The 144,179-nt window shown below is 38.6% G+C and overlaps 3 protein-coding genes across 15 annotated transcripts; 2 read left to right on the forward strand and 1 right to left on the reverse strand.

Annotated features, from left to right (window-relative positions):
* The first annotated feature begins 2,175 nt into the window (after nt 1-2,175).
* On the forward strand, nt 2,176-3,109 carry LOC129717730 (uncharacterized). The gene is made up of 2 exons (XM_055667839.1): nt 2,176-2,334; nt 2,399-3,109. The coding sequence occupies exons 1-2, from the start codon at nt 2,233-2,235 to the stop codon at nt 3,005-3,007; spliced, it is 711 nt and encodes a 236-aa protein (XP_055523814.1). The 5' UTR covers nt 2,176-2,232; the 3' UTR covers nt 3,008-3,109.
* LOC129717729 (dolichyl-diphosphooligosaccharide--protein glycosyltransferase 48 kDa subunit) lies at nt 3,109-4,718 on the reverse strand. The gene is made up of 2 exons (XM_055667838.1): nt 4,463-4,718; nt 3,109-4,385 (listed from the first exon to the last, which is right to left on the reverse strand). The coding sequence occupies exons 1-2, from the start codon at nt 4,608-4,610 to the stop codon at nt 3,193-3,195; spliced, it is 1,341 nt and encodes a 446-aa protein (XP_055523813.1). The 5' UTR covers nt 4,611-4,718; the 3' UTR covers nt 3,109-3,192.
* A 2,165-nt stretch (nt 4,719-6,883) lies between these two features.
* Nucleotides 6,884-120,555, forward strand: LOC129718222 (leucine-rich repeat flightless-interacting protein 2). Of its 13 annotated transcripts, XM_055668782.1 has the most exons (8): nt 6,884-7,850; nt 10,684-11,114; nt 23,973-24,592; nt 114,943-115,236; nt 115,293-115,656; nt 115,725-115,877; nt 115,948-116,132; nt 118,856-120,555. In XM_055668782.1, exons 3-8 carry the CDS (start codon nt 24,506-24,508, stop codon nt 118,964-118,966), a joined length of 1,194 nt encoding a protein of 397 aa, XP_055524757.1. In that variant the 5' UTR covers nt 6,884-7,850; nt 10,684-11,114; nt 23,973-24,505; the 3' UTR covers nt 118,967-120,555. The 13 variants fall into 13 exon arrangements, with proteins under 13 accessions (XP_055524757.1, XP_055524758.1, XP_055524756.1 ...); XM_055668783.1 differs by lacking the exon at nt 10,684-11,114; XM_055668779.1 differs by lacking the exons at nt 6,884-7,850; nt 10,684-11,114; nt 23,973-24,592 and adding exons at nt 95,602-95,772; nt 110,752-111,023.
* Nucleotides 120,556-144,179: the final 23,624 nt, after the last annotated feature.

The raw sequence follows: 144,179 nt of genomic DNA on the forward strand, positions 1-144,179 counted from the left end.
GCGGACTCGAAACTTTGGTTTAGGTATTTGGTGTGGGACGTCATCTGATCATTGTCGCTCAACAACAGCTTGATTTTGTTTTGGTTGTTTTGGTGGATTGTTTGGTCGGTCGGAAGATCGGAGGGCGAGCATTCTGGATTCATCCCTTGAGTAGTCTTCTTTTAGGTTTGCCATGTACCTGCGCTTTCAGCGTTGGAGAGCCCCTTTTCCTTAATAGGTAACAGGCAGACTAGGAGATGCGGCTGCGTCTGTTCCCTTTGGTGAAACGAGGATCATGGAGAAGGCGAATGGGCAGCCTTGCGGCAAATCGCTGTCAAGGTTAACCCTTTCTCTACCATGGTTACTCTAGAGCACCACTGGTTTAGATGCAAAAAGCCTTTCGAAATATTTACTAATGTCACTCAAAATGCATATATGCATTCGTTAAAACCCCCCTGCCATTCAACCCTCGACACGGGTCGCGTGACACGTTATATAAGGGGTTCATCAATTCGCATTTTACGTAATAGGCATGGATAGTAACTATAACCACGCTCCTTCCCAGGGGCTTTGGACCCTCTGCTCCAGTTTTCAATAATTTGAATCTATTCGTCGCAGGCGAACATTAACTTTTTCTCTACCATGGTTACTCTAGTGCACCATAGGTTTGGATGGAAAAAAACCTTTAAAAATATTTACCAACTCTACTCAAAATGCATAAATACTTTTTTGAACAATATACTGATTGTTCAAGATTATTTTTATTCACTTTGAGTATAGCATTGGCCTAAACATTACTCCCAGTTGGTCTCGACGTACGATGCTGGTCTAATAAGCCAGTCGTCGTAGGTTCGACTCTCAGCTTGGCAAGGACTGTTAGTGTCAGTAGGATCGTCGCAATTGTCCTGTACACTAAACAGTTGGCTGCGAAGTCTGTGTGTAATAAACAGAAGGTCGAGTTCCGAATCGGAATGTAGCACCAAGGCTTTGCTTTTACCCTAAACAGTTCGAGTGGCTTTTTGCATCCAAACCTGGGTGCTCTAGAGTAACCATGGTAGAGAAAGGGCTAAGAGACCACGGTGGATTTGGAATGAAAACGAGACCAAAAATATGTCACATAGAAACCACAGCAAATATGAAGAAGCGTTTTGGTTAAGGGGGGGTAGGGTTTTGAGGGTTCAAAAAAAGTGATTTTCTTTTATTGCATATTATGAAAGTATAGTAACTCAAGAATGTTGTGGCATTGATGATTCTATGTGAGTAAAATAAAAAATAAATAGCTTACTAAGTTTTATCGGGGTCTTTTCGCTACGAAAAACTTTAAACGCGTTTTTCTCAAATCGATGTTTTTTGAGTCGGTGCACTCTGTATCTCAAAATCTATTCAACCGATCGTTCTCAAATTTTTTACAGTATTTCCTTACATAATTTATGAGGTAACCCTGTTGAGATTTTTTCGTTTTTAGATTTTATTTTTTTTATTATTAACAACAATAGTCATGAATTTAGGCCAAAAATCGGTATTTTCACTTTCAAGTCTTGTAAAAAGTTCAAAAATTAAAAAAAATGGAAAAACTCGACAGAGATACCTAGAGGGACATAAAAATTAAAGGAAAAACTTTGGTTATTTCATTTCAGATGATCCAGTGCTGAGGTATGACGTGCACCGCAAAAAGTATTTTTTCTGAGGCGCCTGCGAAGAATTGCTACCATTCGGTCAATTTTCAATATTTTTCAACCAATATTTTACAGAATATAGTTCAATTACTACTCTTTAATGTACAATAATCAGAAATAAATTTACTTTCACCGTACGCCCAAAAAAAAATGTAAAAACCTGTTTTTTTTGCCTTCAAAACCCTACCCCCCCTTAATGATAAATCAACCATTTCCAAGCCTTGTGCTTGGGAATACGATGTCGGTACTGGTAGACAAAAGCAAAAAAAATGTTGCCCAAAAGCTCAAAATAGTTACCCTAGAAATATTATAACTTTTTAACCATTCCTGTGAATTTTGGAGCCCTTAAGTATGCAGAAGTGCGTCAACACCGTTTCTAAGTTGGCTTATGGGAAAACTCATTTTTCGCGTTGTTTATAAACTGTCCATTTTGGATGTCCTCCCTTAAGTCCAGAAGGCAAACTCGGAATGGTAGAAAATCGAAAACCTGACTGTTGTTTAGCAACCGTTATTATGACTTTTACGAGTTCGAGGAATGCACAAACACAATCCTCACAGTTGGTATCCAATAAACTAAATGAATAACAAAATTACGCGAATTCGTAATGATTACAAAACTTTACAAACCCAGCATACTTGGGCGCCAATATCCGAGAGCAAGGACCAATTTAGTTTCAAGGTAAATGAGAAGTCTTCGATTTATGTTACTCACCACACTGTCACAGCATCTCCCATACTATTAGTTTCCATCGAGTGAGCAGTCGGCTGAACTAATCAATTCGACGAATCGAATAGACTATATAACCGCTTCTCATGCCTATTTCCGTCGAGATCCATTGAAACCGATTAAGCTAGTTCCTCGTCCATGTGAAAAACTTGTGTGCCATACCCCGGCTGATACCTACAAATTTGGGCTCAACTGTAGCAAGCATGTGGAACGCCCGGTCAACGTTATTCACACGAACGAAACGGGCTTTGCTCGAATCGTCGATCCTTATCTTAGCACTACAGGTCTCGTTTACGTCCCACAAGAACACAAATTAAACGATTGCATTACATTTTGGAATTGGACAACTCACGACTCAAATGGAACACAGGTAGTAAAAGAACGGGAATCGGTGCCTAGTGTTATGATATCCCGTTCGAAAAAACCGTTGCGTATGGCTTTCAGTAGCGAAATAGCAGATAAATTTCTGTCACCCATGGTTAGTAATCCCATAAATCATAACCAATTGAGTATTCCAACAAAAATGCTAACATTAGTACCAACCGATCGTATGGAAAGTTCATCAGAGAATAGAACATACGGATCGAATATTAATTGTGCAAGAATTTTTAAACAAACTAAATAAACTGTTTGCAAACATGAAATAGTTAATCACAAAAACGAATCTTCAACTAAAAACTAGAGGTGTAGTTTTTTTACAAAACGAAGCAAATAAAATTCTTGGCATTGTTTGTATTCGAATTTTATTATTTCATTTCTACAAGCTTAGACTAAGATCCTAGAGGCAGTCGAAAAAAAATTTCATTCGATTTACTGGCTCTTCTTGTCACCGCCGCCACCTGTTTTACCGGTTGGTTTCACCGATGCTCCAGAGGATTCTTCTTTGTAGTGCAAGAAAATGAAGGAGAAAAGGAACACACCGACCATCATTGAGAAAGCACTCGCGTAATACGGATAAGCACTCGGAATGAACCGTTCGTATTGAGTGTGCGTCAGTGGTCGAACTGAAACCTGTGTTGTCGAATACAGTTGTGTGTAGCCAATGCGGTCGTAATTAACCTTGAATTGGTAGACCCCGTATACGTCGGGAATCTTGAATTTAGCCTGGTATCGCCCCCCACCAATCGACTTCAAGGTGGTTCGAACGAATGGATCGATCCGCACGAACTCCAACTGAATATCATTTGCTTGGAATGGTTTCCACTTGCCATCATCGGCGAGTGTTTCGATCTCGATAGTGTAAACGACTGGTTCGGTGATTGTGTAGGAAGACGGAGGATGATGTTCTCCTTCTTTATGGTGCTGTACCGATTTAACTCTGATAACACCGTTTTCACCAAAGACCCACTTACTAATGGCAATAGATACTTCCTGATTGCCGGTACGTTGCGCAGGTGACAAAAATGCTTCATCAGAGAAGAAGAATAAAGAACCAGAGAATACTACGCGAGCATTGTTCCTAGCTTGCAAAGCCGCAATCAGCAATGTTCCTTTTCCCACAGCATGTGGATATTCCTTGATGGGGGTGTCCGGATTATAACTGTATGCGCTACTATCGGCCGTCAATAGCTGCAGGACTAATGGATTCTCTTTGTCGGCCAGCAATCCCGTACCTCGGTACAGTAACGGGCCAACCGTCTTCTTTCCAACAATGATTTCAGAATCAATCAAATTTTCAGGCGAAGCGGCTATCAAAGTGTGATCTCCAGTGTCTGACGCATCATAGTTCAGATGATCGATTACGGCTGCATTTTCTTCATCTACCTCGAATCCGCACTCAGAAGCTAATTCGCGAAGAGCGTCACCAGCGCTTGAGCTTCCCGCTACTAACACGTTGCCACCGTTGTCAATAAACTCCGTAATCGCTTCAACGCTCAAAGATCCACCGAATTCTTCGACTGAGGGGGCGAACAGAATTAAATGCTTGTACAAAAACTCTCCGTATTTCGAAAGTACCAAATTAGCATCATCTGCTAATTTGAACGTAAGTTTGTATCCCCTTTCTACAAAAAGAAGTAAAACATTAGGACACGTCACACCCTATTCGTGCCGGCATTTTTCTTTTTCGATTTCTTCTTACCTTGTAAACTTTTAAAAAAGATTGAATGCGTTTCGCGTATGGCTAAATTATCTAGCAGCACAAGCGTTTCACCAGGTTGTGCCAATACAGGACTAGGCACTAAACAAAGTACGAGACTCGCTATGACTAAAAAAATGAAATTTTTCATTTTCACAAAAATAATCAATTTACGTTATACGCTACAGAATCCGCACCGAATTCGGTAGTGCCACTTCTTTTCCTTCACGTTCTCCTCCGTTGACGATTTGGCAACCAAGGGGTTACTCAATTTTCGGTATTATGATGACATGGACGATCAGGGATGAGCGGACTATAAAGGTTACACAGACTGGTATAAAGTTTGAATTGGGTTGTTTAGCTACATCAGTTTTTCGTATCATCTGAAAGAGCAGCATTTTCCAAGCTAAACGTGATTTTCAAAAATTTTCTATCTTTGTCCTTCAATTTTTAAATCACGTCACTGTAGAAAGTATTTTATCCAGAATTGAGTTGTTCAGCTATTCTCAGATTTCTGATTTTTCAGCTAAAAGAGGTTAATGTTTTGAGCGAAACGTGATTTTTTTATATATACCCTTTATCTACCGTTGTATATCATCTCAAATTCAAAATGAAGAATAAAAATCGCTCTAAATCACTACAATGGCAGTTGTTACATGGGCGAACTATCATTGTAGCGATTTCGAACAATTTAAATTCGGGATTTGAAAATCGAAGGACGATAGAATTTTTTTTTTAAATCACGTTTTTCTTAGAAAATGCAGCTTTTTTAGATTAATTATCGGTTTTAATGTTTTAGTAAAGCGGGCAATGTATGCAGTTTGCGAGGATGCGAAAATGAACGGGAATAGAAGGTGTGACTTTAAGTCTTAGAAAAAATTTTCCCTCGTCCAGACGGGACTCGAACCCGCAATCTCCGTTGTCTCCGGCAAGGTGTTTTGGCCAATTAAACTACTGGGAAAGGTATAAATAGTTCTAAACCCAAGTCGAATCACCCTCTACTATTGTGTGCAGTTCATCGTTGGCGTGCTGAGATACGGGAACTGCAAACTTTTCAACAGCTGATCGAACTCGGCGATTTTTTAGCAAATTTCAGCATTATATTTCGACGAACATTCAGCAAATATATCAATCTACCGTAAACCAGTAAGTACTGCCAGTTCGCTTGCCGAAGTTCTTTAAAATTCTGACGAAAACTTGTAAAAAATTTCGCTGACTTTGTCAGCTGTTGGATTCTCGGCAACAAAATCTAAGTGTGTAGCTAAACAATTCAAGAATTCAATCAATTACTTAAATATTTTTTTTTTAGTTGTAAACTGAATTCCTCGACTAACGACAATAACTTTTTCCCGTGCCGTTTATCATACCTAACATTGCGAGCAATGCATAACAGACGCGCTACACACAGCACTGCTTGCGACATTAGATAAAATGTAAAATAATGATTGTCGTTAGTGATATTCGGTTTTCAACTCGAGTAACAATGAAATTCATTGAAAAAAATGTACATAAAAAACGTTGCACGTATGCGGGTGGTGTTGTACGATTATTATGAAAAGCGCTATCGCTATACCAGTACCGGAGGAAACAAAGAATTCTCTTGACGAAAGAGTGGCGAGAGCTCGCACAGTCTTTTGCTTTTCGTTTTTGTATGAGGACAAGAGAGACTGAAATAAATCTTTACGCTAGCCGGTATGAATGAAATAAATGTAATGAAATTATGAGTGTAGAATGCGTCCCTCTCACCGCCAGATGTCGATACTTAAAATTAAGAGATATGGTTTCGTTTCTGGTTCTTTAGTTGCATATCTGTTCTGTAGTCTGTTTCTGTAGTTATCTTCATCTACACAGAAAAATAAAACCACCCAAATATGCGTATTTTTGAAGCAAATCAGCCCTTTTGTGCAGAAAGTTATATTCAGCACAACTTTTGAGTAAAAGTGATTTGCCTACTTTCTTTTGAGTACCTGCACGGTAGTCATCATTTAGGTAAAAATTGAATACCTTGAAACAGCAATATCAATATCAAAAACTCCATACAAATTTTTACCCAAAATTAAGTATTCGCATTTTATTGAGCTTTTGCGTTGTTTCCACCAATTTTTATGTGTATTATTTACCTAAACCAGTGAAAACATCCAGGTTTACGTAAATTTACGTTGTTTTTATGTGTTCACTTGGTAATATTTTCTTTGTGCTCAGGGCTTATTCCATAGTTACTTGCGAAAGATTTACGAGCTAGAAATTATTCCACATATCCACTGGGCTTTTCTTGAGCCAAAATTGTTACGTATCTGATGCCTAGCTCCTTATACCAGTTTAACGGAATTAGCAGCCCTGCATGTTCTATTTGACAGATCTTTTTCGATTATTTTTTCTCTTACCTCGCATTTTATGTCACTGCTAGCACGGTTAGCAGCAGCATCCAAAACACGCACACATCGTTAGGTGTAGCCAGTTCTGTCTTTTTCGGTTTTGGTTTCTCAAAAATGGCATCAATTCGTACGTCGAACGACGAGTGTTGAATGAAGAATTTAGCTAAGATGTCTATCAGAATTGCATTTTACCCGTACTAGATAAATAAAGAACAGTTATACTTGGTATAAATGCCAATTGACGGTGGAAAATATAATATTCTCGCAAAGGCTGTCACCTTTCGGGCGTGGAATTTGCGTAATTCTGAGTTCCCAATTTAAACCCTATCGAAGACGAAAAATCCCATTGCTGTAAAAGTGTGTGCGAGTTATAAAGCTGCAAATGAAGGCAAGTAGGCAGCAGAAACACGTACCAGTACCAGCTAGCTGAATGTGTTGCTTGTTCAGCGCGGAGGAAGAAGAAACGAGTTAACCCGGCGGAGTGTGTAAAGGAAGGAATAAACGGAGGATTTTTATCGATCGTTCATGTTTTGTTTTTCTGTTGTTGCCTTTCGGAGAGCCCAGTGCAGCAGCACCTGTCAGATTAGCAAGGCTGGTCCGAGTGGCCGCTTAAGTCCGAAATCCGCATGAAGCAAAGTTTCCCGGAGTAAAGTGAAATGACAGAACTGAGACGGGTGTAAACATTCTTCACATAGCAGTGAACAGACGGTGGAAACACTGTTGAAAATGTCAAAATAGAGCCACCTCAGTGAGAATCGGTCAATCGTCGGAGTGTTATTTTCGGTGTGTATGGCGTATGCAAATTGTGTCATGTTGTAGCGGTACAGCGGCAGAGCATGTGCTTTGAAAAAGTGAATAAAATTTGCTTTGTCAAACCCGGTGCTTCGAGGAAAACTGATTGTAGGGACCTTCCGGCTGAAAATCGCGACTTTTCTACCAAGCAGTCTATTATGACCAACAGTTCATCGAATTTCGAAGTTTACATGCACGTAATAGTTTGTGTGCGAACGTGAAAGGTAAGGTTTTTTCAATTTTCTCGATTGATTGTGGTTGGCAAAATAACCAAGAAAAGCAGCAATTTTCAATTAGAAAGGCCGAAAGTAATTAATATAGATGCATGAAGAGAAGCAGCTTGCTGGTCCCCATTCGAGGGGCTCAAGCAAGACTATGAGAAGTAGATGAAGAAGAGTCTAATTAGCTGGACTGATTGCTTTACCAGAAACAGCAGAATCGCTATGGAATTACCGCGGTGTAGTTTGGCTGGCAGCCTGTGGGGATTTCATTGTTTTCCTCTTTTTCGACTCGGACTATTCTCCGAGTTGCCAAATCAGCCAAAAACTTTATGGGGTTAGAGACCTGGTCGCTGCCTGGCAAGACCAATTTTGCTTTTCATTTTGATGGTTACTCCAATCACTGAACTGTGCCAGACAAATTTTGTTTTGTTTAAATGTTTATTCACTTGAGGAATCCGTCTGTGTGATTTTTATAACTGAAGTTTTTAACGATTTAGGTTTATTTTAAACAAGTGTATCACTAAATCGCAGTTTTTGCTACACAAATAAAACAACTCAAAAATCGAATGAATAAACACGGTGTATAAAATGGTTTCAATGCCTTGACCCTCATTAAATTGAACCCATTTACGGCTGGAATCTTTCTAACTTTCTATTAACAAACTTGCTCCATTTGTCATACAGAAGACAAGATACAAAAACGAACAAGGTTTTTAGGTATACCTCAGTTTCGCGAAAATAACGAAATAACACAACGAAAATAGAAATCCTGACGAAGCCGCCTAAATATTTTTTTTTTTATCTTTTTCTATTATACAATTTGAACAAACCGGAAGAAATGTTGTCGAGAGAAATAAACATAAAACCAACTTTCATGCATAGCATTCGAACTAATATCCAATTGCAAGAAATATTCAGTCGTGATCAAAAAGGCTATTGCATCATTTGAGATGCTGAGAAAGTTATTCTATCTCAAATACTAAAATGCAATTTGAATCTCAAAATTTCAAATAAATTGTTTCTTCATTTCATACAGGCAAAAATGCTCAGTAAATGTTCTTATTTATAATCAGTACATATTGGATAGCTTGAACAATTTCTAAAAAAGCAAGAAAATTTGCCAATATAGAGTTAATGTTTCAATACTCATTTCACCACTCTTATTTGCCAAATTTAACGACATATTTTCCCATATTTTCAAAGTAAAATTTCTAATCACTCAACTAAATTGAAAGGTGGAAACATTTACTTTGAATATATGGTGAAAATCGACGATAAATTCGATAAATGAGGGTGACGGGACGAAAATAAGTGATCCCTGTGGCTCTGTGGATTTCGATGTCGATCGACTAGCACTCCCACACGGTTGTGATATCTGGTTCGATTCCCGACCAAGTCGAGTATATTTTCGAGCTAGAAATCTTCTCTACTCAGCACTGGAGCACGGTGTATCGTTGTACTTGTCCTGCAACATGCAAAATGTGCCAAAAACAATATTGATAACGAGTTCTCTCAACTATTCTAGTTAATCGAGACCGCTATTAGCTTCATAGACTAGCGTGCGATATTGTTGTTGCATGAGATGGAAATGAGTGTTGAAATGAATATTGGGGAAGATGATGAACAAAACAAATCTCTCAGATGGTCTCGAGGTACGATGCTGACCTAACAAGCCAGTCGTCGTGGGTTCGAGTCTCGGCTCGGGAGAGACTGTTGTTAGTGTCAGTAGGATCGTAGCGCTAGCCCCGCAATTGTCCTGTACACTAAAAAACAGTCGGCTGCGAAGTCTGTGTATAAATAAACAGTAGGTCAAGTTCCGAATCGGAATGTAGCACCAAGGCTTTGCTTTGCTTTGATAAACAAAACTTTTTAATTTATACAATCACTGAACAGGATATGAGCAATTCCCGTTAAGACCAGACCACTGTAGTGGGTTGAAGGTGTTGAAAAGGATCTAAGTTATGTTTGTTTGAAAGCCCGTGTTGAATAAGTCAAAAAACTGCATATCGTTAATGAAATTGATGAACCTCTCGTTAACTAGAAATGATTTTTTTTTTGAGTCTACGCTTTTCGTCAAAACTTAGCTCACCAAAATTGCTCTAACTTTTGAATTTCTTTATAAAATTCATTGAACCAACATGTCATTGGAAAGGAGAAAATAGAGCCTTTTTTGCAAACTTTGTAGTAGTGGACGCTATATTGGGTTTGGAAGTCATATTATTTTATTCAGAAAAAAAATATTTTTGAGCAGGGGTCTACCCATCTATCTTAAAATATATTTTAAGTTATAAAGTAGGCAATGTATGTAATTTTTTCGAGAATGCGAATAATGAACACAGGCCGAGGATGTGATTTAGACTTAGAAAAAATTTTCCTCTTCCAGTAATTGGCCAAAACACCATGCCGGAGACATCGGAGATTGCGGGCTCGGGTCCCGTCTGTAAGAGGGAAATTTTTTCTATGTCTAAATCACATCCTCAGCCCGTGTTGATCATTCGCATCCTCGGAAAAATCACAAACATTGCCTACTTTATAACTTAAAATGTAGGTCATAGGACAAAAAATGTAATTAGTTCATGAAGTATCTTAAAATGTCTTGCGCCATTCAAAAGCTCATACTTTTTTACATCAATAATGCCAAAAGCAGAATAGATGTATGTTATTTCATAATTTTATATTGAAATGCTCAAAAAGTGAGTTGTTATTCTCTTCTCCGTAATGATTTCTTACTTTTTATTTTGTAAGTGTAAGACAAAAACATTATTCTATTAATTTAGATTTCCCTCACCTGTTCTCTTTGTTTCTTTTTACTTTCGGCTTACAAACGCGCGTACAGACTCAACGAATCTCGACGTAGAGGTACTTAACAACCTGCCCACTTGGCCTCCGCTTCCAAGCAACCACCCATCCATTCAACCAGCCTCCGCAGCAAACAGCGGTACCCATTGCTATGAGTGGGTTTTCATTCAAGAAATTTATGTGCTGCACATTCATTCAGATAAAAGCGAACTCCTCAGACGACTGTTGCAGCGGCAGGTGTTTACGCGCAGAAAAGAAGACAAACGTAATCGCACAACAAGTAATTTGACTACGAAGAAACGAAGCCTAAACGACAATGAAAACGAAACTGTGACAGCTAGCTGTTTTATCACTTGAGAAAGCTGTACTCAGGGTGAAAAAAAGGATCTACTTAAAAGTACTGAAGATAGACACCAGAACAAACATCCAATGGGGCACCAAAGAAATTTCGGAAGACGTAGAAAAAACGTACGTACATACTAAGCTGTAGTGTGTCAATAATGCCGGTCTAGATAATCTGTGATGGATTATTATTTCATGTCAATTAATGAGATCTTGTTCTTCTTGTTGTTTATGAATTTTTTTATTTTGTTTACAAATGAATAATTTTGTTTAATAAAAAGTAATAACTGGTCTAGGTAACACAATGTTTATTTTGAAACATATTGCTTTCTGTAAAGCACAACTTTATTATAGTACAATCTATCCTAGTACTGATCAAAATACATTTCAACCTGAAATAATTCTTAAGAACAAAACTGTGACGAATTGAATAATATTTTCATTTGAATTTGGGCTGATTTGGCCTAATCAGGGAATTTTTTAAACCTAGCTTTAGTATTTGTTTTAAGTAATGATGAATTGCTTTTTTAGAATTGTTATTAGCCATTTGAGACATACGGTATTATCCCAGAAATTTACTATTTTACGAATTCTTCACCGTAGACCCATTTTTTTATGTTTGGTAACATAAAAAATTACTAGAGAGAGATTAATGACTTTCAGTTTCTTCACACTTGTTGGACGTGACCACCTCCTTTACGATGGTTTGTGCTGCCTCAAACTCTCATGAACTGTGATAATCCGCCAGATGAAATTGAAATTCAGATGGCAGCACCGTCTACTGTTTGAATTTATATCCAATCGAATACTTTTTTTTCCTTTGGGGTATCAGAGTTAAGCTGAATGCTGAAAAGTATCAGGGAAATTAAGTATATTTTTCAAGCAATATGAGAGAAAATCAGGGAGTTCAATTTTGAAAACTTTTTCGCCCCATGTACGTCTATATTGAACGACGAAAATTTTGCTAAAATAAAATCAATCAACTAATACTGCTCTATTACCAACTGCAAATGATTGTTTCGAGAAAATATTTCTAAAACTATGAAATCCGAAAGCTCAAATTTATTTTGGCTGTCGCAATCAAATCCGTTGAGTTCATTTAGACTTACCTGGAAGGATAAAATTATTATCTACAACTTTGTCAAAGACATTATGCCAATCAAACAAAACGTTTCAACTATAAAAATATTTTGAATTCCTTATAGAGTGCTATATAAAAAATTTGAAATATTTCCTCAGCTAAAACGATTTAATTGATTGACATAGTGTCTTCGGCAAAATTGTAGATAGCAATTTTGTCCTTCCAAAAAAATACCATTCGAATTTTTTTTTAAATCATGTCTTTTTTCTTGATTTTTCCATGACCGGATCGGTTTCATTGTTAAGGTAATCTTTTGTAGTTTCTATAAAAAAATTGGTTTTTAAGAATGAGCTTTTTTAGATAAATAATTTTAAATTTTTCCAAACTGTTTTTCACAAAAAATATACAGTCATACCTCGATATAATTCAGCTTAATTTTTCTTTTCATTACGTTATATCGAAGCACGGAAAGATTTTTTTTCATTGATGCAAATTTCTTGATGTTCACTCAAAGGTGCGAAAAACTTATTTCCCTTCACCTAGCAGTCTATATAAAACTGTCTTATGCCCCTTTAAGACAACTTCCGTAGATAAATATAACCTTCCATGAAACATTGAAAAAAATGTCAATTTTACCCCATTTTTCGGTACTTATAGGTTTCAAAACTTACTAAAAACATTTATTCGGAACATTATACACCCCAAAAATAATTTTTGTATTTTAATTTCAAGGTTTTAAAAAAGTTACGTCAAATACGAGGTAAAAGTTACGTTATATCGAGGTAAAAGTTACGTTATATCGAGTGACGTTATATCAAGGTTGCCTTATATCAAGGTATAACTGTAATTGAATATTTTGAAAAGAAAAAATTGTTCTCTACAACTTTGGTGAAGACGCCTTACTGATCAAACAAACCGTTTTGCCCATTCAAATATTTGTAATCATCAAGCGACAATGTATGTAGTTTTACGAAAATGCAAAAAATAAACGAGAACAAAAAGTGTGGTTTAGACTAAAAAAAAATTTTCTTCGACACTTAAGCAAATGAGGTAATTGACAGTTGAATGTTTTAAAAGTGAATGCCACCAAATCAAAATATAAAAAAAATTAAAGAGGTTGCGTATGAGACACGACCACAAGGTTAACGTAGAATTACGACAGCTTGTTAATGTATTTCTTGCAATAGATTAAGGAATACACTCGATTGGGGTTAAATAATTGGATGGTCTGAAGCGGTAAACTTCAGTAAAAATTATCTTTTAACTCTCTATTTTAAATGTTAAGTAACTCCGAAAAGGGTGTTTTTGGTTGGCTTGTAGTCATTCGAAAATAATGTTACTGATTGCTGAAACAGAGTTGTTGGTAGAGTACCTCTCTATAGTCAAGAGAACAACAACAAACGGAGGGCTGTGTGCGAAGCCACGAACGCAAAGTTGGCGAAAAACTAGGGTAGGGAACATATTCTAAGCAGCTTTAGGAACCGCCTGTGTATTCAGACGAAATACTCGAAATGTGTTGGGTGAAACTAAAACAGTAGTATATCAATCTGTTCTCTATCGTTTTCCCTGTCCGAACTTGTTTTCAGATTGTTAAACTAAGTTAGCAAACTTCAACAAACATCAATCAAAGTTACCAATCGAGGGACACTATTCCAATCACCCCGAACCTATTTGAGCAGTTTCCATCTGTTTTGCAGTCGTTTTTTTTCAGCACCCGAGGAGGCTCATTTCAAGATGGCTTGACAAAGTATTTTTTTTAATTCTTTTAACACCAATATTTAGTGGTTAATTTGTGGTTTCGAAATCCAATTTGTGGTAATTTGTGGTTGAGTAACTTCTGAGAAATTTTCAGAAAACTGAGTCAAGCCATCTCTGAAAATGATTTCGCTTCAAATGAATCGGACAACGATGATATATACATCAATCGAAAGCTCTTAATTTGTGGTTCACGAAAATGTAATTTTTGTGGGCATAGTTCATATTAAAATAATTAAAAAAACTTTTATTTAAAAAACTATTATTATTTGAACATTGTTTACCTCTTGTTGTCAACACCGATCGTACGCGGCGTTGGATGAGCATAGTACTGGCACCTGCCGATGTTAGTGCTAGTGGGTTATCTAGAACATATCGACAGGTCGTTTTTTACGCGGGGGATGCGTTCCAAATTTGTATGGGCCCGCGTAAAAAACAACTTTTTTGAGTTGCAAATATAACAAAGAAAACCGTCCTAAAACGTTAAAACCTCGTTATAATATGATAGTGGCCAATCTAGAGACCAAAATTAAATATTTTAAATTCTGACTGTTTACACCAATAATTGTGATTTTTTTTAAAAACTGATATATGATCACTCGTGGCCTAAAACGGAAAACGTGATTGAAATGAGGTCGATATCTTGTACCGTTTTTGAGTAATGGAGGAAAGCAACCCGCGTAAAAAAAACGCGTAAAAAGCGACATTACTGTATACGACATAGCGTTGTCGCTGCCGTTGAAAGCTTTTTTGTTTTATTATTCAGGGGGTAGTTGTAGTAGCATATTCCTGAGGCGAGAAAATATCGAATTTTAATTCTAGTCAGGACTCACACCTTTGGGCATTTACCATGCGTTACAACCGTTTCCTACACTTTTAAGGCCCATTCCCAACCTTCAGGCATCATTCCGGTTTCTAAAATACCCAACAGTCGAATACAGTTGCGTAGTTGGTTACCAAAATATTATTATATTTATCGAAACAAAAAATTGTTCTTTATTATTATCAGGCTTGAATTTATTCCAAGAGTCAAAACGTATGTGCTAATAGATTTTAACATATAATAGATTTTGTATGAGAAAGACCAGATCACACCCCTAGGTGTATTAATTTAAGTTTTTTTTCAAACAATCGGTAAACGGCAAAATTACATTTCCGGAAATGATTCGACCGAAGATCGAGAAAATTACGCTCGCATGTCTACGTAAAACTTCACTTATTTTGAGGAAATTTACGTAAAACACACGGAGGCTTGTCAACTACAAATATCTGCTAATTGATCAACATTTGCATTTCGCAGCAAATCTGCACATATAGTATCCCTGCTGTTTACATACTGTTTCACCTAGAAATACTCAGAGGAAGAGATTCGCGGTGAAAAAAATCGCCAATTCGGCAACTGGGTTTCATATGTCAGAGGTGCCAGATCTCTTCTCAAAGCGCAATGTTGACTAACATTCGACTTGTATGATCGGTGGTGACGGTGAAAGTCCCTAAGAACAGTGAAGTGCTTCGAGAAAACTGTTAAGGTGATATATTTTATGTTTATGTTAAATTTTATACACCTTCACTTATTTTGTTACCTATACACAAGGTTTGTTGAACTCCGGGTAAAAATCACTCACAGCATTCTTAATTCATTCATTGGCAATAGAACAAAAAATCGTATAGAAATAAACACGTTCTTTTTTGTACCTGATTGCAATACCTCTTAATGTGGTCAAATATCTTAAAATAACAATATAGTTCACTTTCGAATTTCCCATATATTTCAGTGAAGACAGACAGGGAACACCCCCTCTTGTGGTGAAAAAGGTAACTAAACTCATTGCACAGTGGTACAGTAAGGCAATTTAGGTGGACATGAGATTTTCCTGGCGATTTTGGTTTGCGGTTTAAAGCCATAGTTTTTGTAAAAAGCTGTTTCTAATACATAGTCCTCTATTCATGTGCGAATGAGAAATAAAAACAAACTAACTTGGTTTTATTTGCATAAATAATTGTAAACATTCTTTGGCAAACTTGTAGACCAACTAATTCTAAGTAGCTTTGCAAAGAAACTTTTTTGTAGACATTAAATTTGGTTTCCAAAAACAGTCGTTTCGCTCTATTTTTTCAATTCAAATTTAAAAACAAAGTTTTCTTCGGTAACTTTAATAAAAAATACGCCAATTTTGACGAAAAAGCATGCCGATATATTGTACAGATGAAGAGTTTTCAATATTTCCATTTTAAAAATAGGCCCTTTTGATATATTGATGCCTCCGTTTAGGGCAAACAAAAATAATATTTTTTGGTATCATTTGAAAGAACAAATATTGGATAAATATTGTGAAGTTTAGTTGATCTATAACTGTGCCGATGAATGAATACATTTATTTCTGCATGAGCATGAGCATGAGCATGATTGACCGCCCGCGGTTGCTACTCCGTTATTGCCAGATCAGCTGTAATTACACAGAGAACCAATGGGTGATGTTTGGGACTAACATTCATCCTCAATGTGTAAAAACTGGTGATCTTATCTTTATGTTAGGCGATACCAGCGCCGGCCGCATCCGAATGCAGGTCAAAGAAGGAGTGTGTATGGGAATATGTTGACGTGATACTCGCTTTATTGGAAGCCGAGAACACCTCTGCACTTCCACGAGAAATCACTGGGATGTTGGAGAAAAGGGTAGGGTTTGCAGCAGATTTCGTTTTGGTAAACGATGCGCTGAATTCGGGTACCGGGTTCATAGCAAATATCGCGCCTACAAGTTCATATTAACCTCCGCGAAAATTATTACGCGATTCGAACTCGTTCTGTTTGATATACCACCGAAAAAAGGGCACGCGAGAATACCGGAACTGCGATTAAATTAATACAGACTAAAATATTCGAACATTCCCTCAACAAATCATCATGCAACTACCGAAGAGAGTCTCCCATTGGTGTATCTCAGCCGACTACACAATGTTACGAGAGCTACGAAAGTTCTATCCACGTTAACGTCTCGACACTTCTATTGTTTCCTCCAAGAGGTTATACCGAAAACTACATCGCGTTGATAATCTATCTGTAGAAAACACGAACTCATGGAAGGTATCGACGTGACATTCGGACATCTGTTTATGAAGTCCTTATACAACTACCGAAACGTATCTCCCATTGATTTATCTCAGCTGACTACACGATTTTACGAAAACTACTGGAGTTGAGTCCACGTTAACGTCTCGCCACTTCTATCGTTTCTTCGTGAAGGACCCTCTTTATACCAAAAATTATAACGGTAGATATTCGGTCACCCGGAGATATGGCTTTCTGCTTAACAGGTCGACTAACGACATTCGTCTGTTCTTAAAAAGCGATTTCCTAACTTTAAGGCAGAACCGAAGCATCATGCACGACCGCTCTATTCCTTTCTACCGATGTGGACGCGTATGGACGCGGCGTTTCACGTCGTTTTTTTTTTTTTGTTTGTCTACGCAAGAGTCGCCTTTCAAATACAAAAATTGGCGAAATTCCATGCATCCAAAGCCCTAATAATTTGAAAAATGCAGGTACACATATTTGCCAAAACGTAGTCTCAAATTTGCGAACAAAACGCCAAACTAGCCATAATTATAAAATAATATTCAAAACGACTATTCAAAAGCTAGAAAAATAGAAAAATAGTTAGCATCGATTCTGGTTAGTAGCAAAACTTACATTTCAAACTCTCATAATCCATGTGCATGTTTACCAAAACAACTTTAGCTATTTTGTTTAGTCACTGTTAACAAATTATGATCCAATGGGGGTCTCTATCACTAACGCTATTTTGTGTAGAACAATACGCGTGAAGCCGGGTATTCAAACTCTACTTCTAACCGTGGTTTAGTTTCGACTCCATGAATTTTATCCCAAAATGGCTACTTCTAAATATTAAATGCACGCGAACACGAATAGACTGCTTGTTCACTATCCCATTGATCGAATCCTCCAGCATTTAAAGAAAAATATAATAAAATATAAAAGGAACGCTCTCACCTATGTCATCCGGATCAGATTGGGAATAAGTTTAGGCTGTTGCCTGTCCTTACTTTTTCTCACACAATATTTAACCGACACTGTGGTTGATTAGGCGGAAGTTTCACAACCGATCTCAACTTCTAACAAAGAATGAATACATTTATTTCTGCAAATAAAAAAGTTAGTTTTTTTATTCAGTCGATTTCAGGACCACCCTTATTTTCATTTGCACATAAAAAATAGACTAATATAAGAAATAAGTTCTTAGAAAAAAAATTTACTCTAAAAACCACAAAATCGCATCGAAAAACTCATGTCCGCCTACATTGCCTTACTGTAGTACCACTGTGCATTGTTGTTGAATTTCTGTGAGCGTTTGACCGACACTCTCACACACGAAACTGAATTTACTCAATTTTAGATTTAGTTGACTCAATTTCATACTTTCACAGAAAAAAAAACATGTTGCAGATTTCATGCGTATATTGTTCGTATGTAAAACCAGTGTTGCTGATTATCACTTCATTACACTGCAACCGTTGTCTGCAACCAGAAGTACTCAGTTCAGTGGCAACAAAGCATGCACTCATAAATGAAACGAACGCGTTGATTGTCCCGTGCCATGGTGAGTGACTCACGTATGAGAAGTTTTTTTTCTCTTCGCACCATCTTCGCTTCGGACCTGATCAGATCAATAGGGAAGACAGAGGTTTTTTTTTCCGCTGTAATCTCATCACTTAGAATAGTCAGATGATTCGCATCATTCACTTCATTTGCATCGTTCGCACGATTTGCATCAGTCATATTCTTCGGGGTTTTTTTTTTGGGTGAACCGAAGCGATTAGCTTTCTCCAGCCAACAGTGCTGCGTAGTTGTAGTTGTGAAAATAGGAAGAGTCTAGCAGTGATGAACTGCCGCGTGTTAAAAACGAAGATGAAGGATGTTGTGGAGGAAAAGGTGCTGGTACAGGGGCAATAGAATATGGGTGCCTTATCGATGCTTTCTGTTAAATTCATTTCATTTGTTTTGTTAAATTCATTTTAAATTTCAGAAACCAATAATCAGTTGACTTCAAGAAACATAAAAATAAAAACATACATTGAAAGAAGGTCATTTTTTCCTTTTCAAACATCTCGAACAATACGTGTGAACATCTAAACTAATTCCTTAAACTATATTCCGCAAAATTTATTTTGTCAAGAATACATCCCTTCTCAGATGTATCGAACACCCTATTCCATAAACAGATAATTCGCTTGCCCACCCTAGGCGGCGACGTTTGCTTGGGTCTTGTACGAATCTATTCTTACCAAAACCAACGGTGTTTTTTTTCCTTTGCAAACGTCATTGGTCTTTCCCGACGCTTCGTTCGCTTCGTTAGATTCGTTCGCTTCAGCTGTTAGTCGAACTGATGGTGAGTAACTTTTTTTCGGGTGGCTGAATGTGTTAACTCAGTGAGATACAATAGCAGGAGAAGAAGTAAAGGATAGAATACACCCAAACAGTTCAGTAAGCACTGTTATTCGCACTTAATGATGCGATAGGCTGCAGCTCTAGTACCAAGTCACTAGTGAGCAGCGACGATGATGAATCATGAATGATTGTGATAATCAGCAACTTTGTGTAAAACTAACGCCATTACGGGAGTTAAATATTGATAATATAATATATGTAGCTTATCGAGGCACGGAGAAGAAATATTCAAATAATCAGGTCACGACGTGTAAATGGTAAACTAATCCCAAGTTGCTATATACGTGGTTCCCTGTGTAACTTCACTAGCTCATATCCATCATGGAAAGCAACTACGAAATGTGCGGCCGTCAAGCTCAAGCTCAATAATTAGGCCACGAAGTGTACAATTAAATGAATGTTTCAATTACCTCGTGGAATAGATATAAGGAGAAACCGCACAATGGTTGTCAATAGTCGTATATGGTTGTTGTGCAACTTTTACCTTAGATAACACTTGAATGTTCTATCAATTTAACAATTTAGGTATGGATACATATAATGTTGTAATTGGTTTAAAAGCTTTAGTTATATTATATATAAAAGATATTCAACAAAACAAACATAATTAGTGATAACAACTGTTATGCAAAAACTATTATTTAATGTTTAGTTTTCTTCGTTTTGAAAGTATTTTTTGTTTTTTTTATACCTCCGAATTTTTGCTCTCGAGTTCTAACCTTCGTATTCATCACTTGCAGCTTTGCTTTAACCAGCATATTTATGTATTTACTAGCTGACCCGGAAAACTTCGTCCCGCCTATTTTTGTGTTTAATTTAATAATTTTCAGCGTTCCAAATTCATTGATTTCTTGCGATTTGTTTATATCGTTTGAAATTATTGGTTTTATCGGAATGACAACATCCTCGACTTTTGCCTTTAGTACATCACCTTTATTCCGGAAATACTCATATTGGGTGGTATTCAGTTATTTTCGTTGTTTTCCAGAAACTGAAAGTGGTCATCTTCGAATTCAAGATGGTGTCCAGGGTCAATGCTTGGCTTCTATACATTATTTCGATTACGGAAATATTCATATGCAGTAGTATTCGGCTGTTTCCCAAAAGTTGCCATCTTACAATTCAAAATGGTGTCCGAGGTCAATTTTTAGCTCCATGCATCATCCTGGTTGAAGAAACACTCATATTGGGTTGTTTTTGGGTTTTTGGTTCGGCAGTTTTCCAGTCACCAAAAGTCGCCATTTTACAACTCAAAATGTTGTCTGAGGTCGATTTGTGGTTTCAGTGCATCATCACGATTTCGGAAATACCCACATTGGGTGGTATTTGGTCATATCTCGCTGTTTTACAGAAACCGGAAGTCGCCATCTTGGATTTCAAAATGGTATTCAGAGACAATTTCTGGCCTCTGAGCGTCATTCTGGTTAAAGAATCTATATTAGGTGGTATTTGGTCATTTTCGTCCCTTTTCCAGTCACTGGAAGTCCCCATCTTACAATTCAAAATGTTGTCTGAGGTCGATTTGTGGCTTCAGTGTATCATAACAATCGCGGAAATACCCATATTTGGTCATTTGCCGCTGTTTTTCAGAAACCGGAAGTCGCCATCTTGGATTGAAAAATGGCATTTGGAGACAATTTCTGGCCTCTGAGCGTCATTCTGGTTAAAAAAAAACACCCACATTAGATGCTATTTGGTCATTTTCGGCAGTTTTCCAGTCACCGGAAGTCGCCATTTTACAACTCAAAATATTGTTGGAGATCGACAAACGTACAAACCGTGGAACACCACCCATGGATTGCCTCATACATAGGCGAACTTTATTATTATAAAATAGTCGGCCGAGTCCACTTCACAATAAAATGTGCATTTTTTTCGGTGTACCCATTAGGGTAATATTATTGTCAAAAGTTACTCTTTTTCGCATGTCGTGTAGAACAAAATCAGAAGTGGCGCACCTAGCGGTCGAAAAGGTGACTAACGCTTCTGTCAATTTCAATTTGTCTTCATAATTTCACGTAAGTGAACTATATTGGTATTTAAGATATTTGATGTGGTGTTACCTTTCTTGTTCGTTTGGCTCCAATTTTGACTGTTCGTTTGGCTCACCGCATATCTCTCCCTCTGAGTATCTCTAGTTTTACCATACTCATCACTACACGAAAGCTTTCTGAGAAAAAATCATCTTGATGGTCTACCAGCGCCGCGTACGGTCGGTGTTGACAACAAGAGGTTAACAATGTTCAAAAGTTTAAATAATAGTTTTTTAATTATTTTATTATGGCTACATTTTCGTGAACCACAAATTAAGAGCTTTCGATTGATGTATATATCATCGTTGTTCGATTCATTTGAAGCGGAAACATTTTCAGAGATGGCTTGACTCAGTTTTCTGAAAATTTCTCAGAAATTATTCAACCACAAATTACCACAAATTGGATTTCAAAACCACAAATTAACCACTAAATATTGGTGCATAAAGAATTTAAAAAAAAACTTTGTCAAGCCATCTTGAAATGAGCCCCGAGGGGCTCCTGAATGGCTGCAATACAGGTCGAATTGTTTCGAATATTGATTTCTGTGTGATTTCATTGTGAATAACGGTATTTCTTATATTCGTAAGACAGCTAGACAATCAAAGTTTTCGTTTCCATCATTGAAATTGTCGATATCGATCAAAATGCAGGAGTTTGATGCCTGTTTTCTTTGACTGATTAAAATAGGCGCTACTGCTTAAGCCGTTCCTTACCCTACATTACTTGCAATGTAGCATTCGAGGGCGATTGCAAGTGATAAGTTCGAAGCTAACTTCTCGTTTTTAATAATCCTTTGTATGATAGACGTTAAGGTTACGATAGACTGTCTTGCATCAATATGTTTATGTAAATAACTTTCGTCCAGCACAAAGAATAACTCTAGGAATAATGTGGTGGGCTTGAAAAGATTCAAAATAACATCTGGGGTCGATTTACGGTCTTCGGATATTATCCCGGACTCATATTACTTGGAGTTTGGCCATTTAAGGCTGCTTTTTAGAAACTGGAAGTCGTCATCCTGAATTTCAACATGGTCATTCAAGTCGATGTTCAGACTCTAGATATCATTGTGGTTCTGGAAACACTCGTATTAGGTGGTATTTAGTCATTTTATGCTGATTTTCAGGAACCGAAAGTACCGTAAATGCAACCTTGGATTTCAGAATAAGTATGAGTTATGAGCATTTGGAATTGGACAATTTTCGTGACGCTCCTCATGTTTTTGGCATTCCGATTTGCACTTTTATCGACTTGATTCTACGTAAAAAAATAATATCCATATTTTGTCGATAGCGTCGAAGTTTAGATTGTCGAGTCAAAAGGTGTGATTTAACCTTGTCCTAGAACGACATATTTTGAACTTATCTTAAGAGAAGACAGCTTTCAGAAAAAAAAAATGTGGAGAATCGTTCCGAATAAAAAATTCATAAAATTCTCACAGAAAAAAAAAAAACAAATCAGACGAGCCACATCCAAGTTTTATTTCCGAGTTTCGCACATTTCTGGTTCTCTCCTCTATTTATATAGGGTAACGCAATGGCTCTATTATCGTCAGGTTTTTCGAATTATCTCCCGGGGGTTAATGAAGTCATAGAGAACTAATCTTTTGCAGGAAGATGCTCTGCTTTATGAAGAACCATTAACGCTCTATGACATCATTTACCTCCATGACGATAATAGAGCCAATACCCTACATAGATTATGATTTGATCATTTTTATTTATTTTTTATTTTTATTTTTATTTTTATTTTTATTTTTTTATTTCAATAGAAATTTCAGAAATTTAATTTTTGTGTCATTTTAATTGTATAATGATATAATTTTCTGTTTCGGTGGAATCTAACATTCCATTTGAAAAGAATCTAAACAAACCAATTCCAGTCGGATACGCTTTTCTACACTCTTGTTATACCTATATAAAAAATACATGTTCTGCCAGCATCAAAAGCCGATTATTTATGAAAAAATTGACTTCTTCCAGCAAAAATATGTTAGATATGGCAGTTGTCGTGCGAGTGACAGTTGCGGTTTCGGGGGACGCATAATCTGAAGATTAAATTGAATTTGAAGCTAATGCATTATTCTCCTCGCTGGGAAAGGTTCCGTCACTTGACGAAGATTCTGATTATTAAGATTCGAGATTTAGCTACTATTCACTTTGCTAATGTTTTGAATGTTTTGAATGAAAATAGAGTAGCAAATTAAATCATTTAATGTACGGCTGTTAGAACCAACAGTTCTGCAATAATCCTTCAATTGTCGACACTAATGATATTAAGGACAGTTGTTTTATAAGCAAGCAGTCTTTTGTGATTCCGCATACCCACATGGTATGTTTCACAGTCGTTGGCTAATCTTCCGCAAATGGCCGAGAAACCAATCCCAGCGTGAGCCCCTCTAAATATGCAGCTACTTAGTAGCGCCTGTGCGAAACCGATTCCTGCGGTGGACATTGCGCACGCCGTGACTTTCCATCTTCCGTGCTGCCCCATTCACTCCATGCTTCGGCGCCCCGCAGCGAAAGGCTGTGTACATTTACAAAACTGCTGAATATTTAATGTATGTCTTTTTTCTTCTCCGATTTTCTTCCATATATGTCCGTCCTGGATCTTTACACGAACGACCACAACGGCCACCAAAACAGAAACAGCCGCTTAAACCCCAACTATAACTACTACAACACCACTCACGCGGACAAAGCTTCACCATCCTCACCCAGTCACCTCATAAGAGGTGAATGGATTCATCACGTCACCCACTGACCGATTAGCTAGCCATACAGCTACAAAAAATAAAAATACATCCTGTTTATCGAAGGAGGCCGATAACACCGGAGAGCAGTTCCAGCAAAGAGTTGATACTGTGATTTACCTCGTCTGTATTTAACTTTCCGCGTTAACCTGACGCTGTGTTTTGTTTACCGTGTGATATTTTAGCAGATAGTGTCATCTGCAAAGAAGCTTTTTGTATACGTAGAATTTTATGTTAAAATTGGTGTTAAAAGCATTTAATTAGTTTCTCACACAATAAAATCGAAAGCAGTTCGTGAAGGTCGTTGCATCGATACCGTCTACTGGTAAAGCTAACCAAGTAAAACTAACAAATCGCACCCACGGTTGTGTGCGGTCGCAAGTGTGCACATATCCTGTTTGCAAGGTGACGGCCGGAAGTGACAAGATGGACAGTCCCGGCGCTGTTGGAAGGCGTCGTGGAAATTCGCGAATTAATGCCGAAGATCAAGCGCTCGACCAGATCGCCAAGGAGGTGAGTAGACTTTCGGTTTTGTTTACGCTTTTGCTTTAACTTTAATTTGTTCGCGCACATGAAAGCGCACATGCGTAGGCTCGCGATTGTGTGCGGAAAGAAACTTCCCGTTATATATCTATTTGTCGGACGAACGTGATTTTTACGGCAACTGGTGATGTTGGAAGTTTCTCCAACCCTCTAATGTCCAAATTAATTGTATGTTATTCACATACAGTGTATTTTTTCGTCATTTGTTATTTCTTCTATAACCTTTTCACAATTTCCAGATAATTTTATATATACACATATCTTCAAACATACCCCGTCAAAAGGTGAGTTCGGACAATAAAGGGTTAACCTTAAGGAAACACGTCGAAACTGAAACGGCGGAAACCGTAACGACTCTCCTCCCTCTGCTATTGCGCACTTACTGCATCATGGAAACCACGTTCACAACAAGGTCTGATAAATATGAGCTCACAATTTGGTCGTTATTTCTGCGAGAGGTCAATTTTTCACTTGCTTTGCGCATACTTTTTAGGTAACGGCACTACCAAGTGTCAAATCGATTGTAGTTAGTGCATTAGTGCAGTTAGTGCATAGTTAGTTACAAAACTCTCCCGAGTATCGTTAGAATTGGATGTTTATTTATGTTGATATTCGATTAATTGTTTTCACACTGCCACTGTTCTGTTTTTCCATTCTAGTCGAGACGAGAAATCATTGTTGATTTTGGTGAAACGTAGCATTTGCTCCGATTCACCTCTTAAAGTAAAAATGATGTGCAAATGTCAATAAATAAAATGTTGCAACATTTGGTCATGATTACAGATTAGTACAAAAAACGACATAGGTTTTATAGAAAGGAAAAATCATTGAACGTAAGAACTTTGTAATTTTTACGTAAAAAATTTGAAATAGAAAGTTAAGTCAAACTATTTCTCTTTTGATTTTTTATTCTGACTTCTAATTATTCGTTCGAATAAAGTTATGTTTTATCAATTAAAGATACCAATGTCATTATCAATGACTTTCACGGAGCCAGTTTTCTTCATCTGTTCTTGGTCATCATAAATTAGCTTCACTTTTTTTAAATTTTTGCGACTATATCTCTTGATTTAAATAAGGCTGAACACGTTTAGGAAGTGACTTTAAGCTTTTTTGTTCACAACACTTATTTGAAACGCCGCAATACAAAAAAAATTAACGGCGTCATTTAAATCTAGTGTCTTAATTTTTAAGGTAACCTGAAAACTAAAAGCAAATTTTTTATCCCCGCTACCAACAACGAGCTAAATTTAATTCTAAAATTTAAAAAAAACTAACATGTTTTTTTAATTGCTGATTCGTTGTTTACTGGGTATCTTGGTGTTCCACTGAAATGATAAACGTTTGGCGCAGGAGATAATTCCAAAGTTTCATGTACAGGGTGACAAAGACGTGAAAAATCTCAATATTTCAAAGAATAAGAAGAAAATCTGAATCTGGCTTTCATAGCTTTATTCAGTAACTCATAAAGATACTTCACAGACGATATCTCGGAATTACACCACCTTTCTCTGATCGAACCAGCTTCAGACGTCTCGGAAAGTCGTCGCAAGCGGCGCGCACGTGCTCCATCGGCATCTGGTCACAGATTTTTGTGATAACTCGCATGAATTGCTCCAAATTTGTTATTTTATAGTCGTTCAGCTTCGACATCATGTATCCCCACACGAAATAATCCAGTGGATTCAGATCCGGAGACGACGGAGGCCATCCATTCTTCGAAATGAAATCGGTCAAGTTTTCCTCACACCACGCCTGAACAACCTTCGCGGTGTGGGATGGGGCGCCATCTTGCTGGAAGCAGTAGTAATCGTCTTCAAACAATAGTTCAGCTTGAGGCAGAACATTTTTATTCAAAACCGTGTCCAGGTAGTACGCTGCGTTGATTTTGACCCCTTTATCGATAAAAATAAGAGGTAGTTTACCTCTCTTCCAAATGGCTCCCCAAACCATCACTGATGTCTTATTTTGGAACCGGGAAACGTTCAGCTTGTCCGCAGGAGCTTGCTGGCGGCTCACACTCCAAACTCGATCATTTTGGCGATTGACTGTTTGCTCCAAAACGAACAGCTTCTCGTCCGAAAAAATAATCTCGTCATCTGCGCGCCAACCGAGCAACTCCCGCGACCGTTGGTACCTCTTGTCCTTTGTAGCTTTGGTAACCCCATGAACCACCTGTTTTTTGTACGGTGTAAGTTTTAAATCCTTGCGCAGAAGCAGGCGAATTGATTCTCGGTTCATTTTAAGGTTCCTGGCCAGCTTCCGTGCAAATTGGGCGGCATTCCGGCGAATCCGGTCTTGTATAATCTTTTTCAGCCTTGGAGTTCTCACAGACCTTGGTCGTCCAGATCGTGCCTTGTCCTCGGTGCCTCCGGTCTCTAGGTACCGATTTATGGTCCGGTACACGAACTTCCGGTTGATTCCGAGCGGTTTTAGGTGTTTGAATATGTGTCCGGGTTTGTACCCTTTCATATATTCAGCGATAACAGCTGCTCTTAACTCTGCCCTGGCTCACAACTCAATGTAAACAAACTGCACAGAAATGAAACTCTGCCACTTTGGGCAGCAAAGTTAATCCTTTCATTTGACATATAGATGGCACCAGAGAGATGCAACGTGTAGGTTACAGACGACCCCAAAAAAGTGTGACCGGACTTTTTCGTCACCGTGTATTATAGCAAAAAAAAAACGGGACATCAAGTCCATGATTCTTAACGCTTAATTTGGAATCTAGCATATCTCCCAGATCTTTAACTATCGTATAACGATTCAAAACAGATTCCTATAAACTGCTGTCGTGAAGATACATATGACGAGTAGTATTGTCCTTCGTTATTTGTATACGATTGATTACCCGCCGGGTTCGTCGTTTTTATGTCATATTTTTATGTTATATTTTTTCAACTTGACCTCTCTGGTAAAACTTGTGTTGACCAGTGTAATTATAATTATCATATAACCACAAAAATATCGGATATCGACAATGTTTGCTTGTTATGTGTTATGGAGCGTCTCTTCAACCAAATTCGATAATGATGAATGCTTCTGTGATTAAATTCTGTTGCTTTGATTGAAAGACACAAAAACTTTGGGACGCAAAAATGATTTTAGAGGCGAAAACGCATAAGCTTTACAAACATTTGTGGAAAAATATCCAAGTTTACTCCAGGATTCTTGAACCACGTTTTTTCTACTTGATCAAATACAGGGTGTTAGGGAGCTCACTTAAAATCCTTTAAGGGGTGATGTTAAGGAGAGGATCCTTTTAATGAAAAAAATCCTTCTACGCGTATGGCTAAAATTTAACTACTGCAGAGTTATTCACTTTTTTCAGTTTTCGATTATGTTTGCCGAGGTCTAGCACAAGAAGTATGATAGCTACCTCAATTATATAGTTTTGTTGGAAAGCTGAGAAAATTTCGTAATAATAATGGCTTGAAAACGTCAAATTAGAGAGAATAAGATGCACCTAAATAGGAAAAAAGTGGGAAATCAAATGATTTTTGAAAACTTAACTGAAATTTTCTCTCTGAAATGTGTGATAAACACGAATTTTGTTGTTAACTAAGTTAAACATTGAAGTCTACTCTACAAGTTGTTCTTTGACACCAAACATCTAACTCTTTTAGTTTAGCTGCTATTTCACTTTAAAAGCAATAAGCTGCGCCTTCATTCAACGACGCACAGTGCGTTGAATGTATGGGAACGCGGGACAAAAATCAAAACAGTCATTTTTTCAATTGGTGTGACACGAAAAATATTTAGTACCGATGAGAGCTACAATTTGCATAATTGGCGAATGTCAAATACGTAATCGCAAAAATGTCTCAAACGCCATTTTATTGTACAGAAGCATGAAATGATAATTTTCCCAGAATTAAATCCATTTCGAGATAAAAGGCTTAAAACCATTTTTAAATAATTTTTAGGCGATAAAAAAGTGAACTAAACGCCATCACAATTTATAATTATTTTTATTCAATTCCCTTTTAATAATGTTTATATACGGTTTGCTGCTGCAAAACATTTAGACATCATGAATCCAGGAGTGTTTCACGTGTTTTACACATAAATTACGTGTTATACATAAAAATAAGGGACAGATGTACGATGAATTGCTCACTCTTGGTTCCAGAGGTATCATTCGAAAACGCGAATTCCGGTTGAAAGAGCAAACTTGAGCAATGAATCACTTCCAAAGTTTGAAGGATATTCCAAATGAGGGGAAAAAGTAAAATTCAGAGCGGTACTTTGAGGTACTTTTTTTGACGATCGATTTGAATTTCAAAGTGTCTTTTTTCTCTAAGCATAAAGAAGCATGTCCAAAAAGCCTTTAAGTTTCAAATACGCTATGTTATGTCTCAATAGTAACATGTGCAATGTAGTAGTTACATGCCTCTACCATTGCTATTTGGGTTTTAACTTGAAAAGATTTAGAATATAATAAAAAATTAATTTGACAACTAAGACAATTTTTCAAAAATAACGTGTTTCTTGAATAGTTGAAACCACTTCACAGTAGATGCGTTTTATAATCGTATGGGTGAACTTACAAGGTTAATAATATCACTACAGTATGTCTCAAACATGTATAAAACATATCAGCATATTAAATTGGTTCAATAAGAAATCCACTTTTTTGATTTTTGTCTATGGAACGTAGCACTGTGCGACGCATCTACGTAAACACAGTGGGCAGAAAATTGTGAACCCTACAACAGTAAATAAAGGCGCAACTTTTTGATTTTAAAGTGAAATAACAGCTAAACTAAAAGAGTAAGATGCTTGGTGTCAAAGAACAACTTGTACAGTAGACTTCAATGTTTAATTTAGTTAAGTACAAAATCCATATTTATCACACATTTCAAAGAGAAAATTGCTGTTAGGTTCTCAAAAAACATTTGATTTTACATTTGTCTCTTCCTAAGTGCTTCTTATCCTCTCTTCTTCGACGTTTTTAAGACAATATGGGTTACGAAGTTTTCTTAGCTTTCCAACGAAAACAACATAATTTCGCTAGCTATCATAGTTTTTGCGCTAAACCTTGTTAAAGGCAAACATAACCGAAAACTGAAAAAGTAAATAACTATGCAATAGTTAGATTTTGGCCATATGCGTAGAAGGATTTTTTTCATCAAATAGGGTCCTCTATCACCCCTTAAAGGATTTTGAGCTCCCTAACACCCTGTATATGCAATGAAACGACAGTTGACGTCGCGTTCTTGACTTGTTTTTATAAGGGAGAGATCTGCCTTGAAGGACGTTTTATAGGAGGATTTTCAGGAACTCTATATCAGAAGCAAACAAACAATCAAATCGATTTTTTTCCTGTTGGGGGAGGGGTTTTGGACCACTGCGTCCATTTATTTGAACTATTGTGGTATACCCCGGTTTGCTGTACTGCGCTCCAAGCTTGTCTACCACTCATTGAGGAAGTGATAGACGGCGAGCTATAGCGAGATAGGTGCCAATCAGGAATAACTTGTTTTATGAAACTAGTTATCCTGACTGGCAGCGCAGACCAGATTCCCTTGGGTTCTAGGGAGCCCTTATTGAAGTACTGAAGTCTGCGTTCAATGAGTGCTCCGCAATTGCAGAGGAAATGTTGGCATGTCTATACTTCCTTTTCAGGCAGATATTGGCACATTTTATAATGGCGGCTATTTCAGCCTGGAAGACTGTTGCATTTGGATTCATAATTTTGTATCACTGACGATAATCTCCCAAAGATTCTCGCGATACTGTTGAATGCATATGAACTTCGATACAATAAACACTATCGTGTTCGAATCATTGAGTCTTCTTCTATGGTTTTCGAAACACTAAGAAGCGAAAAACAATCAGCAGCGTTTTTATGGAAAACTTGTACGCGAGTGAAAATAATTGGACGATACCTGATGAATCAAAGAACACATTTGCATGAAATATTGCTAGTGAGTAAAACTTTCCATGCATGGTTCTAGGACCGTACACTCCCGCACCTGTTACGATCCCCATTTTTGAACCGTCAGTATAGAACTTGATCGATCCATTTCGAACGCTAGGTCCTCCCGCACCCCATACTGAACGAGAGGGTTCATACACCGAGTATGGGATGTCGTAGTTGGATCTAGATTCCATCCAATCACTGTTCATGTTCGTTGCTGGCTCAGCAGGTAGGAGATTGAAGACCTATCTTATCCCCGTCCAATATCACCTTTAGTCGTTTGGGCTTATGTGTACTTTTCTTGGCCTCTAGTTGAACGTATTGATTCAAAGGAAGTAGATGGAGGATAGCTTCTAATGCTTTAGAAGGTGTACTCCGCATTGCTCCGGTAGTGGCAATACAAGTTAGTCGCTGAAGTTTATCTAGCTTTCTCGTTTTCGTGGTCTACTTGGTTCTCGGCCGCCATACTAACGTAGCGTAAGAAATTCGAGGATTTACTATTGCGGTGTACACTCACATTACCATTTTTGGTTTTAAGCCTCAAATTCTTCCCACCATCTTGGAGCAAACCCACAACGCTGAGTTTGCCTTGCTTATTATTGAATCTAAGTGTGCGTTCCAGGTTAATTTTGTATCTAGGATTACACCGGGATACTTAACTGAGTCGGTTAATTTCCCCCCACTAAGATGTAGAGACTGCAGGAGCAGTTTTCTTTTTTTTTTTGTGAAGGAAACAACTGATGTTTTTGCTTGGTTGATGCTCAGGCCTTTTTTTTATACATCAAGAGCGTGTAAGGTTTAAGGCCTACTGCATTCTATCTGATATCACATTGTCGAATTCACCACGATCCACTATAGCTAGGTCGCCAGCAAAGCCCACAACTTCAAACCCTTCTGCCAATCGATTTTGAAGTGAATGAAGTTTTTTTGTTATAAATTTCTACTAAAAAAGTATCGAACAGTTCAATGTACTGTTTAAAAAAAAAGAAGCTCAGCAATACAGAATTTCTGAAAAATTTTCATGGTTTTATGGTCACACTGAAATCACTTTTTACGCTGCTAAATAGCATTTTTTCATTTAAATTGTAATTATGTAAAATATATACACCTAACACAAACGGGAAAGATTTTGTTATTTTTGAGCAACATTTTATTACTTTTTCTGTCTTATGTCCACATTAGACAACAAAAAGTAACGAAATATATGACGGCTACACGCTTGCATGTGTTTTTGTAGGAGAATCGCATTGCATGTGTAATCGAGACTTCACTCGCTGTATTTGTATTGATGCACCGATCAGGTTCATTCCGGTCCCCCGTATTCACACATAAGCAGAATTTCACTGGTCAGCATCAAATATCTAATTAGAAAAACCACTGTTTTGTTCCCCAGTTGAATTGAAATGGAAATATGCAATACCGTAGGATCAGTTGAATTGAAATGGAAATATGTAATACCGTATGACCAGAGTTGCCGGAGTTGCGGATGTTGTTCTGAATGGTCACGAGTTTTGTATCTTCAAACAAGTCTAAATGAGTTTCGTGAAGTGATGAGTGCGTGTTTTCAACTTTGTTGCATCCGGTTAAGGGAAAGCAAATGTCTGTGTTTTGCTCTAACGAAATTTACAGATCGTGATGTAACTTCATGATGCATATGAAGTCTTAAAAATATTCAACGTTTGCATACTGTATGACGGGGAAAAAATGATACTTGACGGCTCTTGCCATTTTTGGCACGGATTCTCAACGAGCTCTTGTATAAAGTTTTTCGACAAGTGGAAATTTTGCGTGTGGTTGTATAAAACAATATCGCACGCTTAGCCTTGGGGCTAATAGCGGTCTCGATCAACCAGATTAGTTGAGAGAATTCGTTATCGATATTGTTTTTGGCACATTTTGTATGTGTAGGATAAGTACAACGATACACCGTGCCCCAGTGCTGAGTCGAGAAAATTTCCAGCTCGAAATGATCCTCGACTCGATCGGGAATCGAACCCGATATCACAACCGTGTGGGAGAGCTAGCCGACCGACATCGCTGACCACAGAGCCACGGGGACCACTAACCGCGTGTGGTTGTAACGACCATTATTAGATAGTCGTACTCCCGTATTATGTGAAAAATATATAACAGTATATGTTGTTACATGGCTAGAGATGAACTTTAATGCTTTTTAAGTAACAGATTTATTACCAAACGGAGCGTTTTGCGTTATTGCTTTTAAAGCAATAAGGAAAAATTTTGCGTGTGTTTCTGTATGGACCACTCACTGCAACCAAACACAATGATCTTTTGTGATGCCGACCAGGTGTCTGCTGTATTCCGCACTTCTATTATTCGCTTATCATTATTAAAAGTAAGTGACATGCTTATGATAAAATCCGCGCTTGTGTGTATGCTTTTTCATTTTTCTCTTATTGCTCCGAATCGTTGCCTCCTGCCAATATTATCGCTAAATACAATTTCCCGAAAAAAAAAATTTACAATGTATTTTCTAGAAATTAAAATTTATTACCTACAATCAGGGTTGCCACATTTAATTCTGTATTTTTGCTCGAAAATATCTGTATATCTGTTTCACGGGCTAAAAAATCTGTATCGAGCAAACTAAGAATGTTGGATGAAAAACTTCTTCCTTATATTGAAACTAATCACCATTTTTTGCTTTAGCTTAATTTTTAATTAGTTTTAAACTTATAATCAGGCGATAATCAAATGTAACTGAACACGATATTGCTTATTTTTCTTTACGTGATGCTCATGCATGTTTTTGTTAATTTAATTTTAGTAGCTCCTGCTTGGTTAACAACGTAGCTTTTAGTTTTTAAAATTGAGCTCATAAGCTTAGGGGCCATGAGATTTCTGGCTTTAGACTTGCTGCAATTATATATTGAAAATATGCGTTCTACACAAGCCGAAGAATGTGGAATTTTTGAAAAAATTCGCACAAAATGATCTCAGTAACGGAAACATGGATTTACCATTCGCCATTGTGGCGTCCAACTACTTAGACCAAGTTAAGTCATCTGTTTCAACGAATCTTCCGGTCAAAAAGTTTGTTCTTAGCGAGCAAAATTCGTTATCCAAGTCTTGTCGATCAGTTACTGTTACGAATTTGGGAAATCAAATCATTCAAACTTCCCAATTCCACAAATGTTTTAGGATTAAATAAAACTACCGTTTTTACAACAGGATCGATGAAATCGAATCACTTTGCAATTTGTTTCACGATTTTTTAATAGAAATCCCGTCAAATATATCGTAACGTCATTTTTCGCATTCGGCCAAGCCTCAACCCTCTTCTTCTGCAATGATACCAACATAAACAGCATCTGTTTTTTTCACAAAAGTTTTAAAGTCGTTGAATCGAAATTAACATTTCAAGAAATTTATTTCAATTCGAACAGCAAAAAATTCTGTAAAATCTGTATTTTTGACAGTATTCTGTAATTCTGTAATACAGATTCTGTATTGCTTTTTGTGTTCAAAAATCTGTAAAATACAGAAAAATCTGTATATGTGGCATCCCTGCCTACAATTTTGCTGAAGACACCATTTTATTCAAACAAGCCGTTTTTCTGATTTAGAAAATTTTATCTATCAGTCACATTTAATTATTATTATTATTATTTATTTGTCCAGTAGTGTAAAGGGTATATGTATCGCGGCGGTTCTATAGATGCGAAAGTGATGTTGTTTTAGAAACGTATAAATGTTCTCTACCTCATCGTGGGAAAGCAACGGATTCGGACCAAGTGTGAAGGAGTGGAACTCACGACCATCTGCTTATCAAAGCGGACTCTGTAACCATGTGACTACCAGCTCTGTTTAGTAGTGTAACGGTTGACTTTTTTAATTTAACTACTTCCGGTTGAACTTTCGTCTCTCAATCATTTTTATGTGTTAATTTATTGATTAACCTAACCTAATCTTCAATATTTGGTATTTGGTGTTTTGTCCCGCGTCGCGTCGTAACCTAATCTCTCTAAGCGTGGTTCCAGAAATTCAAACAGTCTCTCTTGAACATTACCTCCGATGTAGAACTTTTTACTCTGGCTGGCAACATATTCCAGCTAACGACTCACAAGAAATTTCTATAGTTTGAAGAACTATTCGATGGAAAAACCAAGTTTTGAAGACGTCGACCGCGCGAATTCCTGTGAAGTGATGACGGCATACAAGTTGTTATGAGCTTTTTTATAAAAACACAGGAACGATACGCATATAATTTTTGAAGTGGGCATCCAATAAGATTTAAGTGCAAATGACTTACACGCGAGTAGCGGTTCAAGCAATAAACAAATATCACGCAACAGTTCAGGGCAACACTTAGTTTTCGCAGTTCACCGGCACCTGGATCGATGTGAACCACATCTCCAAATAGAAAATGTGGAAGAATCAAACTTTTAAACAGCTTCAGTCGGGTACGAACTGGGGCAGAGGTGGCACAGCTATATAGCGTTCGTAAACCGGCATAAATTCTCCCACATTGTTGTCGTATAAGTCCATCCCATTTTAGAATCATTGTGAAAAACGTAGCCCTGGTTGCTTGTATTATCTGTCCAGAGTCCATTACAACGTCAGGCAGTGTATTATAGTGAGCAAGATTTCGTGTTCTGGTTTTAATTAATAGGGCTTTACTTTTGCTTTTATTGACAAGCAGTCCATTTCGCCGAGACCATTGTGTAATCCTTGCAAGATCCTCGTTAACCAATTCAACAATTTCGCTGGTACCAGGACCCAAACGACATATGTACAACTGTACATCATCAGTACAACTGTATGGTGCAATACTTTAAAACATTAGGCAGATCGTTAATGTAGCAGCAAAATAACAGCGGGCCAAGAACAGACCCTTGCGGCACTCCTGAAGTGATCACAGAACAATTTGATCGTCGATCTCCACAGAAAACGGTTTGCTTTCCATCTGTTAAATATGAGTTAAGCAGATTTACTGCACCAGAAGTGACATTAAACTGTGATTGCAGTTTTACGCAAAGCCTGTGATGATTGATTGTATCGAACGCTTTGGAGAAATCTAGCAACAATAGTATAGAGCCATCCTTTTCATCAAACGCAACAGCTAGATCATCGTACACCCGGATGATCGCTGTTTCAATGCTGTGACCTTTTCGAAAACCTGCTTGAAAGTCGGATAGTAAATTGTTTCCAGTGATGTAAGAATTTTCGGGTAGGCCCTTTTGAAACAACAATCGTGAGTGAACAGCGGATATCATAAAATGACCTTTTTATCAAAAAAGAACAACTATAAAAAGTTTCAACGAAATCGAAAATGATCGATCAGGATCGATTTGCGAAGTAGCATAGAATGATTTCTCTGTAACCTTGCAGCTACGAAGCTTCCCGAGTATAATATGACCTAATAATTTTGCACTACTACGATATATGATTTGAGGCAGAATACATTTTTTGGCATATCATTGTTCGATAGCTAGCGAAGAAACTTACTTTGCACAGAAGCGGTTCTAGACAAAAACACATCGAAAAACAATGAATCAAAACAGAACGAGCGTCAGAAAGTGGGTAATAGAAGCGTGTTAGAATGTCATTTAAATACGAGAACTGCTAAATAATATTTAAGAACATCTAGCTGAAATCCGTTGCGAAAATATAGGCCCTTTTATAGAAGACCTGTGTATAAGTTTTTATCTACATATTTTTTAATCGAAGAAAACATGAAATCGCAAATAGTAACAAATTTTTTTATTATTTGTCCTTGGGTTTAATTCTAGTGTAGCACGAAATTGAAAAAAAAAACGAACGTTTTTACTGCAGAATTATAACGCTCACAACATTGAACTTTATCGTCGATTGAAGTATGCAAGTATGGTTCATCTCAATTCAATAAGCCTGTCTCCTGAATACGTTAGTCGCCCGCGTGTCACCGGATGTTAGCAACTGCATTGGGCGATGCACTGCGGGAAAACAAATCCAACACAAAACTTACCAACCATTTCCCCTACGGCAACGAGTGATACTGACGATCTGCACACAAACCCATTTGTAAATGTTTGTTCAAAGATGAGCGGAAATATTTCCTTAGAACGATCCGTACCTTCCGTTTCTCGCTGACAGCTGATCGCACAATTTATTCGATCATAATAGTTCATGTCCTACATAGTGTCAATTGATCGACATGCCAAAGCCAGCTACACTGAGAAACAAATTGAGTTCTTTCAATTCTTCGACAAGCGACCGCCACACTGCTACATGTTAAACAATTGCTTCGTGTCGTGGTCTTGTTAACAAGGGCTATAGATAGACAGTTTATTTCGAACGACAAGCTCAGAGCGCTTAACGCTAATCGACTTAAAGGTGGGGCACCTTTTAAGAATGCGCAACTTCGGTTTTGATGATACTTAGCAGCGTATGCATATAACATTTACGGTTATTGTTTGGGGCGCCGTTTAGAATTGAAGCTATTAACCCTCTCCCGCTCACGAGGTTTTTCATGATTTAAAAATATTTTCCTGGCCAATTTAGGCAAAATACTTTGCAGGGTAGTTGAAATCACTGTAAAACATTGTATTTTGAAGAAAAAAGCGAATTTTGAAATGGTGCTCCAGAGCACCTATGAGCACAGCAAGGACATTTTTAAAAACACGAAAAAAAAATTTTTTCTGAAACTTTTTGAAGTATTTTTTTCAAATACTATAGAAAATAATGAAAACAAGGTAGTTTTGGAAAAAAACTTAGTTTATGACTATTTGATGATTTTTTTTTTATTGAGTAAGGAATTTTCTAGGCTAGAAAATTGGCTCTCACTGCATCGATGAAAGAACAAATTTTGAAGAGCTTGTCATATCCGAGTTCTCCTCTTTTCTTCATCTCTGAGTTGTCATGTACCTAGATTTTGGCTTGAACCTCTTCCCAGAAATTGTAAGTTTTCGTTTTTGGTCCGCTTTCAATGCGTTTAGACCCACTTTCTTTTCATTCTTGGCCCGTTTTGCTGGTGTCACTACTTCTGCCTCGTTTGTCTCGGAAAAATACTCATGAACTTCATCTGGTAATGGATCTATCGCAAACATAGCGACTTCATCTTCGATGCCGCTTCCCATCTCATAAGCTTCTGATTCATTCCCTTCTGAAATCACCACGTAGTGAGAAGAACGGCCAGCAAAAGTATGAAATCAGATATATAGTTTATTTAGGGCCATCGGTTTTTTTTTTGTCTCCTGTATGCCCAGTGGTGCTCTGAGGCACCATTTAAAAACTTATGGAACAAGTGAACGAGAACAAAGATTGTTAATTTTATGGACCGTTACACTCAATGAACAATAGATCTACGTAAAAGTTATTTTTATTATTAAAACGAATAATGAATGTTATAGAAAAACAGTTGCTAAAAACATACATTATTTTTTTATCGTAAAATTCGGACTTTCTTCTGTAGTTTTCTTGATAACAGTTCAAACATTGAATCAAGCTGACATTTGATATGCCAAGTTGAAAGTACATTAGAAATGCAAGATTTTGTAGAAAAAAGAATTCAAAATAGTTTATTTTTTGTCGAGGTATAGTCATTACAATTCTTGGTGCTCTAGAGTCACCATGAGCGGGAAAGGGTTGAATGAAATGTTGAAATAATTTCAGAGGATTTGTTTGTCTCATTGTAAGTACTGATTTATTTATTACCAACGAAAAATATAGCTGTTTTGTGCACTGAAATCAATTGTAACATGCAATTATTGCCGAAAAATATTGTAAGAACCAGAATTCCCCTTTACCGTTCACGTGAATAGTTTTTTAGAAGATTTTTATTATTACTTCAAGGGGTAAAAAAATGAACTTCCGCGAAACATTTATTGTATACAAAAAAAAAAGTTTAATAGGTATAATTTTGCTGCATTGATCAGTCGAGTCGGTAAACTAACTTATACCAAAATATTATCAATATCACACAGTATACGACTTCTACCGGGAGGGCTCGCGAACACCCGGTCGCAGTGTATCATCCGCGAGCTGGTATTTTCGGTAAAGACTGACAAATGTGTTTGTTTTTTCTAGGGGTCGCAATAAATGCTCCCCTCCTAGTTTTGCCGCCCTAATTCGTTTCTTCTGCTGTCTCAAATGATTAACTATTCATTGTGCGGTATCGTTAGAATTTTAATGTGAAACTTGTGTGTCCTACTAGAAACGATCATGGATGAGTTCAGAGGTTCTGACCTTTATTCTTCTCTCTAAACTGTTGGGCTATAGTTTTCATTCGTAGCAGATCAGTTAAGGCATTACCGACAAACTCGAGTAGCTCGATTGATTACCGTATGTGTATGCATTGAACATATTTACACAAAACTTTTCAAAAAAGGTGTCTTACAACAAATCAATATATCCTTTCAAATGCAACTTAAAGTGTTCTAATCGGTTATGCCGTTGCCGAGAAAATCATAGAGTGTGTTGATTGATAATTAAAACGACTGATCAATTAAGCTATGACTCTGTTCGAAGGCAAAACCAACATGCGGCCATTTTAGCTTGTAAAAATGTATAAATGCTCAAATGTTTTATGCAGGTCTTTAAGTAATTTCTATTTGAAAACGACAAGCGGAACTTCTGATTCTCTACGTATTGGTTTTTCGTAACAACGATTTCCGCCGAATTAACACAATATTGCTTGAGATGATGATGATCTGACGACGGCGGACTCCAGACTTGATTGATCGCTTTTCGACGTGGGTAAACAAAGGCCACTCGCCAGTTTGAAACATCCGTTGATTTGTGGCAGCTGTGCATTAGGCAGGCATGAAAATGTGTTATCATGTCCACAATGTCAGCAATTTCCTCTGCCAAAGTGGTTTGTATATGTTGATTTGTTCATTTTGATTTGTTCATTTTGATTTTCTTTACATATACTAGAACGGGTGATGCGTTCCAAATTCGTATGGTATCGCGTAAAAAAGGCTTAATTGAGTTGAAAGAATAACATAGAAAATTGTCCCAAAACTTTTGAACTTTGACTGAACATGATAGTGGTCTGATGGCCAGAATGTAATATTATAAATTTTCAGTATTTACACGAAAAATTGTGATTTTTTTTTTTTTTTGAAAACTGTTATATGATTACTTTTGTTCTAAAACGGAAAACGTGATTAGAATGAGGTCGATATCTTGTACCGTTTTTAAGGTTATTGAAGAAAGTAACCCGCGTAAAAAAATCTGACTGTGTTTAGCTTAGATGGCATAGTACAGCACGATCTAAGATATTGCTCGTAATGCACTACCATTCCTTACTTACTTACACAACCGTTCCTACTGGTTGCACATTTCTTCAGATCAGCAAATGTCCCTTAAAATAAATACAGAGCAATTGCAACAAAATGTTTAGCTTGTGAACATAAACGTGAATATTGTCTGCTAATATTTCACAAAGAAACGGCTGCACTCCACTATAGTCTATGCCAGTTGCACCGAACCAAGAAGCAAATCTATTTGTTCCTTTTTTGATCCCACCATCATCGCTGTGCTGTGGGGAATGTGTGTTAGTCGCATCGCCGTCAGGATAAAAAGAGTAAATTCACCAGTGTCTGCCTGTTCGCGTGTGGTGTAAATAAATATGGTCTCCATTCGCCACCGTCATTGAATGTACCTACCAGTAAGTCATCTAGCCGGCATTCTGCAGATCCGCAAAACTGTTGAATGCTGTAATAATTAGAGGATGATGTCACAGGACAGAATTAGACTATACCTTCAGCAATCCATTGGTTTTGGTGAGGGCTGTACTGCCTGTGATCGCATAATTGTAACATTCGACATTTTATGGATTTCATGCTTTTTATTGGGAAATGCTTAGAATAGTATGTACTTTTTACATCTGGAAAAATATGCGTATGTTTGTGTGAAAAAAGTCGTAAAAAATACCAAGTTGTTTTGTCACATAGCGTAAATAACCGCATAATTGTCACACTACTTAACTTTTTCAACTTTTTTGTCGAAAAAGTTTCCATCCAAATCCACATCTGCATCCTTTGGAACTCGGAAGTTATTCTGGTCCGGTAACCAACCACCGGTGATCCGTTTCTGATGTTCAGCTCATGCTTGTTGAATACATGAAAAACTTCTTTTTCCATGTGATATATTCCAAAAGTAGCTTGAAAGTGACGGCATAAATGTATCATTGCAAAAATTTCAACCAATTTGACTTCAAAAGTAATATTCAATGTATACATAGTGTAAAGTAGTGCTTTCTTCATGATACTAAGTTTAGTTAAAGTGTCTATTTGCGAGAATATATTAGTAACAATGCATTTAAGGTCAAAATATAAAAGTGCGAATTGCTCGAACAACCAATTTTGCAAATGTTACAAATATGCGATTATGGGCAGTGTAGCGACATAGAAAAATCCATCCCAATGCGACCCATATGAGCAGAGCTACAAACTGTTTCTCATGACATAAATGAGGGTTCTCAATAGCATCATAAATTATGGAATCTTGTAAATACAAACAGCGGGTCTGTATTTGTATGATCAGGATTTGTAAAACGAACATTTTTTATTGCTTTATCTCAAAGTACAATTTTTTGAGAACATTTTCACAAATTTTTCCGGAGTTTTGTGTAATAGGTTCGTTATTAATGTGGGTAGTACATGAACAATTATTTTTTAATGAACACAGTTTTACTTTATCGAAAAATTTGAATTGGTTGCTTATAAGTCACGACCATGAGCTTAGAACTACGAAACCCTGTCTAATATCAAAGTATTTCTTGCAAGGGGCCGTTCCTAAACCACGTGGTCATATTTTGATCACTTTTTATACCCCCCGTACCCCCCCGTGGTCTTTCGTGGTCTTCTAGCCAACCCCCCCCCCCCCCCTTGCGACTTTAACCACGTGGTCTTTTCACTTGTCAAGTGCCAAAAATTCACTTAAATTTTTAACTTGAATTTATTAAACTTTCAGTGTACATTCTATATTTCTAAAATGCAAAAGCTCCATTCTTGACTTAGTGGCAACAATAAATTATAAGTCAGGAAAAAAGACCACGTGGTCATTTCGTTAACCCCCCCACCCCCGTGCGTGGTCTTCCGTGGTCTTTTGACAAACCCCCCCGTCCCCCTCTTTATGACCACGTGGTTTAGGAACGGCCCCCAATAGGTTTGAGCAGAGGCGTCGCGTGGCTGATTTCGTCACATGTGCACCAAACATTCATTTAAGATCTTTTTCTTTTATCGAAAGAAGAAATTTAAACCAAAGTGTTTGGTGTTTTATGTTGAAGGGTTTCGCTAATATGCTTACATGTTTTATAGGTTATCATATTTCAATAATTGCATATGCCCGGATATTAAGAACTAGGGTACCTGTGCTGTGCACATGTTGCACAGGTGGACCCGACGCCACTGAGTTTAAGAATTAATCGAATCATGTCTCCTTTCCTGTTTTTTCGGTAGAACACCTTCCTAGTCAAGGGCGATGCCGGATAAAAGCTTGTTCAATTCCTCGGCAGTGCGGTTTGCCAACTGCAGATGATGCAGAATGATTTTCGTTGTCTTATTATCCCCGCCAATTCAATCACTTCTAAAGCAAGAAACTCCCTTACAATCTCCAGTTAGACAGGTACTCCAGCACCAACGCAAGTAATTTTCATTATGTTGCAGACGAAATAAAGCCCAGCACGTTATTCACGGGACTTTGTCTTTTTTGTCTTTGTCACGACCAGACAATGTAACTTGCGCAGTCGATTGATTGGAATAGCGGTGTGACGATGGTCAAAACTGCTATCGTGTGCTTGTCTTAAATACCTGCGGAGAGAACTTACTCGACAAGTAGGTAGCGATAGAATAAGGGAATTCGAAAAAGCAGACGAACTGCGCTACACATCATTTGTAGGTATACCGATGAACGTTGTGCGCGAAGTACATAAGTTTTTCGTCAACTGTATAACTAGGGTTTGCAATCCCGGGAATTACCTTTCCCCGGGATTCCCGGATCCCGGGAATAGAAATATTGATTCCCGGGATCCCGAGATTCCCGAGTTCCTCGAAAAATTTCACATGATCTAATATAATTTCCCATTCAATATTGCAAAAAAACTAAACATACTATCAAAATGCACAAATTACGTCTTCAAAGTGCAGCTTTAAAGAGGGCATAATACGAAGCAAATTTTTTGCTTGAAATGACGAAAATATTTGCTTGCCGTGTAACATCAAATCTTTTGCTTCAACAATTTATCAAAAATATTTGCTGTCTCATTCAGTAAATGAAAAGTTAGACAAATAGTTGCTTCGTCTAATGTCGTTATTTGTTAATTAGCTCACTACTGAGCGAATATTTGCTAGATTTTAATGTTAATTGATAAATTTTTTTGAAAACTTTTAATTCATTAAAAAAATTGAAACCCGTAAATCAGTGCGACCAGAAATAAATATTTGAAAAAAGCTTATTCAGTGTCACAAAAAGCCAAGCCCGAAGAAATATTTTGCCCAAAAAAAATCAACATCGAATATAGCAAATATTTGCCTCGTTTAAAACCTGCCTAAAACTCAGCTTACTTTCCAACAAACGGAAAGTATTATACACTGCAGTTTCTAATGAATTGTAGCGAGAGCTGGAATCGGTGAATTAGAAGTGTTCTAGAAATTAAATACCAGCGGTGATTCAGAAAACTTAAGCAAAGTTTTAGAGAAGGAAATGATACTGTTTGGGTTGAACGGAAAATTGTCAGCGGATCTGAAGCGATTGTTCGATGACATGAAAACCCTGAAATGTACTCTTCTGCAAATATTTGCAACAAAAATCGATCGTGAAATTCTTATGTGAACTTAAATAAGTTTTGTTTTTTTTTTCAAGCGAATTAATAATTGAACTGTAAACGATTTTTTGATACCTTTTATTAATGAACAATATTTGAAATCTCATTTTTACTTCCCGGAAAATGAGATTTTTCATTCCCGTTTCCCGAGAAGTCAATTTCCAGGAATATTGCAAACCCTATGTATAACCATATCATTATGATGTCACAGGAGACAGACTATCGTTCGTTTGTTGTGATACGAAACACACTAGGTCGAAGTAAATTATTTCGTTTCTCCTGGTGCTAAAAGTCCTTGAAATAGAATAGTTCATGACCGATACAACTCGTAACTCGGAGTAAAAAGTAATACTACCAGAAATAACAAGAAAACGAGAATCATTCTGCGTAATATGCAAATAGTAATTTGCAATGGCTAGAAAATTAACAGACTTGCGGGGTGCCACTATTGTGACAACAACAATGGCATCTCTTAGCGCCCTGGCATCATTTATTTGAATTTGTAAAACAGCGTTGCTGAAACAAAATTTGGCTTTGAAAGGCGAAATTATTTCAGAAATAACTCTTCATCACTGTTCGCAGAGGCATTTCATGGAAAATAGGTAAGAATTTTTTTTTTTTCAACATGTCGTTTCCGATTTAGCTGAAACTTTTCACAGTTGTGAAAAACTGCGGTACAAAATGGTACAAATCCAGCGCATTGGATTGGTATCATGCTCTTAGTAATCAATTTTTAGCATTGTAATTCGTAGCTAAAAAACACTCAAAAAAAGTTCTGAGTGAAAATGTTAAAATGCTCAATCGTTCATAACTTTTTTTCATTTTACTATCATCAAATTTTGACAGAAAGTAATAATATTGTCATCTTCACTGTGTAAAAATATTAGATTTTTAAAGGGTGTATATTTTTTCTAGAGCTGCAATTTTATTACCTCCAACTTTGCTGAAAACACCATTGCTATCAAACAAGCCGTTTTCCTGATATAGAAATTTTTATCCATCAGTCACAACCATTTTTGCAGTGGAACTAGACTAGTGCGCACAGTGAGGAATCGCTGGCCATCAGCCAAAAAAATTTTTTTTCGTTAGCTGTTTCATAATATTTTTCCTTTATTGCTATAACATTCAAGTGTCTAAATCCAAAATTTGGGCGCAATATCATGAAATATGAATTTTTTATGACTTTTCAAAGCTTGGCAAACTGACGTTTTTTGTCTGTTTTTGGAAAAAAAGTACATTACTTTGAAACGCTCTGTAGCTTCAAGGATAGCTTGAATTTTTTTGACGCCAAAGGAAAAGTTGTTGTGAATATTGTGCAAAACAAACCCTTCTCATTGGATATTGTAAAATTTGGTCATAGTAGGCCTGACTCTGGAAAAAATTAAAAAATCCTGATTTTTCGTAGAAAAGTAGCTTAAAAGTTTAGTTGCCGCAGTTTGCCACGGTTGTGACTACTTTTAAAATTTAGGTAAAAATGTAAGCTTTCAAATGCATACTGTCCGCTGTAGCGCAAAACTGCGCAAATCGTCACTTTAGTGAAAAAAACGATAGCAGATTTTTTTAGTTTTTATTTTCGAAGTTAAAATTTCATCCAGGATTAATTTTAATCATAACCATGATACCCCATGATTGAAAATTTATGATATCGTACTCAATCCGTAAGGATAAAATATTAATTTGGGCAAAAATCACAAAATTTTTCAATGAAAAGTTATAAAATAAGTGTTAAACAAAAAAACAGTAAACAAATTTTTATGAAATTTTAATTATGTCAAACTTTATCACTTTCTGCAAATTTAAAACAATATTAGAAACATTCAGCCCTTTTCAGTTCATGATCATGAAATTCGCTAAACTGATTGAAGTGTCAAATACTAGCAGCAAATTCATACCATGAAACTCCGGCTAACAATAGCCCGTTTGAAGATTGCTTTTGCTTCGCACTCGTTTGCATACAAAAGTAAAGCACACATTTTGCTTCATGAGAAAAAAACAAAGAACAGTCGTCGCCCTCCGCATCTTTTCGTATTCTTTTAGAACGTTGTGTCATTCCAGTGTCTTGGTTGTCGAATTCATAAATTCGTTGAATTTTATTATGGAGCCTTCAACTTCAGCGACACCACCTAATTCAATGTCTAGTAAGTTGTCAATTCATGGTGTTATACATGTATTTAAATGTCCTCTTTCAACCATAGAAACCGGATTAGGAAGATAACATATATATGAAACAATGAAACATCGAAAATTACTAAAAGAAATGAAAATAGCAGCGAAAGAAATATTTCCCGCTGATTAGTAAAATGAATTTCAAATTTTCTAGAAACAATTCAACAAGAGATTTTAGCAATCACAGATGATGATGATGATTTTTTCAATGTGTAATTAGTTTGTGTTACTTATGTTGTTTTAATTTGATAAAAAAATATATATATATATATATATATTTAGGCAAAATTTGTTTAATTCGAGGGGTCGTCCAAAAATTACGTATTTTTTCAATGGGGAGAACGCCCAGTGGCACTACTTGTGGTCAAAGATCATATAATTCTATAAAAAAAGGAAAAAAGTGCCAAAAAAATATTAAAAATTGAATTTCGTGCTTTATGGACGACCCCAAACAAAAAATGGATGCCAAATTCGTGTTCAGCGCCCCAAAATTATGTAAATACCAAGTTTTTGTCGCATTTATCGACACTTTTTTTGCTTGGCCAGCCTTTGTATGGAGTCGCCCCACTGTGCTGCGTCCATTCAGTAGAACTATTGTATTGGGGTATTTGTTCCATTATTCATCTCATTTAGCCGATATTCACGAAGAATGCACGGGTTGAACAGCAAATTTTCACATCATTCCGGCTAACAATAAATAAAATACGCTTACATGCTCTTATGGAATCGTCCAGCATTGGAAATTTAGTAAACTTGGCTAGAATTATCCTAAATTTTGTAAAACAAACCATTTTTCACAACGCTTCCATATTCATCTCAAACGCCCCTATATTGTTTACGTGCAAAATTGGCAACCTAGGTAACCACTGCAGTGCTGTCGAATTATGTCAATTATATCGGAATAATTGAACATTTTCAGTATAATTTTTTCGTATTACCAGAAACTGATTTGGCAACTTTTGATTTCCTTCATCGCAGTGAAAACAGATAAAAATACAGACTGTTGAAATTTAGGATTTTAAAAAATTCATCTCGCAGATTTCTGCTAATTAAAGCTTGTTTTTGGAAATTTGAGGTGAACATTTCAAAGAATTAAGTAGGGTAGTTGTTCCATCATTTATCTCATTAAGCCGATATTCACGAAGAATGCGCGGATTAAATATCAAATTTTCACAAAATCATTGAACAACTTAACAAAATACGCTTACGTGCTTTTATAGAATCGCCCAGTATTGTATATTCAGTAAACTTAGCTAGATTTTTAGCCTGAATTTTGTATAACAAACCATTTTTCACAACGCTTCCATATCCATCTCAAAACTTCAATCACTGCTCAATAATTCATCTCACGGGGCTCCCACATTCATCACACTGTTAATCATAAATGAATCACATTATCATGAATAAACGTAGCCGCAGAACGTAGTAGTAGGTTACCTAGGTATCCGCTGTAATTGTTTACGTGCAAAATTGGTAACCTAGGTAACCACTGCAGTGCTGTCGATTTTTGTCAAGTATGTCGGAATAATTCAACATTTTCATTATGATTTTTTCGTATTAACAGAAACTGATTTGGCAACTTTCTAATGTCCCTTAAGCTGGAAGTACAAAGTCAGCAGAACAAAGAGTTAATAGCATGAAAATTTAGTGCTCATTCGATGCTCATTTAATGCCATATCGCCGAATTTAATGCTCCATCATTTCTTTGAAAAATGCATTTGTTTGCTAGCTTAAGAAAATAGCTGGCGGACAATATACGAAAATAGCATTTTCAGTCACAAAACGGTTCTATAACGGTCAAAATAACTTAATGCTCATTTAATGCTCTTGAAAAAACTTGATTTTCATGATAATTTTATTGATTTTGTATAAATTTCTCAAGAATATTATAATAATATGATAATACATAAATAGCTTCAATTTTCTCAAACATTTTCCTCTGAAAACAATCAGAATCCTTTTGATACGATTAGATACCAATTAAATGCTCCCATATGCGAGCAGTTTCAATAACTTAGGTCCATTTTTCATTAAATATATCTTTTTCAAAAATATCGTTCTGCAAGCTTAAGAAAAAAGTTAGCAAAACATTGGCCAGAAACAGCATTTTTAAGCAATAAACTGTAGTAGAATGGTCATAATAATTTAATGCTCATTAAATGCTCTTGAAAAAACCTGATTTTCATGATAATTTTATTGATGTTGCATTAATTTTCCAATAATATTATAATAATATGATAATACATGAATAGCTTCAATTTTTTCAAACATTTTCCTCTGAAAACAATCAGAATCCTTTTGATACGATTAGATACCAAATAAATGCTCCCATTTACGAGCAGTTTCAATAACTTAAATAATCAAATTAAAATTAAAATTAAATTTAAAAAATGTAATTTAATTTATTGAGATTTGTTTGCTGTCTCAATTAGGACTTATCATTCGTAGGGAGTTAAACCTACTTATCAAAAAAAAAAAAAAAAAAAAAAAGAATATAAACTGACAACTAACTCAATTCAAAACTTATTGACTAAAAAGAGAGCTCATCGTAGCAATTGTGGATTGTCGAAAATTGTTAATAATTTTATTTGACATAGCTTCATGTTTCTACACCAGTAAGTCTATGTTATTCGAGTGTACCAAACCATGACGCTTCAAAATCATTTTCAGAATTTTATTCCGAACCTGTTATCTGTGCAAAAGAGTAAAAAAAATGGGCGGTACAGCGGTACAGCTTGGAGAATTTCGTTTTGATTGGGAAATTGAACTTTGTTTACCTTGCCGTGCCTTAACAATTGCTAGACGGACAGGGCATTAATAAAAATTTGACATATGGTTGCTGTTACAATTCGCACAGCAAAAATTTTTACTCTCTTTCACAGGACATATAGCCTTTTTGTGAGAAGAGTCTCCACAAATGAGGCATTTTTGGTCCAAGTTACAGATTTTCGAACCATGGCCATAACGTTGGCAAATTCGCAATTGGGCTTTTCTCCTCCCCCAAACTTTCTATATAACTCCCACTTTACCTGAACATTATGGATGGCATGTGGTTTGTCAAAAAATTTCAAATTGTTAACCTCAGTGCGGTTAGCAAAACAAAGCCTGGGTGCTACATTCCGATTCGGAAATTGACATTTTGTTTGCTATACAAAGACTTCGCAGCCGACTGTTTTAGTGTTGCGGGGCTAGCGCTACGATCCTACAGACACTAACAGTCTCTCCCAAACCGAGACTCAAACTTACGACGACTTGCTTGTTAGGCCAGCATCGTACGACGAGACCATCTGGGAGATAAGTCCGGTTAAAATGAATCAAATAATTAACAAGGGAAATTCCAGCTCTCTGACTTTTCTCGCCTCATGATTTTCGTTTCATTAGATATGCCAATTAATTCTGTTGGGGTAAGTTTGATGATCGGTGGTTGAGCGGTGATGATGATCTCATCAACGGTTTGATCGTTGGTGAGACCTTTCAAGACAACCTCGACCGGCTTGGCGTTCTTGATGTCATAGGTTAAAAATTTGTATACCTTATCAGTTTAATACCGAACAAGACGATTATAGCCTTTAATTGACTCAGCTAATAAGCCGCCGCTAATAAGCATAAGCAGTTGATGAAACAAGTGACCAAATAGTACCCAACAAATCGAAAAAAGGGACCAACAGTTGTTAGAAAATAGCCAGAGAAGTTGTTGTTATTGAAAAGGATACGGAATAAGGGATTGGGCGATCTACAGGGAAAGATCAATCTTCAGGATCGATTCAGCTGAGCGGTCCCAGATCGATCCATCTAAAAAATCGGAGCTGCAGGATCTATCTCTGTTGAATCGATCTTTCGAAGCATTTTTTTTGAGCGCTGTGAAATTCACTGAACCAAGCGCCATTTTTTTAATTGAGTTAAGTATTAACACCAGTGTACGTGAGAATGAATAATCTATCATTCATGAAGAACAGAAGAAAGTATTCAATTGGTATCTGATCGTATCAAAAGGATTCTGATTGTTTTCAGAGGGAAATGTTTGAAAAAATTAAAGCTATTCATATATTATCATATTTTTGAAAAATTTATACAAAATCAATAAAATTATCATGAAAATCATGTTTTTTCAAGAGCATTTAATGAGCATTAAATTATTATGACCATTCTACAACAGTTTATTGCTTAAAAATGCTGTTTCTGGCCAATGTTCTGCTAACTTTTTTCTTAAGCTAGCAGAACAATATTTTTGAAAAAAATATATTCAATGAAAAATGCACCTAAGTTATTGAAACTGCTCGCATATGGGAGCATTTAATTGGTATCTAATCGTATCAAAAGGATTCTGATTTTTTTCAGAGAAAAATGTTTGAAAAAAAATGAAGCTATTCATGTATTATCATATTATTATAATATTATTGAAAAATTTATGCAACATCAATGAAATTATCATGAAAATCAGATTTTTTCAAGAGCATTTAATGAGCATAAAATTATTTTGACCATTCTACAACAGTTTATTGCTTAAAAATGCTGTTTCTGGCCAATGTTCTGCTAACTTTTTTCTTAAGCTAGCAGAACGATATTTTTGAAAAAAATATTTTTAATGAAAAATGCACCTAAGTTATTGAAACTGCTCGCATATGGGAGCATTTATTCGGTGTCTAATTGTATCAAAAGGATTCTGATTGTTTTCAGAGGAAAATGTTTGAAAAAATTGAAGCTATTTATGTATTATCACATTATTATAATATTCTTGAGAAATTTATACAAAATCAATAAAATTATCATGAAAATCAAGTTTTTTCAAGAGCATTAAATGAGCATTAAATTATTTTGACCGTTATAGAACCGTTTTGTGACTAAAAATGCTATTTTCGTATATTGTCTGCTAGCTATTTTCTTAAGCTAGCAAACAAATGCATTTTTCAAAGAAATGATGGAGCATTAAATTCGGCGATATGGCATTAAATGAGCATCGAATGAGAACTAAATTTTCATGCTATTAACTCTTTGTTCTGCTGACTTTGTACTTCCAGCTTAAGGGACATAACTTTCTATTTTCTTCAACGCAGTGGAAACAGATGAAAATACATACAGTTGAAGTTTAAAATTTGTAAAAATTCATCTCATATATTTCTGCTATTTAAAGCTTGTTTTTGGAATTTTGAGGTGAACAGTTTGAAGATTAAAGTATTCTTAGTGTAGTGAGTGATGTTGTTTAGTGATAAAAAGTGTTCCGCTAATGATGAAAAAAAAAACTTTGATTTACTGCCAAACGAATCCCGTTGTAACCGTATAGAGCAATGCGCGGATTTTGTTTTCTGAGGTAGGTGATTGAAATAAATGAGTTTTCGAGTGCAGATGCCCAACTTTAATATCGAATTTAGAGCTTTTGAGCAGGGGCGACTCGTGCCTTGTTAACCTGCCTGTTCAACTACAAATTCTGAAAATCGCAGTTTGAGGAAGTAATCACAATAATGTCCGCATAATAACGCAAGTTATTCTATTTGTTACTATTTGAAAGTGAAACTAAAACCAGTAAAATATTTTGCGCTTGAAATATATTTTTTGCCTGGCGTCCCCGTGTGCAATGCGCAGGTTGCACCTATGGACGAGTCCCCCTGCTTTTGAGTGAGTTTTTGAAGATTTTACATTATAAGAAATCTAAAGTGAATTAACCCTCTAGTGCCCAATACCGCCATTTGGCGGGCTTCAGTCGAAGTTTTGAATAGCTTCAATATGTACTTAAAAAGTGTTTATAATGATTCATAGTGATTTTACCGAAGCCCGTTTAGAAATTAACTTGGGCACTAGAGGTAGAGTAGTAGATTGGTTCAGTTAGAAAATATGGAGAATAGGAAATAGATTGGTTCAGTTAGAAAATATGCGTTTCTCCTGTTTTCAATTGTGTTTTCATGTTTTATAAGATGAATATATGGGCTGAGATGAATAATGGAACAAATCCCCCATATCCCCATTACTATATATAACCAGTCACCCACTATTGGCCGGTTGCCTCGACACGCTCCCAGCCAGGTAGAATGTGCTTTTTAAAGCCAACTACCTTTACAGGATTAGAAGACCAAATCTCACTGGGTTGCAAGAAACCCTTGCTAAGAAATTTGATTCTGCTCGTGTATAATGCACCACAGCTGCATAGCAGATGTTCCGAGGTTTTGCTTTTCATATTAGGCGTCGTACACAAATTACGTAATGCATGAAGGGAGGTAGAAGGGGATACATCTGCGTTACTTATTGTTACATAGGGGAGAGGGGGGGGGTAGTTGAGACCGTTACGTAACTGTGATGTTTGGGAGAGGGTCTGAAATCTAGGTTTTTAGCGTTACGTAATTTGTGTACGACGCTTTACAGAAGCGACAAGTGTCATCCTGAACTCCACCAATGTTCTTTAAATGATACTTACTCGGGCAGTGCCCAGTTATTAGTCCTGTGTAAGTGCAAAGAGTCCACTTTTTAGCTTTCTAGTATTTTCTAGTTTGGCGTTGTTATTCTTTTCGACTGGTGACATCCCCTGACAGCCCTCTAGTTGGCTGTTACCCGTTGTTCTTCCCAGTATTGAACTTCTATTTCTAAGTGCAATTTGAGATACCGCAAAAGGGTGTTGGACCAACAAATTGCGAGTTTGAGCCTTGCTTGGCCAGTTCGTCTGCTTTTTCATTGCCATCGTAGTGCCGCTTGACTATCAAAGCACATTCGATTATAGCGTAAATCTCTGCTTGGAATACTGTAGGCCAGTTGCCCATTGTCAGTGATATCTGTACCACCACTTTAAATAGGCTCTTTTGAAACAGCAGTCGCGAGTCTACATAAAGAACTGATATCATAAAATGACCTCTCTATCAAAAAGAAACAATTGTGTTCCAGCGAAATCGGACCGATCGATCAGATTTGCGAAGTTGCGTGGATCGCTTCAGCAACGTTTTGGCGAATGGCAGGAAAATTATAACTACATCAACTGGATAATTTAGAGGCGCAAAGGATCCCTTGGTGTGTCACACATACTACAAGTTAACACTCGCTACCAGCACACTCACAACTTTTAGTAGTGTCCGAACGGCTGAAACCGAACGCGCCAAGTCCGGACAGAATCACTAACATGCCTTTGTAGCACTACGGTACGCCGGTGCTTCCAACACAGACGAAAGATCCTAAATCTAGCGCTGTGGAAAGTGATCTCCAAACAACAGTACTGTCCGCCGGTTTCCTATGGTTGCAGCAACAACAATACAAACATATCGTTGAGCCTGCTGCCTGCTGCACTGCGCCTTGCTACAGCTCTGCTTGCGGCGATCCACTGCCCAGTAAATGAAAACTTTATTTGTGCGTGCTAGCTTTTATACCTTTAGTTCGATTTAGATTGAGACTGTTATTTGACTTTGTTTTCAGCTGGTCGAAATACGCGTTTAACGGGGCTCTACATTTTTCAATAGTGAAACAGTTAGCGCCACAAAATAACATTTTTTCGTATTTTGGTGGACGCACAGCTAGTTTTCCAAATGATTGCTGCAAGAAAGAAGGAAATCCGTTGAAAACTAGTTGAGTTTTTAGCATTTGGAGGTGCTCCATTTTCGTGGCGCTCTCGATATTTTCAGTTTTTTAATTTGCACCTTTTTGTTGCCGTAAGACGTAATTCTACGTCACAAAAATGTAATACCTTTTCTCACGCTCCAAGCAGAGCCTGACAAAGTCATTTTCAATTGACATTTATCAGGTTATAGTGACGCTTTGATGCTGTCAATTGAAAAGCTCTTGTACCATTTTCGAGCACTTCGTGAGTCACATGAAACCCAGTCGAAAGCTCTTGCTTTGATTTTGACAACTGGAGGTGGTCAAAATTGCTTTTCAATTGAAAGCGGAGATTGTCACCACCACTCTCACATGACGACTCTCAACTGAAAATAACAATGAACGCTGACGGAGACAGAAGGCTTCCATGCAATACTTCACGCATATACAGGAAAGAGGGAGGAAGTGTTAATCGGAACTTGCGTGACGTATTTATTGGATGCCATTGCCGTTCTAACTACGGCTTGCGTTTTTTTTTTTTCATTTATTTATTTTTTTATTTTACCATCTATCCATTACGGTCGTGATGATTTTTCTAGGGTGGGGAAAAGCCCACTTGAGATAACTGTGAGCCAGTCTCAAACGGGCGTAGAAACCCCACCAGGATTTCTAAATTCATACTAGCTTGCGGTATTAGAAAACTATCATCAAACGACGCGGTGCGGTCATTTATATTGAGACGGTGAAGGAAAGGAAAGAGTCTCTCTCTCCGTCACTCTCTCCGTCAGTTGAATTAGTCATCAGTTTCATTTGAAATGATCCAATGAACAACAGACGGGAAAGAGAGAAAGAAGTGATTCGAACACAGTAGCCGAAAAGAATCAAGTGAAAATGAAACTGTTCGATTCGAAATGACAGCGCGAGATAATAAGTTTCATTGTTTTGTTACGAAAATGTAGAGCCCTGGCTCCAAGTATGGAGTTATTGGAAAAACTATCCCATTCCCCAAAAAATGCGAATAACAACAATCGTACATGTTCACCGCAGGGCCCTTAAAAAAATTTCACGAAAACTGCCTTCACTTTGTTTTTTGTAAGGTTTGGACCACTGCGACCATTGTTTTGACGTTTTGTGGTATTCCCTATCTTTAGTCTAGGTACTCGTGGCAGACATGTCACTATTGATAAAAGTGATCGTTCTTGTCATATCGCACCCTTTCTCCCAATTTGCCATTGAATTTCGTATAAATTGAATTACCTTATTGGGGTTTGCGGACCAGACCTCGAAAGGCTCTAGAGTTCACTCTACAAAAGCTCTCATTCTGCGCTATATTAATGCACTGCATTAGCAGAGCAAACGTTTTGTGGTTTAACATTCGAACCCTTTTCGGATAATCATTCTAATTATTGATATTTTTCATCAACAAATGTTTTTGGTGTTGCTGTTGAAGCATCTGATACTGCAGAAATTTTTTGTTGTCTCAGAATTACCTATGTTGTGCTATTCTATTTCAATTTACTTTTTCCTAATTTTTCTTTGTTTCCTTCAACACAATTCATTGGAATGGAAAAAAAATTACGAGAAAAAGGTCGGTCTTGAATTCATTAATACAATGAACACGTTACTGTTTAATCCATTTATGTAATTGAATTATTTGTGAAGCTTATTCTGTCGGTTTATTTATTTTATCATTCAAAGTTCCTCCGTAGATTCCATGTTCCTATGTTTAATCATTTTCAATTGGTCGTAATGTAATTTGCAGCCACATCGCTAATGATCCGAGTAATCTTGGTGTAAAAATAAAATTGCGCTCACGAAACGCTCATTCCGGGGTTAGAAGCTGAAGACGCGCGTAGCGAAGTGCAATGAATTTCCTGTGCAAACGGGCAAAGCGTCCACTATTGTCTAACTGTACTGGATACTGTTCCACCGCTGTTGCCATGTGCCATTCGGTTCAAAATTAGAATTCCTCATGGTCTTTCAACGCGACTTAACCGATGGTAACAGCAGCGTTGTATCCGTCGCATGTAGTCTGACAAATCCATCAATCCATCTTCGGCGTCTGCCTCCGGTCGAGGACGACATGAGCTCCGCCGAGTAGAGCTTCGCGCCGGATTGTGCTCGTAGCCTGTTTTCCTGGCTCTCGTCTGGAAAGTAAAATTAGACTCGCGAGCGCGTGTGTGACAGCGGCCGTGACACGAAGACACCCGTGTATTGTTTCCAGTTTCCCAAGAGACAGAAGAGCGCCCGGTATTGTGGACATTCCTTCAACTTGGAAGGTTTAGAAAAAAATCTACGACACTTCCGATGACTGCCACCACACAGAGTGTGACAGAATGTCGATTTACTTACTGTATCAATTTTCGTGCAGCCGAAGAAGGTATCCTTCTGGGTAATAGAACATTTGCTAATTCGATTACTCACTTTCAATGTCCTTTTGAAGATTTCACATGAATATCACGACATCAATAAAGAAAGTTGTTTAATTTAAGGTATTGAATTATTTTTGTAAGAAAAAGCTGACATTAATTGTTGTCATAATCGTTAAAATAACCACGGGGACGATATTAAATGCACATTCCATTGTCAAAATCGCCGCGCTCAGAAACGCTGGCGAACCCCTCGAAATTGCGTCCTCTCCGTTTGTTCCACAAAACGTTTCCGTCTTTATTTATTTATCACTATTCGTTCGTCAAAAGTTGAAGAACAGTATTAGAAAAATATTCACTTTTTGTAGTCGGTAGTACGTGCTATTAGCCATGAGTCTTCGACCTCGACCGGCAGCAGACGAATTGGCGAAGGATGTGAATTTTTTACTCCTTCTTCAAAAAGTTCACGACAGTGGGTGTAAAAATTGATCCGCCGGCCGTAGACGTCTGGCTCTGCTTGTTTTATTTGCTTCAATGATCGTCATTGTAATGATGTGAATGACGAGCAGACAACCCTAGACCGAATGTTTCAGTACAGTACTCTCTTACCAAATTTTCTCTCTCTCTCACTATATATTTCGATTGTACAAAACTAGAAGGGACTGTAGCGATTTATTTATCAATTAGTTGAAAGGATTCACTGTCATTTGCACACTGTCGACAAAGGTATACATTTTTTCTTATATTTTTAAGGACAGAAAAATTGAACGTAATTTACGAATGTGCAAATCTTAAGGGAAAACGCACTCTGACAGGCTAAGGTAACAAAAAAAAATATTATATATATTCAATTAACCTAGAACCTTCAAAATTGCATTTGAAGTAAAAAAATCAATTTCTTAAAATTGTCATGTTGGCATCTTCCCTTATTAACCTACTGGGTACTGCATAATTTGACAACTAATTCTACTAATCAACGCTGCATAAATCTTTCATGTGGTCAAAAAAATTGTTCAGAGCGAAAAACAAACGAAGTAAATATCATCATGTAATATTTAAAAATTAATGTGTAAGTATAGGTTAGTCTGTTTTACCAAACAAGGAGGTCCGTATGAAAAAACGCAGACCACACCGTTTAGAGGGGTCTGGGTTCGGGCTTTTACGGAAATAAATTTTTGGCTTTTCAACATTATGATACGAAATTTATTTATGAATTTTATGAGCAACCCCCAAACCACCTGAACAAATTTATTTGTTCGATTTTATTTTTGCATACACAGGAATTGGCATTTTTCTGTTTTAGTCTAATGGGAAACTCACAACAATTGTATAAATTAAAGTTATCGAGCTATTGTTCAGGACATGAATACAATGCTCAAATGCGCAATCAGTCGGAAGTAGAAAAAATATATAAACTAAACATCCCTACGTAAGAATCCCCAATTTCCGTTTTCGTGTCACGTCGCACTTTTTTTTTTGTTGCGATTCGATCCCAGACGTTAGCGGAACGTTTTCCCGATTTTCCTTCTTCATCCCCCCAATGCGTACCTACAATTATACTGTGCTTCTGACGTGACCGGATGAACCACATTTTTCTCGTTCTCGTTGTCTTCTGCAACAGCGAGGCCACGAATGGTGATGCCGACGTCAATGACGAAATGACGGGTCGAAGCACCGAGATGGAAATCAGTGCTCCGGCAGACTCTCTTGCGGATATTCATTCTCTTCATCTCTCTTTCTCATGTTTTTAAGTCGCATTTTTTTCGAATCGAAATGCGGCATTTTACGTAAAAAGGTGAGCTTCTACTTCGTGAGCTTGTACATCGCGAGATTCAGCCGCCGCCAATGATAATGATGATGCTGATGCAAGCAATGACAACAATGTCTGGCTGGCTGCATCTTTCCCATCTCGTAGGCCCTAGGGAGGTGCGTAGGTTATACTCGATGTCACTGGAAAAACGCTACGTCGTGCTGTTAGTTTTCCGTCAGCTTCCGAAGGTATCGGTTGAATATTCTCGCCACCTCTTTTGGCGATCGTTCGGCGTTAATCGCCTGTACAGCTGCAGAGATTTTTATAATAGGTGGGAAGTTAGTGCGACTATGAGTTAACGACAAACTTAGCTCTGCTCTGTAAATAGTCGGATAGCCCAAGGACAGTAGTGCAATTTTTTCGGTTTTATTCTACTTCCGTTACGAATTGTACATATTCGCAATCGCGGATTTTTTTCGCAGCACTTTTGGGTGAGAGAGAAAAAGACTTTATATATTCCTGTATGTTTTCACAATCAACTGCCGACTACGATTCGTGCCACCAAAAAGTTCGTCACACATCGTACGTCGTTAATTCATCGCCAGTGATGAAATTGATAGATCTATCTCCCATCAGGCAAAATTCACGGCAGTGTATAATATAGTGGTCTAGTGCCGCGAGTGGACGCCAAATCGCTCGGTCAAACCTTGCATTCCGTGTAAGTGTGTGTATGTGCGTCAGTGACCATTATCACACAACCATCGTAATCATCGCCATCATCATCGTCGCTGTCGTAATCGTCGTTCTGCCGTCTGCGTCGGAGTAAGTAAAGATTTTTCGGGCCGGAATTATATCTGGACAGAATTTGGTGGCGCAAAAGAAGGAACTCCACGGTAAAATGGTGCAGCTCAAAGTTCAAAGTCCTTTAGTTGGTAAACTTGTGAGACAGTGGGGACCCTCCCTCAGCGACTGTCTGGAAATCCGGGCCAACTTTCAGAAGGGACTAGCCATCAAAGGCACTTGGAAATGTGTAAGTACCGTGCTCAACTAAAGACAAAAATTGAATTGCTACTTTCCTTGTCTCCGGCTGTTCACTTCGAGCTGTCTTCACGTTCTTATAGATCGACAGACAGTGCCGAGTGCATTAGCTGAAAATAAATATTTTGCAGGGTGAAGCATGAGTGCGTGCAACTCTTTTTTGAAACTGCTTCTGGAGAAATGCAATTAGGTCCTCCTTTGTTATATTGGTAAACCAAAAAATAACGTTTTAGGTAATAATTTTGGAATTTTCGTTTGGTACAAAGTCCACCTTGTCAAGACTAGACCGTGTGGTTTCAAGTAAAACAAGCATGCTAATTTTGAATTTTACAGTGACCATTTTTGATTTGGCTAAAGTTAGATTTCCCGTTAGCACAAAGAACTTTGTGATGCCATTGAAATTAAATTTACTAAACCAAGTGTCTATTATTGATAAGAACATTTCTAGAGCCAGAACGGTTTGTTTGACCAGTACAGTATTGCATCAGCAATTTTGTTGGTAGTAATGTTGTCCATCCAAAAAGTGAACACTGTAAAAAAATAAGAATTTTTTTATTATTATCATTTTTATTATTTTTTATTATTCCTCCAAGTTCAATTAACAATCAATCGTTACAGTTTATTATTTCCATAGAAAAGTGAGTTTTTCGAGGTATTCAACTTTTAATAACATTTTTGTGTTTTTCCTCATTTTTTTGTCATACGGTGTATATATATATATATATATATATATATATATATATATATATATATATATATATATATATATATATATATATATATATATATATATATATATATATATATATATATATATATATATATATATATATATATATATATATATATATATATATATATATATATATATATATATATATATATATATATATATATATATATATATATATATATATATATATATATATATATATATATATATATATATTTTTTTTTTTTTTTTTTTTGTTTCAGGTGGAGGGGAAATTTGCATCCAAACCCCTGAGGTGACCAACCTCAGGGAGTGTGGGGTTGGTTTGAATCAGTGACCGGACCCACTAAAACCCCTCCAGTCTCCAGCCCATAATACTCCCCGGGACCACCGCTAGGTATTGCTTCGGGGAGCGGCTTTTGTGCTCTGTGCACCCTCTTGGTTCTATAGATCTCTTTGCTAACTTAGCTAACTAACCTGGAGACTGGCCGTTAGCTAACACTGGCGTGTCGGTGGTCAACCTGTCGCCTGTTTTGCAATTCTAAAACTATTTGAGAGGCGGCTGTACAAACCGCCCTCCAAATGTTTGGGTCTTTACACATCCTCCGAACTAGGTTGTCCGGAGTGGTGTCTGGCCCGCTCACTACCATCATGTCGCTCCGCGCATGCACAAAACGAGGGCACACGAAGAAGACATGCTCAGCAGTTTCTTCCGCATCCGCGCACTCGGGACACATGGGGAACCCCGCATGCCCGAATCTGTGTAGACACTGCCTGAAGCAACCATGACCTGACAGAATCTGTGTCAAGTGGAAGTTAACTTCTCCATGGCGCCTCCCGACCCATCCGGATACGTCCGGAATAAGTCGATGCGTCCATCTACCCTTTGCGGAATTGGACCATTCCTGCTGCCATCTGATCATCGAGAATGACCTTCTGGTGCCTCGTATACCCCTTGTGTCACGTTGATCGAAGCATTCTACGTCCTCCTTAATGGCTATGCTGATAGGCATCATGCCGGACAGGACGCAGATTGCGTCGTATGACACTGTACGGTACGCGCTCACAACTCTCAGGCACATGAGCCTGTAGGTACTTTCCAGTTTTCGACGATGACTGTTGGTACCTAACGCTTTGGACCACGCTGGCCCACCATACCTAAGTATGGACGAAACCACGCTGGCAAGAAGTTTACGCTTGCTGCCATATACCGCTGAGCTATTGGACATCATTCGAGATAGTCCTGCAGCGGCCGTTGAAGCCCTCTTACAGGCATAGTCGACGTGACTCTTAAATGTGAGCTTATCGTCAACCATAACCCCCAAGAGCTTCAAGGAACGCCTTGAGGTAATGGTGCAGTCACCGACTCTGACCACCGCCTGTTGCTCTAATTTGCGGTTTTTCACAACCGTAACCTCCGTTTTATGGTGCGCTAACTCCAGTTTCCTAGAGTGCATCCAGTCTTCGACCTTGCGTATGCAGTGCGCGGCCGTCAACTCGACCTCTTCGATCGACTCGCCGTAGACCTCTAGCGTGATGTCGTCTGCGAAACCGACGATCACAACCCCTACAGGAAACTTTAGTTTCAACACCCCGTCATACATGACATTCCACAACACCGGGCCCAGGATGGAACCTTGCGGTACCCCTTGGGACGCACTTCTGACCCTCCTCCGTGTTGTAAACTAGTACCCGATTCTGGAAATAATTTTCCAAAATCTTGTACAACGACACCGGTACGTGGATGCTCCTAAGCGCGAGCGCTATGGAGTCCCAACTGGCGCTATTGAATGCATTCTTCACGTCAAGCGTGACGATTGCGCAATAGCGAATGCCCCAACTCTTACTTTGGAGTGCTACCTCTGCCGTCTTGGTGACAGAGAGAATAGCATCCAGCGTGGATCTACCTTTCCGGAAGCCGAACTGGTTACTTGCCAGACCGTTTACACCCTCTGTGTACTTCACCAGTCTGTTGAGGATAATCCTCTCAAGCACCTTGCCCGTAGTGTCCAGCAGACAGATAGGTCTGTATGCCGATGGGTCCCCTGGCGGTTTCCCAGCCTTCGGCAACAGCACCAATCTCTGTCGCTTCCACCTATCCGGAAAGAGGCATATATATATATATATATATATATATATATATATATATATATATATATATATATATATATATATATATATATATATATATATATATATATATATATATATATATATATTTATTTTTTTTATTTTTTTTATTTTTTTTTTTTTGAAGGTCAAAATTACTGTCTACAACTTTACCGAAGACATCATATCAATCAAACAAACGGCTTGCGGCTTTAGTTTTTTTTTTCATATTTCACTATGATCAGACAACCATCAATGCTGACGATAGCTTTTGAAGTTTAAAAAAAAATTAAAATTTATCTTTTCGAGATTTTTAATTTTTTTTCTGGATAAAATTTTTAACCGTTGAATAATTTATTTTTAAAAATTGTATCAAGGGCTTTCGCGGACAAATTTCTAAGATATTGGTGTCGCTTTATTTCATTAGCTTAGGCAAGGAATGAATTTTTCCTATTGCAGAAAAGAAATTTCCAATTCCGAACGTCATTTAAGTTTAATTGCAAGCCTTATTGAGCATAAGCGGATTTGTTTCGTTTTCGCAATCGTCGATGGGAAAATTGGATACCTAAGCAACCATCAATATGCGGCAACTATTGAAAATTGTCGTGACATGTTTAGAACCCAAATTTCGACCAATCAGAGCTAGAGCAAGGCCAAACATCATCCAACATGGGTATTTCCGAAACCGGGATGATATCTAAAAGCCGGAAATTGACCCCAAATGTCATTTTTTATTCTAAGATAACATTATCCGGATTCTGGAAAACACCCTGAAGTGGCCAATGATGCTCAAAGTCCTAAGAATTCCTCCTGCCATTTTAAAATTCAAGATGGTTTTTGGAAAACCAGCTAATATTGGTATTCACGAAACAAGTAAGATGCAACTAGTCAGGAAATCGACTTTGGACGCCATTTTAAAAACCACCCCACCCTTCCGGTTACCAAAAAACAGCCTAAAATGGTCAAATACCATGTGGATTTTTCGGGAACCACATGGTACTCAGAGGCCGGAAATTAAATCCATACGCCGTTTTGAAATTCAAGATGGCAGCCTCGGGTTTGCGAAAATGATCAAATAGCACCCGTTGTTATTTTTGGAACCAAAATAATACCCAGAGGCCAAAAATCGACCCAAGATATCGTTTTAAAAGCTGAAATAGTAATTTCCGGGTTTTTTTAAAACATCCAAATATGACCAAATACCTATCAATCTGATCCGATGATATCTTAAATCGCGACTGGAAATCAACTCCTGATGTCATTTTGAAATCCAAGATGAAGACCGGTTTCCAGAAAATAACCTAAAATGATCACATACCATCCAATTAGTGTATTCCCGTGACTTAAATGATGCACAGAGCCTGAAAATCGACTTCAGGCACCATTTTGAAATCCAAGATGGCGACATCCGCTTTCTATAAGTCACACTGAAATTACCGAAGACGATGCTCAAAGACCGGAAATCAACTATAGACGTCATTTTGAAATCCGAATCAACAACTTGCGGTTGTTGAAAAACAACCGAAAATGGTCATTCTGAAATCAAGATGATGCCCAGAGACGCCAAACCAAACAACCTATAGAGTGTTTCTGTTATCGAGATGATGCACAGATCTAAAGTGGCAACTCCCGGTTGCTGAAATACAGCCAATGATCATCCTGGAATCGAGATGATGCTCAAAGACCGAAAATCAGCTCCAGACAACATTTTAAAATCTAAGATGGTAACTTTCGGTTTCTGATATTACCCAAGTTGGGTATTTCTGGAAGCAGGAGGATGCCTAGAGGCCTGAAATTAATAGCAGACGCAATATTGAAATCTAAGGTGCGACTTTCGGTTTCTGGAGAACAGCCGAAATAATTAAACGCCACTTATGAGTATTTTCAGTAAAGGGACAGTAACCTGAGGTCGGAAATCGACCCCAAATGCTATAAGCACATTTTTTCTAGAGAGTGATTTTATTAGTGCTAGATAAATCTAATTGACATAAACATATTGGTACAAGATAATTCATCTTAATATCAGTGTCCATTATTCGAAGAATTATTGGAAAGGAGAAGTTTGCTGGTTAAATTTGACATATACTGATACTATTGATTTCGTTAATTCTGAAGTACAGCTGCAACATTTTTATTATAGAACCTGTTAAAGTTTATTTTTTTTTGTTCACACAACATTTATTTGACACGGCACAATATGTTAAAGTTTATTTTAAAAATTACAGAGATAATTGTTCTTACAGACATTGAGACAGTTTTCTGCTTGAAAATTTGAACCTCTATATAACATAGTAATGTTAATAGGTAATTGTTCATGGCATACAGCATACAGCATACACTAAGTTCAGTTAAGCAATAAAAAAAGAATGACAATTTTAGTGGTTCAAACTGTCTCTCGTGCAAGTTCTAAATCACGGCATTACTGTGTTTTTTTTTCTTAATCGCACAAGCTTTGAATTAATCTCGGACAAATCTTCATATACTTGACAACGTGGTGATATTGCTCTAACTTTCAATCAAATATCAGTTCAAATCGTAATGATGATTTATGTTCAATTTATTTTTAACGAAAAAACTGCTTTCGGACTATTTTCAATAGCTCATTTCACCTTAAAAGCTGGACCAACCGTTAAAAAATCTATCCATTGATGCCTCCAAAACATCGACACTTTTGACGCAAGCTTGTGTAACGCACAAAGCCTAACTAAAGGCGAATAATAGCGCAATGCCATACCTCCTAACTGTCATCATAACAGTGGGGCAGATTTGTTGAACTGGTTTTACTGCAACCTAATATATCTACTAATCGAAACCAGATGTAACAAGATTTGGTTTAAAATGAAAGCTTTGTCGTGCGAAGAAATTGCATATTGAAACAAAATCGTTTTCAAGGTGTTGCCGACGATTCTGAATGGATATGGATAATGCTAATATTTTAATTTCACTAAATAATTTCCCTTTTGTTCAGTATATCGAAATGTTAAACGTCAGTGGAGCCCGGTAGTACGCCTCGATCACACAACAATGTCACATTTTTGCGGGTTATGCATGAGTTACGGCACGTGACTAAAAGTGAAATTCATGCCGAGTTTCGTTCTTCGACGCGCGCTCGTGCTTAACTCTGTCTGCGGCGCGCCGTGATTCGATCTGAATTCCCCCCATTCGATTTTGTATCCCAACAATGGGGTCTGCGCCTGCGATGTACCACCGGTTGGCTGGTGGTTTTAAAGCATCATTGCATGCTCGCTTCTCGCCTATCAACATGACTAACGGAGCGAAACCGCAGTGCATTGTTCTCCAACATGTTGGGCGATTTTTTAGGTTTCATAGTTCGTAACAGTTTTTTCCATTATTAGTGCACTTCTGCACTTCGCAGGACCGGCAAAGTATTGGTTCGCAATTATATGGTTACAAAATTTAAAATTTTAGTTTGATATTTTCCTTTATGCATGTATATATATATATATATATATATATATATATATATATATATATATATATATATATATATATATATATATATATATATATATATATATATATATATATATATATATATATATATATATATATATATATATATATATATATATATATATATATATATATATATATATATATATATATATATATATATATGACAGAGCTGTATGCCACCACGGGTCGGTATTTGGCGATTACCGTAGGCCACGGAAGTGCTAACTGCAAGAACGCAGTCCCGGACCATCAGCGAGAGCTAGCCTAGGTTGTGGTGAGACTCAGGCATTGGGCCGCCGAATTCTCACAAAAGCCACATTATCCGGAAACAGCTCTGACGGAGCGAATAGTGCCGCTCCCACCACCCAAATGCACTAATTCGCCCATTGGGATTGATGCCAGTAAGTTCCCAATTACGGTAACTGGTCGCAACGCCATATGATAAGAGTCGGATTTCGTTTTCGTACCACGATTCTGGGCTGGCACCTGCGCCGAGCTCCCTTAGTAAGGTCGTGTGACAACGGCTTGAAACGGCGAGACAACAACCGGTGCAGGGGTCTCCGTCCCGTAAAACCTGGCAGGCCTTCCAGTACGTTCCAAATTCATTGCCCGGTGGGAACCGGGCAGGAGTGGGATCAGATGTCCTTTCCTGACTTGCGCCGGCCGGGGGTGTCATAGTTGCTCATAAGGCGCTATGGCAGCCGCCCCTAGCCATGGCCTCACTGCTTCGGCATAGACTACCATGGGACCAGATAGGCGACCATTCCAGTATGGATAAGGATAGCGGCTGGAAGGGGGACCCACTTAACAAAAATGAACAGTAATAATGAAGATCAACAATTGGGCGCAGATGGGTTGAAAAACCCGTTTGCACGAGGAGGCATCCAGAGGTCTCCGCCGAGAAAGGCGGAGATGGATGCGGTAAAGGACGCCTGCGAAGACGGCAAAGGCAGTACGCCTACCGGATCGACGCAAGACATCGCAGTGGCTGGTCCACTGTTGATAAAGGCGGTCGGAAGACAGCGAGACACGCTACCGAAGGTAGTAGCGCTGTCGGAGCAGCTCGATGCCATAATCGAGTTTGCGAAAAGTCGCACCAACACGACGAAGTACCTGAAGCAGGCTCTCTACATGCTTCGGTCCTCCGTCGATGCTGCGAAGAAGGAGCACGCCGAGCTCAAGGCAAGAGCGGTGGCTGCAGAGAAGAATGCAACGGAGGTGACCGGAAGGGCGACGAAGTCGGTCCAAACGGACACCTGCACGTTTGCAGCGGTTTGCGCCTCCGGGTCAGCCGCAAAAAGAGCAAGGCAGTCTCCGGGGGAAGCCCCCGAGAACAGCAAGAAACGGTTGGTTGTGCTAAGCCCGCGAGATAGCACACCAACGGCCTCCAAGTCCGCCGAAAAGTCTGCCGAAGTGGCATTTACGGGAAACCCTTGGGTTACCGTGGGAGGAAGGAAGCGCCAAAAAGACAGCAAGCGCAACGACGAGAAGGCGACAAATCGTCCAAAAATGGGAAAGAAGGCGCGAAGCAGGGGCGACGCCCTCATACTCAAGACGGAGGGGTCCAAGTACTCCGAAGTCTTGAAGAAAATGAGAGGCGAAACCCAGCTCAAGGATCTGGGAGCGGATGTGCGGACCATCCGTCGTTCTCGCACCGGCGAGATGATCCTTGAGCTCCGTAAGGATGCTAAAAACAAGGGCGCTGCCTACAAGACGGTAGCCGAGCAGGTCCTCGGGAAAGATGTGCAAATTCGGGCACTCACCTCAGAGGTGACTCTCCAGCTCAAAAACCTGGATGAAATCACCGAGAGGTGCGATATTGCACAGGCCCTCAAGGAGAAGTGCGGAGTGGAAGTAGCCACTGAGGTAATTCGCCTCCGAAAGGGTCCAGCGGGGACCCAGGTGGCCACTTTCCGGCTTGCATCGGCCGATGCAACTCTGGCCCTGAAGACAGCCAAACTTAAGGTTGGCTGGTCAGTATGTCCCCTGAGCATACTCCAGCAGCCGGACGTTTGCTTCAGGTGTTTCGAGGGAGGACACAAGTCCTGGACCTGCAAGGGGCCCGATAGGAGCCAGTTATGTTATGGAGCCTCCCAAGTGCTTGGTATGTACTGGAAAACGGGACGCCAAGCACTTTATGGGAGGCCCACGGTGCCCAGCCGGTAAGGCGGCCACGAAACCACGGGCGTGAGGGTGACACAATTGAACCTGAACCATTGCTATGCGGCACAGCAGCTGCTATACCAAGCAGCGTCTGAGTCGCGGTCGGACATCGCACTCGTATCGGACCCCTACTGCATTCCTCCCGGAAACGGTAATTGGGTTGCAGATAAGTCCAGTACGGCGGCCATATGCACGACCAGCAAGTTCCCGGTTCAGGAGGTTGTGTCAACCTCAAATGAAGGATACGCGGTTGCCAAGGTGGACGGAGTGTTCTACTGCAGTTGTTATGCTCCGCCGCGTTGGTCTATCGAAAGGTTCACCCAGATGGTCGATTTGTTATCTATGGAGCTGACGGGACTAACACCCTTAGTAGTGGCGGGCGACTTCAACGCTTGGGCTGTTGAGTGGGGAAGCCGCCGCACGAACCGGAGGGGTCAGATCTTGTTGGAAGCTTTGGCAAAGCTCAACCTAGATCTGGCCAACGTTGCAACCTAGATCTGGCCAATCGTGAACTGGAGGGTAGACGATGGCTACACCTATAGTGACCACCAGTCGGTCTGCTATAGCGTAGTCCATAACGTGGTGCGGCAGGTGACGGGTAGAGCCAATACTCCGACCGTCCGCGGGTGGAAGACATCGCATTTCGATGCCGAGGTATTTGCAGAAGCAATGAGAAGAGAGCGCGAGGGGGGCAGTTGGCTCCGCCCGAGTGCTGACCAATTAGTTGCCACATTATCGCGGGCGTGCGACGCCACCATGCCTAGGACCCGCCAACCTAGGAATGGTAAGTCACCGGTATACTGGTGGACCGACGCGATAGCGGACCTCCGTAGCGCGTGCCTCCGTGCTACACGGATGTTGCAACGTGCACGTACCGATGCACAGAGAGTAGAGCGCCGTGTAGTATTCGGATCTGCAAGATCGGCGCTTAAAAGTGCGATAAAGGCGAGCAAAAGGGCCTGCTTCGATAGGCTATGCGCGAGTGCCAATACGAATCCGTGGGGCAACGCCTACAGAGTCGTAATGGCGAAGACTAAAGGCGTGTTGGCGCCTGCAGAGCGATCACCAGCGATGCTGGAGCGTATCATCGAGGGACTCTTTCCACGACACGAGCCAAATCCTTGGCCTCCGGTTGCTGAGTCTCACGTCCGACGTTCCAGTATCTCAGACACAGACACACAGGGATGGTCGGCCAACCTGCCGGGCATCCAATCCGTGAGAGACGGCAGCCGTGCAGAGGTTGTGGAGGAGGTAAGGGTTACGAATGAGGAACTCATCGTGATCGCCAACTCCCTAAAGGTGAGCAAGGCACCGGGACCGGATGGAATCCCGAACTTGGCCATCAGGACGGCCATGAAAGTGGCCCCCGATCTATTTCGAGCAGTCATGCAGAAGTGCCTGGATGACTGCCTCTTTCCGGACAGGTGGAAGCGACAGAGATTGGTGCTGTTGCCGAAGGCTGGGAAACCGCCAGGGGACCCATCGGCATACAGACCTATCTGTCTGCTGGACACTACGGGCAAGGTGCTTGAGAGGATTATCCTCAACAGACTGGTGAAGTACACAGAGGGTGTAAACGGTCTGGCAAGTAACCAGTTCGGCTTCCGGAAAGGTAGATCCACGCTGGATGCTATTCTCTCTGTCACCAAGACGGCAGAGGTAGCACTCCAGCGTAAGAGTTGGGGCATTCGCTATTGCGCAATCGTCACGCTTGACGTGAAGAATGCATTCAATAGCGCCAGTTGGGACTCCATAGCGCTCGCGCTTAGGAGCATCCACGTACCGGTGTCGTTGTACAAAATTTTGGAAAATTATTTCCAGAATCGGGTACTAGTTTACAACACGGAGGAGGGTCAGAAGTGTGTCCCAATCACCGCAGGGGTACAGCAAGGTTCCATCCTGGGCCCGGTGTTGTGGAATGTCATGTATGACAGGGTGTTGAAACTAAAGTTCCCTGTAGGGGTTGTGATCGTCGGTTTCGCAGACGACATCACGCTAGAGGTCTACGGCGAGTCGATCGAAGAGGTCGAGTTGACGGCCGCGCACTGCATACGCAAGGTCGAAGACTGGATGCACTCTAGGAAACTGGAGTTAGCGCTCCATAAAACGGAGGTTGCGGTTGTGAACAACCGCAAATTAGAGCAACAGGCGGTGGTCAGAGTCGGTGACTGCACCATTACCTCAAGGCGTTCCTTGAAGCTCTTGGGGGTTATGGTTGACGTTAAGCTCACATTTAAGAGTCACGTCGACTATGCCTGTAAGAGGGCTTCAACGGCCGCTGCAGGACTATCTCGAATGATGTCCAATAGCTCAGCGGTATATGGCAGCAAGCGTAAACTTCTTGCCAGCGTGGTTTCGTCCATACTTAGGTATGGTGGGCCAGCGTGGTCCAAAGCGTTAGGTACCAACAGTCATCGTCGAAAACTGGAAAGTACCTACAGGCTCATGTGCCTGAGGGTTGTGAGCGCGTACCGTACAGTGTCATACGACGCAATCTGCGTCCTGTCCGGCATGATGCCTATCAGCATAGCCATTAAGAAGGACGTAGATTGCTTCGATCAACGTGACACAAGGGGTATACGAGGCACCAGAAGGTCATTCTCGATGATCAGATGGCAGCAGGAATGGTCCAATTCCGCAAAGGGTAGATGGACGCATCGACTTATTCCGGACGTATCCGGATGGGTCGGGAGGCGCCATGGAGAAGTTAACTTCCACTTGACACAGATTCTGTCAGGTCATGGTTGCTTCAGGCAGTATCTACACAGATTTGGGCATGCGGGGTCCCCCATGTATCCCGAGTGCGCGGATGCGGAAGAAACTGCTGAGCATGTCTTCTTCGTGTGCCCTCGTTTTGTGCATGCGCGGAGCGACATGATGGTAGTGAGCGGGCCAGACACCACTCCGGACAACCTAGTTCGGAGGATGTGTAAAGACCCAAACATTTGGAGGGCGGTTTGTAGCCGCCTTTCAAATAGTTTTAGAATTGCAAAACAGGCGACAGGTTGACCACCGACACGCCAGTGTTAGCTAACGGCCAGTCTCCAGGTTAGTTAGCTAAGTCAGCAAAGAGATCTATAGAACCAAGAGGGTGCACAGAGCACAAAAGCCGCTCCCCGAAGCAATACCTAGCGGTGGTCCCGGGGAGTATTATGGGCTGGAGACTGGAGGGGTTTTAGTGGGTCCGGTCACTGATTCAAACCAACCCCACACTCCCTGAGGTTGGTCACCTCAGGGGTTTGGATGCAAATTTCCCCTCCACCTGAAACAAAAAAAAAAAAAAAAAATATATATATATATATATATATATATATATATATATATATATATATATATATATATATATATATATATATATATATATATATATATATATATATATATATATATATATATATATATATATATATATATATATATATATATATATATATATATATATATATATATATATATATATATATATATATATATATATACTTACTCAAAATTTCTGAAGGGCATAAGTTCAATGATACTAAGTGCCGGACAAAAGCACAACAAGGTCACTTTTCCTACGAGTCGCTTGCCTTTTTTCCGAGAAGTATGGCTACCCGATTAAAATCTTGTTATGATTCATTAGCAGACACTTGGCTAATGGAAGTGCGTATCGATACCTCACTAGTTGTAATATAGTTTTGCTTGAAATGTACCTACGGTGAGAAACCAGCACCGAGATTGGTTGTTTATGAAGTTGCGGGTTGCACTCATATGATGTTTTATACTATTAATTCTCTCTATCCGAGTAGCTTGTATCAAGTGCGATGTGAGTTATGATCAAAAATTCAATTTGCGTTGTGAGATGGAACACAACAGTTTAAAAACGACTAGTGCCAAGCAGGTGCGTGAAACCAGTCACTTATCCGTGAAAACAATCTTGAGAGCTGCTCCCACAATGCTGTAAATGAAAACAACTATTACTGAGTTGCTTTTGAATTGAATGAAACTATGGTTCTCGTTAAGCTTTTGATATGTGTATCAAAGTTTATAAACTGTTTAATTTTTATGCATTGTGCTGGAATCAAATTCTCGTACTCTAAATTTGATATTTTTTTATAGGGGGGGAGTTTGTAATGATTTATTTATGTACTAAAATATCTATTCAGAATTAGTATTGTGTGTTCTGCCACAAATGGTGACATTTCAACACTATTATATATATTTGTACGGTTTTAAGTATTATTGAATGTTATTAGCTTTCTCAGTTAAGATAATGTAATGGTAGGAAAATTATTAAACATACTTGTCAAGAAAAAAAAGGGATAAATGGAATAAAACGAAACTTAAAACTATCTTACTGACTATAAAGTGAGCTAATCGTTGCAATTGAGGATTGCAACGATTTTTGTCGGAATTCGTTGATAATTTGGCTTGACATATTTTCTAATGTTTCCACATTAGTGAGCCTATGTAGCTCGTTCGTGCTAAACCAGGGAGGACGCTTCAAAATCATTTTCAAAAGTTTATTCTGAATCCTTTGAAGTGTCTTCTTCCTGGTTGCACAACAACTTGTCCAGATGGGAACTGCATATAACATTGAGGGTCTAAATATTTGTTTGTAAATTAACAGTTTATTCTTGAGACAAAGTCTAGAATTCCTGTTGATAAGAGGATATAAACATTTGATATACTTATTGCACTTTGACTGGATATTTTCAATGTGCTCCTTGAAAGTAAGATTCTTATCATAAATTAGCCCTAAGTTTTTAACTTGATCAGACCAATTTAAGACCACACCGTTCATTTTAATAACGTGGTTATGGGTGGGTTTGAGAAATGAAACTCTTGGCTTATGAAGAAAAATAATCAACTGTGTTTTTGAAGCATTAGGGGAAATCTTCATTTTTTGTAAGTATGAAGAAAATATATCTAAACTTTTTTGAAGCCGACTGCATATAACACGAAGGCTTTTTCCTTTTGCGGAAATGCTTGTGTCGTCACAAAACAGAGATTTCTCACAACCTGGTGGTAAATCAGGAAGATCTGAAGTAAAAATGTTATATAAGATTGGGCCCAAGATACTCCCCTGAGGCACACCAGCTCTAACAGGCAATCTATTAGATTTACCATTTAGATAGTTAACCTGGAGAGTGCGGTCAGTTAAATAACTTTGTATCATTTTTGTGAGGTAAAGCGGAAAACTGAAATTTGACATTTTAGCTATTAAACCTTTATGCCATACACTGTCGAATGCCTTTTCTATATCTAGAAGAGCAGCTCCAGTCGAATAGCCTTCAGATTTATTAGTTCGAATCATATTTGTTACTCTAAGTAATTGATGAGTAGTGGAATGCCCATGGCGAAAACCAAACTGCTCATTTGCAAAAATTGAGTTCTCATTAATATGTGTTAACATTCTATTAAGAATTATTCTTTCAAAAAGTTTGCTAATAGAGGAAAGTAAACTAATTGGTCGATAACTTGATGCCTCAGCTGGATTCTTTTCGGGTTTTAAAATTGGAGTGACTTTGGCATTTTTCCATTTCGTAGGAAAATGTGCTAGTGCAAAGCATCTGTTAAAAATTTTTACCAAGAAATTTAAAGAGTTTTCGGGAAGTCTTTTGATGAGGATATAGAAAATCCCATCATCTCCTGGTGCTTTCATGTTTTTGAATTTTTTGAGAATGGTTCGCACCTCATTCAAGTTTGTCTCCAATACCTCTTCGGAAAGAAATTCTTGGGTGGTGATCTGAACATACTTTTGGTTTACTTCATTTTCAATAGGACTTACTACGTTCAAATTGGAGTTATGAACACTCTCAAACTGCTGAGCAAGTTTTTGAGATTTTTGTTCATTCGTTAGAAAAATGCAATCACCATCTTTAAGGACTGGAATGGGCTTCGAGGGTTTCTTAAGAACCTTCGAAAGCTTCCAGAAAGGCATGAATGGCTTTGATTTGTTAGTACCAAATCAATTGTAGATGGATTCCTAATAGAAGAATAACATGTAGGACCATTAGGAAATAAAACTGAATAAAATCCAGCCGAGCAATCATTAAACAATATTTTTCCATTGGAAATGCTTTGAGCATTATTCCAAGATCGATGTTTCGCATTAAAATCGCCGATGATTAAAAATTTAGATTTATTTCTTGTGAGTTTTTGCAAATAATTTTTTCGCTCACCAGTGCATTGAAAAGGCAAATACACTGCGGCTATAAATAAAATGCCAATACTTGTTTCAATTTCAATTCCCAAACTCTCGATAACTTTGGTTTGAAGATGGGGTAAAACACGATGTTTTATTCGACGGTGGATAACTATTGCAACTCCACCACCGGCAACATAAATTCTATCAAACCTATGAACCATATAATTTGGGTTCTTTTTTAGTTTAATATTTGGCTTTAAATGCGTTTCAGTCACAACTGCAATATGCACATCGTGGACTGTTAAAAAATTGAAAAATTCATCCTCTTTCGCTTTTAAAGAGCGAGCATTCCAATTCAGAAAATTTACAGCATTATTTAAAATCATTGCTGAATTTCAATTTCATAACAATATTAGTTGTAAATTTTATACCTTCTTGAACAGCCTCGTACATCGAGTTACAGTTCAACAAAACGGACATTAGCTGCAGCATGGATTGTTGTAGGTATTCAATCTTTACGAGGAGTTGGATTACCTAAATCAATACTGGCTGACTTTTCAGCACCAAACACGAATGGTTTGTTACTGTTTGAATTTGAAACATTACCTGAAAGGACACTGGCATATGAACAGCCTGGTGTTACCTGAACAGGATTATTTTTCTGAAATTTGTTATCTGAATTTAAATTATTACATACAGACACACCTGCTAATGAAAGTGCTGGTGATGCCTGAACAGTACTGAAAGTCTTTTGACTACCCACATTGACAACAGGTTGTTTAGAGTTCCTACGTTGTCTAGAAGCAATAATTTTTGACCTTACAGGACAATTAAAGAAATTAGATTTGTGATTTCCCCCACAATTTACACAATTGAAACTATTAGTAATCTCTTTCACGGGGCAGATATCTTTCGTGTGACTAGTGTCACCACAAATCATACATTTTGCAGCCATATGGCAGTTTCGAGTTCCATGACCATAGACTTGACAATTCCGACATTGCGTAAGATTATGGATTCCTCCATGTCTCTTGAAATTTTCCCACTTTATTTGCACGTTGAATAGAACACGTGCTTTTTCCAAACATTTTAAATTATGTACTTTGGTACGATCAAAATGTACTAAGTAATTTTCCTGGTGTATTCCATTTTGAAAAATTTTGACATTTGCCTTTCGTTTCATCAAAATTACTTGGTTGGGGGCAAAACCAAGTGATTCTGACAAACAGTCTTTGATTTCATCAATACTTTGATCATTTGAGAGACCTTTCAATACAGCCTTAAACGGTCTCTACGGTTAAACGGTCAGTCAAATACTGTAAAAGATGTTTATGGCCATCAAAAGATTCGGCCAAAATACGAATTTCGCCTTGGCGACCAATTTGAAAATTAACTTTCACATTCGATAGAAATGATGAAAGTTCTGATCGAAATGCTTTAAAGTTTGCTACAAATACCACAATAGGTGGAACTTTAACCTTCTTCATAACGGCTTTATGCTCAGTATGAGAAGTTTGGAATTCTAGATCCCTAACAGAAGAAAGAATATCATACCTGTTAGTCGAAATTTCAGTGTCACTTGGAGGAGATGCCTCACGTTTCCTTGATGCCGCATCAAAGCGAGTTTTTTTATTTTATCCAGGCATAACTGGACAACTTCACTACACTTTCACTTCACTATAGTATTTATGTAGAAATATCTCAAACCAAATTAATTAACTAAACACTCGTTAACTTTAAAAACAAATTTATTACTTTGCCTTTAAACAGGTAGTCTTTTAAAAAGATTGCCTGTTGAAAGCGAAAAACAAAATTTTAATATCTCTCGGTAGTCTAAGACTTAGCCTCGAGCTGTTGGTAAAATGCGACCGTACTGTAGGACAGTTCAAGTCTATCTGAAATTTGATTTTTTATGACTTTGTATATTCTGCGTAAAATTGCATTTAGAAGTCGCTTGTAGACCGCAAATATTTTTGTTCCTATTAAATTTAATCGAACTAATATTGACGTAGCCGTTAAAAAATTTGAACGAACACACATTTATATCAACTGCTTTGATTATAAAAAAGTGAAAAACTATTGTGGTCAGTGACCACACGGTTTGTATGAGACGTTTCACTTTTCGCGCCAGTAGATTAACCTTCTCCATACGCCTATTACTGAGCACAATTTAAATTGCAGAAAAAAGACAGCATTGAAACGTGATACGAATTGTTCAATCTGTGGTTTGGTAACTACCCGTAGGTCTGGTACTCCTCTCGTCAGATTTAACCAATTCTTGCTGGATCACGTAACCGCATTCGGTCGCATAAACTTTGTATGCACATATAAAACTATTCAATTCAGCCAAATGGACTTCCAAGCGACGATTTGGTACGAAAAGCAAATCAAAGAATGTGCTGTGATGGGATGAAAATGATGTCATTTCGCGTCACTAAAGGTTGCTGTCACCAGTCGATCTCTATCTTGCTTTCCAAGCACATCGCCGGTTTTTAAGCTGTACATGCAAAGACACACGATGCAGAACGATGTTTGGAAAACTCTATAAAACTAAGCATCCATACACGAATCAGACCAGATCAATGATTGTTACGAGAGCATTCAAACCATAACCAAAAATCAATGTTTAACCCGTTGTAATTTGAAGTAACCACATTTTTACTGCTGTATCAGTTTGTTGCACTTTTGAATCAAGTTTCCAACTCGATTTACTTCTCTTATACAACAACCCAGCGGAATCATTCGTCCCGCAAACTTTATGGTGAATATACGAGCTAATCAAGATATCAGCTTGGAATAAATATGTTGAGCTACTCAATCAGCAATACCACAGAGACCGGCGAAACCGTCTTGGTTGCCGCATTACGTCATATTCTTAGCTTTATTTTAGGCGTTAATATTGTCATCAATTGAATTTATATTTAGTGCGTAAATTATGTTTTTCGATACCAGGGTAGCAAACGTACAATGTGGTCAACAAACTTTCAGGAAGGAGCAAAGCAAAAAGCGGAAAAATGTGTTTTGAGTTTAAATGTTATCCTGTGTTGCAGATGGTGGATTGTTACCGTTTTAGATCCAAGAGGAAATAGTTTCATTCCAACATTTCTTTCAAGTTGGTTTTAGAACTACTTTCTTAACATAGACGCATATGATTAGCGTGGGAAAAATATATATATTCAATTTCTACCCGAGTCTGATACAAGCAACTATCCGTTTAAGGGTGTAATTTTTCAACACGTTTGAAAAAGTGTGTCATCTGCCATAGTACAGGCATCACGCAACGGAAGTCATTGATACGTTTCGCAACGAAAAGCGGTTGTCGGGAACTGAACCGGTCCAAGGATGATAGCATCCAGTGGGTTTACTTTAGACTTGATGTTGTTCTACTGCTGCTGGATTGCTACTATAAATGGAGACTTAACTCACCTGTTAATGAGTAACAGGTTTGAAATGTACTTACTGAGTAAAAGTGATTGGGCGAGTTTTCATTGCGAGCTATGTAGTACAAAAACATATATACATATTGGTGCTTATTACGGGAGTCACTTCACGGTGAAATCAGAGTGAAGTGAACAAAATCCTATTACGGGACTCACGTAAGTGAGAAAAACGTCGCGAAGTGACATCTGCCGTGGAATCTGGGTTATTATGAGTGTCATATCAGTGAAGTGAGAACGGAAAAAGCGACGTTTCGCGTGGAATTATTTCACGACCATTTTGGACGGTGAAATGATTCCACGAAGCTGCCATAAGTCTTAAAGTTGATTGATTTGTGATCTAATGGTAAATATTGGATTTATTCTTCAATAACGAAGCGAATCAGAGTTTGATCCGTGCCTTAAAGCGGTCAATTTTTCATTTTTTTGCCCGATAAAAAAAATGCTAACTAGTTCAGGAAATTTTCGATACCTAAAAAAACATTTTTTTTCGATGCCGAATGTCTTAGAAATGCAGAACAAGTCAAGATCTGGTGTTATCTAAAAAAACGGGAAAAAACGACTTTCTGGGACTTGGACATTTTTGAGCTGGGAAACAATCCCATTTCACTTGTCCTATTCTCAATTTCACTTCACTGTCAATCTCACTCCACGGAGGTGATTTTTGTCACCTCACTTGAGGTGGAATCGGGAATACTCCCGTAATAAGCACCATTGACATTGAAATGGAATCGATTAAAAGAAGAAAGTAACAACTCTAATCTCTTATTTCAACACATGCAATTGTGTCTTACTCGAACTTCTTATTGGCCGATAACAGGAATAGTTGTGCGCAATTTCCCAAATTTTTGAAAAGAGCTATTTTTATATAGGTTTGTTCAGGTTCACTAGCTTCGTTGATTCTTAAACGAGCTGATATCCTCGACGAGCAGATAATCGACAAAATTTTTATTTGAAATGTGTAATTTTATTTTTTGGTAAGTCGGAAACCGTTTGTTATGGTTTATTTATTTACTAATATTTAGGCTAATACAAATTTCAAACTATGTCCAAGGTTGTCAAAAGTAGCCAAGAGTGTGAGGTGAAAAATAAATAACACGGAGACTAAAAAAAACATATCTTTGATAAAAGTTTGTATGCAAGTTACGACGTTTGTAACTTATATAGCACTAGCTGCCCCGGCAAACTTCGTACCGCCCATTTTTTCTTTGTTAAAACAACGGAACAATGTTCAAGATCGGAAATCTGCTCTGAAATGGCCATATTGGATACGATCAAAGTCAAAAGACAAATCGTTTGAAATGATTGGTTTTATCGGGTTGGCAACATCCTCGCCTTTTGGCTTCTGTTCATCAGCCTCTAAACCCCTACATACAAAATTTCACGCCGATTGTTGCAGTAGTTTCCGAGCCTATATGGATCAGATAGACAGACAGACAAACAGACAAGACTGCATTTTTATATGTTTAGATATAGGGTAGCGGAGGGTCGTTTCGGTGTACTGGTATTTTCGGCCCATTCCCAGCGTTTTCAGTTAAATTCACTAGCCCGGCACTGAGGGTAAGACCGTCACCTCTAGGATTTTACTAGAAAACGCTAATTAACTGTGTTTTAGAATATGTGAAGTGTTGGAATTTAATATTTTAGACATTTTAAGACACATCGAAGCCACCGTGAAACGTCAAACGTCAAAATATTAGACAAAACACACGCTACTGCAGCTGATGCGTGAAAGGTTGTTATTTTTTGTAAGTGGAACTCAAGCTTTTATTCATGTAAAAAGATCGAAATATTTTTTTCCTGCTCTACAATTTGTTGCCTATTTTGTTAGCAATCACAGGAATTCGATCTGAAGTAAATTGAAGCGATAAGTTAGTAGAATTACTCTTTTTTTTTAATGTGTGCTGTTGGGGTAAGATCGTCACCCAGTGAGGGGGCTAAGCCCGACATGGTTTGATCTTAGTTGAATGTTACTGACCAATATTTTTCATCTTTTACCAATACCTCGCTGCTAAATAATTGATAAATCGACCTGGAACTATAAACTCAAGCTATTCTATGATTATTGAATGAATCCAAGTGTTATCAGATTAAGTGTGCCTTGAATTGCCCCATGATAGGCTGCCGAGTTTCAATTTTTTCCATTGTTTACACATTATGTTCACCGGAACTTGTTCCGGCAATATGTTCAAAACCAACTAACCGACAACAACCAAATTTAACAGTAACGGACAGAAATATATCTCTCATTTGAAGGTCTCAGAGTTTAAATTGGTTCAGTTAATTGGAGTAGATTCATGGACAAACTTAGGTGCCGGTGTTACCCCCAAGAGGTGCCGGTTTACCCGCACTGTTTGGCAAACGTCGTTTTGATGTTACTTTCAAAACTTCACTATTCCATGTAAAATAACAGTTTGAAAGTACTGACAGTCTCCATATCTTGTTGAAAACAATATAGGCAATGATTCTATGAAGAATCCATAACAATATTTGCCGTTAGGTCCTACTAAAGAATCATTTTCCTTAGGGGGCCGGGCTTACCCCCAGTACCCCTAATCTTAAATTCTCCAAGCTCTCCCAGCTGGTCTCGAGGTACGATGTTGACGTAACAACCCAGTCGTCGTAGGTTCGACTCTCGGCTCGGGAGACTGTCTGTGTCAGTATGATTGTAGCGCTAGCCCCGCAATTGCCCTGTACACTAAACAGTCGGCTGCGAAGTCTGTGTATAAATACTATAAGGTATACAAAACTTTTAGGTAAGTTGGTTGCCTTTTTGCCTTTCTCCTAGAAAGGTATAGCAATCACTTGCGAAACCGAAGATATAAAAGTGCTCCAAAGGGCCGAATGGCATATATCACTCGACTTAGTTTGACGAGCTGAACATTTTCTCTCTCTCTCTCTCTCTCTCTCTCTATATATATATATATATATATATATATATATATATATATATATATATATATATATATATATATATATATATATATATATATATATATATATATATATATATATATATATATATATATATATATATATATATATATGTGTGTGTATGTGCGCATTTTTATTCTCACTCACTTTTCTCAGAGACGGCTGGACCGATTTTCATAAAATTGTTTTTAAATGAAAGGTCTAGTTGCCCTATATTTCATTGTAATCGGATTTTTAGTATAGAGGTTATGTATCAAAATGTAAAAATCACGAAACATCATTATCTCAAAAACTACACAACCAACCGATTTGAACAGAATTAACCAATTCAAATGAACGGACTACCTAAAAAACCCTTAACTTTCGAATCTTATTAAAATTGAACATGTGGTTCAAAAGTTATGAAAAGAAACGTGTTCTGGAGACTGTTCAATCTCACTCATGTTTCTCAGAGATGGCTGAACCGATTTTTAGAATATCAGTATCAAATGGAAGGTCTAGTTGCCCCATAACCCTATTGATTTGTTTTGCAATCGGACTCTTACTTTGCCTGTTGTGTTTAAAAATGTGAAATGTAGCTATGAAAAGCAACATATTCCGAAGAATACTTAAACTCACTCACTTTACTCAGAGATGGATGAACCGATTTCCACAAAATTAGTGTAAAGTCTAGCTGCCTCGTAACACCCTATTGAATTTTACTGTAGTCGGACTGCAACTTCGTCTGTAATTTATCGACTTGTGAAAATCACGAAACTTCATTATCTCAGAAACTACACAACCTATTGGAACAATATTGATATAAGATGTATGGGCTAGTTAAGGGTTAGCTGATGAATTATGATTGAATACGTGGACTCAAAGTTTGGCTGCCCTATATGTTCCCAGTTCATTTGATTATAATCGAACTTAAGCAACCGTTATGTACTAAATTGTTAAAACAACGAAAGTCTATTATCTCAAAGATAGTCATACGAACGAGTCACCTCTCAAACTTTCAAATAACAAACTTCATAACAATTTGATATGTGGTTCAAAAGTTATGAAAAAAAAAAGAAATTCAAAGACTATTTAAAACTATACCTGCTTTGATCAATATATGTGACCTCAACATAATTTAAATGTGGTATCGTACTATTTGAACGTTCCCGGTATCGCTCGTGAATAAATTGTTCGAAATCAAGAGTCATTTCTTTTGTTTCGCTATTTCTTAAGCACTAACATTACGTAAAATTTCATATTTTATACTTCAATTACAAAATCAACATTTTATAACCCAAAGAGTGAATATGCCTTTTTTGGATAGGAGCGTTCATGTAAATCTATTTTTACAAATAATAAGTTTGAATGAGAAAGGCTGGGTCTGACCGCTAGGTGGATTAATTTAGTTTTTGCCTTTCTCCTAGAAAGGTATAGCAATCACTTGCAAAACCGAAAGTATAAAAGTGCTCCAAAGGGCCGAAAGGCATATATCACTCGACTCAGCTCGACGAGCTGAGCATTTTCTGTATGTGTGTGTATGTGTGTGTGTGTATGTGCAAATTTTTATTCCCACTCACTTTTCTCAGAGATGGCTGGACCGATTTTCATGAAATTAATTGCAAATGAAAGGTCTTGTTTCCCCTATAAGACCCTATTCAATTTCATTGTAATCGGATTTTTAGTTTAGAGGTTATGTTTAAAATGTGAAAATCATGAAACATCAATATCTCAGAAACTACACAACCGTTTTGAACAAAAAAAAAATTGGTCTCAAAAGAACGGGCTACCTAGAAAACCTTTAAGTTTTGAATTTCATAAAGTTTGAACTTGTGGTTCAAGAGTTATGAAAAGAAACGTGTTCTGAAGACTGTTTAATCTCACTCATGTTTCTCAGAGATGGTTGTACAGGTCGGACTCGATTATCCGGAGACTCGATTATCCGGGGCTCGATTATCCGGAGAAAATGGCTCGATGATCCGGAGTATTTTTTTCTTCTGTATTTCTATAATGTACTTTTGTCTTCCGGGTCATTGGGATTTTCGGGGTTGTTCAAAATTGTAACAACAACAACCGTTCTGTTTAGGTAGTTCGTTTTTAGTATTTTTCTCGTCGTTCCTTCGACCAATTCTTAGTGAACAACCTCCAAAAGCAAGGTATTATGGTTTTTAGTTGCCGATGAGGACAACCACTATTGGTAAACCGGTTTTGAAATTATGGCCAAAACATATTTCTGTAATATAATGGCCATGATCAATGCAGTACTTAGAACCACGAGCTGGGCTGTTTAGGTGGTGTTCCGGATACTCCTGGATTATTGAACCAAAACTCATCAAGCGAAATCAATAACGATTTGAAATGCGCATAGTAGCCCATTAGTGGCCATATCGAGCGTCTAGGTCGTTATAGGTCACTTAGGAAATAGAAAAAAATCAAGAGTGTTGTCAAAATAGAACAGGGTCTGTATATGTAACACCTCAATTTTTCCTACTATTTAACATAATAGAACAGACAAATACCTAAATCAACTTAAATTCTATTATATTTTCTGGAAAATATTTCCTTTAATCTTTCGAAGCAAAATGCTGTCTGGTAGTTTTTATTTATTTTATTAGGAATTTAAATCTTTGAGATAATCAATATAACATAACTTATTATTACGTAATGTATAACAAACGCCGACAAACAGTCTAAAGACAATTTTTTATTCATTTCATCGGCACATGTATTATGTACAACATACTTTAATAGGAAACTCACTGTTCTAAATGAGAGATATTAAAAATAAAAAAATGGCTCGATTATCCGGAGGATTCGATTATCCGGAGAGAAATGTTTTTCAAAACTCCGGATAATCGAGTACGGCCTGTACCGATTTTAATAAAAATCAGTGTCAAATGGAAGGTCTAATTGCCTCATAAGACCCTATTGATTTGTTTTGCAGTCGGACTATTACTTTGCCTGTTATGTTTAAAAATGTGAAATCCAGCTATGCAAAGGAACATATTCCGAAGACTACTTGGACTCACTCACTTTTCTCAGAGATGGCCGACCCGATTTCCACAAAATTAGTGTCAAATGAATGGTCCAGCTGCCTCAGAAGACCCTATTGAATTTTACTGTAATCGAACTGTAACTTCATTTGTAATGTGCCGACTTGTGAAAATCACGAAACTTCATTATCTCAGAAAGTACACAACCGATTTGATTATTATTATCAGATGAGCGGGCTAGTTAAGGGTTAACTGATGAATTATGATTGAACACGTAGTTTCAAAGTTTGGCTGCCGTACACGTTCCCATTTCAGTTGATTATAATCGAACTTAAGCAACCGTTATGTATTAAATTAATAATAATAAAACAACGAAAGTCTATTATCTCAAAGATTACATGACTTATTTGAACATAACTAGTGTCATATGAACGAGTCACCTCTCAAACTTACAAATAACAAACTTCATAACAATTTGATATGTGGCTGAAAAGTTATGGAAAGAAGAGAAATTCAAAGACTATTTAAAACTATACCTGCTTTGATCGATATATGTGGCATCAACATAATTTAAATGTGGTGTCGTACTATTTGAACGTTCCAAGTTCATTGATTCCTTGCGGTTTGTTTGAAGTCTGCAAATGCACGACGAATCGGCCATAGGATATGATCAAAGTCAAAAGACAAATCGTTTGAAATGATTGGTTTTATCGAAATGACAACATCCTCAAATTTGGGCTTCTGTACATCGCCCTAATTCTGAATATATTCATATTGGGTGGTATTCGGTCATTTTCAGCAAATTTTCTGGCATCAATCTGACACCGGAAATACTCATATTGGGAGGTATTTAGTTATTTTGGTTGTTTTCCAGAAACTAACAGTGGTCGTCTTTAAATTCAAAATGGTGTCAAGGGTCAATGTTTGGTTTCTATGCATCATCTCGATTACGGAAATATCCATGTTGAGTATTATTTGGTCATTTTCGGCTGTTTCCTATAAGTTGCCATTTAGCGATTCAAAATGGTGCCTGAGGTCAATTGTTAGCTCATTGCATCATTCTGGTTCCAGAGATACTCATATTGGATAGTATTTGTTTATTTTGGGCTGTTTTTCCCAAACCGGTAGTCGCCATCTTGGATTTCGAAATGGTATTTAAGATAAATCCTGGCCTCTGAGCGTCATTCTGGTTGAAGAAACATTCACATTGGGTGTAATTCGATCATTTTCCGCTGTTTCCCAGGAACCGGAAGTCGCCAACCTAGAATCCAAAATAGGGTCTTTGAACGATTTCAGCTACTGTGTATCATTCTAGATCCGGAGATACTCATGTTAGACGGAATTCGGCCATTTCTGGCTGTTTTCCAAAAACCACAAGTTGCCATCCTACAATTCATAATGGTGTCTGAAGTCGAATTTTGGCTCCAGTGCATCATTACGATTCCGAAAATACCCCCCTTTTTGGGTGGTATTTGGTCGTTTGCCGCTGTTTTTCCGAAACCGGAAGTCGCCATCTTAGAATTCAAAATGGTATCTGTGGTCGAATTTAGCTCCTGTGTATCTTTCTTTATCCGGATATTATTATATTGGGTGGAAATCGTCCATTTTTGGCTGTTTCCCAGAAACCGGAAAATGCCATCTTACAATCCAAAATGTTGCCTGAGGTCGATTATGGAACATATTTGTTTCCACTAAAAACATTTACCTGCCAAATATGGTTCCATTTAGTTGATTAGTTCGCGAGATGTGCAGAAATTTGTGCAGAAACATGTGCTTCCATAAGAGGGAGGGGCGTCGAACCATTATGGACATATTTATTTCCCTTCAAAACATCCACATGCCAAATTCGGTTTCATTTGCTTGGTTTGTTCTTGAGTTGTGCAGAAATTTATGTTTCATTTGTATTGGACCCATCCTTCCCAGAAGAGGGAGGGGTCTCAAACTATCATAGGAACCTTTATCGGGACCAAAAACCCCTACATAGAAATTTTCACGTCGATCGGTTCGGTAGTTTTCGAGCCTATATGGATTTTTTTTTTTTTTTTTTTTTTTTTTATAAAAGTATAAGTTTATTTGTCGCTATATTGTTTAATTAAAAATTATCTACATAATTGTATCAAACACCGACTTCTAAATTAAAGTTCAATTCTTCTACATTTATCCTACCATTACAATTATCAATGAAGGTAATGTATCTAAACAAGAGTTTCAAAATTTCCCTTCTTGGTGTCGCTGATATACCTTCAAGCGAGGGCCGCAAGAGTTCATCAATCGTCAGTGTTCGTTGATAGCCAGTCCAAGCAAGCAGCTTTTGTTGGAGTAGTTGGTGCGCTGCGCGCACTCTGGTGCAGCCAAAAAATTTGTGCTGGATGGTCTCCTCACCAGCTCTACAGTGTATACACACTGGCTCATCAGTTCGTCTCAATTTGAACAGCAGTTGACGATGTGGCAACTTATTGTTGAGGTACATGTATAGAGTACTTTTTTCCGCAGACAGCAGACTTCGACCACAAATATTTTTCCAAACACGGACCCAATTGGTATTTGGATTTTTGATCTCCACTTTTGGTTTGTCTGTTTGTTCGATGAAATAACGATGGATCGAACTGGCGGAGGGGTGTAGACGGATTTGAAGGGGAAGATGTGTAATATTGCTTAGGATGATTTTAAAACAAGGAAGATCGCGGATGGAATTTGAGTTGGGAGGAATTGCTTGTTGTAGTAAGGAATTATAAAAAGGAAGGGAGTCTAATTCGTGTATATGTCGGTTAATCAATAAAGCCTTACATTTAAGCGCCGGTAAATGCAGTTTGAGGCCACCATCCTCTCTGTTGCGTGACATTTGCTGCATAGGTATAGTAGCATAACACCCACGGAAGAGATAGCTACGCATGGTGGCCGTTAGTTTCGCTATGTGTGCTGGAGTCGGTGCTAAGTTGGCTGCCATGTACCAGATTTTCGATGTCAAAAAAACGTTTAACAGCGTAACTTTCTGATGTAGCGTCAAACTGCGCAACGAATGATGCCAAATTTGTCGTCTGAAATTGGTTACCAGAGTGTTCCAGTTGAACGAAACCATCTCCTGTACTGAGTTTGTAAAAACTACGCCAAGTATTTTGATAGTTTCCTCCGTCCGCAGCCATGGTACTGTCATAGGGTGATTAGTTTCACCGACGTCGATTGCCGTTGTTTTTGCTTCATTCAAGCGGGCTCCGGAAGCATTTCCAAACCGCCTGATCAGATTTCGCATTGTATTGAGCTGCTCCACACTGGTGACGATGGCACTTATGTCATCTGCATAAGCAACTACCAAATCAGTCCCACACACGCGTTCTAATTGTCGTAGGAGAGGGTGCAGATATATCACGAACAAATGCATTGAAAGTGGGTCCCCCTGACGAACCGATCTCTGAATTGGAAAGGGTGCGGAGAGGTGTCCGTTGATGAGCAGTCTGGAGGAGGAAGCAGTCGATATACGAGTAAGTAAATTCACTAATGCCGTGTTAAAACCCAGGGATCGCATTGTATTGAATAAAAATTGTTGATCGACGCGATCAAACGCATGATCCAGATCAAAGGAAATAAGCTTTCCATGTCTGCCGTTTGCTTTTAATTGTGCGATCCTATCTTTCATGCTAAGTGTGGCTTGAAATATATTTCGCCCAGTATTCGAACACTTTTGTGATCCGGTCAGTACGGAATGAGTTTGTAACACATTCTCCAAGCGGTGCTTTAAAATACGGGATAAGATTTTATAATCGTAATTGATGAGACTGATGGGCCTGTATGAACGAGCGGTGTTCCCCGCACCGCGTTTTTTTACCAGAACGATCACTCCGTTCATGAACTCGTTTGGAATGTTTGATCCGATGGCTTCATTCAAAATTAAGTTTAGTTCTCGGTGAATCACATTGAAAGTTTTTAAGTAAAACTCTTTTGGAAGGCCGTCGGGGCCAGGAGATTTTTTTGATGAGCTGGATCGAATAGCAGATAGTATTTCGTCTGTCGTGATTTCATTCATACAGCCTTCGTTCGCCGCATCCTCTTCTGGGATGACTCTCTCGCATTGGAATATTTCATCCACTTCCTCCACATTCTCTCGTGCATACAGACCAGAAAAATATTGAACCATATGATCACGTATATTATCAGCGTTGTCTATTATTTCGTCCGTTTCGGTCTGCAGTAGTTCGATAGTGGTTCTCTTTCGTGCTCGTTCTCCTAGTTGGTAGGTAGACAGTGGTTCTCCGGCGACGAACATTTCGTTTATTTGCACGAACATTTCGGAGAAGCGGCGTTGATGTAGCAGCATTTCGGCTTTTATCCGGTTGATGGTGGTGAGCATGGCACGGTTGTTGTAGTAGTCGTCATATGCTTGCCGGAGTAGTACGTAGAGACGTTGTTGTTCCCGATAAAAGCAATCGTACATTATTTTGGACTTCCATCGAAAGAACGATTTAATTTTCGGCTTCGCCACTGCTAGCCACCATTCCATCCATGACTGGAAATTGCGGCGTTGACGAGTCCAGTACTGCCACTGTGTTTGGAACTCTTCGATGTGTTCGGTAGTGAGGAGGTGGGGGCGGAGACACCAAAAACCGTTCCCATGTGCTTGGTTAGGAAGAGGGAGACATACCCTAGCGGTGACGGCTTTGTGGTCAGAGAAACAACATACATGGGTAGTGACGGATCTTAGCTGCTCTCGGAGACCAGCACTCACGTAGAATCGATCGAGCCTGGACGAGGAGTTATGAGTGATATACGTATATGCAGTATCTCGTGGACGTAGTTGTTGCCAGACATCAAGCAGACGCAGTTGCTGTACGGTGGCTAACAGAGCAGGACTCGAGTTGTTTCCCGTCGCATCGCATTGCCGTAGCACACAATTGAAATCGCCCCCTAGGACGGTGTGGTCAGTGCGATGGCGAAGATAATATGCGATCGTGTTGTTGAAAAAACGCTCTCGTTCGGCACGCAGAGCGGTTCCTGACGGAGCATACACGTTACAAAGTGTCGTGTTATTTATACGCAGAGCAAGCAATCTCCCGTCCAGACTTTTTTCGATATGAGAGAATTTAAGATGCTCTTTCAGGGCGATAGCTGTTCCTCTCCTAGAGTGATCGACGTTGCAGATGACATTATAGCCGGGCAAAGTAAGCTGATCGTTCTCAACCTCCTGCAGGAAAACGATATCTAGCTCCTGGGTGCGGATAAATGTGCGTAGAGCGTTTAGTTTTGTTTGGTTGGTGATTGTGTTGATGTTTTTTTTTTTTCTTCATATAACATTTATTTGACACGGCACAAATACAATTTAATGTTTAACGGCGCCAATTATATCTGATGACTTAAAAACTAAAGCAAATTTTTTATCCTCGCTGCCGACTACGAGCTGAAATTAAGTCTAACTTAAAACTAGCATGGGATTTCCAATCAGTGTTTTGTTGTTCAATGGTCGTCTGATAATCGTCGAATGGCATGTATGGATTCGTTCTGCTGAGCCACGATGTCGTGAGTTGGGACAGAGGCTCGTAGTCCTTGGGTCCTGGTTCTATTGTGCGGGGTCTGGTTGCTGGTTTTGTGCTTAAGGTTCAAACGTGTTCTTGTCGTTTTGTTGGGTGTAGACGGAGGGGAACGGGACTAGACTGGGGCATGGATGGATTTCAGGAAAACGTATATAAGGGACATGTAGGATAGGTCACGGCTCGCCAAGACATCACGAACAGGAACAGCCGGCTGTCTACCCTCGGCCTGCAGGGAAGCTATCAATTTAGACCTGGCGTCACGGTGTACAGGGCATGACCAAACCACATGCTCTATGTCGTGATAACCTTCACCACAGGCACAGATACCACTTTCCCCGAGCCCAACACGACGGAGGAGCGCGTCAAATCTATAGTGATTGGACATAAGCCGGGACATCACGCAAATGAAATCCCGACCTACATCCAACCCCTTGAACCACGGGTTCGTCGATACTTTGGGGATTATGGAATGTAACCACCTTCCCAATTCCCCTCTGGTCCAAGCATTTTGCCAACTGATGATCGTATTCTGACGTACAAGTGCGAAAAATTCATTAAAGGCAATTGGTCTTTCATAAATATCACCGTTTGTTGCGCCCACCTTAGCCAAAGAGTCCGCTTTCTCATTACCCGGTATCGAGCAGTGAGAAGGGACCCACGCTAAGGTAATCTGAGTAGATTTTTCGGATAAAGCACTCAGATGTTCCCGTATTTTCCCCAGGAAATACGGAGAGTGCTTAACATCTTTCATCGATCGGAGAGCCTCAATGGAACTGAGACTGTCCGTAAAGATGAAATAATGGTCCGTGGGCATTTTTTCGATAATCCCTAGGGTGTACTGAATTGCAGCTAATTCTGCGACGTAAACAGAAGCAGGATTATCGAGCTTATGGGAGACGGTTAAATTGTTATTGAAGATACCGAAGCCAGTGGACCCATCAAGAAGTGATCCGTCAGTGTAGTACATATTGTCGCAGTTGATGTTTCGATATTTATTGGAAAAAATTTTAGGGATCTGCTGCACGCGTAAATGATCCGGGATTCCACGAGTTTCTTCTATCATGGATGTATCGAAAAACACAGTAGAATCAGAAGTATTTGATAAGTCGACACGATTTGGAATATTCGAAGAAGGGTTAATATTTTGGGACATGTGATTGAAATACAATGTCATAAAACGGGTTTGAGAATTAAGTTCGATTAACCTTTCAAAATTTTCAATCACGGGACGGTTCAAGACCTCACATTTGATTAGAATACGAGAAGACAGGCTCCAGAAGCGGTTTTTCAATGGTAGTACTCCAGCTAAAACCTCCAAACTCATCGTATGGGTCGACTGCATGCATCCTAAGGCGATACGCAAACAACGATATTGTATTCGCTCCAGTTTGATCAAATGTGTGTTTGCTGCGGAGCGGAAGCAGAAACACCCGTATTCAATAACAGACAATATCGTTGTTTGGTAAAGCCTTATAAGGTCTCCTGGATGGGCTCCCCACCATTGTCCGGTTATTGTACGAAGAAAATTCACTCTTTGTTGACATTTTTTCATCAGATACCTCACGTGACAACCCCAGGTGCCTTTAGAGTCGAACCAGACACCAAGATATTTGTGTACCAAAACCTGAGAAATCGTTTTACCCATTAATTGTGTTTGAAGCTGAGCAGGTTCATGCTTCCTAGAAAAAACTACTATCTCAGTCTTCTCCGGAGAGAATTCGATACCTAGCTGTAAAGCCCAAGCAGACAAATTGTCCAAGGTATCTTGCAATGGTCCTTGCAAATCGGCAGCTTTGGCTCCTGTAACAGAGATTACACTGTCGTCTGCAAGTTGTCTTATCGTGCATGAATTTGCCAGACATTCGTCGATGTCATTTACATAAAAGTTGTAAAGAAGGGGGCTTAAACATGAGCCCTGGGGAAGACCCATGTAGCTAATGCGAAAAGTTGCCAAATCGCCATGCGTAAAATGCATGTGCTTTTCGGACAACAAATTGTGCAAAAAATTGTTCAAAATTGGAGAAAATCCTTGTCGGTGAAGTTTACCCGAAAGAATGTCAATAGAAACGGAGTCAAAAGCCCCCTTAATGTCCAAGAACGCAGACGCCATTTGTTCTTTACGAGCATACGCCAGCTGAATATCTGTTGAAAGCAACGCAAGACAATCATTCGTCCCTTTGGCACGGCGGAAGCCAAATTGAGTTTCTGATAGTAGACCATTTGATTCGACCCAGTGGTCTAAACGACGGAGTATCATTTTTTCCATCAATTTCCGGATACAGGATAGCATTGCAATCGGCCTATAAGAGTTGTGATTAGAAGCTGGTTTCCCTGGTTTTTGGATGGCGATCACCTTCACTTGCCTCCAATCCTGCGGTACAATGTTTTGCTCCAGGAACTTATTGAACAAGTTCAACAAGCGCCTCTTGGCATTGCCGGGTAGATTCTTCAACAAGTTGAATTTGATTCTATCTAATCCAGGCGCGTTATTGTTACAGGACAGGAGGGCAACTGAAAATTCTGCCATCGTAAAAGGTGATTCTATCGCGTCGTGGCCCGGAGACGCATCGCGAACAATGTTTTGCTCAGGAACAGAGTCCGGACATACTTTCCTGGCAAAATCAAATATCCACCTACTTGAAGACTCCTCGCTTTCGTTGACCGTTACGCGATTCCGCATTCTTCGGGCTGTGTTCCAAAGAGTGCTCATCGATGTCTCCCTCGACGTCTCGTTCACGAACCGACGCCAATATCCACGTTTCTTTGCTTTAGCCAAGCTTTTAAGCTTGGTATCAAGCTCCGAATACCGTAAATAGTCGCCAGGTATACCTCCCGTCTGGTAGGCCTTAAACGCGTCGGATCTTTGCGTGTAGACATCGGAGCACTCTTGGTCCCACCACGGAGTGGGAGGCCGTTCTTTGATCGTTACGCCGGGATATTTCTTCGTTTGGGCTTGCAACGCGGCGTCGAGAATCAAGCCCGCGAGGAGGTTGTATTCTTCAAGTGGTGAATGATGTTGAATCGACTCGACCGCTTTTGAAATCATTTCCTCGTATAACTTCCAATCGACATTTCGTGTGAGGTCATACGGAATGTCAATTGGTCGCATGCGAGTTGACCCGTTAGTAAATGAAATAAGAATAGGCAGATGGTCGCTACCGTGAGGATCGAGGATTACCTTCCATGTGCAATCCAACCGTAGCGACGTCGAACATAAGGATAGATCCAAAGCGCTTGGGCGCGCTGGAGGTTTCGGGATACGTGTCATTTCACCGTTGTTTAAAATAGTCATGTCGAAGTCATCGCAAAGGTTATAGATTAAAGAGGAGCGGTTATCATTGTATGGGGAACCCCAAGCCACGCCATGAGAGTTGAAGTCTCCCAAAATCAAACGTGGCGAGGGAAGAAGTTCTATTAAATCAAAGAGCAGCCGTTGCCCAACCTGTGCTCTGGGGGGAATATATATTGAGGCAATACAAAGCTCTTTACCTTGTATTGTCATTTGACATGCGACAACTTCGATGCCTGGAATCGAGGGGAGGTTAATACGATAGAAAGAATAGCACTTTTTAATCCCTAAAAGTACTCCTCCATATGGGGTGTCTCGATCAAGGCGAATAATATTAAAATCATGGAAGTTGAGATCAATATTTGAAGTAAGCCAAGTTTCACAAAGGGAAAATGCATCGCATTTGTTTTTATTTATCAAAACTTTAAACGAATCAATTTTTGGTAAAATACTTCTACAATTCCACTGTAAGACAGAGATAGAATCCTTCATATACGCAGTTGAATTAGGCATCGAAGGATACAATCGCTGCAAGGAGAGGCCATTGGGCAGTCAACTGCTTCAAAAATGATCTAACTGTTGGGAGGAATGCTGTAAGAAAAATTTTAATTGGATCGGGTACATTGAAAGTTTCAAAAATCCAGTCCACAATGTCAGAAAATTTCACTAATCCAGAGTTTGTTTCATCAACTGGGAGTGTAAAAGGAGCAACTGGGGTTTTAGATGTTCCTGGCAGTGCTGGGAACTCCTTCTGGGACTTTAAATTTGCCAGCCCAGGAGGAGTTTGCTTCGGTTTTTCCGCAGCACTGTTTGGTTTGTTTGTAACTTTCATTTCACTTTGAGAAATCTTAGGACCTTTTCTGGGAAGTTTAGGAGAGGAAATATTTTTCCTCTTTCTAGACTCCCCAGGATTGGCGTAAGACGCTCCCGCTGGTGAATCGTCAGAATCGGTTTCATCAGAGGACAACAGATCGAAGGGGTTCGAAGTAACGGGAGAAGTGGTAACGGTCTTCTTCAGCATGTCAGCGTAGGAACGCTTTGAACGCTCTTTGAGAGACCGTTTTATTTTATCCCTGCGCTGCATGTACACCGCACATGTCGAGAGCTCATGCAGATTTTCTCCGCAGTGAATACACTTTTCAGCGTTAACACTGCAAGAATCTTCCGCATGAGACTCCCCACACTTGCCACAACGTGCCTTATTGCAGCAGTAGGCGGCTGTATGGCCTAACTGCTTGCAATTCAGGCAGTTCATGACGCGGGGCACGTAGAGCCTCACAGGGAGACGAACCCGGTGGATCGAGACGTGGCTTGGTAGTGCAGACCCGGCGAACGTAACTCGAAACGAGTCTGACGGAGTGTATACTGTTTTGCCACCGATGATCGATGCTGACCGCAATTGCTTGCAGTCGAGCACCTTTACTTCGGGACACGTTTTGTTCTTAAAGCACCCTTTGGCACTTTGCAGTATACACTCGACGGACAGACTCGAATCGGTTATGACACCGTCGATCTCCACGTCTCGTGCGGGTATGTAAACGCGATACTCGCGTGTGAAGAGCTCAGAGCAAGCTATATCGTTGGCCTCTTTCAGGTTACCGACCACGACACGGAGCTTGTTAGGCCGGACCTTGGAAATTTCGGTCACGCCCTTGTACTCCTTCGTCAGGTCTTTAGAAATCTGCAAGAGGTTCAACTTTTTCGATTTCGGTCCTGCCTTTGGCCGAAAATAAACAGTATAGCTGCCCTGGGCTCCGTCTGGGTAAAGCCTGGGGCGAGGGGGGACTGAAGAATGAACAGGGGAGGGGGTAACAGAAGGGTCAGGGTCAGAGGGGTTCGGGGATGGTGGCGCGGGAGGCGAGGGATCTACATCCATTGCGCTAAGTCTAGCGCACTAGCGCTGACAAGAACACGTACCTTTTTATTTCTCCCTTCCAGTAAGGTTGGTTGTCCGATCGTTCGAAGTAGCAGCCGTTACAGCCAGCAGCACCAATACAGCAGCACCAAACAGCCACCAGCAGCGAGCCAGGTGTGAGATCACTCCACACAGCGATACAACTCGCTGACACTGATGGCTTCTTCTTTTTCCTCGTTTGTGTCTCGTCCACTGCTGTAGCACAATCCAGCCAGCAGCCAAATCGGCTTGCGCACCAGCTGGCAGTCACGATGCGAAACAGTTGCACAAAGGCACGACCTTGAACCCGGATTTATTTCACTCGACCAGGCAAACAATGCCAACACTTGTTCACACGTCTTTTGTTTTATACTCTATCGGACCGATCACCAAACACGTCCAGTACTGATGCGTGTTCGGCACAGAATGTTGTGTTGATGTTGATAGTTCCGATGTTACAGCTGACGTGGTCCATTACTGCTGCATCTCCTCATCGGAAATTTGTTCGTGTTCGTGCTCGGCGGTGGGGGTATCGTTGTCTCCTTCAGTGGGTTTTATCTTTTTGACCACCGGTTTCTTGTGTCTTCGGCTACCGTTCGAGGTTAGCGAGTATTGGGAGCTGTCGGTTTCGTAGTCATCCTTGTTGAGGTGGTTGGTAGGGACTGTACCGAGTGAGATCGGTAGCGGAGAGAGTTTGGCGATCGTTTGCCTGGATAGTCTTGCTGAAATCGGGGCCGCAGGAGGCGGCATCGAGATTTTGACTTGCTTGTTAGCAGAGTGTACTCCTAGGAGATTCAGGGCTCCACCCGAAGTGCTTGGTCTACCGATTTTCCCCGAACTACTGGCCATAGCCCGTGTTAGTATTCGTGTACCTACCGGGTTTGAGGAAGTTTTGGTCGTTGTAGGTTCGGACGGTTTTCCCATCGCTACTTTCGCATACGATTGGTCTGCAGTGGCTTTTTGCACCAGTAATTTTCTGTTTTGCACACAAGGAATACCAATATGAGCAAATTCGTGGCAGTGCAAACAGGTTTGCCTTTGGCCCTTGTAGGCTACCGTGGTTTCTTCGTCCTCAATTTTAACGAGAGAAGGTATGTTTTTCGTTACCGCTACCCGAGCAACACGAACACCAGTTGTGATGCCACCTAGCTCACCATATGCGTCATCCCAGATCAAGTCACGAACGTAGAAGACTTCGCCGTATTCGGCGAGGAAAGTGGCGATTTGATTGTTGGAGATACCTTCGGAAAGGTCGAAGAGCCTCACTTCTACCGCCCCGTCCTCCATCTTAATGCGTAGCTTGTACGACTTTCCGTCAAACATGAACTCGTGCTTACCATCGTGTTGCTCCACGATCTTCTCGGCGAGCTCGAGGTTGTTCACCTTCACAAAGGCACATCCCAGCCGTCTACTGGGTTGAAGTTGGAGCACATTTTCGCGTGTAAGACCGAGTTTTTTTACGACAAACTTATGAATCTCATCATGAGAAAGCTGCTTCGGAAACTGGGAATAGTCCAGACGGAACGTATTTTCGCGACGCGGCATCACGAGAAATCACGTCTGACGCCGCGGCAGAGGCGAACGCAATGATTGCTCTGGCAATAGGAAACGTATATAAGAAAAAGCCCGTGATCGACTTCCGATAACTGATCGCACAAAAATATCGACTGATCGGCTCAGAAGTTGAACGCTGAATCAAACAGACAGACAAACCGGACTGCATTTTTATATGTATAGATTACAACATCAATATTTTAGAACCTAAAGAGTGAATATACATTTATTGGATTAAGGCGTTCATGTAAATCTATTTTTACAAATAAAAGTTTGAATGAGAAAGGCTGGGTCTGACCGCTAGGTGGATTAATTTAGGTTTTTTTTGTTCCAATTAATATTAATATTTCTCTTAACAATACAAAACAAGCGTCAAGCAGATACTATTTGTTTATCCTGAATTTATGTGCCGTGTCAAATAAATGTTGTGTGAACAAAAAAAAATATTTTGAATCTATAAATATCTAAAACGTTTCTAAAACAACAAAAAATTAAAAATAAAAAACTCGTGAAAGTGATTAAAGATTGCGTTTACAATTCGCACAAATAGTGCTTGCTGCATTTTTCAGATAGCGTCAATAATCCAATATTGATATACATATCGCCATCAAGAGGTTAATTGAACTAAATTATGGGCCAAAAAAAACTGAAAACTGATGTTACCTAAATTCTGACAATTTATCCGACTTTGGCCAGATTACACTACTGTTCCTAAAAAGTGGGTGGATCAGGTTAATAAACGAGCTTTATGTTTATTTTGAATAGCGAAAGAAACTATAAAAAAAATTCGCTGGTTAAGTTTTGAGTCAAAACTAAAAAGGCATAATAGAAAAACGATCTAGAAAGGCAACAAACGAAATGATGAATTGGAGATTATTCGTTCACTATTTTCAACTTAACTTTCGCACTACATGTACCACATATGCAACGTGCCGTGGCGCCGGGCCAAGCCTTTACGCCTTCCATAGCATAACTGCTCTGGTTCAGCGTATGCATAAAATGCTAAACGTAGCCGTTCAGCTCAGGTGATGTCCGTGCAATGTTGGAGCGCGCAAAGTGAGACAATAGCAACCGGAGAGTGCCCACTAACAGCGTCACGGGCGTGAAGCTCTCCGGCAGGCAGGCATGACGCGGTCTAGTGAGTTGACAGCACAACTCAGTTTTAGCTGTAAGTCGGCCGGTCGTCGCTTGTTCGTTTTATTCGTGAGAAACCGCGAGCGAGCCTATGAGGAACACAACAGCAAGCACGTCTCTGGGCTGTGGTTTGACGATGCCATCGCACCTTCTACCAGTCGCTGTTTATTTTGCAAACGGGGCGAACGTGTTAATTTAATTGGCGTATTTGGAGTGCGGGTCTCCGATGGTGACGACGACAACAACAACGACGTTTGAATTAACAGTTCAGATTTGCGGATCATTTCAGCCGGGTTGGTTGAGTGCTTGCGGTCGATTCGATCGATGTGTGATCCATTTCGTGGCTTTCCGAGGCCCTGCTTAAGTACGGAGTTACGTTATGCTACTCTAATGAGGAAATCATAATTAGTTGGCTGGGTGCTGTTGGTAGTGGAACGTGTGTTTTTTATCGCAGCTCAAGGAATTAAATATTTGAGTGTACATGCTTATGCGAATCGCTGAGTTAGGGGGCGGATACACAACAAGGTGGTGATAAAGACGACCCTCAATTGTGCCGTGTGTGGCTGATAACAGTGTTGCCTAAAGAGAATACTTGTCGAAACGGTAATTACACGCGTGTGTGTGTATTTACTGAAGCCTCATCCAGTCGAGTGAATATAATGTAAACTAAGAGAATGCATTTGGCTTGCTCCAAATATCGTGTTACGCCCGGTGTATCGGATTTCACGAGCCAGTACCATTCCGAACGATACTACTGCTGATGATGGTGCAACCAGCTTTCGTCGCCAATGTAATCGAAGTGCAAATGTTACCTTGTCTGCCCTAGTTGACATCCCAGATCGGGTACTGCGTTCAAGATTCTAATTTGTTGTGAAGGAAATTAATATAGCGAACATGGCGAGTTTATTAAGAGATGAAAAACTGAAGCTGCTGATTAAAATCTAATCTCTTCCAAACAGTATCCTGTGGTCAACATGGCGATATAATTGTCAGGTCGTTTTTTCGCTCATTAAAAAATGTTACATAACTTCTGCAAATAAGAACTTCTTAATTTTGCAGTGTCGCAGAATAGTTCTAAATCATGAGTAGAATATTTACGGCAAAATAACAATACATCACATGGTACCAATGTTTCGGAGAATTTCACATCTTTAGCTCCAGGAAAAATAAACATTCAAAGACGGAATACAGTGAACAATACTTTTTTCGACACATAACAGAGTTCTCTGCCATATTGTATCAGTAAAATGTTCATATTCATGTGAAGTGGTACCCATTTAATAAACAGAAGGTCGGGTTCCGAATCGAAGCGTTTAGTGTTCATTAGAATTATACTGGATGAAAGATAGCCTTCCATCTATAATGATACGCTGCTGGAGACTTTACTGAGCACACGATAATGATTGCTCTGAAATGTCAATTTATCGCAATCAACAATAGTGTTCAACTAGGCTATAATATAAAAGCATTTACAGCTAATAGCGTGGACATCAATTAAGCCATATTTATGAATCAAATGGACCTCTACATTTGATGTTTAATTTGTTCACGATTTCCATTATTACGTCTCAACTATTACATGAATTTTTGAAAAAGGCAAAATAAAGCTTTAGTTTTGTTTTGTTAGTAAGATTATTGAAAACGGTTTCAGCATCTGTGGAAAAATTACAAGCCTGTACCATGATTTGAACATATCTCCGGTAGTTTTTTTATTACAAGTGATACGTATATCAAATAATAAGGGATAACCCCTATGAAATAGGTGTTCGCCAATCAAGCGCGAAATTTGCGCGTGATTACGATATTATGGATATAGCAAAAGCTTATGATTGAACGAAAGAATTGAACAATACTAATATCAACCTGAACGGTTTAACCCTATTCCCGCGGAAAGAAATCAGTTTTAAACTGTTATAAAAGATTATATGTCCGCGGGGAATGGGTAACATGAAAAATACAAAAAATCTCCATTCAATCCCGACACAGTGCTTTTTTGAAAAAGTAGATACTAATTTTGATCCTGCAATGCAAAGCTAATGAGCTGTGATTTTCTAAAAAAGATGATACCGAACATAAACAACATACATTTGAAGTTTTCTGAAAAAAAATCGGCAATATGACTTTAAAAAAATTAAAACAGAATTTTTTATGTTTTCTATTTTTGAATTTGAAATTTTGACTTGTGTTTGGAATTGAAGAATATTATTATTGCAATCATTAAATTGATATCAGATAAATTGACAGTATGGGGCTTATCACGGGAGTCAGTTCACGGTGAAGTGACAACCGTAACAGGCACGGTGAAAGTGATTCCCATTTGATTTGCACGCGTCTCTTTTCACCGTGAGATATTTTCACTTCGTTCTCACCGTGAAGTGACTCCCGTAATAAGCCCCTATATGTCATGTCTCTGCCTCGAATCAGTTTTGTGTTCCATTTCTCATTTATATTTCGATAGCACATTCAACTATTCTTATTCCTCCAACATGCACAATTGTTAAACAATAATACAGCGACTGACAAGCAAAACAAACATTGCATCACGCTATTGACACATTTGTGCCTACTAAAGCTGCACAACACATTTCATTTGGTGACGTAAACTCGGTAGCACAGTCGCACGATCTTGAGCGTGTCCGATTCTTACTAGAAAATGTATTGCGCGCGCGCACCGAGAAGCATTGTTTCATGCACCCTGGGACAGTATCGAGTTTCCTACCCGATTCCATAAGGTACAACGCCACCAACCGTGTTTGGTCATCTGACATTTCGCTCAATCCATCCATCCAACTAAGCGAGTCAGTTACAGTTTTTGCGTACCCGTTAGGTTGGCCAGTTTTTGAGCCCATGACCTTCAGTCATTTGTTGTCTCAACCACTTGAACAATGGTGAATCGTGTTTTCATCCTTCAACAAACATTACTCTTTGTTACGGCTTCGAAAAAATAGCTCTTTTCAAACGAGTTCCAGTCGTATGGTCATTCTAGTAAAAGTATGTGCACGAATATCCGGTCTCGGCCACATGTCTGCCTTATTTTTTCAGAGAATTGTTTTTGCAAATTAAGGCTGAAACGACATTGACGCCTGTGTTTTCATATCTTGCTCTCCCTCCGTTGCTTTGCTCCATCATATCAGAGCAGCTACGTCTGAGTTTCTACTATTCAGATATCTAAGCTCTCGGTACGCCTACCTAATTAGCATTGTCTAGCTATTTGTTTTACGTCAGTGTCAACATAATAGCTCTGGCTAACTTAGGATTTCACAGTGAGCGGCATTAATATGTTTATTATTTGGTTATAAACAGTCGAAAGAATTGAGTTCTTCCAGTGATCTAGATGATTTATTTTTGTAGAAAAAAAAACCAATCATGTGATTTATTGTAATTCAGTTTTCATATGGCTGCAATATCAAAAAGACCCTATTGTGATCATCCCCAGTCAATCAGGCTCCTGCTACAAGTAGCTGCACCGCACCCACTGTTTTACATAACCTAACTTTTCTGTAATATGCAATCCAGTTGACGTTATTGACAAACGTTATATGAAACAATATCCATCTAGCATGCCAAACTCTGAAACTCGACCTGCATCATAACTGGCAAGATGACTCAGTGCCAAACCTGCGCCTGTCAGTATCATTTATTCACTAGGTGTGGAGGATCATCGAACTAATACGATCGAAATAAGCAAGCAACGTAAGTCAACAAACTAAAAGAATTTTACCCGTCGTGTAGTCGTCGTCGTATTCCGGAACAATTCTACTTTTATTTCTTCTTCTTTTGTTGCTTGATGACTTCACAATCGTATTTACACGTGATGTGTCATTCGGTACCATGTTTGGGGTTACCCAAGAGGTTTTTTTTCTCCTAAAGATTCTTAACGCGTTCTTTTTTCTTAATATCTCGACTTCAAGAAGCAGCTACGGATGTGCTTTGAGTCGGACAGTGACTCGATTTTTGCCATCGACTGACAAGTGCTGTCTTGACTTACGTTGAATGATTGTTGCTAACACCTGAGCGGCCTAAATTCTTCAACACGTTTTGTTGATAATGAATTTCGAATGTTTCCGTGCAAAATATCTACCGTATGCTAATTGTTATTGTAATTAGTGTTGGCCAGAATAAAAGAGATGAACATTTCAATTCTAAGAGACCACCTTTGGTGCTCAGGCTGAGTTATCAAATCACAATCAAATGCGGGAAATATCAACAAAAATGCTACAAAGTAGTACTGGGTCTAAATTTTGACAGATTCAGGTCATTTGTTCAGTGACTCACATTTTTCACTCTCAGGACACGACACAAGCCTACCGTGGTTGTTAAAAAACACCAACAATTACACTTAATACATCAAAAACAGAATTAATTCGTTTTGTTAAAAAACCAAGAGTTTTTTCTCTCAAATCCACCAATCATCACGACACGTCATCAAGATGAACGGTGTTGTCTTATTTAGTTTTGATCAAGTCAAATTCAGAGCTTCGTAGCCGCAAGGTTACAGAGTCCGCTTTGATATGCGAGTGGTCGTGGGTTCGAATCTTAGTAGAATCAGGCCATTTGGTTGTCAAAGGACTTTAACATGGGTTCATTCTCAGGCTCTCTACTACATACCCTTCCTTCAAGCTGAATTCTACAGTACCCTTGCTGACTTTCATCCTAACAAAAAAGTCCCCCTTATAATAAAACTGTTCTGAGTAACGTATAATAGTTCTCTTCAGGGAATTGTAATTATGACGCGGTCTTGGCTGGAGGAACGAGGTTTCGATAAGACTCCTTCCTCTGGATAAAAATATAAGTCCTACTTATAATAAACCTGACCAGAAGTCAGGGAATTGTGATTGTGACGCGGTGTTGGTAGGAGGAACGAGGTTCGATAAGACTCCTTCCTCTTGACAAAATAAGTCCTTCTTATAATAAAACTGATTTCAGAAATATTCACCCTCTACAGGGAATTGTAATTGGCGATATTGGCACGAGGAACGAGGTTTCGATAAGACTCCTTCCTCTTGACATAAAGTCCCTCTTAGAATAAACCTGGCCAGAGAGGAACGTTAGGTGTAGCCTCAGTTCAGGGAATTGTAATTTGGCGATATTGGTAGGATAGAAAAGAGGCTCGGTATAGTAGAGCAGTGAGCTTGAAATAAAAGGGTAAACTCTCACACACAAGCACTGATATAAATAAAAAAAAGCGTATCATTCACTTCAATAGTGATACTACCAATAATATGAAGTGCGGAGTACAGAAAACACCTGGGCAATATCACAATAGATCAAAATGTCTCTGGTCGCAGTGATGAGTCCACTCGAGGAAAAAAAAAGTCAAATTCATTACATGAATCTTACTCTGAAAATGATTTCGAAACCTCTATATAGGCTTACTAACACAAAAACATAAGATATGACAAACAAAATCATCAAAAAATTCCAACCTCATTGAATACAACAATTAACTGATTTTGTTTTTTTTTTTTTCGGAAACGACACACCGATCAAACAAATCGTTTTGACTCAAAAATATTTGTTATCATCAATACCTTCCCGAAATAGCATTTTTTATAACTTTTCGAAAATGATTCATGTTTCGAAACATTAAACCAATAGCACAAAATAAAAAATGCCTTTATAATCTTCTATGCAAAGTTTTTGCCAAATCAAAAAAGTTCGATTAAATTAGTTGCCCGTTTTTTTGTGGAACTGCACTTGTGTTGATTTTTGTCCCATTTCAACCAATAAATTTATTTGGGGCTGGTTGATTCTAGTTGAATTTGGAAGTTTTTGTTGAACAAATCATCTTCGCCATAGGTGAAGCATAAAGGGTGTTACGGGTCAAACAAAAATGTGTGTAAATCGGTCTTTTTTTTTTAAACAATCAAATCATATTCCTTTGCCATGTTCAATTCGTACATAATAAAAGTATTGACTCAAGCTTCGTTTTTAGCGAATGCGAATTGCCGGACCTTTTTCTTGACCCCTTCCTTCAAGTTTTGTACAGGCTTGGCCACTTTTTTGCCACGGAACGCCAATTAGCCCTGAACTACATCTCGTTGACAGCTGTCTTTTGTGTCTTCTTGAGGTTGCGCTTGACGATAGCCCATTATTTTTCTATAGGGCGGAGCTCTGCGGTGTTTGGAGGGTTCATGTCCTTTGGCATCACCTGGACGTTGTTCGCGGCATACTACTTCATGGCCTTTTCCGTAATTACAAGCTGCCAAATCAGCCTAAGTATAACGGAACTCCTGTGTTGCTTGAGGAAACGCAACAGACCTTTTCTCAGGCACTCCTGCACATAAATTTCCTGGTTGACGAAACCTTTCGCGATGAAAATGTTGCTCTTTAAACCACAGGAACAGATGGCCTGCCACACGAGATATTTCTTTGCAAACTTCGACAGTAATGTGTTTGGAGATCTCTGCCACCTTTGTTCTACCAGCTACCGTATAATATTCCTGTCCAGAAAGCTATTCAAAGGCCTTGATGTAGGTTTCATCATCCTGTACCACGCAACGCAAATTTCGTCAGCATCTTCACGTGCAGCTTTCGCGATCGTTGTCTGGCCGACTTGTTTTGTTTATCGTCACTATTTGGAGTCACCCCCTTTTTTATAAGTCGACAGTCCGGCCCGGTTTTCAGCTCGATTCACAGTTGTAGACGACACTCCCAGCTTGCTTGTGACATCTCGGACGGAAAGGTTAGGATTCCGTTTAAAACTGCTGATCACTCTTTTCGTCGTTTGTCGGCTGCAAGCCTTCGAATTTTGATTTCCCCCAATCCAGTTTTCCCAGCAGATAAAGTTCTCCAGACACTTTAATTACGTTGGTGACGGTTGACTTGGCCACATTCAATAATTTTGCCAACTTGGCGTACGAGTAGTTCGATTTTTCGCAATTTTTGCAAAATTTTGATGGTTGCTTCTCTTGCTTCGACGCAATTTTCACAACTGAATAGCAAATGTCAAAATCAAACATAGGACATGATACTATACTCACATACCTTAAAATGAGGGACCTTCATGGTTTATTCGATACACGATAAAAATAATGCGGTAAATCGAAGTTGACCGATTTTTACCCGTAACACCCTTTAGTAGGTTTCAACATTGCGCTGTCGTAATTTAACTTTTTTTTTATTGGTACGAACGAGGTATGTATGCAACTATTAGTATGCAGTTTAAGTACGGAGCTACGATCCTACTAACAATTACAGTCTTTTCTCCCGAGTTGGGATTCTAACATACGCCAACTGACTTGTTTCTGACTATCATCGTACCTCGAGATGAACTGGAGAGGTTCACCATAGTAACTTTGGATGACAGTGATCACCCAATTTTATGGATGATAAAATAAGGAAAGGTATAAAATCGGGAAATCATATTGTTACTGTTTTGTTATTAAAATTGTTGAAACAATAATTTTATACGTAAAAATAATAACTTAAATGTCTTCAAGTAATCTAAACATATAAAAATGCAGTTCTATCTGTCTGACTGATGCTTGAAGATGTGGAAACTCCTGAAATGATCGGCGTAAAAATTTGTATGCAAGAGTTTCTGGAGCCGAAAAGATTGTTTAGGATAGTTCGGAAACCCTCCCTTTTTTTTAAAGAGAGGGCTCTCAAACAAATATAGCGCAAACTTTTGCACAACTCGTGAATTAATCGAGCAAAGAAAACCAAATTTAGCATGTGGAGCTATTTGGGAGCAATAAATATTTCAATGGTGGCTCGACACTCCTCTTATTTCTCTAAGGGAGAGCTCACATGTAAATGAAACACAAGATTCACTGCTAGTTTGTGGATTAGGTACTCGTGTTTGTATAAAGCTATGGTTTTGTGTTGTTACGGTAAACATATTTCAAAAGTAACTATTTTTTTCTTGATTTTGAACTATTTTCTGATATGTTACTATATATAACTCATTTATATACAGGGTGTCGAAAAATCAGAGAATGTCAGGGATTTCATTTTTCGATCAGAGAAATCAGGGAATACCAGGGAAAACTGAAAAATAATCAAGGAAAATTTTTCAACTGATACGCGATTCTTTTTTAACGGCTCTTTAGCGCAAAACCAGACTTTTTTTAACATAAACGACTAATTCGGGACCGGTACCGTTCTGTTTCGTATCTGATCGGAGTCCTTTTTCACTGAGATTTTAAAGTTGCGTTCATCTACGTTGCACTTTTTTGTGCCGAATGCTGAAAAATATCAAGAAAATTATGTTATACTCCAGGGAATATCAGAAAAAATCAAAATTTTCATATAGATCGCCCCATAAAAATCAGGTGACCAAAAAAATCACCAAAATTACCAAAAACCTACACCAACGAAGAATATGGAAAGCCCGTTTTGGAATCATAGATGAAAAATGTAAACTATTAGGAAGGAAGGGGGTTTGGTAAAAATCTATGACTAAAATTTGTGGGTCCTAAAATCCAACGGAAGAAGTACCAGAAATCATCCTAAATGTATCTTCGTGGTTTACGGATAGCGCTTTACAAAATATCTTTCAATGCATTTCAAAATACCTAAAAATTTAAACCTTTCTTACATTCTTACATTTTCCTTAATTTTTCTAGCATTATCAAAGTTACCCGCAAGTGAGGAACTAGTTACTAGTTACAGAACAGAAAAAAAAAACAATATACAGTTAAAACAACGCTGATGAATTTTTTTATGGTGATTGCATTCTAGTATATCCAGTACCTTTTAAAAATATGTAACCTGGAGAAAATCCATTGGAGAGTCTTATATTTATTCATGAATTTAAAAAGCTATCAAGGTCAGCCGCATTGATGGTACTACTATAAATCAGTCAAAAAGGTTCTAACAGACGTTTGTACTTGTTTGTACTGTACGAACAGAAGTTTTTACTTTCAATGACAGTAGAAGATAGTTATTTAATTTCACTTGTGAAGAATGGCAAGAAATATAAAAATATGTCAAATAACTTTTTTATTTCATTAGATAAAAAATTACGATATTTAACAAAAACATGCATTTTTAGATGATTGATGGGAATCCTTGTTCCTTTTCATAAAAAAGAACTCTATGTGGTTCGTAATATATATCCATGGGCGCAACTACGGGGGGGCTGAAGCCCCCCCTAGAACGTGTTAAGCCCCCCCTAGAATTTCCCAGAGAATGATTGTATTCAATATATATATACATTCCATACTAATTATCAGAGCATCAAAATCAACACAAATTGAGATGTCGTCATTCATTGGCTAAGAACTAGTTCTGCACCCAGGATCGATTATCAACCCTTGCTCTCTTACTCACCTTACCAGTCAGACAAGAGCTTTAGTAACTCGTGCTGTATCAAGAAGTCGTCATTTTACTCGGTTTTGGGCTGTGTTTCACCAGTTACCCAGACGACTCATCACTCGCAAGTCTCTTTCAATCTGGCCGAGCAATCATGCACGCTGCGCCCCTTAATTTCTTGTGCCGGTAGGGTTGCTAAAGAGAAGTGATTTCACTTGGTTGTCGTCCGGCATTCTTACGATGTGACCGGCCCACCGCAACCTATTGTCTTTCGCCAGGTGTGCAATGGGGTTCTCTCCAAGCAGCGCCTGTACATGGTTCATGCGCTGTAGCCATTATCCGTCGTCCGCTTGTGCTCCACCGTAGACAGTCACCTTCTGTTCGCCGATAGGCACCTTCTGTTCGAAAATATCAAAAGGACTTCCGTAGAGGACTACCGGTTATCAGGGTTTTGTAGTTTTTTGTATCGAAGTGGTCATGTCCGATCATCACCGTGATTGGTGCGTACGTTTGTAGTGTCTGGGGAGAACGGGCCGTCGTTGAGAACGTGGTCAATTTGTTTTGATGTACGTTGGTCGAGGTAAGAAGGGACTTTGGACTGCTAATCCGCGGGCAGCTGCGAAGTTGGTGCATAGCAGGCTGTGCGGGCCGATAACCGGCTTATATAAGTCTATCCTTCCGTTCATGTCCCCAACGATGATCTTGATATCTCTACGCGAGCAGCTATCATAGAGTTTCTCCAGCTGTGCGTAGAACGCTTCTTTCCCTGCATCAGGTCTTCCTTCGTGAGGGCAGTGCACATTGGGAATAGTGTAGTTGTGGAACCGGCCTTTAATTTTCAACAAACCCAACCTGTCGCTGATTGCCTGCCGCTTTGGTGGTACTGTGCCTTGCGGCCACAAATCCACCGTATCTTCTCTCCTTTCAGGCAAAGCTCCTGGAGCGCAACGATGTCGAAGTGGCGGGGTTCTAGCTGATCCAGCAGAATCCGGTCGACGGGTCGTTAAGCGATCTACTGTTACATGTACTGAGCTTCTAATCGTCGTCCTTATTTCGTCGGCTGGGTCATTGCCGATTGTTCCGGTTCGTTTTGAATTCTTGATTCTCCGTAGTATGTTTATTTTAGTATGCTGCCTTACTAGGGCTGCGATGCCTAGTCTCGCGGCGGAGCTGCCGCCATGGATGTAGCTGGCGAGACACCGCATTTCATAGTTCAACCGTCCGGTCCGGATCAGTCGCTGTTTGAGCCGCCCCCAGCCTGTGGGGAGCCGCCCCTAGCCTCTCTAAGGAGAACAACTACCCCACCGGTTTTTCCTTGGTTGCTCGTATCCCAGTCGGTACCACGTGGAGGTAGGAATAGAGCATTATGCCTTGAACCTCACTGGGGTCTATTTTATTCTAAATAGTACGGGTGAACTGTTAAAAAGCACTGCCCAGCCGTTTACCAAATCTAGCTCTCCTCAATATCGAATCATTGTTGCTGAAAGAGCTTGGCGTTGACGATGTGTTCAAGATATTCAGTACATCTTCAGAGATTCTATCCCGAAGTGATTTTTTCTGCTCTTACGATACTATTTTAAGCGTCATTAAAAAAGCATATTCAAACTCTTTTTTCTCTTTTTTTAAATGACATACATGAAAACTAGCCCCCCCTAGAAATTTTCCTTAGTTGCGCCCATGTATATATCAAATAATGAAACATCTTGAAACTTCTTCGAACATTAGCAACGTTTGAATGACTGTTTGATTAATCGCACGAAAGCGGCAATATAGAACACTGCGTAATGGTTTAGTTTTTATTATAAACTACATCAAGAATACACAGAGTTGTGCAAAAATACAAATATATTGATTCTTAATTGAAAATCAGTTCACTCTGACATTTTTTAATGAAATGTTATATGATGATAAAATCGGGTAAAAAAATGTGATAAAATCGGAGGCAGACAAAATCTGGGCGTGATATAATCGGGTGATTACTGTATTCACAACCATCCTGGATCTTAAATATTTTTTTTTAATAAAATGTTAACCTCTTCAGTTTTTATTTCTCTTTTTACAACGATTGAGCTCTATTAGCTTTTACATATTCAATATTCATCTTTTCCTTAGAAATGAAAATCTGTTTCAATAGACAAGAAAGGTTAAATTCCGACAGCGGAGAACTTTGCTTAACATTGGCTCAAAATTATTATTTTAATTTTCAAATAGGCCTTGCGGGATACCAACCGCGATGTAATATTAAAAAAACCTAAATTAATCCACCTATCGGTCAGACCCAGCCTTTCTCATTCAAACTTATTATTTGTAAAAATAGATTTACATGAACGTTTCAATCTAATAAATGTGTATTTACTTTTTGGGTTCTAAAATAATGATGTTGTAATATAAGTATAAAATATGAAATTTGACGTAACGTAAATGCTCAATAAATAGCGAAATAAAAGTAATGATTCTTAATTTCGAACAATTCAATCACGAGCGATACCGGGAACATTCAAATGGTACGATAGCACATTCAAATTATATTGTGGCCACATATATTGATCAAAGCAGGTATAGTTTTAAATAGCCTTTGAATTTCTTTTCTTTCCATAACTTTTGAACCACATATCAAATTGTTATGAAGTTTGTTATTTGTAAGTTTGAGAGATGACTCGTTCGTATGACACTAGTAATGTTCAAATAAGTCGTGTAATCTTTAAGATAATAGAATTTCGTTGTTTTATTAACAATTTAATACATAACGGTTGCCTAGTTCGATTATAATCAAATGAAATGGGAACGTATAGGGCAGCCAAACTTTGAAACCACGTGTTAAATCATAATTCATCAGTTAACTCTTAACTAGCCTGTTCATCTGATAATACAATTGATCAAATCGGTTGTGTACCTTCTGAGATAATGACGTTTCGTGATTTTCAACATTCGGTACATTACAGACGAAGTTACAGTTCGATTACAGTAAAATTCAATAGGGTGTTATGAGTCAGCTAGACCTTTCATTTGACACTTATTTCGTGAAAATCGGTTCAGCCATCTCTGAGAGAAGTGAGTGAGTTTATGTATTCTTCGGAATATGTTTCTTTTCATAGCTAGATTCCACATTTTTAAACATAACAGGCAAAGTAATAGTCCGATTGCAAAAAAAATCTATAGGGTCTTATGAAGTAACTAGACCTTTCATATGACACTGATTTTGTGGAAATCGGTCCAGCCATCTCTGAGAAACATTAGTGAAATTAAACAGTCTTCAGAAGACGTTTCTTTTCGTAACTTTTGAACCACATGTTCAATCTATATAAAATTCAAAAGTTAAGGGTTTTTAAAATAGCCCGTTCATTTGATACCAATTTTATTGAAATCGGTTGTGTGGTTTCTGAGATATTAATGTTTCGTGATTTTTAAATTTTTAAACAAAACCTCCAAAATAAAAATCCAATTACAATGAAATTTGATAGGGTCTTATGGGGCAACTAGAACTTTCATTTGCATGAAATTCCATTAAAATCGGTCCAGCCATCTCTAAGAAAAGTGAGTGAAAATAAGAATCTGCACATACACACACACACACATACAGAAAATGCTCAGCTCGTCGAACTGAGTCGAGTGATATATGCCATTCGGCCCTTTGGAGTACTTTCATATCTTCGGTTTTGCAAGTTAAAGTGCTGAAGAAATAGCGAAATAAAAGAAATGACTTTTAATTTCGTACACAGCAGTACCGGGAACGTACGAATAGCACAATACCAAATTTAAATTTTGTTGAGGCCATATGTTTTGATCAAAGCAGTTACAGTTTTAAATAGTCTTTGAATTTCGTTTCTTTTCACTTTTGAACCACATATCAAATTGCTATGAAATTTCTTACTTGTGAGTTTGAGAGACAACCTGTTGAAATGACACTAGATATGTTCAAATAAGTCGTGTGATCTTTGATATAATAGACTTCCGTTGTTTATATAATTTAATACATAACGGTTGGAATAAAAATACGATTATAGTCAGATAAAATGGGAACCTATAGGAAAGCCAAACTTTTTATTTGACACTCAGATTGTTGAACTTAGTCCAGCCATTTTTGGGAAAACGAGTGAATTTGAAAAATCACCGGAATATGTTTCTTTTCACAATTTTTGAACCACGTGTTTATTCACTATAAAATTCATCAATTAACCTTTAACTAGCCTGTTCATCTGATTTGATGATCAAATCGGTTGTGTACCTTCTGAGATAATGAAGTTTCGTGATTTTCACAATTTGGTACATTACAGACGAAGTTACAGTCCGATTACATTAAAATTCAATAGGGTGTTATGAGGCAGCTAGACCTTTCATTTGACACTGATTTCGTGGAAATCGGTTCAGCCATCTCTGAGAAAAGTGAGTGAGTTTGAGTAGTCTTCGGAATATGTTCCTTTTTAATAGCTGGATTTCACATTTTTAAACATAACAGGCAAACTAATAGTCCGATTGCAAAACAAATCAATAGGGTCTTATGGGGCAACTAGACCTTCCATTTGACACTGATTTTATGAAAATCGGTTCAGCCATCTCTGAGAAACATGAGTGAGATTTAAATAACTTCTGAACCTCACGTTCAATCTTCATGAAACTCAAAAGTTAAGGGTTTTTTAAGTAGCTTGTGCATTTAAAACCAATTTTGTTAAAATCGGTTGTGTAGTTTCTGAGATAATGATGTTTCGTGATTTTCACATTTTTGAACATAACCTCTAGACTAAAAATCCGATTGCAATGAAATTCAATAGGGTCTTATGGGGCGACTAGACCTCTCATTTGCAATTAATTTCATGGAGATCGGTCCAGCCATCTCTGAGAAAATCGAGTGAGATTGGGAGAGCGTTACACACACACACACATACACACACACACATACGCACACACACACACATACAGAAAATGCTCAGCTCGTCAAACTAAGTCGATTGATATACGAGATTCGACACTTTGGAGCACTTTTATACCTTTGGTTTTTCCAGTGATTGCTATACCTTTCTAGGAGAAAGGCAAAACTAAAATTGTAAAATGACAAAAAGTCGTGAAAATCCAGTCAATTCGCATGGAATTGAAAATCAATCACAAACAAAAAACAATGTTTTTCGGATACGCAATTTTTCAAGCAATTACTTGCAAACCGCAAATGTATAGAGGAAAAATCGACAAAGAAGTTTCGCGCATTTCTTTCGACGCACACAATTGAATTGAAATATTTTACCTATGAGGTCATCGGTTCAAACCTGAGCTCAGCATTGATAAGTTCGTAATCTTATCTGGTTTGGTCCCATTCGCTTTTTTGTCCGTGCTTGCCTGCAGGCAGTCTCACAACTGAAATTGATCGATCAGTTCAGAGTTCTCAACTCTTTAAATTTTTGTATCTCTGCAACCGCATCGGTTTCCACAAATCAACGACAGGTAGAGCTGACCACAGGCGAGGCCTACCCGCAATAGAATAGCGAAAATACAACTGCTACCACCACTATCACAGTAGGCAAACAAGGCGGATGGCTTATGTGACAACGACGACAGAACCAATAAACAGATAAAAATCAAATGGACTGTTGACTGTTCTCTACTACAGACGGCTCCAGGGGACAGCTCGTGCATGCCTGGGACTTTTACCTATTTGGAATCAGTTCTGTTTCAGTTTGATAGGTGGTGAAACCAGTTTCCGCGAAACGCCTGTGTTTCTCTATTTCTCACATATATATTTGATAAAATGAGCAGTGATATCAAATTGAGTATTAGTGAAGACGGATATAGAATGCACGGAACCGGTCAGCGGTTTTCATTGGTCTCAGATGAGGAAGACGACGAGCAGGGTGAATTCTTTAGTTTCGAAGAACCAAACGATCTAGATCCGCTGACAGCGGAGTTGAAAATCCGTGAATCAAATGAAGAGCTGAACGTGGATATTAACCGAAATGATCTGAGCGGCAAGGGGGGTGAACAAAAATTGCATGAAGCTGTTAATGAAGATAGTGATTTGATTATAGATATAAGTAACGGTTTCAGCGATAGTGTTTTCGACGGTGATGATTCACTGATTGATAACCGTCAGTTAGTTGAACCGGTAGTGATCAGAGAGCAGGATGAGGTTGACCAAAGCTACGATAGTTACGCGGACAGCCAAAAATCCGATCAGGATCATCATTCGTTCGAGCCGCACCGACAGTATCATCGCCTATCGGTATGTCACACCGGAGACGAGTTTAGCTCCGACGAGGATGAAGCGTTTGTTGAGCTCCTGGAAAAGGCTAATCACATAGTAAGGTTCAAATTACTTTATTTTTATCCATTTTATAATTTATGCGACGTCTGCAGTTTGTATGGATATGGCATAATATGTTGTGTCTGCTTTACATGGTTACGGTGGTGGGACTAGGTACGATAATTATATGTTTTGTTTAGCTTTCGTTTTACTAGTCGTATGCTGCTAAAGCCTTAAGTTGTCGACTATTCTTCTCGAAGAAATACATTTGTTTTCTGCACTGGTTCCCACAGTTAGCGAAAAGAGAAATTGGTACGTTGAGTCAACTCAATCCGATCTAAGCTCATTTAAACCTTCCACAAACTGTTGTCAGTGCTAGTCCACCTTCTGTTATCTCTCTTCCATTATGTATGCAATATAAACAGATACCGAGATTGCACCGCAAGCACTCACAAACAATAGCACTATGCGTCTGCCGATTCTTTTCTCTCCGTGTGTGCGTTCTCAATTCAAATTGAAACCTGTGACGGCTATATATTTGTACAAGCGAGTTTGTTATCAAAACCAAAGGAAGGTTTTCTCACGATGCTCCGCAGGAGAGGACTTACAGTAGCCGATCGAGATGAAAGTGTGTTGAGTGATACCCTACTATAACGGACGTTTGCCTATTTTTATCAATTTTATAAATAAAACTCCTGAACTGAGCAGATAATTTAGCAGTTTGATGTCACTACAGTACGTTATATTTTGTGATTTCAAAAAAGTTATTTTCTTTTTTGCTCGAGAATAATGAGGAAAGTCTGGATTTTTCAAGGTGTGTAGAATCTTTTTTTATTTCAATAAGGTTATAATTTTCTAACGGTAACATTTTTCAACAATCAAAACCAGTTTTATGCATTAAACCATTCCGAGATAAACGCGTATGATGTCCTAGTTTAGTTTATGGGACCGTGACGGGGTGAGCTTCAAATCAAGTTTTTTCCTATGCCTCGAATCTTCATGAAATTTGGAAAAATGTTCTCAGCAGGGCTCACTTTTTAGTGATTCTGCCACTATTTACTGCCTGTTCACTAGACAGTTATTATTCCCGCTAAAAATCACTTAAGCCACTATTTCATGACAACATGGTTTCTAACGTCATTATTTTAGCTCCAAAAAAGCAAAACAACTATTACTGTATCGGAACATACATTGGAAAAGTGCTTCTCATTTACCGAATAATTATACAGTTCGGTTAAGCCTTTTCGGTGACTTTTCCATCATAAAATTTCGATGCCACGCAACATGTTGTTGAACAGTGCAGGAGCCGCAAACGAACTACCACACACAGCTACCAAGGAGTGTAAAGGCACAGAACAGATATACAACTTCGAACAAAACTCTGCAGCAAATCGGTGCCCAAGCTTTCGCACTCATTTTTTGCTGTTCCATCCTACATTGATTTTACAGTGCATCGTTCGAACAGTTCGCTCCAATAGTTTGAACATGTACCAAAAAACTATTTTTTTTTTGCTTTAATGACCGGGCAAAAAGGTGATCTTGAATAGTTGAATCTATCAAAATCAAGTTAAGACAGGATCGCATTCAAGAGATCTTTAAAGTGGACATTCAGTAACAATTCACAATCAACGTCAATGAAACAAATTAAACTAAAAATCTTTCAACCATTCAAACATTGTCTAACAAATTTTTTTGGATCGTACACCTCACGACTGCTAAAACTATTTTAACCTGTTAGTTGAATATTTTCGTTGGACTTGGAAACCGAATTTCTCGATCAACGACAATATTTATTTCTCGTACCGTTTTTTATACCTAACATTGCTAGAAATGCATATCAGACGCGCTGTACAAGCACTGCTTACTTCATTAGGTACAATGTAAAAATTGATTGTCGTTAGTCAAGATATTCAGTTTTCAACTTGGGCAACAATGAAATTCATTAAAATTATATCTACATAAAAACCGTTGCACGTATGCGGGTGGTACTGTACGTTTATCATTAAAAGGCACCCTCGCTATACCAGTACCGGGGAGAACAAAGGATTCTCTCGATGAAAAAGCGGCGAGAGCTCATACAGTCCTTTTGTTGAATGAATGGAATATAAGCGTAATGAAATTTCGAGTGTAAAATGCATGCTCTCCACCGCTAGATGTCGATACTTAAAATAAAGAGATTTTGTCTCGTTTTTGGTTCTTCAGTTGAACAGATGGGTAAAGGGTAATTCTATAAGTTGTCCTTGCCTTCAAACAGTGTTATGCGTGAAATGACGTAATAAGCTCTATTTCCTGCTCCTAAATCGACTGTAGTCTCCTGTTTCTCCTAATTGAGAAGGAGTAAAAATATTAGAGTTTATTTTCTGCGTCGTTGTGTTTGCGCCTCAACAGAATATAAATCAGTATATTAGAATCTGTAAATCAAATCTATCGTCCTACAACCATTTCAATGTGAGATAGCGGTGAAGATTTTAAACCGAGAACTTATTAGGCTTGTTATCGTTTTCCTGAATGCTTCAAAAAGTTTTATTCTGCTAAATTCTGCACGTATGGATTCAATTTTATGTTTCTTTTAGATAAAGTGCACAGACAGGTCAGACATCATCAACTGTAGCAAATGAATTATTTTAACTTTGCAATATTTTATTGTACACTCTAGGTTTATCAAAATAACTTCTTACTGCCTAGATTATTGCCAAATATGTTACTCACATTTTGCCAGATTCTATTTCAAATCTATTACCAACCCTGATTATAATGAAGATTTCAGAAGAATTTAAAAAAATCACCGGAAATTTAAAAAAAATATCTACTCAACTATAGTAAAAACATCGCAATCGAAGCTGTAGATGATGTTTTTGAGAAAAGCGTTGCATATGGGCACGTTTTGTGTCTCCCGCAGTTCATAAAACGTGCGACCAAATATTCAATATTTACAACCCTTCTGAAGATACCGACGATGGGATTCCCCTCGAAGCTAAGTCAGAATAATTACTCGGTAACTTATAGGATCAAAATACGTCTTATTCAGGGGGAAGCTCACGGTTGTTTAGTTTATCGCTATCTCTATGCAGCTGGGAAAAGATCACATTTCTATAAATAAACAAAAACCTATGACCACGTGTTTTCTGATATTGATGTTCTATAGTCATTTATTTTCACTGATCAATTCATCGGTCAATATTTTATTTTCAACATTTTTTTACTACCAGTATTTTGCATACAGTTTTGCTATTCAATTACGATATAGACAGTTGAGTTTATTGCATGTATGAACAGTAAATAAAACATTGTTTTAAAATTCCACAATACATACGTTCAACATTCCTTTTATCAATAAATTGCTGTCCTTCACAATATTGTGTGCTTAACAATACCTGGGACTGGGATGCACACAATTACCTCACATCAAATATCCACGATCAACTAAACTGAGTTCGAAATCCTAAGGCAGGTCAACTGTCAGGCGACAGTTAAGCTAACCCTAGTACTGTAATAAATCCTAGTACGTGCGGTACAAGTTATTGCTTCCGTTTTCACTCTCACCCACGTTGAGATTAGAGCATATGGCACCAAAGTGTCAACTTCCGTCAGAGGACACAGCGACCGTATGGTAGAGCTCAATCAGCCCCCACATGCTGGAAGATGAATGCAACTCGTACTGTGCATCCCCCTTCATTATTTTTCACAGAGTTCAAGGAAATTTGAGAGGTAATGGGCCAGCTCACAATGTTTATGTGGTTTTGTCATTTTGTTAATTTTCTTTCCACGCTGCGCGTAAGCACGTTTGTCATACTGATCGCTGAAATAATAGTTAAGTCATCTTTTATGTTTATTCTAGTATTAAATGTTCCAAACACCATTATGTACTGCAAACCAGAAAATCTATCCTTAAATCCCTATTTTAATCATGAAACGTCATTTGCTGCTGCACACACAATGACTACATATTTCGTTTTCCTCTTTTGAATTTTTTTAGGCGGAGGCTCGACTGGCAGCTCGACGGCAAGCACGTGCAGAAGCACGCGAAATTCGTATGCGTGAGCTTGAGCGGCAACAAAAAGAGCTGGAACAAAATGCTGACCGTGTGTTCGATCTGCAGCAGCAGTCCGCCGGCTTGTCGACGCCGGACTCGTCATTGGGGACTCGATCCACTCGCCTGACCGTCAACAGTCCCGCAGTTCGAGGAAGTTCACTGTCCTCCCGAAGGAGTAGCGAAGATTCCCTGGAGGAAGAAGGCCGAAGTTTGCGGGACCTACGGCACGAGCTAAAGGTTGGATATTTTCTCTTTAATTTAAAGGAAAAACATATTTGCTATATTTACCATAGGATGTAGAAGAACGTTTTCGCAAGGCCATGGTTGCCAACGCCCAGTTGGACAATGAACGTGCCTCGCAAAGCTACCAAATTCAGCTACTAAAAGATAAGCTGGAGGAAATGGAAGAATCGCACGCACAACTACAGCGAGAGTACAAGGAAAAATGTCGGGATCACGACAGCTTGAAACGAGCTAATGACAAACTATCTGAGGAGCTGAAACTAACTCAAGGGCAGCTTCAGGAACGAGACTCGCTAATCGAAGAACAAGGAATGGTAATCGTGACAGTAGAAAACGAGGATGGTTCTGACGCAAGACGTGCACTAGTCACAGTGGAGAACGCACAGCTGCTAGGATCCGTGCAAGGCTCTTTGGGTAAGCTTAACTCCCGTCACGTTTCAAATTTGGTTAATAATCATGAAAATTCTTACATATCTCTACAGATGTAAGGCTCAAAAAATTTACCGAGGAAAAACACGAACTGCAAAACGAAGTGCAGACACTGCAGCAGCAACTGAAAGACATCAAAACCAAGGGCAGAAAGTATGGCTCTATCAACGGAGCGTTGGACGATGAGGACTACGAGGACGCACAAAGTATACCTTCCATAAGCTAATTATCCGCTAAACCATAATTAACCAACCACTTTTTTATGGTAAACTCTAGGAGAAGCCAATAAACTAATCACTGACTACAAATACAAGCTACAAAAAGCAGAGCAGGAAATTGCCAACCTGCAGGCCAGTTTGGCTCGATCCGAGACGCAGGTGATTCGATACAGAAGTACCGCTGAGGCGGCAGAAAAAGCTGAAAGCGATCTTAAAATTGAGAGGAGAAAGCTGCAACGAGAGGTAAGTTTCCTTCAGAATAATATACTTGCATAGTAGAACACCTGTGTACTATTTCTTTCTATCGACGCATATATCTATATCTATTCTATCGAGCAGCCAATTATCACCCAGTTCTGGGACGAATGCCACTGCCAGTAGTGACGTTATCCATAATCCACTACTAGACGCAATTCTCTCAAGCAAGTATCCACGATAATCATCCGCGCACGCGCTCGTGTAAACTACCCCGCTGACGCTCGTGGCGCAATCGATTAATTAGACTGCAATTGAAATTATGTTCTTTGTTACCGTTGCTGCCAACCGTCTACTGTCTACGCTATTACTCGACTACATCTGGGACTGCTGTCGTGCACCAGTCGGTACGATAGCGGTTTCAATTGACTATACGATGTCATCCAACACATGCACCTCAAGCTCGGCTGTATTGAATATTACTTCAAGTAAAGTTCAGTTCGCCGAACTCTTCTACGTAAGCATCAGTATGTTGTGTTTGTTTGCTGTTATGTTTCAGCGTACGCCAAACATGCTTGTTAACGATCCAACCAACAAAATGACTAGCGATCAACTGCGTTCTCTGCTTCTGTAGAGGCATTTTTCAGGTGTACGTTTTTTTTTTTTGAATCAATCATTGTAACACTGCAGCGCTGTTCCGTGTGCATTTGGTTAATTTTTTTATTACCTTATTCGATTGCGACTGTTGCCTGCCCACTCGTGGTTTTAGGGTTAACGTAGGTGTTCCTGATGAGTCATTATAATTCGAGCCCGAACATATGGTTACACTGTCCATGATAGAAATTAAATTGAAGGTGACGTTCGCTTTATTGATCTTCGTCAATTACTACGGACAGCCAAGCAAATAATTTACAGTTCTGACTGTGGAAATAGTATTCGAGCTCATAACAATTGTTCTAACGCTATTTGGAGTGATTTTCTTTAATTTGCTAATGTTTTGTGTGTGAGTGTTGCTGATTCATTTTTCATTCATGTAAATATTGAGATTCGTAAGGACCTAGTCAAATCTCATTTAAATTAGACTTTGAAAGATGTACCTTGGATAGATGTTTTACAGTGCGATCAATACGAAGCTGATTGTTGCACATCAGTTTCCGTCGAAAATTTAAATATTTTTAAAACGAAGCCAAAAATTACCAGCGCAGTAAAAATACGTCATGTGTTGTTGCAGTTTTCTGTACACACTTACACAGGAATAAACATGTAAAATCATAGATATTTTCGTAACGTCTAGTAACAAAAATATGCTATTGTCACTATCTCAAATCATAAAATTTTCATTCTTAGATAGCACCTATTATAACCATTTTCCCTAGCTTTCCCCAATAGTTGCAGTTTATGATATCAATAAAAATTACAGTAATTTTGCGATCGTTCGTATACTGAACTTAAAAGTGGTCGTTTTCATGTGCTTAAAAAACAGCAACAGCTACCGAAAGACCGTTTTCATGACTCAAAATTTAAGTTTTGGGATTGGAAAAAATGATATTGTTATCCAAACGAAAAAATTCTTCGTTCACGGACTAGCTCAAAAAAAAAATAAAAAACAAATCCTGAAACTTTTAGATTGTTGGACACAATAGATCTTTAGTTATCACATTAAAATCATCGCGTCTTCGATAAAGTTAAATGCGACCGTTCCCCGCAAAAGGGGGAGGATCATGTAAAAACAAATTGTTATTGTGTCTTTGAGTATCACTTACACTCTTGATATTGCATTAAACATATTTTAAATAAGTTAATCTAACATCGAGATAAACCTATTTTAGTATTGTAGGGGAATTATTGGAAAATTGACATGTTGCTGACATTTTACGTGGATCAGACACCTACCAATCGATTCCTGAGAATTTTTTACTCAATATAAGACATGATTTGACTACCATTTTCAGATATTAGCGCATTACCATTAATGCTCATACATACTCGATATATTTTCGCTTTGTGAAAATACGAAAACCATACCAAAACCATCTTCGTAGAATCGCCGTTTTGAGCTCAGTTTTTGTCCGATTTAGGATCTTTTTTTTAAAGATGGGTAAGAAAATGCTAATATGTGGACAAGCTCTTAGAATTTTGATGATGACTTTAAAACAAAATGGCGTCAAAAAAAAACATCGAAAACTTCCGATTTCTTAAGATTCAAAATGGCGTCACTGTTGCTCCTTAAGGTGAAATGTGTTCAAACTCGGGGAAATTTGTTTTTGTATCAAAATACATGAAAAACTCATACATAGAAGCCAACGCGAAAAAGTTGCACTGTGTTATCATCACTCGACTGTTTTTGGTCGACTCAAGTGCAAAAGTAAAATGTAATTAAGCGTAAACAAGTCTTGGACAGTCTTGAAGATCTTTTTCATCTGATTCATTATCAAACTTTCCTTTTGTAAACATGAATAACAAAATCGATCGGGAACAATTTTACCTATTACATTACCAACTTTGAAATACCAGTGCAGCATAACAAATAGTCCTGCTGAAAACAAAAAAAAAAAATAAAGGTAACCTAAAACGCCGAAGCTTCAAATCAAACATTCAGTAAACAAATTTCGTTTGTTAAAGTGCCCTATACCTAGCACTTCAACTCATGCATACATCTCCACCAAACTGAGTGTCGAATATTCCTAAACGCATGACATCTATGACACCATTCGGTGCGGGTATCGAGTGGACGTTTATATATTCAAGCGTTGTTATTCTTGTACTTGCAGAATCGCGAAGCCATGGACCGCCTGGAAGAGTTGGAGACCTGCAACAACCACCTGTTGAAAAGACTCGATAAACTGAAGAACGCAAAAAGTGCACTTTTGAAGGACCTCTGATAGGTTTCATTGTTTTCAATTTTGTTTACCTTGAATTTTAGAGAAAACGGTCAAAATTTTGGTTGCAAAATTCCATTGTGTAGAGAACCAATTTCGCTCAGTGAGTTCGTTTCCTGCAATGTCTATCATAAATTAAATCGCAGATTTTTTTAAATATTTATTTTGGAGATTGAGTCGCGTTGATTTTCAAGGCAAAAACATTTTTTCCGCTCAGCTGGTTGATTTTGTATGGCTTACAACTCGTGTTCTAAAACATTGCCCGGGGCAGTAATGCTAAATTGCTGAACAGTTTCAGCTTTTCGCGTTGTAATATAGAGTTGTATAATAACGCAAATAGTTATTATTGATCCTTGTTTGTGGACTACCTTAGAATTTACCAGTTATGTATAGTAAATAAAATTAATTGATTGTAAAAGTATAGGTTTTTGTTTGCAGTAATTAATTGAACCTATTATCTATGTGTTTAACAGACTAGTGTAAATTGACACCGCAGAGATTAGGCACTATTAGGGCAAACAATGAAATAAACTGTGTATATCTGAAATAAATAGATATAATGTGAATAAGGCAACATTTTTAATATATAATTTATTTAAACATAGCTGTTAAAGGGAAGTCACATTGCATCGAGCAGAAACAAAATGTAGTTCTAAAGAATGTCAACATGAAAAATAGCTAATACGCGTTCTAGGACTGCAAAGACAATTTTGGGAAAAGAATTATTTGCCAAAAATAAGGCGTGTTTAAATGCCCGTTATACTAGAAAGTTGACGAATTCCGTAAAAAGCAGAAGGGTGCAGTGAAAATCATGATAAGAAGACAAACGAGGTAAGTTAATATGATAGTTAGAATTGTCAGGTATAACAAATTCAATTTTTCTCTGTTATTGACGCTCATTGATTATACATTTTTGGTTTCAGTAACAATGTCTTTCCCAACATGATATTGCCTTCCTAAGTTGTTGACTATTTTGTAAATATAGATAAATCAGAAAAATTACCATATGTATACCTACCAACGTAGCTTCCGTAAACAAGTTTAATTGCTCCTGCAGTCCAATAATGTTCACTTGACACCTTTTACATACTCTTAAACTGCCATATTTTGCTGCTTTTTATGTTTTGTTTTGTAATGGCGCACGTTTTCTCTTATATCGTCATTTATCGTGTATATCTGAAGAAATTATTTGTAAATTTCTAACCGTTATCAGATTTCTTTTCTATCAATGTGAGGCAATGGATAAAACATAAGACCGCTTCTTTTACTGACTCCAGACATACAAGTGCACGTCAGAATGCAAGAAACAAATTTCTAATAGTGAAAAGTGTTGAGAACCTCGATGGTAATAGCATACTATCAAAAGCAGTCTTAAAAATAAAAACTCAGCATTACCAGCTCTGTGTTCTATCCTTTTATAAGGCTAGAATGTTGTGTATGTATGACTAAATTGGTACGTAGCTTTCGTTTGAATTCCGAATTGAAGTAATATGCAAGCAACAGTAGGTATCAAAGGACACACGTGTAGTAACAAAGCTGTGCGCCAGTGGGCCAAACAAATACAGAGAAATATACAATTAATAAAATTACAACTTGCAACTTGTTAGATTTTGATCAAACATACCGAAACTGCCATACAAGCAAATACTATCTTTGGAACCTTCACATACCCTACAATATCTAAGCTTCCAGGAAGTTCGTATTGGGGCTTATTCATGTTGATGTTTGCAAATCTAGTTAATGAAACATTCGATTCAAGTAGCTTGAAAGTATGGGCCGTATAATAGAAGCTTCGACGAGCAACTCGTCTCATTTAAAATACGACTTACGACTTACTTATGAGAAGTGAGCCTCTGTGGGGTCTCCAAAATGTCCGGTCCTTCAACATTCTCTGTAAATTAAGAACTAGATTCAATTCCATTATTTATTTATAGACAATTCATCTCAAGCAAATATTTTTTATTTCAACAACGTTTCTTGTTGTTGAATCTACCACCGACAATAATTTTACCATGAAAAACATTGTTAGTGACGTCTATTGTATTCTAATGTATGGGGAAAAATGCCTGAAAAAATACTGTTAAGATACACATAACATTTTTATGGTAAAATTTCAGTGGCAACCCTGGTAAGTTGCAGGGTCGTATTAAAGGGTACATCCCCTTTTCTAAAACTGAACTGAGTCACTCATACCACAGATAACAGACATCCAAGCTAATTTTGCTTCAAGTGTAAAAAAACGCAACGGTTTCTTAGCATGTCGCAATACGCAGTATGGTGGCGCTAAGAACACTTAATGGTCAACGATTCGATAAAATCTATAGTTTTCTAGCTCTAATCGATATTATTGCAATAAGAAGGGTTGCCGTTTTTTAATGTAAAAATTTTGGGCAGTCATAATTTGTACATAATAGACAATTTTATTCAATCCCAGTTTATATTTGCGATAAATATGTTTGTTTTAGTGTTGATATAAAAAAAATACACAAACCTCACAAAAAACCGTCAAAAATCTCTCCACGTAGTATGTAAAAGCATAAAAGAGAGGTAAGGAGGTGAGTGCAATTCGCATGTACACCCTTAACTTCAATATTTGCTCTCGGTAAATTTTATGCCGATTTTTCCTGTGAATCTTCGTTATACCGAAATTTCGTTAAAAAAGAATAAAATTTTACATGTTATCGGTAATTCTTTTCACCGATCGTAAGTAACTATTTTTGAAATGCCGAAATTCGTCCAAACTATTTAACGAATAAATAAGTTTAACTAATGTACCGTGCATCTGCAAAAAAAAACTCTTATCGGTAAAACTTAACTCATTTTGCCGAATATCAGTAACGTCTATTACCGCGGCCTGTCGTGTTCTCAGAAAAGCGGTAAAGTCAGCCATTTTTTCAGACACCTTGTTTGCACATTTCACGTGTACTTTCTGTGTTTTTAAAATTTGAAAAAGTGCGCTTCCTGTACTTCAAAAATTTAAAATCATCTAGTTACTGAACAATGGAAAAAGTGTATGAGTTGATCGATGCAGAAGAGGCGGCGGTAGGTAGCCGAATCAAAGCAGTGTTATGTAAGTAAAACTTTTTTTCCACCTTTTGCTTTCAGGCGGAAGAATATTCCACAATTACTTGTTTCATTTGTCGTAAAAGCATTGCAGGATATGTGGATGGTTATCAGCGCCATTTACATTACCATGCAAAAGATTTTAATTCGGGCATTATGACGTACGATTGTACATATCCAAAATGTAAACTTGGTTATGCTCATTTCTTTTCCTTAAAACGGCACATCGTGCAATGCCATCCTATATTGAATTCAAGTCCAGAAGAAACTCTGTCATGCGTCATGGGGCTTTCTGCTCCCACAGAAATATCAGTAGAAATTGCGGCTTCCCCAATCGAACAGTCTGAATGTTGTGTTGAGGTTACCAACGAAACGGAAAAGGTGCAGACAGTTTTCGATCGGGATCAATCTTTAGACGAAATAAGAAAAGTAGCATCACTTGGAATTTGCAGACTTGCGGCTGATGTTGCCCTTCCACAGACGAAAATAAACGAAACAATAAGACTATGCGAAAACTTGATACAGATGGTTACGCAGCATCTGAGAGTAGAAACCAAATTGTTCCTGAAATCACAAAACATTGACATTACCTGTAACGAAACAGTGCAGTTCGTTAATCAATTTTATATAACCGATCTATTTTCTAAAGTGTCTACCCAAAAGAAACAATCGAAATATCTCAAAGAGTTAGCTGGCGACACTCCAGAGCCTGTGGAGCGAATGCTTGCATTCCGAGATGATGTGCGACACATTGACGGCCAGCACAAAAACGTACGACTTAATGAAACGTGTTCATACATCTCGATTATCGACACCCTAAAACTTATATTAAGAAACCCAGAAACACGTAAGTTACTTGAAGAGAAAGAGGAGTCGTCCAGTATTATTAAAGAGTACAGTTCTTTTCGTTCAGGAAAAACTTATGAGAGAAGCAGTTTTTTTCAAAAGTATCCCAATGCAGTTCGACTTACCCTATACCAAGATGATATTGAGCTAGGCAATGCATTGAGCTCTAGAGCAGGGATAAATAAAGTGTCGTGTATTTATTTCAAAATTCAGAACTTTCCAGATAAATACAACAGCTCACCTCAAACTATATTTCCAATTATATATTGCACGTCATTAGATGTAAAAAAGCATGGTTACAACAAAATCCTACAGCCATTGGTTTCTGATTTAAAAAAATTGGAAAAAGGAGTTACAGTTTTTTACGAAACCGATACATTTGTGATTTTTGCAGTCGTTACCATTTTTTGTGGTGACACCTTGGCCGCTCATGAAGTATTCAACTTGCTTGGCCCCGGTGCGAATATGTTCTGTAGGATATGTACAATAACACGACCACTCTACAAAGAAAATCCAAATACAGTCTTTCCTATTCGTACACAAAAATGGTACGAAACCCAGTTGAAACTGCTAAATGAAGGAAAAATTAGTGCTTCCGACTGTGGCTTACATGGTGACTGCATTTTAAATGAACTCAAATACTTACATATTACGGAAAACTATGCACTAGATGTTATGCACGACCTTGCCGAGGGTATCATTCCGTTAACGATTCAGATGGTGTTAAGTCAGTATGTTAAGAATAAAGACATACAAATTGATAGAAAACTAATAAACTACCGTATCAAAACCTTCGCATATGGCTATGTAGACAAGAAAAATAAACCGTGTCCAAACTTCACAGATGAGATGTTTTCGAAGCCACAGAAACACAAACTAAGACAAACAGCTTCACAGAATATATTATTGTTAAGAGCTTTCCCTTTCCTTTTCTGTCATTTAATTCCCGATAATTGTAAATATTTGCTAATGATAAGCCACTTAAATCATATAACTCGCATATTAATGTCACCTATAATTCTGGACTCCCTACTTGCTGAATTAGAAGATCATATCATACTTTTCCAAAATTTATTCTACGAGCACTTCGACATCAAGATAAACAAAAGCCACCACTTAGAGCATTACCCATATTGTATAAAGCAAAGTGGCAACATGAAGCAGTTTAATTGTCTTGCGTTCGAGCAAAAAAATAAATTTTGCAAAAATCAATCGTCTACCTGCCGCAATTTCAAAAATATTTGCAAAAGTTTGGCCCAAAGACAATGTTTAAGAATGGTAATCGATGTGATAGACAATCCTTTAATGGATAAAATTTTATACAAAGGTGGACGAATCAAACGCAGAGAAGAATGCGGAAGCAGCATTTTGCTAAATGAAAGCGACGAAACCATTTATATCCCGAAGAGTGTCACAGTGAATGGGATTGAATTTCGTCCAAATTTGGTGATTTCGGTCAAGCATCACAAAAACATGCTTCATCCTTGTTATGCTATAATTCTTGAAATTGTGGTTGCTAGCGATCAATTGTTTTTTTTTTGGTACAAGATTGTAACACCATCGATTACAATTTCATACTGGGAACATACCAAATTGAAATTGACGATAGTACCCAGCTTTTAAAAATGGAAGATATTCATCTGCATACCACATTTTCCTTTTGGAACATGCACAACAATTCTACTAAATTTGTGTCAAGACGCTGGTATAGTGGAGATTATTAATAACAACGTACCTATTGAATAAATCATATATATTTATATTGAAAATTTATAACAATATATATATATATATATATATATATATATATATATATATATATATATATATATATATATATATATATATATATATATATATATATATATATATATATATATATATATATATATATATATATATATATATATATATATATGATCAGATGGCAGCAGGAGTGGTCCAATTCCGCGAAGGGTAGATGGACGCATCGACTTATTCCGGATGTATCCGGATGGGTCGGGAGGCGCCATGGAGAAGTGAACTTCCATCTGACACAGATTCTGTCAGGCCATGGTTGCTTTAGGCAGTATCTACACAGATTCGGGCATGCGGGGTCCCCCATGTGTCCCGAGTGCGCGGATGCGGAAGAGACTGCTGAGCATGTCTTCTTCGTGTGCCCTCGTTTTGTGCATGCGCGGAGCGACATGATGGTAGTGAGCGGGCCAGACACCACTCCGGACAACCTAGTTCGGAGGATGTGTAAAGACCCAAACATTTGGAGGGCGGTTTGTACAGCCGCCTCTCAAATAGTTTTAGAATTGCAAAACAGGCGACAGGTTGACCACCGACACGCCAGTGTTAGCTAACGGCCAGTCTCCAGGTTAGTTAGCTAAGTTAGCAAAAAGACCTAAAGAACCAAGAGGGTGCACAGAGCACAAAAGCCGCTCCCCGAAGCAATACCTAGCGGTGGTCCCGGGGAGTATTATGGGCTGGAGACTGAAGGGGTTTTAGTGGGTCCGGTCACTGATTCAAACCAACCCCACACTCCCTGAGGTTGGTCACCTCAGGGGTTTGGATGCAAATTTCCCCTTCACCTGAAACAAAAAAAAAAAAAAAAAAAAAAAAAAAAAAATATATATATATATATATATATATATATATATATATATATATATATATATATATATATATATATATATATATATATATATATATATATATATATATATATATATATATATATATATATATATATATATATATATATATATATATATATATATATATATATATATATATATATATATATATATATATATATATATATATATATATATATATATATATATATATATATATATATATATATATATATATATATATATATATATATATATATATATATATATATATATATATATATATATATATATATATATATATATATATATATATATATATATATATATATATATATATATATATATATATATATATATATATATATATATATATATATATATATATATATATATATATATATATATATATATATATATATATATATATATATATATATATATATATATATATATATATATATATATATATATACACATATATAATTGTTATAAATTTTCAATATAAATCCTTTCAGGTGACGAAGAAATCTATGAAACAAAATGTTTTTATCTTTGGACGACACAGACTTTTCCCGCATAAAGTTACCAACAAGATTTAGTAAAAACAATTAAGAAGATCCAACATGAAATTATCAGCAAACGAGTGAATTTTCCAGATGACATGAACGAGTATATTCTCGAGGACTTTCAGATTGAAGCAAATTGTCTCACTAATACTAAAGAACAAATTTACACTATCGAGGAAACGCTAGAACAACAAAACGAAGAACAGCTTGAACAGCTTGAAGAAAATTCCAGAGAGTCAAGTTTTAACAACAGCCTATGTTTGGAACTCGTAAGTAATTGATTCGTTGTCGTTTTTATTTATTACAGTTACAATATCTAAAAAAATGCCAATGGGCATGTTAAAATTTTAGTTTCAAAAATATAGATTCTTTGTTCTACCTTTAACCACAACATGTTATGGGTTAATCTGTTACTGGAGGTATGGCCGATCTTCTAAGCGCACTTGTAAAATATTACACTTTTGATAACCGTTCAATTCAAAAGTGAAACGCTGATAATTTACAACATAGTAGAAGAATTTTTAACTAAACATACATGAACAATTTGAACAAAGCAACTGTTAGTTTTTTTATCCTTTTCCATGAATTCTTACTTTAGTTTTAAGGTGATGTTTCAATCACTTGTGTTTCCTCAAATTGGACCCGTGTATTTTTTCGGTTTCCGTCGTTGTCAGGCCAATTTTGCTAACTGATCCTACACTTTTTATAAATCTAAAATCACAAATTTATTCAATGAATGTTGACCTTGACATCCAACGAAATGATCTCACTGCGAAGCTATGACAAAGAAATCAAAATTTAATGTGCATATTAAGTTTACCTTGTTTGCTCAAACGATTGCATGAATTTAAAAAATCTTATGCTCTTGCTAGTTGCATTTGGGAGTTTTATACGCTGTATGCTCCGAATGTTCCGATGCCTTTAATGCGTATTTCGCTAATTCAGTTATAAACCGATGACTGTTGATGTTTTCAGCGAGCACACATTCGAAGTGCTACCCAACTACCATACTCACAGATTTATATGAAAAAAAAAACCATATGGACAGAGTTGTCGACACTGATTTGTTGTAAGAGCTGTAAAAAAATAATTGTTTCCTTTTTTTCCTAAACACAAAAAATAAGGCAGAAGGTTTATTAAACCTAAGTACCTCAAATAAACAAGTTTTGATTAGCGACGATCAGGATGACGGTTATGTTGATCTTGATATTTTTCTCTGGCTTGTACGTTTGTGTGAAAAAACCAAGGGAATGGTATGGTAGCCTTCAAGCGTTACGAACATCTATTTCTGTACCGTTTGTCACAAAACTACTTTTCCTGCTGTCACAGTTTGCTTCACTTTGCTTTGGGACACAATTAATGTACTAAATATCACTTAGAATATCACATACCATGTGAAAACCTTAAGAAATTGCTCAAAACTGTCTGATCTGCTATTATTAATTGCAGTCAACATTTAGCCGGTTTGCCCGAATCTACATGAGATAAGGGTAAACTGCCCATTTTTTCGGGTGCCAGTGCCAGTGATGTTGGTAACGCGTCAAATGTATGGTAGCTGACAGCGATGCCATTCCCGTGGAAAAAACAGTAAGTTACCAGATTTTTTTTCTGGCAACACTTCCAAACTTTAAACCCGGTGTAAACAATCGCGCGATTTAAGAGCCGAATTTAAAGAGCTCAATCACGGAAAAATTTCTCGCGAGTGATAATTAAAGGGAAACAAAGTGTCACGGTACGCGAATAAAAAGAAATTTGAGTGATTAGTGTTGTGTCTTGCCTCGAAAAAGAATTGTTTGCGGCGCCCTTTCCCAAACAAAGAACAATCAAGCGGCTGATAGCTTACGGGCGGTGCTTGTGTGTGAGTGACGTTGGCAAGTGGTATAGAAAAAGTGAAACATTACGTGGTTGTAAAATCGCCACAGGTCTGAGCATCTAAGCTCATCGTGTGCAGGTTACATTATTAAAGGTATGTGGAATAATGTGAGTTGCATGTGATAATAATATTAAAAATATGCTTGGCTATATGTCTGCACTGGGCATTGTTTTTAATAGCTTACGGACATAAATGCTCGTTTTCCCTGCCTGCCAACGGAATCTCACATACAAACTCCGATCATACTGGGCATACACATATTGAGCGATACTAAAGATCGATATATGTGAATCGATATTTAGGTTTTGGTATTTAATCGATAACCTTTAATCGTTTTACAGATAACGAAAGTTCGATGTGTCGCAATCAATTTAATGTGTGCCACTTTAAATATTTTTGGTTTCTGTCTATTCCAGTGCTACCAGAATGACTGAAAATATGGAGATCGGAAACGAAGTTGACCAACTCCAAAGCCGTTCGCTAGAAGACGTTGCATCATGCTCGTCTTCGATATTGAACTCACCGGAGGTCAACGTCGTTGATTCGGAAACCTTTTCCGATGGTGTATCTACTGCTGTGGAGGATACAGCGATGGAAAGCCATGAAGAGTCGGCGCAAGTCCAAGGGGCTCTTCATGGCAAGAAATTTCCCACAAGACTGTGTGGCTCGGAAAGGAAGCGGTTCAAGAAGTTGCTTGAAGATGGGCACGATAGAGACGAGGCCCGTCTTCTCGCAATTAACCCTTCGAAAACGAGCCAAAATCAGACAGTCAAGAGACCGAGACAGATCGACTCCTCTAATTGCAGTGAAAGCAATCCTCTTCCAAAAAGGAAGAAGGAATGCCAGACTTCTACTGCTACTCGGAAGGAGTCAGTGAATAGGCGGTTGGAGGTGATCAGAGGTAATACCCCTGGGACTGCAAATAGCCCGGTCGGTAAACCTAAAGCGCCTCCTACCTACACTGAAGTCGTTAGCCAGTTCAAGGTTGGACTGATGCCTAAGGACTATCCGATGTCTCGGCTCTCGACTACCATGATGAAACTAGTAGAAGAGTCCATCCTGGCTATAGTCGTTGATAAGAGAAAGGAACAATTCAAGCCCAAATTCACCAACTGCAGGTTTAGGTCCGGGTTTATGGTAATAGAGTGCCAGAACCAGGAAACTGCAGACTGGCTGAAAGGAATTGTTCCGAGTATCAAGCCATGGGAAACAGCTGATCTGATGGTTGTTGATAGTGAATCTATCCCGAGACCAGAAACTTTAGCTGTCTTCTTTCCCAAAAGTGAGAAAAACGACAATGAAACCATATTGGCTCTGGTTGAAGGCCATAACGACATTGCCACTGATTCTTGGAGGGTGTTAAAGCGCAAGCCCATCAAGAATCATGTGCAGCTTATCCTGTCAGTAGACGAAGCGTCAGCGAAAAAAATCGCTGATTGGAACTACAAACTGAATTATAAATTCGGAATTATATACCCGCGGAAAATCAGGGCTGGTCGAAATTTCAAAAGCGCCAGGCCTGAATCCACAAATAATGCTGTAATCGCCGAAAAAGTTCTGCCTTCACTACCGAGTGATAGCAAAAACCGGTGTAAACAGCCTGTTCAAGGGAGCACACCTGAGGGAGAGCAAAACAAGCACTCAATGGTACCCTTGAATAATCACCGTACGCAGGGGGAGCGAAAGAAGCCCCCGGGAGCAAAGCTGTACCGAGATGGACGACAAGAACATTAAGTTCATCCAGGTGAACCTGCATCATGCAAAAGGGGCAAGCGGAATCCTTTGTCGCAGGTTCACCAAAGAGAACATCAACGTGGCTATTGTCGCCTACTTCCCAGGGGAACTAGAAGAAGCCCCTCCCAGGGAGGTACAGGAGTTTATAGCACACTGCAAGAGGCAAAATAAGCAGTTCATCGTTGGGTGTGATGCAAACGCCCATCACACAATATGGGGAAGCACAGATATAAACAAAAGAGGTGAGTGCCTTTTTGAATATATACTAACAAATAATATTGATATATGCAATCGAGGTAATAATCCAACTTTTGTAAATGCAATTCGACAAGAAGTGCTCGACCTAACCTTATCGAGCGCTAAACTATCGGAAAAAATCGTCAACTGGCATGTATCTGATGAGATTTCTCTATCGGATCACATGCAAATTTTGTTTGACTATAACGCAGGGGACTTAGTAACGGAAGTTTATAGAAACCCTAGAAAAACCAACTGGGAGCTTTTTCATTCAAAAATAGTTCGTGATGAATCTACCTTTGAAGGGCAAATCCAGACAATAAAAGAACTGGAGGATTCATCACAAAAATTTACGAATAAAATCATAGCCCTTTATAACCAAAGCTGTCCAACCAAGACGCGAGTATCCAACAAAGACGCGCCTTGGTGGAACAAAAAGCTAGAAAAACTGAGGAAGTTAACTAGAAGGTTGTTCAACAGAGCCAAGTTAACCTCAAATTGGGATGCTTATAGAGAGTCCCTTACGCAATACAATAAAGAAATTAGAAAATCACGCAGGAGGGGATGGAGATTAATGTGTTTGAACAAATTGAAAGCACCCCTGCAGCTGCAAGAGTACACAAAGCCCTTTCCAAAGATCACACGAATGGCTTGGGCAGAATAAAGAAGGACGACGGTACTTTTACTACCGATTCTCTTGAAACACTCAATGTTATGATGGAGAAACATTTCCCAGGATCACGATCCATTCTAGAAGAAGAAACGCAGGACTCAAATGCGCCATGTGCTGGTTCGACTATCGCTAGGACAAATGCGCATTACATAGCCTGCGATATCTTCACAGAATCGAAAGTGGAATGGGCAATCAACTCATTCGAGCCCTATAAGTCCCCGGGATTGGATGGATTATTACCAATAATGCTTCAACGGTGTGGAAGGGTAATAATTCCATTCATAACCGAGATATTTAGGGCAAGCCTGACACTTAATTACATACCCACCAACTGGAGAAAAACGAGAGTGATCTTAATACCAAAGGCTGGGAAGCGCGACAAAACACTTCCAAAAGCCTTCAGACCAATTAGTCTAACCTCCATTATGTTAAAAATTATGGAAAAACTAATTGACTATCACATTAAATCAACGTACCTAAAAACCTCTCCGCTGAGTAGGTATCAGTTTGCGTATCGAAGCAACATGTCAACAGTGGATGCAATACATATGCTAACGACAAAAATAGCGAAAATAGCGAAATATAGATACAAAAGAAATCGCACTCGCTGCGTTCTTAGACATAGATGGAGCTTTTGATAATGTATCCCATCACTCAATGTTGAACGCAATGGGACACCATGGGATTGATACATATACCTCAAAATGGATTGAAACCATGCTGAATAGTCGTGAGATAACTGCAGTATTGGGTAATACTACCCTTACAAGGAACACAACTAAGGGATGCCCGCAAGGTGGAGTTCTATCGCCTTTGCTGTGGTCATTGGTTGTAGACCAGCTGTGTAGGTTATAACCTACCAGGGACTTCTTCTACCAAATATCCCTGTACGCGCCTTTGGCGCGGAATTAATACACAAGATAACGGTGGACTAACGACTTTATTTTCGTACATCACTACTTAAATATACCCTACCGGTAACTCAGAGAGAGAGACTTTCTCCACTCTCTGTTTACCTTACTAATCTCTTAACCTATAATCTAGTACCGCATGTACGATAGAACGCATGCGAGAGCATCAACACCGTTGAACCGGCGACTTCTGTTTTGTTTATAACACAAAACTTGTTTATTTTATTCGAGTTTGTTTGCCTGTAGCCCAGCAGAAGGCTGCGCGAAGTTCTTTGCCACCTGTGGCATAATCTGTTGATACATAGAGTGTTGACAGAGACGTTCGCGGTCCTCTGTCAAGGGAACCAAATGTTTCGCCTGACTAAAGCATAGCAGAAGGCTATGCCCTCCTAGGAACAAAATTAAACTTTAATTATAAGGCTCGTGACGGAGCATAAGGTATTTTCTGCGCGGGTGTGACGTCACATCTGCCACCCCGCCTAGTTGGCCATTATCTAGAAGAGATGATGGTCACATGGTCCGTTCTGACGGCCGATAGGTGTGTTTTTCATAACAATTATTTTTCGCGTTTTTATGCTACTATATACATATTCGTTTTCATGATATTCCTTCTTTCCTTTGCACGTAAAATTCAATTAATTACAATAGTGATACATATCATTTCTACATAAATTAACGTTTTCAGACATGGATTTTCTTCATAACAAATTGACAAATGTTCGCTCGCCTGGTGCGCTGCGCCTTGTAGATATCCGCTGCTTGGCTGTCGGATTCAAGCGACGGGTTACAGGGGGTTTGAAACGGGAGGGTGCGTCTGGCAGTAGAGGTTCTCATCGGTTGTTTGTGATGTCATCCTCGCGAACTCATCTTTAAGGCTTCATCGGGTTATTTTCAATAGTTCAATGGTTATCATTGCACTTTAATTTAAGGCTGCAGTTCAGCTGGTTGTTTTACGATTGTTCAGAGTGTGTTGTTGAACTTTAATGTTGGGTTAGCCGTGTCCCTTTGACATAGATCGGCTGTATTTTTGTTTGGCTGATAGTATTGTTACGCGCCGTGTGGCGAAAAGATTTGCGATTGCCACTGGCTCTGTTGCATAATGCAGTCACTTGGTTTATCATCTTTAACTGTCTGCGCGGGGTGTCCAATTACCCGCTAACATATGTGCGCACACTTTCAGATCGTAGTGCGGAAAGAACATAGTTGATTAAACACGAGCAAAATTTTATAGCGTCATTTTGCTTGTTAGGCTTTGACCTCGAATCCTTATTTGTAGAAGTCAATAACTCTCAATGAGTAATATATATTTGGAACAAATTATTACGCCCTTCGCTGTGTAGTTTGCTGTATTCGTCTTCGCGCTGAAGTCTCGATTCTGGCTTGAGCCGCATTGATTGAGTTCTGTTGCACATCTGACCTCTTCAGGGATCAAAAACTGGATACTGCTCGTCTCCTCTTGGTAATAACGTTTGGCTTTACCTCCATCTCGACCATAGACACCCGCCGTTCAACTTCCCTCGCAACCGTCTGCTTCCCTTTTCGCGTCATACTGGGCATTATGGTATGCCCCCATCTCAGCATCCGTTGTAATCACCTCGGTCGTCTTCGAGGATCGGGAACTCGTCTCATTGTCAATTCTTAGATGCTAGCTGCCCTACTTAGCAAGTGGTGCATATATTTTTTTGCCATTCTTTCATCAATTTTTTTTTTCGTTAATTTTTTCCACTTGCTGTTTAAAATCAATTTCACACGCGTACGGGCTCTTATGTTCTATTATATCTTCTAATCTTCTACTTAAACACTATGCCCGTTTTTCTTTTTCTTCGGTTAACATAATTTTTCTTTTCCTACTAAATTGTACATCATTTGTATTAGATTTGATTTAGTATTTCAGTATTTGATTCATCTGATTTTACAAATATAACATTCAATTGTGCATTGATTACTTCTTTTCCATTATGCACTCTCTAACTTTGTTATTTGATGTTTTTTTTTTTTTTTACATTTGAAATCATTTCGACACATAATTATCCATTTATCTGTATTAGGCTTTTACTTTCCGCTTTAAAATATCAGTTTAACTTGTCTTGTGGCCCATTATTAACGCTTTTGTTTTTCATCAAAAAGAGTTCAAATAACTTTCTTCAATTTAAAAAAAAATAGCATCAATTCGTTGCTTTGGTTACATATTTTCTTCATTTTGCGTTCTTTCCAAAAATTTTCCTCCTTCTTCTTATAACAGTTTTCAATAAAATAAATCTGTTTCCGCACAATGTATTATTTTTTCATTTCTCTATTTTTGTTTCATCATGTTTTCATCGAACAAACCGCATTGGTTCAATCTTTTCTTTTCCTTTGTCAAGTATTTCCTGTCTGATTCATAAATAACTCTTTTCATTGTACAAACCGCGTTGATTAAATATTTAGCGTTTTCTTCTGTCTTCGTTTACAATGTTCATCTAATAACTGGCGTGTTCTTAACACCTCATATCATCTTCTATTTGCACCTAAAATGACCCGTCACTTTCTCATCTGCTTTATTCTTTAATCTTTTGCATCTCTTTTTGAATCTGTTATTATTTAAATTTCGATTTGTCTCTTGCTACTGTCATACTGTCATACTTACACTACTTACACTTCACCTTAGTATGCAGTTGCCTGCATAATACCTCTCCCCCTTCCGTCCGAAGGTGCGACCGCCCGCTTTAGAGATTCCTGAAAGATAAGAAGGTTAGGAAATAAACGAAAACTCGCACACTCAATCATCCTGGGCCGGTTATTCCCTTGTTTTTCTTTCACCCAATTTGCACTCCCGCCAATCATTCTGGGTAACCACCCCGTTGTCTACATTCGCTCGTCCTTAACTAAAATTAGAATAGTCTGAATCTCCTAAAGTCAGCAGTCTCCTTGTTCGGTAGGTTTTGCCTTCTTGTCCAAAGTCTCTCCTAGTTCTATTGTTTTCCGTCATTTAAGTTATCTCCATCACACAAAATTTCCCAATACATCATCAATCGATTTTCTTCTTCTATTTCTTATTGGGCCATTAGCTATTTTAAATTAATCAAACCTCGTTTTCATGAGGTCTTTGTTCACTATATAATTTTCCCATGTTTACATTTGCATTTTACAAAAAACAAACAAATGCTGTTTCAATTTCTATTAACTCTTTAATTTTCCGTCACCACATTCCAGATCATTCTAGTAATTTGAATTCCCCAAGTTTTTTGTTTATTCAACCTTTATCGGCGGGGTTCCTCGTCCCTCACGCCTTCATTCGTATTTGAATTTTTTCAACTGTGTCATGCCATGCCACTAATATCATCAAAGGCTGTATATCTTTTTCGGCGACTTATTCCATTTCTTCACGCCTTTACTTTAGTATGCTTTTCTTCCGTTTGGTTCTGCCTATTAATTCCCGTCAATGAAATCATTCATCTTTTTCGGCGACTTTTCGTATTTCTTCACGCCTTTACTTCAGTATATTTTTTTCGTTAGGTTCTGCTTCTTCAATAAAATCATTCATCTTTCTCGGCGACTTTTCGTATTTTTTCACGCCTATATTTTACTTCCACCTTACTTTTTCATACAGTTTTAGGTGCTTGCTATTATAACTCATGCCCTCCAATATCGTATTTCATTAAATATATTCTGTCCGTTAACCTTGAAAGCATAGTTTAAGTTCATATATTCAGTCATAATAACGCTTAAGCCGGTTATTATGAACTTTTTCTAAACGATTTCCGTTTCTAATTACTGTGGTCATTTTGCTTGGAATGTCCACTACTTCATATGGTCCTCTCCATATGTTCTGAAGCTTTTGGCCTGCACCAGTCGCTACGGCCTTCACTAATACTTGTTCACCCCACATGGGTTTGTAATCATTAGATGATCTGTCGTAAATTTGTTTGCGGTTCTCTTTACTCCTTTTCAGGTTGGCTTGTGCGTTCGCGTGGAGGTCAAAAAATATTTTTTTCATCTCTTGTGTATATGTTTCATATGTCAAATTGTCCACTCCATTCCGCTTGTAAATGGAGGTGGGAATGCGTGCTGTACGTCCATACAACAATTCGAAAGGGGTGTACCCCGTTGATGAGTTTACTGAAGTATTATACTGAAACGTAAAAAATGGGAGTAAGTTATCCCACGTGTGCGGTTTTCCGCCAATAAATTGCCTTAGGTAAGTTTTTAACTCCCGATTAGATCGTTCCACCAAATTTGCTTGTGGGTGGTACGGACTCGTCGTTATTTTCTTAATTTTCAAAATTTTGCACACATCTTTCATGAGTGTGCTTACAAAATTCGCACCGTTATCTGTAACTAACTCCAACGGTACGCCAAATTTGCAAATATAATTCTCTACAAAAGTCCTCGCTACCGTCTGGCTTTCTTGGTTTTCCATAGGTGCGACAGTTAAATATCTAGTTAGGTCGTCTTGCATGACCAGACCATAACGATTTCCTAAGTCGGACTCGGGTAATACTACTATATCCATGTATAATTTTTCAAATGGCTCCGATGCGGTTGTGGTGATCTGCATCGGTATCTTGTTTGATCTTCCAATTTTGTTCTTTTGGCAGGAATCACACTGCCGAACGTAGTTCTCGATATCCCGTTTCATCGTAGCCCACGTAAAAAGTGTGCCAATTCTTTGGCGCATTCGTCGCGCTCCTACGTGCCCTCCTAAGGGTGCATCGTGAAATTCCTTTAAAATTGTTTCCACTTGATCTGGCGCAATTACTGTACGCTCGCTATTAGCATTATATAATACTATTTGTTTTTCTAGCTTACCCGCTAGGAACTGAATCATATGCAGAACTTCCTGTTGCTTGATTTTGAATATTAGGATCTGAATGATATTAGGTGAATGACCCCGGCTGCCTTTACTGCCGCGGGGCTCTTATTGTTCTATCTAAAAATTGTGAAAAAAAATTTCCGGCAATCGATCAATGAACTTTCGCTGCCGTCTACTATGAAACCGCCTACCTTCTTGTCTTTAAATTTGAGTACACCATCCTCTACGTAGTCTTTCAATCCTTGTGACAGCTGATACAGTGTCTGAAGTTCTCTGTACGCCGTCCGACTGTTCAAAATGACAAGACGAGCTTCGATATTCCTCTCGTCCAATATTCTCTTCGAGACTTCCACCGTCTCACTTGGTATCAGGTCATTTGATAATGCCTGTGAAAAGTCATCATATGAAATGTTGACGAGTTGTTGCTCATCCTCGTCCTCAGCGATGTCCGCAATGTCTATGGCACTCAAATCTTGTATTGTGCCGTTCAAATCATCCGAAGCGTTCTTCTGCTGCTCTAGCAGGCGTTTCTGCTGGCGCGTAATCATGGCTATCTGCCTGTGGGGTGAACTTTCCTGCCCCTGACACGTCCCATCTGATAAACGTGACAAAAAATCGGCGACTATATTTTCGCTACCCTGTTTATACCTGATGCTGCATTCCAAACCCTGCAACTTTAGTCTCAATCTTGTCAGCGTTGGAGATGTCTCTTTGAGCCTCCAAATCGCTATAAGTGGTCTGTGGTCTGTGTAAACGATAAACCTTTGACCAAAAATGTAATGTTTGAAGTATTCTATGGCCCATACAATAGCCAATAGTTCCTTTTCTATGATATGATATCTGGTCTCTGCACCTACAAGTGCACGACTCGCGAACGCGATCGGCCGGTGCATGGATTTTTCATTCGACAGGACGGCTCCAATAGCATAATTGCTAGCGTCTGTCGTAATAACGAAAGTGTCTTGATAATCTGGCCGGACTAAAACTGGCTCTGTAATCAGCGCGTTTCTAAGGAATTCGAACGCTTCCTGACATTCTTTTCCCCACACAAATTTAGCGTCTTTCTTCAACAAATCATTCAGCGGCTTGCGCTTTTCCGCGATGTTGGGGATAAACTTCCCGTAAAAATTTACTGTTCCCAGAAATGACCGTATACCTTTTACGTTTGTGGGTGGCTTAAGGCTTTGAATGGCCTTAATATTTGCATTGGTGGGTTTTATGCCTTCTTCATTAACGACATGACCCAAATATTCCAGTTCCTTTTTCAAAAACTGACACTTTGATGGTTCTATTTTTAAGTTATGTTTGCGCAAAGCTTGTAATACTTTTCGCAAGTTATCATTATGGTCGGTGATAGTGTCACCGAAAACTATAATGTCATCGAGGTAGACAAAAGCTTTCACGTCCCCTATCTCAAAGAGAACAGTATTCATAAGTTTTTGGAATGTTGAGGGGCTGTTCTTTAGCCCCATCGGCATCCGTGTAAATTCGAAGTGGCCTTTGGGAGTGGAAAACGCCGTCTTAGCCGCATCTCGGCGGTCTATCGGGACTTGATAGAACCCCGATTTTAAATCAATTGAGGAGAAATATTTTGCTCCTCCAACATTATCCAATATCTCATTTATAAGAGGTATTGGGTATACAAACGGCTTGGTAACTTCGTTCAATGATCTAAAGTCTACCACAATTCTGTATCTTTTATTTCCGTCAGCATCCGGCTTTTTTGGTACACATAACACCGGTGCATTCCAGGGACTAGTGCTGGGTCTAATAATACCCTGCGCCCTCATTTCATCGATTTCCTTATTAATGTGCCGTTTCGTGGACTCCGGAAATCTATATTGCCGCTTATTGATAGGCACCTCCGATGAAGTTTCTATCGTGTGTACGGCGGCGTCAGTAGTGGTTAACCTGTCGCCTTCGAAAAAGAAAATATCTGCATAGCTTTCAACTATATTCTTCACTGTCCTGAATTCTCTATCAGGCAAGTGCGCCAAATTCAGCACTTGCCGTAGTTTTTCAATTCTTGCATTTCCTTTTGACTCTGGTGTTAGTTTATGTTCTAATAGGTCATAATCTAGCCTAGAGTTAAGATCTAACTCGGTCATTATAGTATTCTTAGAGTCAAGAAAATTGTTCTTCGGCTCTTCATTTCGATATGTTTGGTGCTCTCTATTTATTTCGTTTTTGTCTACGTCAGCCTCATTGCGGGCTGTGTTGCTAGTATCTCGCAACTCGTTCTGCACCATAACTCTATTTCTGGCTGCCACATAAACATGTCGACTAAGGACTTCGTCTTTGGGCATACTCCACGGACTCAAGTCGTCCGGACTTCTGTTTCCGTGTTTTTTGAACACTATGTAATCAAAATTATTTCCTATTTGAAGCGTATGCTTCTTTAAGAATTCTGCTCCGATTAATCCGTCGCTTGGCAAATTTTCTAATATATGAAATTGCGTCGGGATCAAAAAGTCTCCGACTATTAAATCCAACATAATTGTACCTGAGGTTCGCACAATGTCTTGGCCGATACCTCCAAAAGTGGTTACATCCTGTGTATTTACCGGTACATTCAAAAGATTCACAATGCGTGCATTAATTATATTCGCACATGCACCTGTATCTAAGATCAGGTTCAACGTAAATTTGACATTCTGCTTAGCCAGTAGGGTTAACATTAAGTGCCCTCTGACATCGTAATATACTCGCTTAGCCACACAAGCACTGTTGTCTCTTATCTGATTGCATGCGGTCCTCCAATCGGCTATTTCTATATTGCTGGGCTCATCGGTACATCTCCGCCAGTCAACATCTTCGCAAATTTCTGCTAAATCCTCGTTAAAATATTCCTGTGCAACAGGATCCAAAATACCTTCTTTTTGCGAATTATTACTTCTTTCATTAATGTTGGCTACCATAAGCATTTTCTGAGGCATCCGGGTATACGAATTCCTGTACCTCCTATCAGTTGGTCCATTTTGACCATAATAATTATATTTCCAACCATGGGCGTAGTTCCCTTGGCTCCGTCGGTATGATCGCGCTGTGCGATAATTGTATTTGGATCGATTACCGTCGCTAGATCCACATATATTGTTATAATTGTTTTGCTTGTAAATTATTCTATCTCTATTTTTGTAATTATAATATTCATTTCTTCCAAGACGGCTGTTGCTATAATCAGCGTCTTTGTGATTTATTGTAAAAATATTTCTGCTACTATTAAATTGTCTAAGCGCATCGCGCTGTCTTTCGACCAATTCTAGGCCCTGAATTCTATTTTCTATTTCCGAGATATGATTACGCTCATGGTAGTAATCCTCTAAGTCGTCTAGCAGCTCTTCTAACTTAAATGCTCGTTTACCTTGAGCAGCTTCTTTCAATGCGGTGTCACACAAACCCGCCATAAAATGTAATCGAAGACTAACTATCATGCATGACTTCGTACGATTAGTTTCGTAGGAGTCGATTTTCTCCTTAATTTTCAATGTCCTCTTTTTATAATCAGGAAAGGTCTCATTCGCTTCCTGTTTCAATGTTTCTACTTGATTTATAACTGCCTCGATGCGTATAAAATCCCCAAATTCCTTTAATAAATTCTGCTTAACCTGTGGCCAAGCGTTTGCGTTAATTCGATGTATTGCGGCAGCAGCTCTGCCTTTTAGTTTTAATAGAACAATGTAAACCAGTGGAGCGTGTGATACTCCTTCTGGTATCTCCCGAGCAAAATGCTCGATATGATAAACGAACGCTTCTAGTTCGTCTAGCGATCCATCAAATTCTGGGATGCACTGCATGGCATCTGCTTTTGGGAACGTGTACTCCATTATAAATATAAAATTTTATATATATTTCATAAAAACAATAAAAGGTACTGCGGACTAAATACTATAAGACTATATAAGGCTTATGTAGCCTTCTTCTTTTTTTTCTAGGTGTCACTAACGATTCTGTTGACCAGATGTGATAACGTAGCGTGACCGACTCTAATTTCTTCGTCGCGCCATCAAAAAATCTGAACACCAAGTTTCGAACCATTTAGTGTCAACGGTTCAACGTTTATCTTCATTAATTAAATAAATAACTTTAGGTTTTCATAGTAATTAAATGATTATTTAAAAAAAATCATTTCTATTTAGTGTAATTAAATTAATCAAAGATTGTTAATGGTTACATTAGATGGCGTAAGGTGCCATTCCTTATTCATGAAATAATATTTTAACGTAAACTTCCAACATTATATATCTCTGCCGTCAGTTACTATTTACTCTTCCGGTGGATATGTCACCATCGCTGCGCGCGTTGCGCTTATAGATGTATCCATTTTTTTTACCCTCTTAGCAATTCACCGCTACTGGTAAGCCATGTATGGTAGCAAAACGTTCTTACCATTGGCCATTAAAATTGATGCTTACAAAATACGACCTTGGCCGTGGCTGGCACAGCTGATCGCAATAACACTGCAAAATTCATAAACAGAGACAGCGTACCCGACAATTAGTACAACTGACTAACTTTTGTATGCAACGTGTGAGCGCGCAATTCGTAGTTACCGCTCTCACGCTCTTTATTGGACATTAATGAAATGCGACTTTACCCTTTTTATATTTGCTAACGATAACGTAGCCACCCGTGTGCTAAAATTCTCTCTTAGAATAATTAAGGTGATTTCCATGTGCGCAGCTCTGCGAGTATCTGTTTGCGTTCTTAAATTCGATTTGCTAGCGGTGTTACCGCCCGTTTGCTTCCCGCTCTGCCACTTTAATTATTTTGTTGGGCAAATGAACGAAAATCGCTTGCGTGCACTTGTCGTGCCGAGAGTTTTATTGCTTGCCGTTTGAGAAATAAGATCACCCGCGCAGCAGCGGCGCGAATTGATTGTTTATACAAATTGGCCTCTCGACCCAAGTAGACGTGATAACCTGTAAATCGTTATTATTACGAACCACTGAAGAATTGTTACGATTGTAGTTCGCCTAATGTAGTCTCCAAGGTCATTTATGTCTCCTAATGTGTATCTCTCCGTCGTTCTCTTCTATCGTCAATAGCTCCTAAATGGTTTTATATTTGGTAATTTTTTGTTCTATCAGTTTTAAAAAAAAAGATTCAATAGATGTTAATTCACTGTGTGCTTCTCACCCCTTGATTCCTGAGTTTCTACAAGGGTCGATGAAAGCGGGGAATCTTCAAAAATCACCGATCGCTCTAAGTTCGCCAACTGATCTTCCGCAAGATCTGATGTCTCAAACTCAAGACAATTTTCTGATAATCTTCTATTTCTGTTTGGCTCAGGAACAATCGCCGAGTTATTTAAGATTTTCAATGCCAGACACACTTTCGATTGAACGAGTGTGTACTGATCTGTTAATCTATTCCAATGTTCTGGCGTTAAATTCGAATTTTCATACTCTTTTTAAATTTCCGAAAAGTCGTTTAAGGCGTCGCTTAATAATTTTCTTCTATTAGCGACTGCCGCCCGCGTTCTCGGCCTGTTTATGTTATTGCTCAGATTATGGTACTCCTGGTAGACATAATCCTTAAGCTCTTTTAATCTTGACATTTATGGTCATAACCGTCTAACACCTATTCTGCTTTTGCAATATGCCGCATAATAAAAAAGGAAATGACTCACTCACCCGAGTATCCTTGACACAGGGCCGGTCATCGTTGTTGACTTCAATTTCGTAACTTCGGCACCTTCTTAATACGACAATTCACTATATCGAATATCTGCCAACGTCGAAACTGACACTTACATGAAAAAAACGATCGCACTTTACAAGTCGTCTTCAGCAGCAAAACACAGCACCTTTTCCCCGCATACGAATGTCACTCGCTTGGGTTTGCCACCAACTCAGTTCACTTCCATGCAAAAAGCGAGAAAAGGGAACACTTTTTGTCAACGTCTTTTCTCGATTTTCGTTTCTCTTTTCTTTTTTCTCTTTCACTAGCAGCACTACTTTCCAAGCTGCTGACCTCGATAAATCGTTAAGTACTTTTTCTTCAGTTCTCTTTTTTTTCCTTTTTTTTTTTTTTCTTTAAATAACACACTCTTTTTCTTCCGCGAGCACTACTTGGATTAAAACTCCGAAAAACTATTTCATTTTTCACTGAACCACAGATATTTAAACCACTACTTTTTCTTTTTGCTCCCTTAGCGTGATTACTTCGACCGAGTTTACGACCGCGTCTGACTTCCGAGATACGTCCGATTAAAGAAAATATTCAATGGCGTGGACAAGACCACGCGCTGTCACCAGATGTGTAGGTTATAACCTACCAGGGACTTCTTCTACCAAATATCCCTGTACGCGCCTTTGGCGCGGAATTAATACACAAGATAACGGTGGACTAACTGACTTTATTTTCGTACATCACTACTTAAATATACCCTACCGGTAACTCAGAGAGAGAGACTTTCTCCACTCTCTGTTTACCTTACTAATCTCTTAACCTATAATCTAGTACCGCATGTACGATAGAACGCATGCGAGAGCATCAACACCGTTGAACCGGCGACTTCTGTTTTGTTTATAACACAAAACTTGTTTATTTTATTCGAGTTTGTTTGCCTGTAGCCCAGCAGAAGGCTGCGCGAAGTTCTTTGCCACCTGTGGCATAATCTGTTGATACATAGAGTGTTGACAGAGACGTTCGCGGTCCTCTGTCAAGGGAACCAAATGTTTCGCCTGACTAAAGCATAGCAGAAGGCTATGCCCTCCTAGGAACAAAATTAAACTTTAATTATAAGGCTCGTGACGGAGCATAAGGTATTTTCTGCGCGGGTGTGACGTCACACAGCTACTTAGAAACCTAACTGAGCTAGGTTTCGAAGTTGTCGGATTCGCCGATGATGTTGTGATTCTTGTGAGGGGAAAATTCGACAGTACAGTATCGGAGAGAATGCAGTTAGCTCTAAACTATACTTTAGAATGGTGCAGACAAGAGGGGCTGACCATTAACCCCTCTAAAACAACCATCATTCCCTTCACCCGGAAAAGAAGGTACAACTTGGAGAGCCTGAAGCTGGGCGAGACTACACTGCAGCTTTCCACTGAGACTAAACATCTTGGAGTAGTTTTAGATCAGAAACTCAGCTGGAATGCACATATTGAATATGTCATCGGTAAAGCTACGAGTGCCCTCTGGGCATGTAGCAAAGCTATTGGCAGAACATGGGGTCTAAGGCCAAGTATGATCTATTGGTTGTACCAGGCAATAATAAGACCAAGAATAACGTATGCCTCGCTAGTGTGGTGGCCTAAAACAAAAGAAAGGTCAACGCAGAACAAGCTTGGCAAGTTGCAAAGGCTAATTTGTAATGCAATTACAGGAGTAATGAAAAGTGCTCCGTCGAAAGCCTTAGATGCAATTCTGCATCTATTACCACTCCACCAGGTAGTACAACTAGAGGCGGAAAAAAGTGCATTGAGACTAACACGCCTTAAAAAAGTACCTGATGGAGATCAGACAGGCCAGCTGGCAATCCTCAAACATTTTCAGCTGAGCAAACATATACCAGGTATCGAAAATTGGATGAATACAGAAGCAAACTTCGAAATACCTTTCAAAATCATAGAGACCGAACGGGAAGTTTGGGAACAAGGTGGCCCAAACATCCGACAAGGCTCTGTCGTCTTTTACACAGATGGCTCAAAAATGAATGATTCAACCGGAGCAGGTATAAATGGTCCTGGGATAAGTATCTCGATACCAATGGGCCGTTGGCCTACAGTGTTCCAGGCCGAAATATTTGCAATTTATGAATGTGCACAAGTCTGTTTGGCTAGGAAATACAGGCATGCTAACATATGCATTTTTTCTGATAGCCAAGCAGCACTTAAAGCACTAAAAGCCTTCACATGTACCTCTAAGCTAGTATGGGAGTGCATCCTTT

This window comes from Wyeomyia smithii, chromosome 1 (genome assembly GCF_029784165.1).
Source record: "Wyeomyia smithii strain HCP4-BCI-WySm-NY-G18 chromosome 1, ASM2978416v1, whole genome shotgun sequence".
NCBI classification, from domain to species: Eukaryota; Metazoa; Arthropoda; class Insecta; order Diptera; family Culicidae; genus Wyeomyia; species Wyeomyia smithii.

Excerpts from the sequence above, each read along its gene's own strand:
- LOC129717730 (XM_055667839.1), top strand. The coding sequence starts at position 2,233 with ATGAATAACAAAATTACGCGAATTCGTAATGATTACAAAACTTTACAA. Across the intron at positions 2,335-2,398 it reads AGGACCAATTTAGTTTCAAG|TTTCCATCGAGTGAGCAGTC; the intron begins GTAAATGAGAAG and ends CCATACTATTAG.
- LOC129717729 (XM_055667838.1), bottom strand. The coding sequence starts at position 4,610 with ATGAAAAATTTCATTTTTTTAGTCATAGCGAGTCTCGTACTTTGTTTA. Across the intron at positions 4,386-4,462 it reads CTTTTTTAAAAGTTTACAAG|AAAGGGGATACAAACTTACG; the intron begins GTAAGAAGAAAT and ends TTCTTTTTGTAG.
- LOC129718222 (XM_055668771.1), top strand. The coding sequence starts at position 95,961 with ATGCTTATGCGAATCGCTGAGTTAGGGGGCGGATACACAACAAG. Across the intron at positions 96,005-110,482 it reads GGGGGCGGATACACAACAAG|TGATATCAAATTGAGTATTA; the intron begins GTGGTGATAAAG and ends TAAAATGAGCAG. Across the intron at positions 115,878-115,947 it reads GGACTACGAGGACGCACAAA|GAGAAGCCAATAAACTAATC; the intron begins GTATACCTTCCA and ends GGTAAACTCTAG.